General features: G+C 42.5%; 2 protein-coding genes across 2 annotated transcripts; both read right to left on the bottom strand.

The window, feature by feature from the left end:
• Positions 1-10133: 10133 nt before the first annotated feature.
• mtnr1al (melatonin receptor type 1A like) lies at positions 10134-21266 on the bottom strand. The gene is made up of 2 exons (XM_029512350.1): positions 20972-21266; positions 10134-10903 (listed from the first exon to the last, which is right to left on the bottom strand). The coding sequence occupies exons 1-2, from the start codon at positions 21264-21266 to the stop codon at positions 10134-10136; spliced, it is 1065 nt and encodes a 354-aa protein (XP_029368210.1).
• Positions 21267-29104: 7838 nt separating this feature from the next.
• Positions 29105-98251, bottom strand: fat2 (FAT atypical cadherin 2). The gene is made up of 29 exons (XM_029511768.1): positions 98037-98251; positions 84906-88152; positions 83288-83599; positions 77569-77627; positions 77018-77329; positions 75895-76102; positions 68713-68852; positions 68147-68209; positions 67764-67976; positions 67069-67279; positions 61852-65519; positions 60849-61245; positions 59553-59752; positions 58387-58540; positions 57694-57927; positions 54700-55089; positions 49548-49759; positions 47598-47735; positions 47345-47488; positions 46652-46849; positions 45287-45887; positions 44758-44958; positions 43631-43788; positions 38808-39261; positions 37138-37291; positions 35662-35761; positions 35416-35567; positions 35028-35296; positions 29105-31145 (listed from the first exon to the last, which is right to left on the bottom strand). The coding sequence occupies exons 2-29, from the start codon at positions 88138-88140 to the stop codon at positions 30646-30648; spliced, it is 13077 nt and encodes a 4358-aa protein (XP_029367628.1). The 5' UTR covers positions 88141-88152; positions 98037-98251; the 3' UTR covers positions 29105-30645.
• Between the last annotated feature and the right edge of the window lie 22442 nt (positions 98252-120693).

Here is a 120693-nt window from a genome sequence, read left to right as displayed (position 1 = left end):
TGATCATCTTTCAGAAAAGCATTGTTAACAAAAACATGCTCATGATTGTTGTTAAATCTTTGCAGTATTGAGGTGTATAATGCAGAAAAAAAAGGGGTAGTAATTATAGAAATGACCCGTTTAACACAAGAACGATCGAACACGTGACTCATTGACATTTGACAAACCAACAGCAGCTAGAGTCGGTTCAGTTTTTGCATTTTGATAATATTTAGTGTGTTAATGTTAGTGTGTGTTTTTATTTCCTACGACAGATTGGAGGAGACTTTCGGCTTTGCCAGACCATGATGGGCCATAATCCTCTGTGATTTCACCGCAGTGGGAGGTCACTGTGTATCCCTCCAGGTTCCAGTGAAGGATTGAGTAACTATGGGATTTATTTATTTTCAGATTCAAATGAAGTAGATTTCGTGTCAGCAGCGTTTCAGAAATATGTTTCAGAGGCTACAAAACTGCAGACGACCAAAATAGGCATTTTAAACAAAAGCATGGATGCATCTTCATCATAAAAATCCAAGCCAGCTCCAGGACCCTAAATATCAGGCCCCGTCTGTAAAACGCAGATGGGCATCGGCCGCAGGAGCAGTCTGGGTAATCTCACTCACGGAGGGAGGCGGAGAAAAAGGGTCAGCTGGGGGTTAATTTTCCTCCATAAAGCTGCAGATGGAATTTCATTAACCCTTGTAGGAGCAGCAGAGTCTTTAAAGTAGGCCGACGTATTCAAACAACAGCGCCTTGCATTTTACATTAGCTGGGCGCGTAGCGTGCCTTGGGGAATAAAGTAACCCCATTTTTGCCGCATGAGTTTGTCAGATTTACATCATTCAGTGTTAATTCTCACCATCTTCTGGCTGTCGTCGTGCAGATAAATCATTCCCCAGCTCGCCTCCTTCTTTCTTCTGAGATGAGCAGAGAACTCTCTCATTTCGCCCGTTCAGCATTTCCTAATTAGCTTTATACTGAGGCCATTTCTGAGGACAAACAGACGGATGTTTGTATAATTGTGTTCAAGAAACTAAGAATTGGTTACAGTTATACTTTTAAAGGAGCTACTTGAGACTAGAGACTGAGACCATAAGCGCATCGGCAAAATGTTTACTGAGCTAATAAATCAGGGAGGAGGAGGCACCTTTTCCCATAGACTTCAATACATGTTTTTACAAGTGGAGTTGCCCACTGATGGTCTGAGTGGTTGTAGGTCTCTGTCTGCAGACCTGTCCAGGGTGACCCCGCCCCTCAGCCAATGTGAGCTGGGATTGGAAAGAGATCAGAGGAGACGATGAAGGAGTGAATGAAAGATGGTTGGTTGGTGTCACTTTCTGCAGCAGGCGGTTAAATCTGGCAGCTGATTTCTCTGCTGAGTTCACTTCACGTCTAAAACAACCTCGTTTCTTTCCTCTCTCACACGAGCGTGAAGTGCTTGACCCGCTTCATCCCTCAGCAAGGGGAAAAACACGAAGCTCTGTGTGAGGGTTAGCGTTAGTTATTCCCAAAGTTCATGACTTTATTAAAGCTTTATTTTTCGCTCACAGTAATCAATAAATAAACAAAAGGATCTAAACATGAATGGAGAGATTGTACATTAATTTTACATAAAGCCAGAAGTCTACTGTAAATAAACTACGAGCACAACATGAAAGGTGTTTAACATGACAGGGCAGGCCTGAGCGCCCCGTGACTCCTGGACCGAAATTACAGAAACGGTAGTAGATCCTGTCCATCCACAGCCCTGTTTTTTTCACCTGAGGCGCCGCAGCACAAGCTTTGCTTGTGAAAAGCCTGCTGTTTCCTTGAGACTGCTAAAAGCTGTCATGGGCTCAAGTATGGAGAGCGTGCAGGTCTCTCAGCGCTGCCAGGAATATGCAGCTGCATCACCTTTTCACTGAGAGCAGGCAGATAAGGAGAAGCTTCCCTGCGGACTCTCTTAAATGACTCTTCGCTCTTAACTCTCGTCTTTCAGAAGATGTTTTTCCTCTCAAAACAGAGCTGAGCAGGGAGTAACGTGCATTTTCTCTCTGCCATGAGCAGCACCGACAGTCAGTCTTTAGTTGATTTCACTGCTGCTGCACGACCATTAAAGCAAAAAGTATGCTTCTCATATATTGAACAATGTTTGGAATTAATTGGTGGTAAATCTTTTACTTGTAGATGATGACAAATGGAAATAATTTCTCTCTGCAGGTCCTGATCGGTGATAAAAGCCTGTATGAACCCCGATAAGGATCCTGATGGACCCCAACAGACCATCAGCAAAAAATAGATTTTTTTACTGGATGGTAAAAGATGGTAAATAGATGATGTACCAGAAGTTTTACAAAATCTCAAACTACCTAAATTTACCCAAACTTTATTCTCTATCAGGTATGTCAGGATCAGGACTTCATCGGACCGTCCTCGAGTCCTTCTGGGTCAGTATTTTTCCTGAAATCTGAATCTGAGCTCCGAATCATTATTTGTGTCACTTCCCAGATTTTTGCAGTGACTCTCGGGATTGTGAGCTGTGACTGAGACTGTTCTCACACCTGATCCACTTTGATCAAGAGCCGGGAACTTCTCTGCGTTCATTAGGAGGACCTAAGACATGATCTTCTCTGTGAAGAAAGATTTGACACATTTTTGCCTCTAAAATACCGACTGTGTTCCATTTTCCATGTATTCATTTTTCTGAAGCTCCATGATCCGTGATTTTGGAGAAAATTACGCTGCTCTCAATTCCTTCGCGCCGATGACTCATCCCTCCAAATAAAAGATGAAGTCCATTACTACACAGCGGCTCCCTCTTCACATCCCTGTGGTGCTGAGAGATGCAAAAGAAGGTGGTGCTTTTCATTCGCTCCTGATTCATACTCTCATTAATAGTAATAATAAGGAAAAACCACATTGTGCGTAATTCTGCATTTCTTAATTCTCGCTGTGAAAAATCGAGGCAATCATGAAAGTCCTCAGTGTAGTGTTGTTCGCAGCACTGATGGATTTGTGTTTTGGAAAATAGGCAAATATTGGGTGAAATGAATGAATAAGCTTCCTCCAAACTAAAGCCCCAATCTCTCAGCTTGTTGGATAGAAAAGGTTGAACCGTGTTGTAATCACTGCCGCTGGAATCGTTTCTGCAGAGGAGACGGAGAGCCGGTGATAATTCACCCATCCGGAGTTCAAATGAGAAAAATCCAATACCAACATTTTGAGATGAAGCTGACTCTCCTTCCTGTTTTTGTTCCACGAGAGAGATTGAAGTGAATTTCAGAGATTTTACAAAAAGGATGCAGGGAAAGACAGCAGGTACCTGCAGATCATAAAACGAGGCTCTAAATCAGAACTCAGAGCTTCAAACAGGACACACATACTGTCAGAGTTCGTGACTTAGACTTTTATATGATTATCATTATGGCCTGCATTGATGAGGATCCTGATCAGGTCCTGCTGCCTGAGGTTTTCATGATGTTTGCCAGGAGCTTACATTTCCTTTCTTCAGGGAGAAATGGCAACGTAATCTGAATTCCTCTCCCTATTTTATTTGTTTCACATTTTTGCATTGTAACAATATTTACAGCAGCTAAATGAAAACTGGATATGGCGACCCAGAGGCCGGACCAGGAAGTCTCCAGGAACAGAGGAGGTTTTTGATTTTTCAGATTTTACACCCAGCCTGGGTCCAGAGGAAGGAGCCGGTCCGTCTCTTCTATCCAGATCTACTGGGACACAACAAAGTCACACCACCCAGGTAGACAGACACCAACTGACTCTGTTATCTTCTACACAACACTAAAATTAGTTTCCTTATCAGTGTTATTTTATTGGATCCATATACACCTTCTGAGCTCATGCACTGAAGTCACTGATGTGCTGGCTCATTAAAATCTTATCCTTAGCCTGAAACTTATCCTGAAAGAAAGTGTTTTCATTCAAAATGAACACAAATTTCCTGCCGCAGCCTAAAAGGTATAATTTCTTTAAAAGCATCCCAGCGCCGGACCTTTCTAACATTAATCCACATCATAGTGCAGATTCGTTCTCACCCTTCTTTCTTCTCCTCCTCTCGCCTCGTCACTCTCCTCCGACCTTTGTGCTTTTTGTTCTAATCTCTGCTGTGTTTTATCTCACACCGCTGGATGAGCTGCAGCAGACGTTGCTGAAAAGCCTGTGAGGACCTGAACCGTCCTGCTGTGTGATTCTGTGGAACCATGAATGTAGGTGTGTGATGCATTTACTGGAGCTGCGTCCTCAGACTTTCCAACACTTTCCCAAACATGCAGTTAAATCACTATGTTGCAATTGGAAACACATTTTTCTGAATTCTGTGAGTTCGTGCATCAGATCTAGTCCATAATTTAAAATCAGATCAGCTCACAGGGACAGCCTTTGGATTCCTTGTCCGAGTAAACGTCAGTCCGGGTTTACTTCGTGGTCTCGATTAGCTTTTAATATTTCATTAAGCTCCAGATAATTTGAGGCCAGTACGGCAAAGAGGTGTTTACTGGAAATGCATGAGAAGTTCCTGATCTGTACAGTTCCCGAGGGCAGAGAGCAGAATGTACAAGCATGGAAAAATATGAATTTGAAACAGCAGCTGAAATATTTAGAGGAAACATATTCCTTGAACAAACTGGCCTGAAAAATGCCTGAAGGCTATCTCCTTCTATCTTATTTTGTGTGTGTGTGTGTGTGACTGGAAACGGGTCGGACGGAGAGCTGGTCTCCTGCTTCGTGGTCAGTATCTTAGCCTGATGCGGCCCGTGCAGGTTCTGGTAAGCCTACTGTAAAATGTCAGGACGTCGGACAGGTCAGGTCAAAGCAGCGTTGAGAGTCTGACTGAGTTAAACAACTCTGCGTGCAATAGACTGCGATTAGTCCCCCCCCCCCCCCCCCCCCAAACACGATATGAGCTGCAGGATGAAGGTCCTCGTTGTCAATAATGGATCTGAATTGATAGCACGTTTCTCTGCTCGCTGACTTTAATTCAAAACACATCATCTCCTGCTCCATGGTCGATTTTGCTCTAAACGGAACTGTCTTTGAAAAATACAACATTTGTTGTACTGAAGACTTGACGCTCGACCGACTGAGACCATAAACTCCAAAGGCAAATGTCGACTGAGGCCTTCTCCCATAGATTTCAATGCAATCCAGTTCAGACACAGATGGAAAGCTGGTTGGTTTGTTTTCGTCTGCAGTCCGTCTTCTACTTCAAACGTTGGCGTTTATGACGCCACTGCGCCTGTTGGGAGGGAACCAATCGTCAGCCAGGGGGCAGCAACGCAGGGCAATCCAACAGAGGACGCTGGAGACGACAGAGGAAGAGGCCGGCGATGATGTCGTTAACCAACGTACCTCCTGTCTCCTGAATGTCAAAAAAAAAAAAAAAATCTTCTTGTGGTGCATTGACTGAAAACCTTCCTCTGCAGAGTCCACCTGCTGTTACCGCCACGTCAGCCATCTCTGCAGGACAAAAGCTAGTCCCTCTGTTTTCCTTTCTGTCCTCGTGAGCCACACAGTAAAATAAGACATGACTCGTAGCACTCAGGAATGGGAAGTGGTATTTATTCCACCCTGAGAGGGGGATTACTCTGTTGCCATCAGCGATGAAGCGACCCAGAAGTGTTATTACTGAAATAAACAGCATCTCTTCCCTCTGTGATGTTGAAAGAAGAACACACAAATTATATCAAATTATCAAGAGTTCTCTCAGAATCAGAAGCTTTGTCCTCTCAAAGCTCCCAGCAGCTTTTTATCCTGATATGAACCGACGAGCCGAGCCGATAAAGATACTTAAGGATTATAAAAGATGTGACTGACTCAAAAATCCAGAGAGGGGATGTTGAACAGCAGCGACAGCGCCTCCGTCCTGACATGATGCCCGTCAGACCTTCCTCAAGCAGCGACAGATGTCGACAGAGGAGGACGTGGAGATGGAAGTTGTGTCCGTTTGTTAACAGGGAGGAACCAGACAACTGTTGTTACCCTGAGATGTTTCAATGCAGACAATTTGTTTCCGCTCCGTGTGGAGTTTCTGTCAGTGGGCGGAAGGTGAAGTGATTTATGTTTGTGGGGTGAAATGAGACAGACGGAGCGGCAGGACGTGAGGCTCAAATGAAGGAAGCTGAGAGGAGGACATGAAAAATAATTTATCCTATTTTCGGTTTGTGAAATGATAAGATTGTTCCCGTTGTAATAAAAAAGAAGGCGATTTCCAGCCAGTCTTCTGCGACTCGTCTTTTTGAGACGTATCTCAACCAATGAAATCATCTATTACTTTGGTGTGGGGCAGTGCAGTTAATTACAATATAATTCTGAATGTAATATGGCCAAGTGAAATATCTACAGTAATCGTTCATGTATTTTTTGCTCATCAAAAATCGTTTCATCCAGCAGAGGTCCATCGCTGCCTGAAGAAAAACTACAGTCTTAAAACTTAGTCATCATAACACAACACTGTGTTTAAAAAATCCATCATAATAACCTGAAAAGAGCCCTCATTTATAAGGCTGACTATGATCTGATGAGAGACCATTTCCTCTAGACACTCGATTTATTCAGCAGCCTGTTCGACATTAAGCCCCCAAAATTGTCTCCCGGCTGAATGTGAATGTGGTAAAACGACAACAACCGTGTGTGAGCTGTTGAATGTGGCACACGGTCCAACAAAATGTGTGTTACTGTGTTGCTGTTGTTAAATATTGATAATGAGCGTTTTCCTCCCGTCCTGCCTCACCAGGGAAGTGAGACTGTGTGCGAAGTGAGGTGACAAACGGAGGCTCACAGTGAACGTTCCTTTATTAAGACATGTTTACCAGAGCTCAGTCGGCGATCTTTTGTCTCATCAATAATACAGACATTCAGAGGAAACATTCTCCACGGCGATGTGCAAAACAGCATATGAAAGGAAAGCAGGTACATTCTCGTTTACTGTTGGCTTCCAAAGAGACTGGATGGCTTCCTTTTTTTACGTTCCAAAGACACAAACAACAACAAGCTCAGTAAGTTGAATTGATTTTTAGCAATAAAAAGATTAGAAAAAAAAAAAAGTGGATTTACATTACTGCAGGCAAAAAGATAGCTCTGTATTTGTCGAGCCTCGGTGGGCCAATTATGTTTGCTGCTGTCCTCAACAGGTGTCCGTTCACTAACTGCACCTCGTCTGAATGTAAATCCTCTTCTCTCTATTCTGGGACTTCATAAACTGGGCTGGAAATTGGCTTTTTTTTTTTTTTAAGATCTGCCCAATATGACCATTTTCCTCTGGCAACACACCGTTGTCACACAACATGGATGGTTTGGGCTTCTGTGTGAAACTGGAATCTGCTTCACTGTTAAATACAGTAAATTCAATTATCTATCCATGAAGAAACGCTAAATTTAAAATATCAGAAAATAATTACTTCTCTTTACCTTCCACATCTATTCCAGCAGACTGGAGCTCGGAGGTTAATTGTTGACTTTCACCAGATGAGCCTTTTTTATGCCTTCAGGCTCAATATATGACTGAGAATATTAGTCGTTTGCATGATAAGCCTTCTGCATGCACAGATGCAGATCATAGAATATGGATGAGTGCTCTGGAAGTTTCCAGTGAATGGACCTGGTGCTAAGAATTTTGATGGTCATTTATAATATTATTTATTCTACATTTAATGAATGAGAAAATATCATAAATAATTTATAATGTGTTTAAATAAATAAAATAAATAAGGGACAAAAAGTGTGAAAGCTTTGAGCATTTACTTGCTTTTTTTTGTTAGCCTAGCTTAGCATAAAGAGTAGAAGCAGATGGAATCTGTCTGGCTCTGCTCAATATTCAGAAATTATTTAATAGCAGCAATATCATGTAAACAAACGCATACACAAACTGTGGTGTTAAAACAAGCGGTGGAAATCCGGCAGCCTCTGTTTTTTTTTTTTTTGTGTGTGTTTTTTTTTCCCAGAAGTCTCTGCAGCATGTTCCCAGACCCACAAATTACTATTTTTATATTTCTGTCAGTGTGTCAGAGAGATTCCTCTGTTTGAATCTGCATCTTATGCTAAGCTAACACGCTGCTAGCTGAGAGCGCCACTAATCCAGCGATCATTTAGAAAGCAAATAAATTCAGTTCAGTTGAATTTTCATGTCACTTTACTCAGATAAAGGAACAATTTGGGAAAAATATATGTAATCACTTGCCAAGAGAAAATCCACGTCGCTCTCTGTTCATATACGAAGGCTGGACAGCAGCTAGTTAGCTTAGCATAGCATAAAAAATGCTCCTCTCCTCTTTTGACCAAATTATCCAGTAGAAGCAAAACGTCTGGAGGAATTCAAATAGTTCTTGGCTGTTTTACAACCGAAACATTTTGCCAATTTAAAGGTCCGCCTTGGACCCGTTTTAAAGGTCTTGGTCTGACCTTTACCTTTAGGAGGAAATAAACTCAGAACGGTCTGATCACACAAAAACACACAGCAGGCTCTTTAAAACTGGACAGGCAGATTATCAAAGCAACAATCCGCTTATTCACACGCACTAATGCAACAATCGTCTTCCAGTGTGGCACACAGTGATGTGGTCAGAAAACTTTTGTTACAACCACAACTTGATTTCTCATTTTTATGTCTTTTTTGAAAGATTTTTTTCTTGTATTTTATTTTATTTTTATTTTTATTTTTTTTTGTTGGATGTGGGACAGTTCTAATGTTAGACAAGAAAGTGCACACAGTATTGCTTCTGAATGGCAGAGACACCGTGTTTTTGTCTTCCTCTCTTTTTTTTTTCTCTCGTTTTGTTCATTTGTCTCTCGTGAGTGTGAAACACAAGGGGGGCAGATTCGATCACACCTTTAGTGGCAGTAGAAACCGACGATGTGAAGAGGTGAGGCAGTCAGTTAGCAGCAACACCGCCATCGGTACGGCACTCAGAGGGAAAACCTCAGAAACGTCTTAGTCCCAAAAGGTTAGCAGTAAAAGTCAAGTCCAGGTCCGAAACCTCTTTGTGCGTCTTGTGTTCTTTGTCAATATAACACACACTCCCTCTCTGAAATGAAAAAACCTGCTCATAATAAAAACACGCCAACACTCTTGTGTTTTCTAATCACCATGTTCACCTGAATAATAAGATGATTTGCTGTTGGCAGGTGATACCTGCGGACCGATTCACAAATATCCCCATCGTGGAGTTTGGCAAGTAAATAATAAAGATAGCAGGATGATTTGAAGGATCATCGCAGCAGCAGACGTGTTGTAGAGAAATTATATAAAACTTCAGCTCAAATTTGGACACAATTCAACAAATGCAGCATGTTCCCAAACTTTACTGCTGGTTTTTGTTTTTTACCAAGAAGAGTATCCAGTATTCATATCCAGGAGTCAGAGTTTAAAGTCTTTAAGTAAAAAAAGGTTAAAGTCAAGTCAAAGTCTGATGTTGAAGGTCAAACACCATCAACATTTGCTTTTTTCTTTGTTCCAATCCAGAATCCATTCACATTAGAAATCTGAAAATAATTACTGTAAACAAACAGGACGGTTGACCTTCGTCAGAGCTCAGGTTAAATATTCACACGTTACTCAAAAGTCGATCACATGACGTGATATTCCCAAAGAGCACCAATTTGTTATTCTAGACAACAAATAAGTTCTTTTTAAAAACCCCCTCTCAGTTTTCATTTCTGTGAACAATCAGGAGACACAAACAGAGTTTCAGTCTTTCACATCACAGCACCGGAGAGTTTGTCTTCAATCTAGTTCACAGTTTGTGCGTCGGGGTGTGTGTGTGTGTGTGTGTGGGGGGGGTAAATCAAATGACAGTTTATTGTCTTCATTACCAAAGAAAGTCGTAATAAAACGCATTACTAAGTTAAGAGATGCTTCCAAACTCGACCTCAGCTTCTCCTCCTGTGTTTTTTTTTTTAAGCCTCCCGGTTTCCCCGAAGCCGCCGCTGATAATTCTCACATCATTTATTTTACTTTTCTCCATCTCCTCTTCTACCTCCAGCTATTACAGCTCTTCTCAGAGAGTCTTCTTCTTCTTACCCTTATTGGTTTTATTTTCATTACTAGTTCCTCCCTCTGCCAAGGTCAAGTTTCTTGTCATTGCTCGTTTTTTTTTTTTTTGTTGTTGTTGTTGTTTTTTTTTGTCATAAAAGTTAAAAGCAGCCCTCCATTCGTAGTCTCAGCAGTGAAACTTGAAGATGATCAGGACGATCCTCTTGTACTCCTTCCGGAAGTTGTGGTTCAGGACGCCGTAGACGACGGCGTTGAGGCAGCTGTTGAAATACGCCATGAAGTAGCTGGCCGTGAACAGCCACTCCGGTATGGCCCGGCTCAGCCTGGAGTCCAGCGCCACCGCCAGGCCGATGAAGTTCAGCGGCGCCCAGCAGACGGCGAAGAGCACAAACACCACGAACATGGTGAGGAAGTTGCGGAGGTCGTGCGGCTTGATTTTGGGCCGCGAGTCCGGCTTGACCCTCCGCCTCACCTGGATGACGAGGATCCAGATCCGCAGGTAGCAGTAGGTGACGATGCCGATGGGCAGGATGAAGTGCACCACCACCACCGTGATGGTGTACAGCGAACTGACCGACTGGGCGAAGGTGCAGGAGTACACCCGGGGGTCGTACTGCAGAGACTCCACGAACCAGTTGGGCACGATGGCGAGGATGGTGAGCGCCCAGACGAGCACAACGTAGCACATGGTGTTGCTGTTGGAGAAGAGCTTGTCGTACTTGAGGCTGTGGCAAATGTAGCAGTAGCGGTTGATGGCGATACCTGTGATGTTGAAGATGGAGCCGATGACGCTGAGGCCCATCAGGAAGCCGCTGATCTGACAGTGGATGTAACCGGCGATCCAGCCGTCGTGGAAGATGGCGGTCAGGACCAGCGGGTAGGGGTAGATGGCGACCACCAGGTCGGCAAGGGCCAGGCTCACCACGAAGGCGTTTCCTGCAGATGGCGAGGAGGAAGGTATGACATCACAGCACTGACAAAAAAACAACACCATCAAGACATCCGTTTGGTTTCTCCTCACAATCTGCTGCTAATCTAGCATCTATCTGCCAAAGTATCTAATCTGAACATTCAAGTGTATTTAGTTTTCTGAGTTGTTCAAAGCTTCCTGCAGACTTCCTTCTGAACCGATCGAAATGTGCACATAAAGATGAGTGTTGGGAGGCCTGGAGAGATGAAGGTCTGCTGATCAGGAGCTGAAGTCAACCAATTACCTTTTCTCACCAAGCAGAGAAGCTGCGGCCGGCAGATTCAAATGTGTGTGTGTGTGTGACAGTCAGTGGAAAAGTCCAACGGACATCTGGTGGGTTTCCTGAAAACATTTCAGTTATCTGATATGAAAATAACACATTTTTGTGATGGAAGGAACAAAAGAACCGATGACGTCTCCTTTTGAGCTTAGCTTTAAAATTTCCAAGATGGTTTTCTGCAAAACACTGAAAAGCATCTCGGTTCGGCCTTGTTCTTCAATTTAGTTCAGTGTCAGAGCAACACGCAGTAAACTAATCAGCTCCAATTTGCTCCTCGATAGATGTGGAATATGTTTCGTTTGGTCCAGCTCGACAAAAAAAATGTTAAAGAGCAGAACCATGTTGAGCACTGAAGGGCCCTCTGGGTGCTCCGGCGCCGTCCCACAGTCCAAGGACACGCACGATAGGTTAATTAATGACACCAAAGTGCCTGCTGGCGTGAATATATGAGCGGATGCATCACCCCACACAGATAAAGGATATAAATAATGGATGCATCTTTGACCAACAGATCCACACTGGGTAATTAAAACAATGTGTTTGAATCTCATAAATACACTTTCACTCAGCTGGGTATCATTTAGAGTTTTAAAAGTCTACAAGTTGGAAAAGAAGTGAAACTAGTTCCCCTTACAACACTATTTCTTGTTTTTTGTGCATTCTTTCCGCACCTTTGGAGAACGTTGTGTTTTGTTATCATACACTTAAAACTACATGAAGATATGAAGATGTCGCTGGATGTAAATTCTGATATTTTTAATTAGGGGAAAAAAACAAGCTCCTTACAAAAAAAAAAAAAAAAGAAGAAGAAGAAGCACAAAGAAAACAGAACAAAGCAGCAGACCATAAAGTCAGATAATTAAAATCTGGACCATTAAGCTCTGAAAGCTGAGCGGCACTCGTATCATTACAGGCTGATGAATACAACGTGTCCGAATCACCTGCTGACTTCTTTTCTTTTAGGGGTTTGCTGAACTGAAAACATCTTTGTAATGGCATTTTCCTGATCACCTGTCAGGAACTTTGTGCATTTCATTTGTGTTTTCTCCCTTTGTCGTCGCCATCGCACAAAGCTCCCCTCATGAAACTCTCCTGAATCTCTGCAGCATTTGTATTGCAGGCGGATTTCTATCTCTTCAGTCTGCAGCCTAATGAAATCGCGTCAGCATCCAATTCAGCCACATCCTCTTGAGAGAAAAAAAAAACAACTCTAGGATGAGAAGCTCCTTTCAGAAAAAGAAAAAGAAAAATATTGTGCGGCTTTATTGTTAACTTTGTGAGGCCGCAGAGATTTTTAATGTTAATGGCTTTGATTTGCATTCATAAGTTAAAATAAGTTCATTCATTTCTGCTACCGCACTGATGCAACATAGATTATTGTTACATTCACATATTAATTCGATGATAGATATTCTGTAAAACAGAAATCTGTGGAGACGCTTCAAATTCCATTTTATGTCACCTGTTTCAGGAAAAGGAGCTCAGAGCTAAAGTAAACGGTCGGTCTGCGCTGAAGTGAGAAAAACAGATAAAACAAATATTGATCTCAGTGCTTCAGTATTCCAGAGAAAACACGTTTCAGCCGCTGACTTTCTGATAAAGGTTGTTGCTATTTCTTTGCAGATTGAACATTTTCATCTTTCGTACAATGTGTGACCTTTAAATGTCTGAAGTACTTGAAGCATCAATTGGAAAAAAAATCTGTCCCATGTTCAGTAAAATGACTTCATAAATCTCCGCTAATGTCCCATCTCTAATAAATTAGTATTTCAGTTCGGTTGTTTAATGTACCAAATCATAAAACCAGTGCTCTGCTCTGTTATCAGAGATAAATGCAAATGCTTTTCTGCCGACTATTGATCCGTCATGTTTGCCACCAGCAGAAGTCCTCCCTTTATCATTTCCTGTCACCACAGATAGAAACACTAAAAATACATCATCTGACTGTCACCTTCCTTATGCATCCACATGTTCGCCTCAGGCAGCTGTAATGGATACGTGTTGGTGGGAACGTTCATCAAAGCGCCTTCTCCAGCCGTTAATAACACCTTGTTCCACCTTGTTCTCTACATCTCACCCCCCCAGCTCTGTCTTCATTACGAACAGACTTCACCGCTAATATTCTGCCCGATAACTCTCCGGCACGACACAAGAGGCTAGTTAGGGAAGAGCTGCGGCTCGGAGCGTGGAGACGGGGGACTTGTTAACCACCAGTCGATATGTATTAGTCGTCGGTTCTGTCTTTATTAGTGCGTTTGCCCTTTGCAGCTATTCCCAACTACACCCCTCTTCGTGTTTCAGCTGGAACCGCCCGTGTTAATGAGTGGAGCAGAGAAACGGGTTCAAAGTTCAACTCTCTGGCTGAGAACGACACTAAGGCCGTCCGAGTGTGTCTCATTACATCCATTCATCCGTCCATTATGGAGATGGAAGTATCAGCTCTTCTTATTTCATGTCAGTCTACAGTGAGGAGTGACAGACCGACTGACTGACTGACTGACTGACTGACAGACCGACTGACAGACTGACTGACAGACAGACTGACCGACTGACGGACCGACTGACTGACTGACTGACTGACTGACAGACTGACCGACTGACGGACCGACTGACTGACTGACTGACTGACAGACTGACAGACTGACAGACAGACCGACTGACTGACAGACCGACTGACTGACTGACTGACTGACTGACTGACAGACCGACTGACTGACAGACTGACTGACTGACTGACCGACTGACTGACTGACTGACTGACAGACCGACTGACTGACCGACTGACAGACCGACTGACTGACCGACTGACTGACTGACTGACCGACTGACTGACCGACTGACAGACCGACTGACTGACCGATGGACTGACTGACCGATGGACTGACTGACAGACTGACTGACTGACCGACCCACGGACTGACCGACTGACTGACAGACTGACTGACTGACCGACTGACTGACAGACCGACTGACTGACAGACCGACTGACTGACTGACCGACTGACTGACCGACTGACAGACCGACTGACTGACCGATGGACTGACTGACCGACTGACTGACTGACAGACTGACTGACTGACCGACTGACGGACTGACAGACTGACTGACCGACTGACCGACTGACCGACTGACTGACCGACTGACTGACAGACTGACTGACTGACTGACTGACTGACTGACTGACTGACTGACAGACTGACTGACTGACTGACCGACCGACTGACTGACTGACGGACTGACAGACGGACTGACCGACTGACTGACTGACTGACTGACAGACCGACAGACCGACAGACTGACTGACCGACTGACTGACGGACCGACTGACTGACGGACCGACTGACTGACTGACTGACTGACTGACTGACTGACTGACAGACTGACTGACGGACCGACTGACAGACTGACTGACGGACCGACTGACTGACTGACTGACTGATGGACAGACGGACTGACGGACTGACTGACGAACTGACCGACTGACAGACTGACAGACTGACAGACCGACTGACTGACTGACTGACTGACTGACTGACCGACTGACAGACCGAATGACGGACTGACGGACTGACTGACAGACCGACTGACTGACTGACTGACTGACTGACTGACCGACTGACAGACCGAATGACGGACTGACGGACTGACTGACAGACCGACTGACTAACAGACCGACTGACTGACTGACCGGTCAGTCTGTAGTCCTGCCAACAGTAGGAGATTGTTGATGTGGTTGCGTTCATTTCTTAATCTTCCTAATTAACTGAGGAACCGAAGCGTCATGCTGGAGGAGGATTTTCCACAACCTGGCAACGTAAGCTTATTATGGTCTTTAAACTGATAACAAGCAGTCTGTTGAATTAATTGAATTAATTCAATAATTGCGGGAGCTTTCATCAGAAAGTGGCAGCAGCAGCTTTAATCCAAATAACGACATGAAATGACTTTAATGAATTGGCACAGGAGGCGCCTCGGTGAGAAACTGAGCCCATCCAGCTCTGCTAATCGGCCCGTTGATGAAGACAAACGACGTGCGAATTACAAAAGATTTATATCTGTTTGACCTTTAACTCTTGAACCTGCCGAGAAGTTCCAGCTCTTTCAAAGTCAAAGTTTTCTTTCTGCACATCTGCATGTAAACCTACTTAGACCACGAGCGCCGCTGAAGAAGCAGCACGGTGAACTTTTCAAACTTCCTGTCGTCAGCTGATCTCCAGTTGTTTCGTAACCTCGGAGGCTGTTCTGATCCCGACGCTCTCACTATTGCTGCTTCCACTCTGCAAACACCAGCATCACCTGACGGAACTGATTTCAGCATTCAGGTCGGGGACAAGAGTACACACTTTTTTCTTTTTTTTTACAGAGTCCACCTTCAGCTGACATTTCCTGATCAAGATAAGAGATGTTGGCTGAAAAACTGATTTTGGCGCTGATCTAGACGACCTCGGGCTTTTTCTTTAAATACATAAAACCAGTCTGTGCGTCAGGGTGAGACAGAAATGGGAGTTCCAGTTAGACGCGTTTCTTCAACTTGATGGAGAGCTGTGATGGTTTATGACAATCACACAGTCGGCCTTGACTGCAAATCCCCAAATCTTAAACTAGAGGCTAAAAAAGCAGAAAGTCTGAACGTGTTTCAGCACATCTGATGTGAATCTGTAGACCTCATCCTAACCCTAACCCTAACCCTAACCCGGGCTCAACGGTGCTGCAGGAAGCAGATAGCTTCCTCATCTCAGAGTGGACTTCCACATACTTTTTATATCAGTATTCAAGTCACGTATACATTCTCGGCCAAACTTCACATAACTTGGTCTGAATACCAATTAAATCCAAATGTCACCTCAGCCGGAGTCCACTCTCATACATCCAGGTTTAATGGACATGGTGTTTAATGTGTTGCTGCCGTTTCTTCCACTAATAAGCAGAACACCAGACTCAGACACATATTTCTTTTCTTGAATGAGGAAAATGTAAACGTCCACGCTCCTCGACAACACTCGGAGTTTTGTGTGGCAGGGTTCGGTCGGACTGTTGTGTTGCTGTAATGGCTGTGAGGTTTCAGTGCGATAAACAGTCTGTTGCACATTTCGCTGTCGTGATGAAACACCAACGCAGCAGATCTTTTATTTTCTCGGGATTTGAGTTTAAAGATGAGTCGTGTTGGTCGAGTCTTGAAACGCCTGCAGCACCGTGTTTGCCCCCCCCCCCCCCCCCCGTCGACACTGGAAACACAGACAGAACTGCACCGAGTGATGAAGTAGAAGAGCGTCGAAGGAAAATTAGACACAATAAATCACGTTTCTGGGGCAGCTCAGCGTCCTGCATCTCCGGGCAGGTGTGCAGCAGCAGGACGAGTTCAGGCGGGTTTCCGGGATCAGGTCCGGCTCGTCAGACTGTGAGCTTCTGCTGCCTCAACAGGCCTCGGGCCACCTGCTGCAGGTGTGGTGACGTCTCACCTCTGCTCTCTGCGGATCAGTGAGCTTCAGCACACAAGTTCTCAAAGCTACCCAAACACCAATCCAAAGAATTTCCTTTATTAACTCTACTGTGGTTTGAGCGATAAAATAAGAGCTGACCTACTTTTTGTTTGGACCTCCTGAGATCAGTATCAGAAGACAGACCTGAACCGGGCGGTTTCTGTCAGCACAGCCTGAAACAACCACAGTGATTAAACAGTCAGCATCTGCTGAAAGACTAATCTTCATTTACCGGCTGAACTATCTGATGTGAAATGACGTGAATGAAAGGAGCTGGGCAGCAGCTTCGGTCCTCCACCTGAGCCAACACTTTGGTTGTGTTAGAAGAAAATGAAACGCAAAACACAACGCAAATCTGAGCCTGTGTTCGGCGCTGGAGGACGAAGGATTTCAGTCAGACCTGATCAATCAATCTCTCTTTTTCAGTAAACAGACGAGACAAAAATCAAACCACGAGGATGCAAATCTAAACTCTCAGCTTTGCTGTTAACATGATGAAGTGATGTCTGCAGTCGGCTGCAGCAGGTGACCCCCCCCCCCGAGCTTCCAGGAGTCCTGGACTGCTCGAAGCGAAACGAGTCCAGCTGTGGCTCAGCATGTGTCAAAACTTTTCGCACATTTAGTGAAGCACTTTGCGTTGTATGTTGTGTAATAGCTAGACTTTAAACTTCCAACACTTTAAGATACTGTCTCCTCCAATTGGAAACAGGATTCAGTCAGTGAGATAAAAACGAGGGAAACTACCTCGGCTGTCTTTTCAGACATGAAGTCAGTTCATGAAGACAAAGAATTAAAATTCTGCTCTTGGTCTGTCTTCATGAACGTTGTCAAACCGTTTTACAAAGTTTGTAACCCAAACAGACTCTTCATAAATAAAAGGGCAGAATTGAACTTTTCACAGTTTTCCGGTGATTTGCGGTCGAATGTGAAAGCAGCCTTTGGACAAAGATGAAACATTCACAAACTTTTGTGGCATCAAATTCTGTTAGACTGGAAGACGTATTTTACATTTAATGTGTAACTACGTCTACTCTCCTGAGAATATGAGTCAAAAACAGGTCGACTTCCTGAATGAGCCTCTTTTTATTGCCATGGCTGCTCAGATTTTGTGTTTAATCTGGATGAGAGAATCACAGTCTGAAACTAAAACCGAAGTATTGGGTGTTTTGATTGAACTAATTTCTGCTGCTTACTGACCGTCGGATCAACAGAAATGGGCTGCAGACTGAACTGTGAGACTGCTGGTTGTGAACGTAACTTAAAACGATGATTAATGAAAACATTGATTACTGATTCTGTAACATGCAATCGATCCCCAAACGGAGTCACAGCCAGCCTGTCTGTTTCCTCACGAAGGTCACAAACTTGGTGAAAGCCAAAACTAGTCTGATGTGCTGAGAGCAATCAGATTTCCTCAGAGTGAGTTCATCACGATGTGGAGATGAAATAAATGTTTAAAACAAAAAAAACAACCAACAGCTTCTCCCCTCAGTGGGCCGTAAACCTCCAACGTTTATCTGCACACATAAACATCCTGTTGTTTTAAGTCGTTTTTATTGTCCTTTGTGGTGAAATAATTGAAGCCATTCTTCAGCCAAGAGGCTTGTAGGTGTTTTTGAACACGAGGACGCTCGAATGTGGTGCAGAATAAATTTGCAGGCGTATTGACAGGTGAGACGCATTTCTCTTTCTGCAGCTTTTCATTTTTGTAAATGAACAGTCTGTCAGTCTGGTGACATTGACACGATAAACTGTGATGGGACTTTAGTGATGGCCCGGTGGTGTGTTTGTGACAGAGCAGATGGACGGAGCGGGGAGGACGGGAAAACGGAGAGAAGCGGAAAATAATTCAGGTGGAAAAGGGAGCGCAGAAATGGAGAGAGGAACATCGAGATAAGACACCTGACGGCTGCTGAGGAGAAGGTAAAAGAAGAGTGATTACAGGGAGAGGTGAGTGATGGAAGAGCGAAGACAATGAGGGGAGGAAGGGTGGGGGGGGCCCAAAGGGAGGTGTCAAACGTCAAGCAGAAAGGCCGGGTGGGAGAGAGAAGAAGAATTGGACAGGCCGGAGATGAATTGAGACGAAAGTTGGACGATGGGGAACGCGTAAGGAAAGGCCGGGGTGGATAAAAGAGGACAGGAAGGGACGTCAGAGTGAATGAGGAGCTGGTGGGAAGAATAAATGGGAAAACAAAAAAAAAAAAACTGTTTTCAACTTCCAATCATGATGTCCCCACTCAGGGATTCCAGGGACGAGAAACAGGAAATAAATGATTGCCGGTGTGTATCGATTTCACCGAGATGCTAATTTGTCAGCGTGACGAGCGAGACTCGGAGAAAATGATTCATGCTCGTTTTATTTATACATCTTAGAAACCTGCCGTCACCTTCTGCTTCTCTTTAAGTTCACATCTGCACATTTTCTTCCATGTTGTGTTGCAGAAGTTGAGAATTAGATTTCAACCGCAGCTGTATGTGAAAATCCACTTCGGAAAATTATGGATGGATAATGGATCCATTAATTCTTGGCAGACTTCACTTTGCTGACTTCCTCCTGATTCTTCTGACTGAAGATAACTTTTGTACATTTCCTGTCCAATCCAAAACACAAAGTCGTTTGGTTTAATTCAATAACATATTTGGCTACAGTGATTAATCGTTGCCCTCGTGGTTTCCTTTAAGACGCGGCCTCTGGCTGTTCACTGAAGAGATGACCACAAAGGGCCAAACTTACCTTCGTCTTTATTCTGTCTTAGTTCTTCTGTTTCAGAAACAAAAAAAGATGAGCGACTTTAAATGACTGAAAAGTTTTCCGAGCCAACAACAACAGAACTGGACAACTTCTGTCACTTCTCGTGCGCACAAACGATGCAGCGTCACCGTCTCTTTTCTGTGTTCACCTTGACGACCATGGACGCATTTCAGTCCAAAGATCCAAAGCTGCGACGCTTCTTCTGAAACACGTTCAGTTTGTCAGGTTCCTGCTGATTCTCGGTCAGATTGAATTTACGCTTCAGCGTCGTCGTGGAGATCAGCTCTGTTGGCTCGACAGCGTCACACCTCTCTCATCAGTCCACACCACCGGCTCATAAAATCAGACATAAGAGTCGCTGCCAGAAAAACTACGAGTGCTGTTATATATTTAGAAGTTCAGGTTGGAGCCTGCCAAGACGCTGACAGATTTGTAGCACTCAATAAAATGTGAAACTGGATTAAGTGCTTCTGGTTAAACGCAGCAGATCGGAGCTTTTCGAAGACGACGTGGCGGTCGGGTCTTCCCCGTCGATGGGTTTGACCTGTTGACCTTTTGACCTTTCACTCACCAGTTTCTCCCACACTTTTCTGACGTGGATGGAGTGCTGCAGGACACGGTGAATTTATTTTTTTGCTGAATTGATTGGAGCTTCACAGGAAGTCGGGCCTCCCTTCTACATTAATACGAAAATCGTAAAAAGGCAAAAACAACTTATCAATATTCATATGTTGACTTCACATGAGGGCAGAGAAAGCTCACTAAGTGCTTTTCATGTGATATTTGCTTCTAGTGGTGCCTCCGTGGGAGCGTGCAGCCGACCAAAGGATAACAATTAGGACTCAGGATTGATTTTCTCCCCGTCTGTATGTTTGAGGGTTCCTAAGTGCCTGAGTTATTTATGCACAGCGGTGCTCTTAGCTTGTGGTCCACATCAATCTGAGGCCTCTATCAGATCTACGCATCAATTACAGTGAGTCACCAACTATGACTCCTCCACTTTAAGTTTCCAAAAGTCCTTGACAAAGAGCCAACGTGGCAGATCTCCCAGTCTGCATCTGCAGGAGCGGCTCCTGCAGCTGCAGCAAACTCCTCGGCCGTCAGCGGCGACCAATTTTCTGTCAGAGCTGCATTTTTATAGATCTGCTGCAAAACAGCAAACATCCTGAGCGAGCTCGACACATCAAGGAGAAATCAGTGAAATTCACTCAGCAGAGGGCACGTCGGACAGCAAAGCCCTGTTAAAGGTCTCATCATCACAAACACAGCAGATTCTCATAGTGACAATTCAATCTTTCATATTTACATTTTCTTTCATGCGCCACTTTAAAAAATAAAGTTAGTTCAGTCGAAAACTTATCAGCTCAGTTTGTAAGTTTAAATGAAACATTATTATCAGAGAATCAGAACAGTTAAAATATAAAGTCAACACAAACACAGCTGAGAGTTGATGGTGACTCAACATTAACAACTCAAACACAGAGGCCACTTTCTCTCCTGGTGGATGAGCTGCAGCTCTACCTGCTTTCCGGAGCTTCCTGTTCCTGAACACGGACACGATGACCAGCAGGTTCCCGATAACATCCACCACGATGGTCATGATCAGGACGCCGGCCAGCAGGACCGCCGCCCAGGGGAAGGTCTGCTGCTGCTGCCCCGGAGCCCCCTCCTCTCCTGCCGGCGTGGAGTTACGGGGCCCCAGGGTCCCCCCCACCACGGTGGGCTCCCGGTCCTCCGGGGACATCAGCTGCGGGAGGTGCTTCGGGTCGACCAGTCGCATCGGGTCGTGACCGCGGAGGGTCCGTCCGTTCAGCATGACGCGCGGCGCGGCGCGGCGGATTCCGCGCACCGACGATCGGAGCGCATCGCTGCGCGTAACGGCACCGGAGCGACGCGTCCTTCAGACTCCGGCGTCTCCAAACGGGGCATCGCGGGACAATTCTGGGACTCTGGACGGTTTGAACACGGATTAACGCTCCATGTTGTGTCCGTTCCCGTTTAAACTGCAGCTTCTCAGATTCTCGGCTCAGCTGGAAGGATTTCATTCACAAATCCGCGCTGTTATTCACGATTCCGGCTTCATTCAGTCAGTCAGACCAACTCTGAGTCCTGCAGGAGCTTTACGCGCCTTATAGTCCAACATGCCCCCCCCCCTTCTGTTCCTCTGTTGGTCCAGAGGTGATCACCCCCCCCCCTTCTGTTCCTCTGTTGGTCCAGAGGTGATCAGCCCCCCCCCTTCTGTTCCTCTGTTGGTCCAGAGGTGATCAGCCCCCCCCTTCTGTTCCTCTGTTGGTCCAGAGGTGATCAGCCCCCCCCCTCTCTCTCTCTTTCTGTCTTTCTGCCCCCCCCCCCCCCCCCCCCCCCCCCCTTCCCCCCCCAGCATCTTCTCTCCTGATGATGGCTGCTTTATGTTTCATTTTTCATCTGAACAACAAATGTGACTCCTGAAATTCTCCAAACTGACCTCTGAGCTCTTTGCTCATTAAAGGGTGAGTTGTTTCCTTCATTTAATATCAGCTATTTATTTTTATTTCCACTTCTGGACTTTTTTGACGTCACAACTGGAAACTTATCGACCTCAGCAACTCCCACAAGCTCTCGGCCAATCAGAGGAGAGTCTCTGAAGCTCCTCCTCTGATTGGCTGAGATTCATATAAAAGACAAATTAAGTTTCTAATGTGAATCAACACAACTGAGACAGACATTTGATCATTAAAATGAAAAAGTAAAACAAAGCTGGGCCAATAAAAACGAAACCTTTCAGTGTTATTGGCTTTAAAATCTGCTTCGAGGACAAAAACTTTATGTTTTGTTTTTTTTAGAACAGAAACTTGATACTGATTTATTTTTAAAGGATTCTGTCACCTGCTTTTAGGAGTGGACCTAAAAAAAAAAAAAAAAAAAAAAGCTTCAGAGCTGCTTCGAGTCCCTGATGGAGGGCAGAAGGATTCAGATAATCGGCGCCGGTCCAACATGGAAGAAGAAGAAGAAGAGGGTGGGGGCCGCCGAATCAAAAGACAAGATGTTTGAATCATTCGTTTTCATCCTAACAGGCCAAACTCTCCTCTGCCTCATCTGTCATTCACTTTGAGACTCAGTTTGTGTGTCCGTAGGCATCGGCACACAAACACACACAGAAATGCACTCGCACTAGAGATGTAGACACACCTGTGCTTCTTTGGGAGGTTAGACCACAAACCTTGATGCCATTTGTGTAGTTGCGTATGTGATGTGGATTCACAAAGCGCAGCGGCGTGCACGCGCTCTCAGCCACAAAGACAGAGCATCTCGTGTGTGAACACAAAAAGACAGACGACGCACACCGGTTGTCATGTTGTTACCGTGTCCCATCCGTGCTGTGAGCAGTCAGATATTTCAGGGCACGTTCAGGCTCGGCGTGTTCTCGGGGGGTTTAATTTGGACCCTGAGGCGTTCCCTCCCCGACTTCAGCCTGCAGACGAGAGGCCGGCGTGATGAGCACGAGTCAGAGCTAAAAAAAAAAAAAGTCCAAAAACACAAAGAAACACAAACTTTGAAGCCGACTGCAGCTGATCCCAAATGTTTCCAGACTGTCGTCACATTTCTGTGAAAATCAAGCAAAGTGGCGAAATTTCAATGCAGGTCAAAGGTCAACAAGCATTTTGGGAAAACGTTAACGTTGTTGCTTGGCAACACAAAACTGATGAAGTTTCTCATTGAAACTAAAACATTTTATCAATTAGCCAGACAACAAAACAATCACCTGGATTTATGGATGAGCTGATTCGAACTTAGAGGTCAAAGGTCACACGTTTTTGGTTTGAATTCAAACAAATTATGACAAACTTTAACACAGATATCAATGATGACTTTAGAAAAGAAAAAACTCTCAAACGTCAACAGCTGATGACGTCAGAAATCATAAAATAAATACTGAAACGCTTCATTTTCTACCCAAATAAATATGACACTAACGCATTGTTGTGCAAAACCTCGATGAATAAACAATTGTCGAGCGTTGTGGGTTTCAACAATCCATTTTTAATGTGCTGTGACACTTTGAGTCACCTCGCTCATTGATTCCATGTGTTTCATTCGTTCCTGCTGCAGTAAATCACCTGTTTTCGCTTTGATTCGTCTTCTGTGTGCAGAACAATGAGGCGCATTATTTAGGACGCATTTCCCAGAAATCCCTGCAGCTGGGCGTAAGTGGTGTGGCGCTCTGAAATAGGTTTTCTCTGACCTCCGACCCCTCTTTCTGTCCCTCAGCTCCTTCCTGCCCACAGTCACAACAGGACGGAGTGTGAAGTGCTGCTCTGCTGTTTCCACAAAACAGATTTATTAAAGTACCACATGTAACAGGCAGACACGTGGACACACACTAACACACATAGCTCTACACAAGCAGGTTCAGAGACACGCACACATTCCTATAGAGTCCCACGTGTGCATAAACAAACATAAGTGCTGCTGCAGAGCTGTATGGAGCACATTAGTGCTCTCTTGGGTCACGTTGAGGCTGTTTAAATTTGTAGATTTCCAGGAATTCGAGCTATTTTCCTTTGAAACCAAAGAAGTGTGTATAAAATCAATGTGTGTGTGTGTGTGTGTGTGTGTGATGGGGGTTGTTCATGCTAAAGCATCCATGCAGACACACACACTGCTGAAGAGTCATAGATATTAATGAGCGTGTCAAATCGAACTGAGCTGTCAGAGTCACTTTGCATTCTTATGTTGTTTAAACCGGCCGGTTTATTAAAGTTATTGGTTTGCTTTGAAAGGACTTTAAATCGAGAATGGAATGAAATTACTTTTGGTTCCATTTCTTAGTCTGTCCGACAAAATATCGACACGTCATCACCTTTTGAGCGGTCGTGATGGAATTGTTGGCGCCCGCGTCCAAAACGAAACACATCCAGATGAATTTGGTGACTCCAAACTGTCTTTGTGTCTTTTTGCTGGCTGACTTCTCCACGACGTCGTCCGTCTTCACCAAACGTGTTAACTTCACGTTGGTGTTCTGGTCGAGCCCGGTTCTGCCTCTTAAAGGAAGTTTTTCCTGCTCGTGGGGGATCTGTTGGTCTCTTGTGATGATTTTATGAAGAGTTTGGTCTCGATCTGCTCTGTATGCAAAGTGCCTCGACGTAACTTTATAAATAAATCTGATTTGATTTGATTCTGCAACAGAAGTACGATTTCCATTTGTTTGGTTTGATTTGATGTGAGATATCAAACCTGGAATCTGCAGCCGCACAAGTTTGGCGTTATTCAACAAAAATAAAGTTCAGGAGCAACACACACAGAGACAGACAGAGACCAACAACCACTCAGACCTCCGGACAATGAACCCAAACATGATGTCTTTGGAGGCCTCAGCTTTTTTCTTTGGCTTAAATCTGAACACTGATAACTGACTCCGTCTGTTTGACTGTAAATTAGCTTTTATAAAATAAACTGACTCACACAGACACACACACACACACACACACTCGGACACACTGATCACTCTTAGCGGATAATGAGGACGACACCTCAGGGGCTGAAATAATTGAAGCTGTTTGATATCTCATGAAATATTATTCACACACACAGACTTGTGAAAAACACACACTCTCTCTCTGCCATGTTAACCTTCCTTCATTAGGATTGTAATCACACACAAGCAGCAGCAGCGCTGAACGCACACTCACACTCAAACATCAGATCCACAATGGATGTCTAACGCAGACCGACACTCTGTGTGTGAGTATGTAAGAGCTGTAAGTTGCGTCGTGATGCTCGATGATCACGGCTGCAGATTTGTGAGAAAGTGGCTCCTTCATCTCACATCTGACAAACTGAAGCAGCTCTTCGTTTCCAACAGATTTTACTCACAGAGTAAAATAACTATAACATTTTTGGTTTCCTCATTGTTTTTTCCCTCAAAGAGCCGACATCATGACATCCTGCAGAAAGACGGGTTGTGTTTCTGATTCCATCCTTTTGGTCCACCTGTGACTTCCCCTTTCATCGCCATGGTTACTGAAACAGTCATCGCTCTGCTTGTTTGTTGTTTTCGTTGGTTTTTGCTCTAAAAGGATTAACGGTAAATTCAACCTTGGCCCATCTTTGTTGTCATGGTTACAATATTAAGAACACAAGTTAACTTTGTGCGCCGCACAAACGAGAACAGAGAATCTAAACGGCAGCTCTCCTGTGTGTTGTTGACTCCATCCTCTGTAAACTCAGTAACTTCCCTTTGCTGCTTTCACTACGACGATGATTCATCCTGCTGTACAGACGACCAATTAGTTCTCTGCTGAGAGATTCAGTCTGGACGACGGTGACCGATCAACGTCCCCAACGAAGGAACACGTGAAGAGATCCAAAGCATGAAGATGAGTCCTGCTGCAGAAAGTTTACGGAGACTGATTTCACTTATCTAAAATACGTAACCAACTCTAAAGTCAGACTGAACAGGATTTAGGTTTCTGTGCTGAGACCGTTTTAGTGCCACGTGTTCTGCTTTGTGCGTTTGACTTGTGTACTTCTAAGTAGAGACACAATGAAAAAACCTTGGGAGGACCAGAGGTCACATCTCACTTTCACCCCGACAGATGAATCGAGCCGAGCAGCAACAAAAGAAGTGAGTCACACTGGAATCATGTCAGCATGTAGACGAAGCTCTGGACTCCAAACCGCCATCACATCTGCAGCGTTGGCGTCATTGGAAGCTGCTTCAATGAACAAACATGATGTTTTTAATTAATATGAATGTGGTGATTCATTTTTGACCCCAAGTAAATTTGTATGAAGATAATTTATATAAAAAAATAAAAATAAAAACAAGCAGCATTCCTCCGGAACCTGTTGGTTTGTGAACTTCTGTTTTCAAAACCTCCAGTTTATTAATATGGACTTCTGGCCACCTTTTAAAAATAATTTGAAAACTTGAGAAAGTTGAACTCTAATTTCTTCATTGCTCTGTTTATTCATCAGTTAAATTCCACACTCGTCACAGACGTCATACTAAATAAACAGGCTGTGATTTTTTCTGGTTCCAGTCTGGGGCAGCTGCTCCGTCACCGTCCTTGTCTGTAATTTAATTAAGGCAACGAACAGTTATTCCATATAATCCAGCAGTGAAAAGGAATATTTCATATTTTTTAATATTCCTAAACAACAGAAGCAAACAGCAGCGTGTAGTTAAAAATAAGAGAAGGAAGATGTTTTCAAATTATTGGGGCCAACAGATTTTAATTTTAGTTTTTGCTGCAGCTGCAGCAGCGTCTCATCAGCGCCTCCATCCTTTTCCTCTGAACGCCTGCAGAAAGGATCATCTTCGTGGGTGGAGGTCAGGTGTTTTCCTCCTCTGCCTCCAGCCGTCCAAATGTTCCTTTCAGCCTCTCCTGTTTCCAGCAGTCGCTTCCTTTATCAACGCAGAATGTTGTTATTATTGTTTGCAGTTTGTTGTGTTGCGTTTCTCCTTTTTATTTAAAACTGAATGAAGCTGACTGTTTCCATTGTTGTGTTGTCTTGCTGTCTCGTTTGTGTGTCTGTCTGGAGGTGGGCGGAGCTACAGTCACCGCTCACCTGCACACCTGCCACTCATCTCCAATCAAACCACCGTCTGTCCTCTCTGGATAAAAGCCTGCTTCAGCTCACCACGCTGTGGCTGCGGCTGCCTTCCTGCTTCCACGCAGTTTGGTGATTTTAATTCTGAAGCTGAAAAATGAAGCTTCAGTGTGACGTATGAAATGTTGTTCTGGAAGGAGGAAATCAGCAGAAGGCCGTTCATTTGTAAAACCAGATCCTGATCTTTGGGGCCGAACAGGGACACTTCTGTTTTTAAACTGAATTTCAGTGTTGAAACCAAAACAGGAAACGACAGTGAAGGAAGAACAGATTATTTTCGCTTTATGTGCTTTTCAGTGTCAATCTTCAGGCTTCTTTCTTCCTGTCGGTCGTTTTAGTGACAGTTTTTTATTTCCTGTCATGGTTTGTCAGCGTCACTCGTTTTCAGTTCACCTTTCTGTCGCTGCTTTGCGAAGAGGGAGTCAAACAGGGTTATTGTTTGTGTTTCAGCAGTCTGATAAAACGTGAAGTCACCGTTCTCGTTGTTTGGTTGTCATGGAGATGGACGCGTTGAATCTGATGGTTAACGTTAAGGTTGGACTCCTTCTGTGATTCGTTGGTTTTGTTTTCAGCTGCTGACTTTGATGAAGGTTTTTCAGACGCTTTGTCATTTAGCAGTTCTTTGCTCGTCTAATGGGAACAATTTCTTTTTAGTGCCCTTTTTCTTCACTTTGTGTGCTTTTTGATGCCAATCAATCAGATTTCTCTCTTCATGTCAGCCTTTTGAGTGGCTTTTTAAAAAAAAAAAAAAATCTCACTTCTTAAAAAAATATTTCAACTTGTACAGAAAAAGGCTCAAAATCTGAAGTGTGTGTGTGAGACAGCTTGGTGTTTTGACAAATGTGATACATATTTATTTCCTTTCTATGTCCATTCCAAGATGTCAGAATTTAACTCTGGAGTTTAATCTGTTTTCTGTGGATGAAAGAAAATCTCTGAATATCTGCTGATTTATTCGCACACTGAGTTTCTCTGCAGCTTTGTGCTGTGTATAATTGACAAATTGCGAACTAGCTGACGACCATCACAGCCGTGCCGTGACTTGTCACCAAAGATGCTGCCTGTGATTGTTTGTCACGGCTGTCGCCCTGCCGCTCTGAAAATGTAAGATTGATTGTGTGTTGGCGTCGCCGCCGACTCCGGCATGAAAATCAAAAATGATCAGGCAGGTGGTGTGAACACATGAAGAGGTGTCTGTCCTCCTCTGTGAACTCATCACCTGACGCACAAACATCCTGCTGTCTGACACCACGGTGTGTGTCTGTGTGTGGGTCCTCACAGCTGAGGTCTAAAGTTGGGAGGCAGCATCAGGACGGATCATATTTATCAGACAGGAGGGGGACACAAGATGCACAAAACAAATATTAGACTTTGATAATTACTTTTCTTCTGTTAATGAAAATAAGACCAATATTTATTCATCAAGCTTTGTGTCAGATTGGTTGTTTTCATTGTGTCTTGTGTTGTACAACAAAAATACAATTATGCTTTTTTTTGCTGATTAAGCTGACGGACATGTATTCATTGTTTGGGAAACAGTAAATTAAAAAAGAAAAAGTGTCCACACACACACTTTGTGTGAAGCTGTGGCAGGAATTTGCTGACTGTGTGAGTTCAGAGCTGCTTCTGTTGTAATGAGTCTGAAACAGTGTGTTGTCCAGAGTTGTGTGTCTGTTAAAGGCTCCTTTCATGTCGCTGTCATCACTTCAGTTTGTGAAATCAACACAAACCTTGAATCCTGAAGTTCACTTCTTTCTCCACCTTCTAAACCTGTTAAAGTGCTTCAGACAATGAAGCAAACTTCTGGGTGAAGCTGATGGAAGTCTGATCTGTTCCCTCCGTCGTCGTGCTGAAGTGTGTCGCTCTCTGTGATGAAGTTATGAGGCGTGTTTCGGGTTGTCGAGCAGCTCAGAGTGAAACTCTTATCTGAACCGATCCAGATGACTTTTGATGTCCTGAGATAACACTAATCCGGCTGAAGAGGGCTTAAAGTTCTTTTACTCTTCAGGAGGTGATGAAACAAAAATCTTTGAGCTGAGGCACAACGCGATAAGTCTGACGTTATCTGCTCATAGAAGATAATCTTTATTCATATTCTCTTTACAACAAAACAAAACAGACTGATGGCTTCTTAATAAAATCTCTCACAGAGAAACAACCGAGTAAAACATGGGGAGGCCCACATTCATACAAAAATAAACTTTATGAATGAAAACAAGTGACATCATTCCACACAATTACCGACAACAGCAACACACACACAGACAGACTGTATATACAACAACAACTTTCTTGTGTACAGAAGACTGGGGGGATTCTTAGAACGGACCTTCTACGATAATGTGATTAATGTGTGTGTTCTTATTTCAGCAGCTGTGGGGAGACGAAGAGCTGCAGGCTGACGAGATCCCTAAAAATCCACGAAGAACCAGAATCTGAATCCTGAACAAGTTTACATGAAGGCAGCATCAGGAAAGAAACACAAACTGTCCAAACAAGGTTGTGTTGTTTTTACACACTCCATCACTTGTTGTTATAGCGACAGGTCAGCTAAAGAGCGCTGACTGCTGATTGGCCACGTTCGACCACCTGCTGAAACATGATTGGACTCTGAGGGCTGCAGCTCACTGGTTAGAAAACACTGAGGAGCTGATAGATAAGTAACAACATGTCATGTTTTTTAATGCTTAGATGAACCCCCCCCCTCCAAAAACAAACAAACAGACACACAACCGATTTTTACTTGAGACATTCGTCAAGAACAAATTTTTAACAATTTGTTAGTTCCAACTTCAATAATGAAGTCGGGTCAGACATTAATACACGTTTTGATGCTTCATGATGATTTCATGATTATGAATGCAGAGAAATGATGATGATTGATGTGTAACTGTTTCACAGTTCCTCTAAAATTCTGTTCAGGCTAAACATGGACGACTATGATACATTCACTTTTTAACACGCTGCACCGCGACGAGCCTTTTTTTTCACGCCATTAAACGTGCTGCTCGGACGCCAGCTGAAGGAAACACTGTGAAACGGAACCGTTAACAGTTAAAGTTCAAATACGTTTACGTCACAACCAACATCACTTTTTTTTTTTTTTGAGGATCCAGCCTCCATCATTACAGCAGACAGCAACAGTAAACAACATTAAGCTGATTAATGAGTCCAGAGAAATATTTATCCTGCATGAAATGTGTCTTTTGAAATCGCGGGCTGAAGTTTGGCGCACTTTAAATGTGTGTTTTTGTGACGCTCTGGTGGTTCTTTTCCACTTTTCATAAAAAGCAACCAAAGCTCTTTGTCAGGATTCAATCACCCATTTCACATTTCTGCTGAAGCGCTAGCTGAATGTCACACCGGCCGTCGCCATGGTAACAGTGCTCTCCTCGGGCCTGCTGTCTTACCTTTACTCTCTCACACAGTACACAAACCACCATCGATGTCCGGTAGAGGCGGATTCTCCCTCAGGGGTTGAATGTGAAACAACCCAAAGTGAAGTCAGTAACACTGAAATACGGACGTCGGACTGCACTACTTTACAAAGTCAGACACACGCCGCTTCGGTTGGTGGAGTCCCGTCAGAGCAGCCGGCGGCCTCAGAACATCACCTCCTCACAGCTCCCGTAGTCACTGCCCACCATGCTGGACCCGTCGTAGCCTCGTGGGTTCTGGCCCGCGGGTCGTGTTTGAGGCTGGGCGGGGTTGGGTGCGGGCAGCGGCGGGCTGGGATGCTCTGCGTACGAAGGCATGGCCACGCTCAGGCGCATGCTGAGTCTCTTGTAGCCCCCCGAGACGTTGTCCAGGCTGCGGGCGTGCTGGGTGGGGTAGTAGCTGATGGCCGTGTACTCGTTGGGACACTGGTTACTGGGGAGGGGGAGGCCGTCGGGACCCAGGAAGTCGTCCAGGTTCTGGTTGCTGTAGCACGGCGGAAGGGGCGCCCGGCGGTCGCAGCGGTCCAGCGGGAAGGGAAAGCCCCCGAATCGAGAGTTCCTCCGCGAGTCCACGGTGGACGTGGAGTAGGTGTCCTCCACGATGTCAAACTGGGGGAACTCCTGGACTGTTGGCCGGCCGTAGTAGTCGGGATCTGCAGGATAGACTGAAGGACACAGAGACATCAGTCACATTTCATTCTTATCTTTAGATAACGGACAGAGAAAAAGGTTTAAATTGGATTATTATTGTTATTATTATTGAATGAGTATTTACTGATAATATTGATACTGCTCTAGTTTGGATCATTATTACTTAAAAAGTCTGTGTTGCTTTACAAATAATCATAATCTACATAATCTAACCGTAAACATCAGCAGGTCAAACAGAAAGACAAGTGATGACAAACACTTGTGTCAAAGATTTATGCTAATAAATGAACAAACAAACAAAAAAAGCTCTGACGATTTACATATTAAATCCTTGAGTGTGGATTTGAAATGCTGTGAGTTTATTTTTCAGAACAGGAGGAGACGTGTCTGAAGAAAGAGAAAAGTCCTTAAGTCACCACATTTTACTTGAAGGCAGAAGACTGATAATCCTCTTTGGATGAACTGACATTAAGAGAGTTCACGGGCGACCTTGACGATAACCTCTGTGCTTCTTGTGTTCTCTATGATCTAAATATTCTCACCCTGAAATCCTCATTTAGTAAATTTCACAGTGGTAATCCTGAATAAGAAGTCTGACGCCACCGCTGCAGACGGAGCAGGAAGTGAAGTTGGAGGAGTTTGTCCACGTTCGTCCATTCAGACTTCTCTGGTGAAGATTCATTAACTTTCACATTTCACCAGCTGATGATGTAACATTTGGCTTCATCAATTCTGCTGCATGTTCCAAGAATAAGAGAACCAAAGACACCGAGGTCGGAGGAATGGAAAATATATTTTCTATCATCTGATTTAGACAGAGATTGCATGTCTGCTTCTTCTAAGACAACCTGTGTATTTTTGAAAAACCAATCATGTTGAGAGACTCAGGCCTTAGTTTAGAGAAATTCTACTTTAGTTTGACTTCAATGATTTATATAAACATAATGCTGATGAAGCCGGAATCAAAAGGAGGAAAACATCACAGGAGAGATGGAGGCAAATTCACTAAACAAAATGAGGATTCTTTGGGATTACCACTTAAGATTCTTGATCGTCACTCAATAAGCCTTCAACTAACAAAGCAGACAAATAATCCAATATGTTCAAACAAAACATTAAAAAAGCTTCCTGCTGTCACAGGAGTTACTGAGAAGACTGAGCAGACTCCCAGCTGCTGCACAAATGAGAGAAAGTGACACAAGGAGAGGCTGGAGTCGAACAGGAGAGAGAACGAAGCTGAGACAGATGGTGTAGAGCGGAAAAAATAAAGCTAGAAAATGGAATGAGAGACAAAGGTGAAAAGTAAAAACTGATTTGTGAGAGAAAGAAACAGGGAAAGAATTTAAGAGCAGAAAGAAAGAGGAGTGATGGAGGTCAAAGGCAGACGAGCTTGCAGAAATACAAGCAGAGAAAAAGCTGTTTCACAAGAATTCATTTTCCCAACGAAGAAATGAACGGATGCATCTCTAAATCTCTGCCAAGAGTGTTTGGACTCCATATCCGAGCCTGTTTCATCTCCACTCTTTGCACAGCTCAATAACTTTGCTTCTTATTTTGAAGCAGCAGAAAACAAAAAGTGCTGCAGGCTGCAACATTGATAACAAATGTTGTATTCCTAAAGACAATCACATTCACCGCAGACTCTCTGCTGGCTGTTTTTAGGTTTTAATGGACCTACTGAGAGAGCGCTTCCATAAATTCTCCTTAAACATCAAATATTAATAATAAATTCAGATGCTTAACGAGGCTATTAGACCAAAACTAAAGTCCTGTAGTTTTTCAGATCAGTTCTCTCAGCAGACATACAGGAAAGGAATTTATTGTATTAAAATAAAGGCACGCTCCATGAACAGGACTGAGGCTCTGAGCTGCAGCTTCGGTAATAATGGTACAATTCTCTCACTGCTTCCCAAACTGAGGTAACTTTGAAATAGTTTGCTTTGCACGTACATTGCTGTAATTGTTAAGCTCTTTGCAGTGATAATAAAATGATGCTCTGGGCCTTTTTCAACAACTGATCGGTGAAACGTTGCAGAAAACTGAAAATTAAAACCATACCAGTATCAGGATTCACCAGAGCGTATTTACTGCAGAGCTGCAGGGCTCCGCTGGTATTCATTCAGCTGCTGAGCTGGAAAATCTGACGTGTTAAAGGATCTACATCGACGGGAGATTAAAAAAACTAAACAAAACACTTATGTTGTTATCGTTGTCTTTTCACGGGATTTGGAGACAGTGAAGTGAACTCTTATAAAAGCTGCAATGTCTTTAAAAGGCACAACATTGGAAGAAAGCTCCACTAAGTTTTGAACACGAACATACTGTTGTTTTTTTTCCTGCCTGTCAGGCAGCACAGTCACCTGATGTACGGCAGGTGAGGTCCTGTCGATACACTCAGCGCCGAGGTCAGAGGGCAAACTGAAAGCAAAGTGCAGAGGATTTACCTCCCGTCTCCTTTAACGAGTCAGATAACAAGTGAAGTACTACAGGAATGTCCTTTATTCTCCGTGATAAGGTCAAGCAGATGAATGACCAGGCTGCTGTTGCCTGGGGAACGACGGCATGACGAACGCCAGATCTGCCTCTCCTCATCTGTCTCGTGAACGTAGCAGTGAATGCATCACAGTGACTCACAGCTGTATTGATCTGCTTCATGAAAGAAGAAAAAATGCTGCGCACAGAAGAAGAGTGAGAATGTCACAAAGGCAAGAAGGAGCGAGAGGGAGAGCACGACAGAAGAGCCAAAGAGGACGAAGAAGGAGACAAACGGTGGTGACACTGAAGTCCTGGACCCTCAGACCGAACCCGGAGTCCCACTTAGACAGAAAGGAGCACATTAATGCCTGACGCCGCTGAATAAATCAATCACACATTCCCTTCCTGTGTGGAGCCTCCACAGACATCCTGTTTGGGTTCATTGGTTCGTAGGTCCGAGTGGTTGTTGACCCTGCCCGTCGCTCAGAGAGAGCTGGGATTGGCTCCAGAAACAGATCAGAGGTAGAAGATGAATGAATGCGGTTGGATTCTCAGACTTTTTATGTTAAAGCGCACTTTTCTGTCAGATAGAAGATCAGTACAGATACCGAGAAATTCAGTAGAGGAGGGAGGTAGACGGGAGAAAGGGGAGTTTGAGTAAAAGAAGAGGAGAACACAGACAAAGTCACAGATTAAAAGTGAGATATGAGCGAGGAGAGCAGTAATCACAGAAAGGAAGTAGAAAATAAAGATGCCTAGAGATGAAACTGAAATGTATTTGTTACTGCCTGATGTTATCGCATCTAATCTGCTGCGTTTATGAGTGTTTCATCTTCCAAAGTTTAATCAGCGTTGTGTGTTGACAGGCTGGCCGCTGCTTCCCATGATGCACCACTCCACATGACGGTTAAATACCTGTTTGAGTGACCTTGAATGACAGTGTACAATAACTGTGACACTGATTTCATCAAAAAGCTCGAGGGGACGTCTTCACATTCTTAAAATGTCCAGCCAACAGTCCAAAATAAAAAAACCTTTTGACTTTACAACCCTTTAGGACGTGCCTTTGTTTTAAAATGTGACTAAAATTACTTCAGAAAAAAAATATAGAGGAATAATAATCGATATTATAAATAGGATGAAATCCAAATAAAATGTTGTGCAATCGTGAGAAGCTATTATTTTACAACCACCAAGTTTTTTTCATTGTTCAAACATAAAACTTTTAAAATTTGACACTAAAAACGTTTTCGTTGTACATTACTGAGCTATCAACACAAGTATGAATATAACACTGACGTTGACTCTTTAGTGACAAAGCTCAGTCCTGTCATTTGTAGGTTGTGTCAGATATATCTGAGTTTCTTCGACCAAACTGGCTCAGAGCAGAATCAGTGCAGTCGTCCTAAAATCACACCCACCTTCGTAGTCCATGTCCCAGTGGTTCTTCCTGATGGAGTCGTTGTCAGAGCTGGACGGCGGCCTGGCAGGGAGGTTGGGGGCCACACTGCACACCACTGGCCCCTGCGTCTTGGCAGAGGAAACCCCGCCTCCTGAGGACCCGATCTGGCTGTGTGGGCGAAGCGACCTGAAGGGGGTGTGGTCGAGGTCGTTGATGGGACCGACCAGTGAGCTCATCTCGATGGGGTTGTCAGCTTTAAGGCTCTTGGTCAGATTGGGCTGGAAATAGCTGCGGATGACAGAGCAGATGACGGTGCTAACACTAATGCATTGTGCGTTTTGTTACTCCACACTTAGCTGAGTGGTTGAGGGAATTCTCTTTCTGTGGTATCGGACCTGTATCCTTACCCGTTAGAGTCCTGAACGCACACTGGCTTCTTCTTCTTGTGCTGAACGTAACGTTTCCTGATGCAGACGAAGACGCCGACCAAGAAGAGCAGCCCGAGCACGCTGGCGCTGATCTCCATGATCTCCACGTAGCCAATCATTGGAACCACCTTCTGCAGAGGCGGGACAGCGGATGGATTGAGTGGGACCTGAAGCTCGGGCTCAGTGTGACTGCTGACGTATGAGCGTTTTGTTGATCTAACTGACCTGATGCATGGGGTCGCAGTGGAAGGCGCTGCCGGTGGCGATACAGTCGAATCCTCCGGGGCAGGGATTGGGAGAACAGACTTCGATCTGATTGTTGCACCTACAGGAGTAAAGGAAGTTGGATTTAGGAGGTGCAGCTCTGAAGAATGAACGCAACGTGATTCAATTTTTATCTGCCTGTATCTGCTGCCAGCTCGGTGATCACGAGCTGAGGAATATATCTACTTTCTTATCATTATGGATATCACCTTATCAAATGATTATGAATTTATTGAAATAGTAATAGCTGTTTACTAACTGTCAAATAGTTTTAGTGCTGCTTTCCCCTGAAAAACAATTGAAGGTTAAATTTGTCTGATGATGCAGAGACCTTCACTGCAGCCCTCCCTCCCTCAGGCTGAGGCATGAAACAAGACCCAAAGGACCAGCTGGCAGAGCTCTGAGGCCGCCGCAGCGATTCTAACAAAGACCCATTATTTTATTTTACTTAACACTGACGTTGAGCTCTGCCCTCTCATTTCCCAGGTGTTGAATTCTCCTGCTGTTGTGGAGTAAAACACAGTGATCATTCCTTTTTTCTTAGACACAGAGAGAGTCTTTTGGTGCGAACCCTTTGGATGGAGGACCGCACCAGCAGATGCACTGCATGCATTATACATACACTATCCTATGTGCTGCAGATGCTGATTAAAATGTCACGCGCGCATTAGGATAATTATCAGACCACATCAAACACAAACCTCTATCTCTGCACTTTACAAGTCACACAGCAAACTCCCTCCTCCTGCAATTACGATCCACCAGCAGTCATTTTTCATTCAGCACGTTAATCAAAACCCCACCTGGAACATGGTCCACCGTTAATACGCACAAGGGGCAAAGCAATTCCATAGGCGGCCTTAATGAAAGGAATATGCAAATACAGCTGTAATTTCGTTTGAACGTGACTCTTCTCTTTGCTGGCCGCTGGTGGTGTGAGTAGAATGAAACTAGTTGGTTGTTGTGTTGTGTGTGCGTTTTTGTACATATGAATGCGTGCGTGTATGCATCCAATCACACGCCCGTGCAGATTCAAGGCCACGTCAAGGCTCTTTCCTGCTGCGATCACGTAGATAACCAGGGTTGCGCTGGATTTAGTAGTTAGTTGGTTTTGTTGGAATTAGGATTGCAGTTCAGTCTAAATATCACCGTCAGAATTACAGAAATGTAAATACACTTTACCAGTTTCTTCTAAGTGCATTTGGTATTTAGATTCCAGTGCTCCGCGGTTCTCAATTGTTTTCTCAAGACAATCTTCATTGTGGATGTCAAATTTCACCCCTACATCTTGGTGCTTTCTTCATTGAATTCTCAGGTATAGAAATTTGCTACGAAGTGCCGAGGCGTTCCACTCCAGGCCTCAGAGAGTTAATTCTGCAGGTGACTGAATTATCAGCATCAGCTCAACACGTGTTTAGCAGTTCGGTGTGTGTTTACCGTGCTTCGGTGTCATCCAGAGAGCAGTTGCACATGTAACCTTGAGCCTTCGGTACACACACCCTGCCATGGGCGCACGGCGAGGAGGCGCACGGGTTGTCAGCCAGGTCGCAGCGGGCGCCGTGGAAGAGTCCTGCACACCTGCAGCGCGGCTCTATGGAGTGAATAAAACACACTCAAACGTCTGAGACAGGAGAGAGCGATCAAAGCCACAACACAGGCAGCGAAAAAAGATCAAAGCAAAGGTCAAGCTGATCTAACCAGAGAACACAACTGTGTGTTTGATATTTAAAGAAAAAATCTGCCCTTCTGCGGTTCATGATGATAACTGGTCAAACTGAAACATGACATCAAGACCCGAGGCCACAAAAGACACAGAGATGGTGTCACTGATCTGCGATGAGGAGAGAAATCTTAAGAATTTAAATTATCACTCATCATCAGTGAAGAAGAAAGATTCTGTGCCTGCCTGCAGAATCCATCTACTCATTTATTTTAATTGTGTTTAAGTCTCTTGGCAGATGTTTTTGTCCGCAGAGACACTGGTGGTTCAGTGTTCTTGATAAAGGGCAAAGAGTCCATGTCCATGCCCGTTGGATGATTTATTTCATTTCTTTTTCTGATATTCTGTCTTTGACAAAGGAAGCCAAGAAGTGACAAAACCAGGGCTGGCCTACGAAGGAGAAACGCGGCAGATCTCACTGTTTTCATCCACCTTATCATTTCCTTGGCTCTCTGGGAGTAAAAATGCATGTGAAGTAAATTATATTAAAGCCTCAGTATAATAGAATGACATCAACTTTATATTCTGCAAGAAACAGAACTGTGGCAGAATCCATCATTTTTCTGCATCTGCTTAAATTTCCTCGACCCGGAAGGATCTTTTGGGAAATATCTATTTGTTCTTTGGCAATACAACCCTGAATTTGTGCCTGAAGCGTGACTGAAATGTGATCTGACATAATGATGAATAGGGTCCTGAGAAAAGTAATACTTGGCAGGAACCTGCTGTCCGCGCAGCCACAGTGGACATTTTCTTATTGTACTGCAGGAGAAGCAGGAATTATACAGTTCATTGCCCTAACAGGCAAACTGCCAGAAAGTGCCAACAGGCAGAAGGTTGTTGATAGCAGCTTCGAGTTTTGTTGTTTACTCTGTTCTTCCAGATCTGTATCTCCCCCCAGCTTTATTGTGGTTTCAAATCCACCTCCCTAAAGACTCTTAAATGGTTCATGAACACTCAGGAGAATATTATTATTTTACAGCTCCAGCTCTTTTAGCGTTCTCTTCAGCAAATCAAGTCAGTGATTCATAATGCACAAAAAAAACAAAAAAAAAAACAAAATACGGCCTGCCAGATACCAATCTTTGAACATAATCAACTGGCCAGTTGGAGATGACCTCAGACATTAGTAAGCAAGTATGTAAGTAAGCTCCTTCATGGCTGCATTATCCTTCAGTTTGTGGGTTGGAGCTGAGAAGGTATTTTGAACAATAAGGCCGATGCAACAATTTTATATTTTTTATTGTAAATTAATCCAGTAAATCTCTTGAAAGGACCAAAAGCCTCTAAGGTGTCTGCCCCAATCTGCTTCATCTCAGACTGGAGACACGATGAATAGATTCAGTGGTTTGTTCTTCTTTAGTTTTCTTTGTACTTGTGCACTCACCTCCAGCAGCGTCCTCCTCGCAGACCCCTCCGTTCTGACAGGGGTTACTGTCGCAGCTTCCTGTCCTGCTGCAGCACTGATACACCCCGAACACCCTCCTGCTGCCCGACCCCGTCCACTCCGTCGTATCGCCCACTCTGATTGGCTCCCCGTTGAACTCCAGGCCCTCCAGACAGCCGATGAAGTTACTCGGCTGACCGTGGACCTCTGGAGCAGAGTCCTGAGCGAGCGACGCGAAGAGCAGAGCACCGTGGGAGCGCATCATCCGGCACGGCTCGGTCAGGGTGACGGAGGTTGGATGCTTCTGGTCCAGGGTCAGTCTCAGGGTGGTGGAGTTGACCTCCAGCAGGACGCCGTGCCAGCGGCCGTCTGAGACCGGATCAGATCGGATAACCAATGAGCCGGAGGGGGCTCGACCACAACTGTAGCTGAAGTGCAGCTCTCCCTTGGCCAGCTGAGGAGGGAGAGTCTGGGTCAGTCCCCGAAAGTCAGCGACTTTTCTTTACAGTTTAGCATATTAAACAGAGATGACGAACACCCAAGTCAAAAACGTTTCTCCTCGAAGACCAAAACAATTCAGATGTTAATGTTTTCCATTTTCTACCATCTTCAGCATTAAACAAATCCATCAGTTGACATTTAATAAGCATGACTTATGGTTCTGAATTCTGCTGCGATGCTTGTTCCATCGTTCCATCGTCTGTTCTGGCCTCATAACTCACCCACAGACAGTGGTTGGTGGTCAGACGGCATCGATGGCTAAAATGGAACTAAAGCGGACGGTTTTTGATGTTTGGGCTCGATAAAATTACTTTTGAACAGCTTTTAAATGAAGGCACGAATGAGCACAATAACCTTCGTTATGTTGAAATATTGACTTTTGACTTAACGCTGTGACTTCTAAAACCACCGACTCAACTTCTGGTGTTTTGCTCTTAGTTAAAAAAATAAAAATAAAAATAGAAATCTGGTTTTTAGTGCGATTCAGCTTTTTTTTCTTTTTTTACAAATCAAAGAAATACAATAGATTCAAATAATAAACTCAAAGCAACAAATGCAATCAGCAGGAGTTACTCTGTTGTCTTCCTTTTTTAAAAACGTTCAGCCAGGCTGTGTTTTTGTTGACATGTGTTACAGATAATATCTGTTGTCAGCTCCCCACGTTGCTGATGTTCTCACTGAGCTCCACACATTTATTCGGCATTTCATCGTTGTCAGCGGAAGCCTCTTAATGTTTCTGCCCACTCAGCATTCTCACAAACTAACAAGGCAGCAGCTTTTTCTTGCACCTTTTATCTATTCATGTTTTCTTTGGATAACTGAAGACTCCTTATATCTTGCCTATTAAACTTACACATGAAGTGTGTATTTTGCAAATTGCGGCACGTCACCCAATTGAGCACCAAAGACGTGTTGCATTATTGATGGGGAGCTGCTTGGTTTCTGCCTCTTTAATTGGCTGCAGGGCCATAACTTTTTATGCCCTTTGTTTTATTTTCCTTCTTGGAGGATTTGAATTTTAATCATGTTACACATCATCTGGTTGCTCAGCTTTCAAGCTGCTCCCTGGTTCGGTTTCTGTCTGATTCCCTGTTCTTTGGATGATAAGACGGAAAAAAACTAAACAAAGAGGAATGATTCATTTTGGAGGGACAGACCTGCAAAATTGTTCATATGGATCAATGGTAGCACACAGGGAAGGGGAGGAGATGAGGGCTTATCATGGGAAGAAGCTGGCAGAAGAACAAGTGAAAGCCCAGAGTCGTCTGAGCTGCCGGTTGCTTGTCTAATCTATTTTACATGACTTGGTGTGATTTATGGTGGATATTTGACAAGAGATAGCACAGTTTGGTGAACTGAGGAATCTACAGTATCAGCACAGTTGATGTAGCTCGGGCACAGTGTCAAGTGAAACTCCACAGGGACTGGAGCTCCGCAGCATCAGTGCTTCACGATTCCATAAATCACAGCGTGCCGACACAAACGCTGCGGGCTTCCTGCAGGGAGCTTTAATGCTGCTGGGCAAAGTTCAGTATGCAAAAACAGCTCCGCTTGCATGTGATGTGTGTGCACTTCCACACAAACAGGAACCAGCACAGGGATTAAAGCCGTACTGAGCATGCTCACTGGGTTTGTGCTCGTACATAATAAAGTGGGCACCACCAGCTGTGGATACGTTTACATGTACACCGATATAAAGCTGAAATAAGGTGGAGGATATATGTGCATTCCCTCGTTCAGCAAAAGGCACGAGGAGTCATTCTGTCCAGTAGGGGAGAACTGATGGACAGTAACAGTCCCCCGCTGGTTATAAGACATGAAGACTTCATCACCGAACAAATGAATGAATAATCAACCGCACTTCAGATTTAAACTCTAACGTGGAACTGAGCAGAAAAAGCTCTTAAATTGACAATAGTAGAGCCAGTGGTACGGAGATTGACCCCGGATGGATGGATGGATGGATGGATGGATGGATGGATGGGGGGGTATTGACAGAGTTTTGAGTGATGCTGATGCGGTGGGTGCTCTGGTGTCAGGTCGGAGCTGTCACTCCTCATCCGGGATGACTTTTTTACTTCCACTGAGGAGTCATCTCTACTTCTTCTGCTCGACCTGGCACGGCAACTTTTCATTCAAGCTGCCACCATCTTTGTGTCAGCGGTGACGAGCAAGATGTGGGCAGAAATGCTCACTGAAGAATTACGAGCAGCAAATAAGTTTGAACTTCTACTTGAAGTCTGTTCTTTGTTAAAGATATGACTCTTGATGGAGAATACTAATGCGATCCTGTCGTATTAGAAGATAGCGATGCACGGCAGCTCCTCTCCCAAGAGGGAATGAAGTGTGCAAATAACGCCTTGTGTCTCCAGGAATTTACTCTGAAGAAATCACAAAAACCAGCCGTGAAGACTTCTCAGATGACCGCGTGTAGACACTCTTTTTGAAGGCTTTTCTCTTCACAGAGAATCAGGCGTGGGTACATCCTTGGACATGGGAGCCGAGATCCAAAACCCAGGAGGAAGAACCTCAGGAAAGACTGAATGCTGCTTTTGAAGTTTTCCGAGAGCCCTGATGATTGACTATTCTGCCTGAGTGCACACGGATGTCACGCAAATGAGCGGAGCCCACAAGGGGAAGCATCACTCAGCATTAAAGGCTGTATGAGCCTTTTTTTTTTTTTTTTAAGTTATTGGTTTAGAGAATTATTCATGTCTCTCAAAGAATACAACTATTCGTTATTCTCTTGTCCCTTTAAGACGCCACAGCAGACCTTGTATTGCATGGAGATGAAGCTTTCATTCCCTCGACACCCCCCCTAAAAAAAAACATGTTAATAAAGCCTGGAAGATGGAAGTTCTTCATTAGGGCTCCTGCAGAAGTCTCACTGGGTTTGTGTGTGTGCACTTTGAGGAAAAATCAGCAGCAGTCATCACCATCAATTTAAAAAGACACTGATTTAGCTGATTACACTGTAAAAGCATGGAATGATAAAACAGAGCTGTGTTGTTGGCCACAAGAGTCCACGAGAAACTTGTAAGTGGAAGTTTATTGCCAGCTCTGATCTTCAGTCAGGCATTTAGCAAAGAAACATGTGAAACGATAAAGTGGAGGCATGCAGGATGTGTTGAAACGGGTGATCGTCTGCAGAAGTTGGACAGTTTTCCCGTCAGCACAGAGAATGGAAAAGACCTGGCAGCTATTTTACGGTGGAGTCGGGCACGTGGTCTCAAACGACAGCGTTTTCACATTAAAACTAATTTCACATCAAGTTGATTACATTTTCCAATCTTTCAGGCCATCAGTGGACGGTGTGCGCGGTGCTGACAGATTTGGCCACAACACTAAAGAGCTTCCTGTTAATCTGAGATCCGTTTGCAGTAAACACAGAAAAGAATAAACTGCGATTCGACACAATATGAGTTCATATCAGAGAATTGAAAAAGAACAACACCTAGTCTAATAACTCAGCAGCTGCTGCTAAGCAGCAAATAAAATAATGACATTTGAGATGGTATCAGTGAACAGAGCTGTAGAATATCCAGCAGTAACCAGGCGTTTATATTGAAAAGCTTCACTTGTCGTTACTGTTCCTGGCTGAAAACCTCCAGATTCAATCAGCAGCTCCAGGATTTTATCAGTCCGACACTAAATTAGTGTCAAACAACATTACAGGAGTCGGATTGGAAAATTATGAAGAGATTTAATCTCGCCACAGCAGCAATACTCAAAGCACAAAATAAATCAGCTGTTTTATGTTCCTGTCTTTGTGATTCCTTTTCATTTACTCTGAGCTGTTGTGATTTCTGTCTGACACAGAGTAACAAAAGCTTTTTGTTGTTTTACAATAACAGAACTAAATACTGACAAAGACGTTTTCTCCTCTGGTTGTCCTTGAACCAGTTTTGAATGAATGCTGTAAATAAACGACGAAACAACATGACTGAACGAGCTGAAAATCTGAATAGTCCTAACTCTGATGACGTCTCAGTCCCCTTAGTGCTCAAGTTTTATCTTTGTATTACTAAGACAAATGTCTAATGTCTCCCTGTTTAATGTTTTACATTCACATAGAAACATTTATTAACTGACCACGACGATCAGGAGATATGAAGACATTTATGCTTATTAATCCAGCATTTGTCATATTTTGTATTATTGTGACTGTTATCTTGTAACTTTCATTCATTGTCTCTATTTTTATGTCCTAAACTGGCCATTAAATGTTATTATTTTATTTACCAGAAGTAAATGCGGAGGTCAAAATGAACTGTTTGCTCTCTGGATAAACTCCAGCAGAGTGAAAACAGAGAGAGGGGTACCTGCAGGACGCCCCAGTCGTTGGTGCTGTTGGTGGACACGATGAGGCCCTGCTCCTGGAACGTCTTGAACCTCAGTAACAGTTTGAAATCCTGGTTGTCCTCGTCCATCCCGTGAAGGTACTTCAGGTAGGACTTAGTGTCGAACCGCACCGCAGACTCTGAAATACGAAAACAAGTGTGAGCACAACACAACTACCTCACAACACATGTTACAAAAGTGTTTAACAGTGACGACGCTGTGGCAATAAAGAGGGTGTGACCGGGGGAGCTACAAAACAACTCTGGAGAACAGATTACCATTATTGTGTACTCTACCGTCCTCTTCTATAACCAACACATATTCAAATACAGCATGAAATATAAAATACAACACATGGACAATGATGAGACACAAACTGAAGCTCAAAGGCTTCATTTACAATTTTACATTTTCAGTACCAACACGTTGTGCACATGCTGTATGTGGACACACACAGTCTAATGTTTCTGCCTCAGTGCCTCAGTCACAGAAAATCACTCATTTTAATGATCATTTAGTTGTTTCAGTTCTCTGACAATATTACCGGGTCCAGTCTACAGAGAATTTATTGTGTTGTTTCATTTTGGATTATTAAAAATCTTTGACTTTGACAATTACAAAATCTGTTTGCCAAATTAGTTGATAATGAAAATAATTGTTTGGGCAGCCCCAGAGAAAACATGTTAAATCTGTGAAAGTTTTATTTCTTATAAACATCTTAGAGTTAATGTTGAACATCGTGTTCAGTACTGTAGATCCTGAGTCCACGTGAACAGAAGGAAACGAGGAACTGGGACAGAGACACCATAAAGAAGGTCGTACAGCTGAGATTAGTGAGGTGCTTCAGCAGTAACTATCTTAAATCCTGCTTCGTTTATGTTTCCTTCTTCATCTCTTTCCTTTTATTCCTGCTCCCCTTCTTACTGTTCTGTTCATTATTATTGATAATAAACATGCTTTTTTCTCTAATATACAATATACCTTGTCAACTCTTGTGCTTTTATGCAGATATATTATGGTAGAACAAATTAAAGCAGTATTCCTCTGGTAGGTAGTTTTTTTTTTTTTTTTTTAAATAAATATAACATAGTGTGGGACAGACACGTACTGTTACAGGGACAGACGCTCTCCCAGGTGTGTTGGGGGGTGATGTAACCCGCTCTGGCGGTGGTGAAATGATCCAGTCTCTCTCCTGTCAGCCGGACGGCGTTCCTGCAGCCTCGTGGCGGACAGCTGGTACCCAGACAGCCGTTGTGGCTCACTCTGAGGATGCTCAGGTCCAGAGAGTCCTCGATTTCGGATATGATACCTGCATCAAAGCAAACATTTTCAGAGCGCACATTCAGAGACACTATTCGTCTCTCTGGGATTTCCTTTGTATCCAAATTGCATTACTTATTTTACATCGCTGCTGGTCATCGCCTTTCACAGCGAATCTACACGTTTTATATTTTTCCTGTCATAATAGTAACTACACTTTGAGTGAAGTTAAAGTGTGATAAGCTAATCTTGTGACACAGTTAAGAGGACGTGGATTTAATTTTTGAAATGTTTCTGACATGAACAATTTCTGTCTTTCTGCTGTGAAAATACATTCATCTCAGTTTTGTTGGATCCACACAGGAACAGTGATTCACCTGCGAGTTTGCTGGTTGGCAGAGCTTGGACGGCTCCGCTCTGAGGCCTCTGGATCAGCAGCACCTCCAGGACCTGGGTGTGGTGTTGCTGCTGCAGGCTGGCCAGGTGAAGCTCTTGTCTGGGCAAACCGAGGGCCTCACTCAGGCTGCGCTGGAGGCCTCTCCAGTGATCGCCCAGGAACTCCTCAGGTGACATTCCCACGAGCTGCAGCGTCAGGCCAGAGTCCAGCGCCCTCTGATTGGCTGCCCACACGTGAACTTTGACCCCGGCCCAGACACTGAACTTGCCATCGGTCACGCTGATGTTGAGGGAATACGAGCCCTCCTCCAGGTTTTCATCGGCCCAGATCTTCCCATCAGAGAGGTCGACCGAGAACCTTCCTCCATCTGGGTTTTCTGACACCAGCTTGTAGGTCAGAACGTCCTGCAGGTCCTGATCTGAAGCGTGGAGCCTACCGATGACCCGGTTGGCAAACAGCCCCCCGGAGGTGGTGATGAAGACCTCCAACGGCACCACAGAGGGAGGATACTTGCTCTGCTCGGTCACATCAATGTTGACCACACAGATAGAGGACAGAGGAGGGTGGCCGCTGTCTGTCACCTGAGGGGAACGCAGATCGTCGTTGGTACAGATCACATGGATCTAACTGATCTAACAGACCAACCGGACCGGAATCTGTTCAGAGTGACCTGACGACACCATCAGGACATTAAAATTTAAGTTATTTCCCTCCGCAGCTGCATTCTGAGCAGACGAGGAATAAAACAGGTTTTCTCAGCATTAACGTGGTGAAAATGCACCTATTTCTAACAGAATATCACAATTCAGCAGTTTTGAACCCCCAAAATATTTTCGCCAGCCAAAATAAATCCATGCAGTTCAATGTATTGATGTGCATATTCAGCTGTACTGAAAAATGCCCTCAGGGATCACTGAGGGATTCTTATAATTTTATCAGGTTTTATATTGATTGACAGTCAGAGAACTTTCGAACTGGTGCAACTTTAAAAAACAACTTTTTATGAGCCCTTACAGACGACAGATCTACTGAAGCTGAGCAGCTAATCAAATCTACAGAAAAAAATATTAGTGGTGGTCAAATTGGTGCCAAATCAGCCAATGGTTTCTCTGTGAAGGTCAGGTTTGGATCCTCATTCGTGAAAACTACTGAGCCACTTGCTGTGATTCTGGTGGGGTGACTTCAGTGCAGTGTCAGTTTTATCACCGGGGGTCTTTGTCAGCGGATTTATTGCTGAACCCCGGTCGCAAAAAACATTTTCTCCTTAGGTGACTATTTTGAAAAAAATGTTTACTTTAAAGAGGGGTGAGGTAGAAGGGAACAGGTGAGACATGAGCCTGCTCACCTGTATCTTGAGCTGATGGTGGGATTTCACTTTCTTCCTGAGAGGTGCAGAAATGGACAGCAGGCCGCCCTGGTCGACATGGAAACGGCGATCCTCGTTGCCGCTGACGATGTGGAAAGAGAAAGGCGGGCCGTTTCTCGGTGTATCCTTGTCCGTCACTACCAGCTGGAGGACGCTGCTGCCGACCGACTCTCCCTCCTGTGGGACACGAGGGCCATTAATATGTAGATTTTAAGTATAAATAAACATCAGGTGCTGTAAATTTTTCTGATGTACGTTTGAGACGGATGGAAAAGAAACAAATTCAGAATTTGCTGCTCTGTGGAAACACACACATCCTGTTGGGCAGACAGACACACACTCTCATGTCCTGTTGAGAGTCATTTAGTTCTGCATGTTTTTTCCTGAGCCAGGAATTCACTTGCTTGTTGCAGCTACTCAGCCATGAAGAAGCAGTTTCCCGTTTGCTTTTTATTTGACAGCAGATTAATGAAATGCCATCGGTGGGATTTTACAGTGAAAATCAAAATGTGTGATTATTTTGTGGCCACAATGTCACAAAGAAGACAGATAAAGGTCTGATTTCTCCATACTGAGCTCAAAATCAGACAACTCTAACTTCATTGAATTGTTAAGTATCTGAAGAACAAAATCCCCCAAAAGCTGAGCCGAACGATCTGCACATTCACCAACCTGCAGCAGCAAACTGTTGTTGACCTGGGAGAAGACCGGCGGGTTGTCGTTGACGTCAGTGATGGAGATGGAGATGAGGATGGCAGACGATAGGGGAGGATCTCCCTCATCTGCTGCCTGCACCGTCAGGGAGTAGTGTGAGATCTGGAGGAGACAGAGAGGTGGAATTCACCTGTCTTATTCCTACTTTGGACGTTTGAATGTTTATTTTCTTTTCATTTTTCTTTTCCGTTTTACTTTATTCGACACTGACCTCCTCTCTGTCCAGTCCGGTCCGGACTGTGATTTCTCCGCTGCGGGGGTGAATGCTGAACTGCTGCAGAGCGTCTCCGCTCACGATGGAGTAACGCAGCAGATTGTTGATCGGACCGTCCTCATCGGTGGCTGTTACCTGAAGGAGGAGTCAGGGAATAACATTTCACTCCTGACAGTTACACAAAAACATTCGTTGGATGTAGCTGTAGGACACATCGTTTACAGAGGAGGAAGGAAGCTCTGCCTGACAGGAGCTCTGAAATGAGGCCGGGGGAAGAACTAAAACCAGATCCCAGAAGTCCAGATATTAAATAATTCAGTCGACTTTGTTCATTTATCCTCAAACATATAAACCGACCAACACACATCTACTCTTCTTCAGTGTCTGATTAAGACCTGGAATATCTTTTTGTTTTCTATTTTCTCTTTTAACTCCAGCTGTTACTGTATTTAGTTTGAACTTTTAACAACATAAAAAAATACTGATCTCCAATAACGTTAGCTTGTCTTCTTTTTATGAATTATTTATTGTTTTAGGTTGTTTTTGTCTTTTTAACACACAGATAAACATTTCATCAAACATTTTACTGTTAGTTCAACCTGTGTAGCAGCAATGTGGTGCCTGTTAAATGTTAAAAACTGAGAAATGAAAACGAAGGATGAGGAGAAGAAAAATGTCAAACCTGAAGCCATGTGATTACAGACTCATCTTCCAGCCATGGTCTAACCATCGGGAAGCCACTGAGCTGTGTTATTGCTGTGTTATCTCTGCCGCTGGCCCGACAGATGACAGCTGACATGTTGTCGGATAACTGTGTGTGTCTGTGTGTGATCTGCTCTTTTAGACATGTGTGTCCTCATCTCATTCTGGCTTATTTTTACTGTTTATAGAAAAATATTAACACGTGATGGTTTTTATTTTGGTTACACTGAATAGGACAAAGTGAGAACTCAATAAAGTGCTCTACTCTACTACAAAGTCAGGGCATTTTTGTGATGTAAGGTGTGTGTGTGTCTGACTTGAATGCCCAACAGAGAAAATTATGCTGAGAAACAAGAGATAACAAAAAAATATCCTCCGTTCAAACTGAAACCTGGAAATATATTGAATGTAAAGTGAAATTCAATGCAGTGATTTAATTAAAGATTACTTGTGTTTCTGTCTGTGATGTATGAATGTGCCCTGTGTGCTCTGTGTGCTTGAAAAATTCATGATAACGTACATTCATTCATGTAATATAACGTTCCCTTCCCGTCTGCTGTCAGTCAACCGCTGAAGTAAACTTCTCCCAGCCATCTACTTATTTCCTGCAGTTCAGTCAAACCCCAGTTTCCTCAGCGTGTTGGAGGTCAAGTCGGACTGAGCCTTAGCAGTACAAACTCGTCCAGTTAGTTTAACAATGAATGTTTATGAATGAGGACTCAAAAAAACAGCTGGAGCTTATTCCTCACCAAAGGGAGGTCGAACACATTACACCTGTTCTTAAATCACTACGCTGGCTTCCTGTGATCCAAAGGATTGATTTTAAAATCCTGCTGCTGGTCTTTTAAGCACTTGATGGTCTTGGGCCTCCCAGACCCCTACGAGGCATCCAGCCTCTTAAGGTCCTGTTCATAGAACCAAGCCGGCAGAGTGAGGCGGCTTTTAGTGTTTATGGTTTTTATTATTTTTACTGTCATGTTTTTCATGCTTTCAGTGTTTTTGTGTTAGCTCTGTAAAACACTCTGAATTGCTGAATGTTTGAATGATGTTATGCAAATAAGGTTGCCTTGCCTTATTTTAAGTATATTAACATATGAGTTGGTATGACGGAGGACGACTGACATGAGTTTTTGAATTTGCACTTTTCAGAATAAGTCATCCTGGACTGTTAATTCATACGTGCCAACAGATGAAGTAGTTTTGAATGCGCACTGACATTCTGCATATGAGTGTCTCCATCTGTACCTGCATCACCAGGCTTCCCGGGGACAGATCCTCCGATATATCAGCGATGTAACCTGCCCGTCCGAACACCGGCGCGTTGTCATTCACGTCCGTCACGTTGATGATAACCGTGGTGATGTCGCTGAGGGACGACTTGCCGCGGCTTCCCTCCACAGACAGGTAATACTCCCGGGAAACTTCAAAGTCCAGCGCTGCCATGAGCGTCAGAAGACCTGCAGTCCACAGAACAAACACTGAATTATTCCTCCTGAAATGTGGAAGGAGAAATTCAAAATCTACTCTGTCAGGCCTGTTATTTTACATTTTCAGTGAGAGGCTAAAATCAAGTGAGCTGGTGTTCAGATTGGATGTGTCAGGATTTGTTGTACTGTAAGTGATAAAAATCCAAAATTTTTAAGACTCGCCTCTGACACTAAAGAAAAAACATTCACAACAGTAAAGCCTTGATTTTTCTACAAGATTTCAAGTTTTTCTTCTCAGAACTGTGGGAAGATGCTTATCAAGTTAAACTGTCAGAGATATACAAAACATCTTTGGTTTCAGTTTAGAGTCTCAGGGCTCAGACAACATGAGACGATGTGTTGGTCCAGAAAAAGCTGAATGGTTAAATTAAAAAAGGGAAAACAACAAACAGCTTTCCTGTGATTGAATATTTACCATCTGTGTGTTTTAAGTTTGACCTGTAGGTGGCGGTGACACTGAAACGCTCCAACATCATCACCTGCTCAACATCTATTATGAATGTGCTTCAAATTAAGCTTAACATGGTCATTTAACAAAATGGCTACAACTGAGAAAATTTGCAACACCCCCAAACTGTCATATTTGATAATTGACATTTCACTTCAGTAAATGACTTAATAATGTTGATAGCTATCGGACTCATTCCTCTTAATGTGAATGGATGAATGTGGCCTCCAGTGTAAAAGGGTTCAGGTCGGATCTCAGATCGTCCCTGCTTCCATATTTAGTTCTATTTCCTGACCACTGCAGCTCGAACTGTCATCACCCCCGCGGTGTGCCCATCACATTGGAATGCAGGTGGTACATTATGCAGTGATGGATGTAACATGCTGCTTAAAATGGATGTTGTTATAGTACAGGCGTGCTGCTCTGAATGATAACATCCAGCGTGTGTGGGATCATGTGACATATGTGGTGAACTTTCACTTTAGTCAGCTCAGTGAAGCTGTGAGTTTAACCTTTCAGGAACTATAAATCTCGCCACAGCTGGCTGCCATCTCTGTGCGTTGCCTGTCATCCACATGTGAGCTTGAAGCTCAGGTTATGGCAGCAGATGAGACGAGAGAGGCGCCAGACTCTTAAAGAGATGTCATGTGTCTGGTCCACTCTCCCAGTTCAGATGGGTCCCGATTTATCTGACCTGCTGTAAACCTGCCGAGTTTTAACACATGTATAACATTCTTTTCCTCCTCCAGTCGTTTGAACAGACGCTTCAGTGAATGATTCCTGCACTGGAGGATGGATAATTTTCCGTTTACTACATTTAAAAACATTATGACAGAAAAATAAACATTTAAAATAAATTTCGCAGTAAATCATCAAATTATCAATAATAAAAGTACAATTTTCAAGAAAAAGGTTTCATCCTTGGATATTGACTGAATTTACTGAATACTTGTTTTCTTCTTCCACAAGTAACGTTTCAAACCTTTACATGACTAAAGAACAGTTGGGTGCTTTATCTGAGTGTAGAAAGAATTCAGTTTTCATTTGGGGCTCTATTCAGGTAATATTCTATATTTCTCTTATTACTATACTATACTATACTACTATAAAAAAAGACCAAAAGCAACAATGAAGATATCTGACTAATACACTGATTCTGTGTCATTCCTTCAAACTGTCATTGCTGGTTTTGGTCTTCTTTGGAATCAGTTGACAGCAGCTTTGTCCTTAATCTGTGTTCGTTTATCATCTGTTGGATTAAAACATAAAACACTCCAGAGGTTTCAGCCACCTTGGAGGTGTTTTGGCCATCGTTCTCTCCTCGCTCAGCCAGTCTAACACCTTTATGTTCCCATCTCTGTCCTCCGCCTCCTCTTTTCTTCTCCTGGTAATAAAAGTTGACTCACTGTTAAACTCCCACCAAATGACATCTTTCACTCAACTGTGTAAACATTAAACCAATCCAATCCCAATCACCTTTAATACCATTGTTGGAGTCAGCAGATTGACCAAGACTTTTTCATGCACATTTCTGAGGCAATAGTTCTTCTCTGTCAGTGCGTTTGCTCCTCCGTACAGAACATCTGTCGGCGGCGGCGGCTTGTTGCAACCAGCAGTCTATTTTCCTGGGCTGCCAGCCAGTCTCTTCAACCACACACTTCATTAAGACAAAACAAAATGGGATCCAACAAAAACAACCATCTACCATTTGCCTCCAACAAAACACCTCCAGATTTCAACAAGTACATGACGTGCACCTCGTACCCGCATTACAGATGTCACATTAATTGATTTCTCTGAGATCAAAGATCTCAAAAGATGAGGCTCTGATTCAAAGTTATGAGTTAAAGGTAGCAGCACATTGAAACCACAAATTTAAGATTATAGATAAAATCAGAAATTGAAGCACTGTGTGTGTTTTAAACGCTTCATGTGTCTTATTTTTCTGAGCCACAGTGTCATCTCAAGACTGTTCAAACAGTCACAGCATTTCGGCGCAGCCACATATTCCTTCATTTTTATGAGCACACCATCATTACAAAGATCTGCTGCACTAAACATCCACGTCAATGCCAAATGGATTAATCTGCATCTGAAAATTTCCTCCAATTTCAGTAAAGCCTACAGTGATCAGTGATCAGGTGGACCTTAATATTAGGAACAAACGTTAGCCACAGCTCAGCAGAAGTGGGTTGTGTTGTGCCATTGTGTTCCTCTCTGCCAGGTTTCTGTCAATACTGGCTCCTATCTTTGTTTTGTGTCACCTTAAATTATGGGCGGCGTAGCGGTTAGCGCTGTTGCCTCACGACAAAAAGGTCCTGGGTTTGGTTCCCGGCCTGGGGACCTTTCTGTGTGGAGTCTCCATGTTTCCTCCCACCCTCCAAAGACATCATTGTTGGTTCATCTCTGTATGTTTGCGTTTGTACACAATGAGACGTGTGGGAAAGAGTGTTTTTTTTAATTCATTCATTCATCCATCTACCTCTGATCTGTTTCCGGGACACGGGGGGTTCTGGAGCCAATCCCAGCTCACATTGGCCAAGGGGCGTGGCCAACCTAGACAGACCAACAACCACTCAGACCTGGGGACAGTTTAGAGTCACCAATGAACCCAAACAGAATGTCTTTGGAGGCCCCAGGCTGGGAACTGATCTTGTGACCTTCCTGTTGCGGGGCCACAGTGCCCGCTAATGAGGCTTCTCAAACTGAATTTCCAGATGATGCAGAGCATCCATCATTAATTTATCTAGCATCTAATCATTCTGTGGACATCAAAAAAAAAAAAAAAAAAAAAAAAAAAAAATCATAAATTATCAGCTGTGGTTTCAGAAAGCCAGTGAGTCATCGTCTTTTCATCAAGTAGAGGATGAAAAAAAAAAAAAAAAACAATTAATATTTAACTAACAAAAACAAAGAAAACTTTGTTCTGTCCGTGTTTTAATCAACTTTGCGAGAAATCAAATGTCTCTTTGATTTTTTTTATGATAGTGAAAGAACAGAAGTGAGCTCAACTCAAACATGTGTCTAATGTCCCGTTCTTAAAACAGCACGGCTTCTTCCCTTCTGACTATCAGAATCAGCTCAAATTTAACCAGTCTCATTTTCTGTCGAAGCTCTTTCATCATTTAACTTTGGTAAAAAAAAAAGTCACAGCGTGAGGGGACCAGACTGAATTAACTTCCAGCAAATACGTAAATAAAATTAATCTGTGTGGGAATTTTCTTTTTCTTCCTTCTTTCACTTAATGTGACTCAACTGAAGGAGTGATGGGAATTTCACCTCGAATGAGCTTAAGGGTGCAGTTTGATGTTCAGAAAGCTTCATCTAGACTGTTCGTGATCTAATCAAATTATCCATCAGGTTATAACTTCATCTCTGCTTTTACTGTTAAATTATTATCAAAGCTGCGCTTAAAAATGTTGCCACATTCATAATAATCTGATCTACTCTGACATTTCCGTGCTCATATATCAGTGTATTAATCATCTATAGCATATCTGCTGGTTGTTGATAAGTTGAATTGTTTCAATATTATACATTACAATTCTCTTCCAGCAGATTTCCAAAGCAAATCAACAAGGCCACACTTGAACCTCAACACCAAAGCTCTGACAACAAACTCAATCTGCTGGGATTCATTAAGTGAGGTCACTAACTGAATCCTGACTGATGCCAACAGCCGACTGAAGTAGGGAGATGTCTCAATCAGGGAAATTTTCATCCCACTTTTTGATTTTTCGTTCAGTGTGTCTCATAAATAAACAGAAATCTTCAGTCGTCATAAACATCCAGAGCCGCGCTAAATCGAATGTATTCCTGCAGGTGTTTTGTGTTCAGCTGGAGGATTTGACTGTCACGGCCGGCTGTTCAAAGTTTTACACCCTCTGCTCCGCCTGAATAATGACAGCAAACGTAGTGGACAGTGATCAATGGGTGTCGTTCTTCTGACCAGCTGGTCTTAAATGATTTATTGGCAGCAGTGTGAGATGACCCAGAGGGCAGACCGCGGCTCACTTCTACACTCTGCAGGTTTGAAATCCATACGGGGACAGAGCACGAACTTCAGGTTGGATACTTACATTAACAATGCCAACTTCTAGCAAAAATAATGAAACTTTTCCTCTTAAAAAACAAAAAGAGGCTGGGGTTGACTTTCTCAGATGTACAGGTTGACAATCATGTGACTGATAGACCAGATGGACAGGCAGGAAGAAAATTCTTATTTTTTAATTCATTCTAGCTCACAGTGTGCTTGTTTTAATTTGCAAAATATTCCACCCATTATAGACAGTTAACTGTCAAACCTGCAGCCTGGGAGGGAAACACCATTAAACGATCACTGATTTTACTACCTGTATGTCTTTTATGCTGTTCAGTGTTCAGTTCAGCTGGATTTACTGCACAAAACTCTGCTTGATGTCAGGAAAAGACAGGATGTGCATGAAGAGGGATAAAGACAAACCTGTTTCTGAGTTCAGCTGGAAGCGTTCGGCTTCATTACCAGAGATGATGCGATACACAACAGCATCTGGCCCTCCGCCGTCTCTGGTGAGGGCAGACACACTCAGCACCTCGGACCCCACAGCTAAGGATTCTGGGAGCTGGGCGGTGTACTCAGTGTTCAGGAAGATGGGCTGGTAGTCGTCCAGCGAGACTACGTCCACCGTCATGGTGGCAACAGAGTAGAGGTGGCGGGGCAAGCCACGATCTGTGGCTTTCACCTTCAGCTCGAAGGAGGGCGGGGTGTCTGGGGTCAGAGGTCGCTCCAGCCGCAGGATCCCCGAAAACTCATCCAGAGAGAAGTAACCGCTGTCGCCTGCCAGGAGGGAGTACTTCACCTCAGAGTTTATACCTGGAGAGACAATAGATAAAATAAAATTTGAACTAGACATCAATCCACAGCTGCATCAGGAGACTCATTCTATTTGATTATTCAATTTAAAGAAACCAATAAAAGCTTTTTCGCTGTGTTCAGTCTCACTCATCTGATGTGAGTCTGAGGTGGATACACACACAGACGTGTGACATCTGGGGAGAAAAAGAAATTAACCAAGAAACTGCTACTTCTTCACAACCAACTCTGCATTTCCACAAGCTGTGTTTGATTTACAGCCAGCAGTCATGGAGGGAAAAAGCATTTACCTTTCAACACAACAATTAAAAGACGCTGACACTAAACAAACTTTTATGAGCACGGTAAAAACGCACACCTACTGAGAGGAGAAAAGAACTACTTTCACATAAATATCTATATATCATACTTGATGTTGGCAAAACATGAAGGTATGAAGCGTCATGTAGCTTCCTGAAGTCTCATATGTTGATTTATATGAGGCAGAAATCGCAGAGGAATTAAGGACAAGTGATGAAATGTTTTTGGATAGGTTGACTAGATTCATCTTGCTTGCCTGTCTGTCTTTTTTTTTTTTTTTTTTTAATAATTGGAAGAAGATTCACTCTGTGGCTCTGAGGTGACAGTAAAGTGTTACTGTGGAAAACCACGCAGAGCCATTATTATCTTTAAATTTAGTCTAAGGCTTTAGCATGTTACCCAGAGACCATGAAGGCAACACAAGTTGGCTAAGAGATCAGTGGCTAAATTGGCCTCCATATTCATGGATCTGCGCCGTGAGTTGGAAAAAGGTTGAGCACACTCCTGCAGCTCAGAGGAAGCTGCCAGAATTAATTATCAGAGATCATCAGATTAAACATTCAGCTTTTGGAAAAGAGCACAGACTAATGGGAGTGCTGTGACTAAAAGTGGTCTCCTTATCTCAGACAAAGCTTTCACAAACAGATAGTTTAACTGTGAACAGCTTCGGGGTAGATTAGTTTATTAATTGGTCTGAAGGTGACACCACACCAACAGTACACAAACTCCAAAACAACAACAGTTCTTGTGAAGGTTTGGGGCTTAACAACATGATTCTTGTTACTGATAGTTGCTCTCTTTCTTCATGTTTCACTCTGAATGTATGAGGAAAGAATTATGTTGCGTCTAATTACGAGTTTATCCACATATTTTATATACAAATGTTCAGATTTAAACATGCTTCTTATGTGTTTGAGCCACATCTCAGCTCCTATTTACCAAAGCTCTCCTATCTCAATGTGGAAACATGTTTCTTGGTACAAAATAACAGCAGCAACACCCCCACCCCTGAAAAAAACCAACAACTGTTCATCATTGTTGTCTGTGAGAAAGTTGACATTGAGAAAGACGACATGCTGCTGCACATCTGAAGGAGTGGCTGACCTGTTCTGTCTGCTCTTGTGTGTGTGTGTGCGTGCGTGCGTGCGTGCGTAACAGTCTTTGTGTTTTCAATCGACCCCACTCCATGTGAATTACAACTTTTCAAGTGCGAACGTGTGCGTTTGTGAGAACAATGTGTAAATCTGAGTGTGAAACCTGATGGCACATGAAAAACCAATCACATCTACACACTGGCTGAGAAACTATAATCAGATCTCTTTTACATTTCTTTTATCTGATTTAACCATTTCCAGCACCTAAGAAAAAAAAAACAGCCATCAAAGGCAACAAATTAATAAAACATAAAATGCTGCTGCAGAAATTTACCCCACGCTGTGTCAGCTCATTTCAGTCAGTTTGGTATTTGTTCAGTGGTAAATCACTGAGGAAATAAAATCTGTGATCAAAACGTCAAAACGCTCAGAGAGACAATTCAAACCAACACATAATGATGATGTGAGCCTTTCTCCTGAGCAGGGCTGGAGTTCAGCGATTATTATGTTGCTCTGCTGTAAATGAATCTGGTTTTTGATTTGCTGCCCTCTGTGAGGCACAGTTTGCGTCTTTACAAGTCCTCTATAAATAAGATTTATCATAATAATTATTATCATTATAGTCTGCTTTGATTGATTTGGTTTATTTGACAACCTAAACATAAAAGCACACAAAAAACACAAATACGGGAGTCTTGATATGTCAATGATCTCACACGTGTGAAATGACTGAACAAAGATAAAGGAGAGAAACACTTTGATTAATCAGCACTTTTCTCAGGATAATTTAACATCCGTCTAAGATCTGACAGAAACTGAAGCAGAAGAGTGATTCGAATACTGAACACTATGAACAGAAATTATATGACTTTAAACCGCCGTGGGCTAACGAGGAGGAAAGACTGATTCTTCCAGGGTTAAGAGTTAAAATCCCTGAGCAACAGCTAATCCCAACACAGCCGGAGTGAGATAGAGGGAAGGTTTCAGCTGGGTGTTTCAGAGAGCGAACTGTCGGGAACAGCTGAGTCCTCTATTATGTTTAGGATCAGTGGTACAACATTTACCCACACACAAAGACAAGCCTGTGCATTAGGCTTTAATAGTGTAAAAGGAATCACTGATAGCAGGACTAAAGGAATGTCACAACACGTTCGGACCTGACATAAAGCATATAATGGCCTTATTGTGGATTTTCACAGCGGCAGCCTACCGGTGTCTGGGTCTTTGGCGAATATGACAGCGATGGGCGTCCGGACGGTGGTGTTGTCGAACACGGTGACCTCGTAGTGGCTGGATGAGAAGCGAGGCGGGTTGTCGTTCATGTCCTGGATCATCAGCAGGATGTCCGCCTGACAGGAGCGCCCCCCGCCGTCCGTCGCCTTTGCCACCAGGTTGTATTCAACATCCTTCTCACGGTCTAACACGGCCAGAGTGAACAGCTCACCTGGGGAAAGGTGGGGACAATTATTGAGTCACAAGGTCAAAACCAGCTTTCCACCGATCCAAGATTTTTCCATAGCAGACGTGTCTTCTACTTAAAAGTGAGCTGATTTTCTTTTCGAAAATGATTTATTTTGCTATGTGTAAAAACCTTTTACGATATTTATACCAGACCGTCAGCTCCTGTCCCTATAATCTCTACAATCTCTGACCCTCCAGGCAATCTGCTGGTATTGAAGACAAAGATGTTATGACACAGGTAAAGTGTTAAGGGGTTTCAGTGAGGGGCCTCTGAAAACAGAGGAAACAGCTAATGGCAGTGAAAATGTTTTGGGCACTTTGTCAGCGCAGAGTCTGTGTGAGTGGCTGCTGCAGAGATCTGTTGGTAGGGTTAGGGTTAGCACTCAGCGAGGCTCACTCAGAGGGCGAGCTCCTGTTGTGACCCAAACAGTCACCGTCATACCTGTCCTGTGGTTGATGTGGAACTTGTCTGCGTCGGGACCATGGAGGGTGTATGAGATCTGGCCATTAGCTCCCACGTCGGGATCTGAAGCGGAAACCTTGAGCAAAAACATGCTGGAGGGAGAGTTTTCCATCACTGCCTCTGTGTAGACCAGCTGGAACAGAAAGATAATACCAGTCATTAGAAAATACTTTTCTTAGTGCGGCAACTGGCAGAAGAATGAAACGATTTAGCTGCAAGCAGTAAAAAAGCAACAGGGATTGTGCTCTCCACAGTAATAAATGAATACAAGGAGAGTTTTAAAACATTTTGACAGCGCTCAACATTATTGTTGAGTTATATTTGAAGCAAAATTTGTTTCAAAATGATATTGTTGTTTAAGGCACACCATCAGAAACGCTGTTCCCCACAATATATCAGCATTATGCATCAGATCTTTAACTCTGGAGTTTTTAAACAAAGGAACCAAATTAATGCAAATGTGTTTAGCCAGCTTTTTTTTTCCTTCAATATTTTAAACCCAGTCTTGGAATTAATGCTTTGAATCAAGAATATCCAGATTGCTTCATTTTCCATCTGTCTTGGTTCCTCCATTAACAGCTCGTCACTCCAAACATGTAGTTTTTGGGAGAAAACAAACTGTGTATAAAAATAAAAATGATTTGTTACTGACCTGTTTTCATTGTGTGTTGGTGCTTCAGATTAAAGTATAAATGGAGAGGAGACTCAGGTACAACAGCCATGATTACGTGGATATAGGGTTAGGGTTAGGGTTTATTCTCAATTGGTAACCAATAATCAATTTAGAGAGAAGGCAGGCCCGATTAAAAAAGATGTTCATAAAAAAAACAAACAAACAAAAAAAACAAAACAACAACACGTGTGTGTAGTTCATGAGTTTATTGTTCTTTGACTAAAATCTTTTAGAAATATAGAAATGAGATTAAACTTATTCTTATTCGTGACAGTTTATGTACCCTCAAGTGTGGTGTGTTATTGTTTTTACTTTACAAGTACAATTAAAATGTCTAAAAAATATGAAAAGACTCTTCGAATTAATTTCCCTCTAGAGTTGTTCGTGCCAACAGGATGATTGTATTTCAGCCAGGGAGGAGTTTGAACAGCAATAATGAAGATACTGTATAGATCTGAAATACCTTCCTCACCTGTTCACACTGTGGACTGTTGTCATTGATGTCCAGCACGTGGACGTCCACGGTAACTGGAGCCTCAAACTTCCCGTCGGTGGCGGTGACTTTTAGTGTGTATCTGTCTTTGGTCTCTCGGTCCAAGCGCTCCTTCACGATCAGACCCCATTCACCCTCGTCCTGCTGGATGATGGCAAACTGGCCCAGCGGGTCCCCGTCTGCAGGAAGAAGGAAGAGTGGAGAGAGTTTCTTCAGTAGCAGAGCATCATTTCCCAGATCGTTTCAAGCTTACGCCTGTACTTCACAATGATTGTTTTCTTTTCATCCTCACCAACTTTTAACTTTGAAATGAAAACAAACTGTGTGGCTTTTGAAAACACAGGAGTTTGTGTGTTACAGCTGACTGCATCACCGCCAGTCACCTTGTTTGACAGGTGAAATGTCAGTCCTGTTCATTGAACAAATCTACGATGAATGGATGACTTCTTTGCCACTGTCAACAGTTACCTTACAGGTCATGTGACTAATGTGTTTAAATGTCACATGGGTTTTCTTTGGCAGAAACAAAATGTTTATTTTAGGTGCTCCTGTCCCCAAACAGCCTGCAGCAATATCAGAAAAAGGTTTGTAACTAATTTCATTCCATCAAATCTATGTAAAAAAAAACAAAAAAACTAAATGTGAGAAACAAACAAATGTTTTTGATGATTATTCCAAATGTTTTTGTGTTGTTGGGTCAACAGGGAGAAGTTTTAAAATCCTTACTGTGATACTGATGACACTGCTGTGAATTAAGAATAAGAATGAAGCAGCTCTGAAGGAGACAGCCTCTACTGAATAATTCAAGTCATCACATCAATTGTTCTGCTTTAATATCAGTGTTTGTTTTTGTTTTTGTTCCTTTCTGACAAGCAAATGTTAGTTTCAGCCGAATTCTTTTATTTATATGAGCATTATTCCAATGCTAACGCTCCCCTGTTACACAAAAACAATGTTATGACAGCAAACTCTTTAAGTGGGGAACGAGTTTCACTGTCTGGAGGAATATGGAAGATCTGCATTAAGTTAAGTCCTTATTTTGTTGTCAGCTGCAGGTTTCTATTTGCAATGAATCTGAGTTACGTAATATTATGACTCTGTGATTAACAGAGATTTAATTATACTTCATTAGTATCTTGATAAGCAACAAATCTTCAATTGGACAGTAATTCGAGTGACAAATACAATCATACATTTGGTCACACCTGCACGAATGACTGAAAATACACAATAACACACACTCACAGGCACTGATCCATTGACACAAACACACACCTGTGATGTAACACGTCACCAGCCGGTTCTCCAGAGAAATGTCAGCATCTGTGGTTGTCATGGAGATGATGACTTCCCCGGGACTGCTGTTCTCCACCACTGAGCCGCGGTAGATGTCATCGGAGAACTTCGGCGGGTTGTCGTTTTCGTCCGTCACCGTCACCTCCACCAGGACGCTGGACGACATCTTGTTGTCGCCGCCGTGGTCTGTGGCGACCACGTTGAACCTGTAGACTCTGATGGTCTCACAGTCCGTCTCCCGTACGGTCGTGATCCAGCCGCTCTCGCCGTCGATGGAAAACACCTCGGTGATGTCGTTTGTGGCGTTATCGGGCAATGACTCCAAGCTGTAGGTGACAGGACCGTAGGTGTCTGTGTCCGGGTCGTTGGCTGTCACCTGTGGGTGAATGGAAACAATGGTTGGTGTCTTCACATTATACCAAAAAAAAAAAAAAAAGAAAAGAAATCTGACATAAGAGCATCATCTGGCTCCTTTTTTAGCCAACAGATTGAACTGATTTAATGGAATAATTACTCCTGGATTTATTAAATCCAGCTCCACGTGATAGTGACTTTCCAACCTTTTACTTTGTTGACAGAACATAAGCCCTGTAAGTCATCCAAGACATTATGAGCTCAGTTTCTACAGGTGAGAAAATGTGATGGCCCAATTTTTTATTTTTTTTTTTTTTTGTGCTAAGCGAACTGAAGCATGTCAGAGCACTATTTGACATCAAGAGACAGATTAAACTGATTTTGCTCTTCTAATTTGACTCAGAAAAAAAGGGAAAACGTGTATTTGTGAAAATGTATCCCCTCCTAGAAGCAGAATCAATTCCATTGATGATACAGTTTAATGACTCAAGGGCCATTTTAACAATGCTAATAAATCTATAAAAGCCCTTTTCTTAAACCTCTGTGGAACTCACTCTGTTCAACAACCTTTAGAGCAAAATCATTATTGATGTATGAAAGCTTCACATTAACATTATTTTTCTCTCACCTGAATTACAGTAGTTCCAGCAGGCATATTCTCAGCCAGGAAGGTCCTGTAGGGGCTGGCATCAAACACTGGCTGATTATCATTCACATCCTGTACCTGGATGCTGACGGACACCAGTGATGCCACATCGGTCCCGTTGTGGTTCCCCTGGGCGATCACATCTATCTGGTACCACTTTGTCTTTTCATGGTCGATGGTCTTCTGCAAAAGCAAAGTCCCGCTCTCTTTGTCCAAGGTGAAAACTTTGTCTTTGTTGCTCTCCACTGTGTTCCCGTTCACCAGACTGTAAATGAGAGGCATGTCGGAGTCGGCCGTCACAGAACCGATCTCTGTCCCTATGGGGATGTCCTCGGCGGCTGAGAAGGTGTAGAGGGGCTCTGAGAACTTTGGTAGAGGAACCTCAGGAGGAACCACTTTGACCTGAACAGGGATGGTGGAGTTATAGAACGGGAGGCTACCGTCACGGGCCTTGACTTTGAAGTTGAAGATCTTGTTCTCCATGCCAACGAGGCTCTCTTTGACACTCACTACTCCAGTGAAAGGGTTGATCTCGATGATATCCTCCGTCACTTCCTCCGCCTCGTCTACGGTGTAGGTGACATCTGCATTTTTGCCATCATCTGCGTCGTAAGCCATGATCTGAATGACCGGGGAGCCTTTGTTCACATTTGACTGAATTGAAACCTGGTACTCGGAGGCTTTGAACTGAGGCACGTTGTCGTTCTCGTCTGTGAGAATAATCTTGACTGTGCAAAAGGCCACTTTCCCACCGCCATCTTTCGCCATCACTTTAATAGCTATGACTCTTTGGGCCGGGTTTTCTCTGTCCAGTGGCTGCGTTGTAACAATCTGCCCGTCGTTATCGATAGCAAATTTCTCATCAGCGAGTTTGTTGATGATGGTGTAGTCAACGCTGCCGTACGGCCCGTCGTCAGGGTCAATGGCTGCTAATCGGATCACACGTGTTCCCGCTTCTGCATTTTCAGCGAGCTCTGCCTCGTAGATACTCTGTTTGAAGTATGGACTGTGCCTGTTGCTGTTGATCATATCGATATTGACGGGTGCTGTTTTCTGAAACACCCCATCAGACACTGCCACTGTCAGGTTATAATATGGATCCAGATTCCTCTTACAGACGTTGGAAAAGGAGATGATTCCTGAGGATTCGTTGATGTTGAAATAACGGCCTTCGTTTCCCGAGAGGATTTTGTACTTGAGATTACTCAGGTCGCCAGTGTCAGGATCTGTAGCTTGGATTTTGATGACAATGTGGCCACATTTTGCCATTTCATCCAACGTGGCTTCATAGTGGGAGCTGTCAAAGTCCGGTGGATTGTCATTAACATCTGTTATGTTTACAAAGACACTGGCTTCAGAACTTAGAGGAACAGTGCCGTTGTCGCTGACTTTGATTTTCAAATAAAATTGGTTTGTGTTCTCATGATCCAGCACCTGCTTTGTAAAGATTAAGCCACTCTGAGGGTCGATCTCAAAGAAATCTGTCTCATTCTTCTCTGTTTTCACCATCTTAAAGGTCAGATCTTTATTCCTGCCAGAGTCCCTGTCAGAGGCAGAGAGCTGAATCACTGAAGTGCCAACTGGGAGACCTTCAGCAATGTTCACGCTGTACATTAGCTTTGGGAAAACCGGCGCATTATCATTCACATCCTCCACTTCTATTTCTATTGAGGCCTCAGAGAACGCGCCGGTCACAGAGTCGGTAGCGCGAACTGTCAACACATGCATGGTCTCACTCTCGTAGTCAAGAGGGTTGGTGACGGTCAAGATGCCTGTTTTGAAATCAACCTGAAAGTGTTTTGAGGCGTTTTCCTCTTCCAGATTGTAGATGAGCCGATAACCTTCTGGATTTCTGGCCTGAACATGTAAAATGGTGGTGAATGGAGGGACATTTTCAGGAACTTTGAGAGGGTAAAGGAGAGTTTGAAAAACTGGGTTGGTTCTATTCCTCACTTGAATAGTAAGCTTTGCCACTGCGCTGTGACTGGGCTCACCCTCGTCTGTAGCCAAGACTGTCAACGCATACTTATTCAAGGCTTCAAAGTCAAGAGGCCTCTGAAGAGACACATCGCCTACATCAGGATCTATTCTGAAGAGGTTGTAGTCCTCCTCCAGGGAGTACATGACAGATCCATTTTCCCCCAAATCTCTGTCGATCGCAGTTACTTGATACAAAACATCTCCTGGTTCAGAGTCTTCAGATATCATCATCGAAAACGGCAAGTTGAGAAACTGCGGCGTATTGTCATTGACATCATCTATAAAAACCTTGACCCGAGTTGTGGCCGTCCTGGCAGGCGTTCTCATGTCCTGCACCTTCACCACTACGTCATACACTTCCTGCCCCTCTCTGTCAAAAGGTACACCTGTTGTTTCAAGCACACCTGATGTCTGGGAAATTGCAAACCTCCCCATTGGATTCACCACAGAATATAGAAGAGGCTCATTTAAATAACAACCCTTAACTTTGAGTGCTGCCAAAATTGTGACCGTCTTCAGGTTTTCTGTGACGCTTGCTGAATATGATTGCTGCTCAAATCCAAGATCACTCTCCGTCAGGTTTGTTAGATTTACCATTACAGCAGCTGAGTCCCTGTAGAGGCCGTCGGAGGCTTTGACAACCAGCTGATAAAACGGCCTGAATTCAGACACGTTGCTCACGGTGATGATGCCAGTTGTGGGATGAACTGAAAAGGCATTGTGAAGATTCCCCTCAGTGATGCTATATGACACTGCCGAGTCGGCATCGAGGGCCACAAGGCGCACTACCTCAGCATCTCTGACTGTTGGGAAAATGATGGATGGCTCGTAAACTGGGGTGGTGAATTGTGGCGGGCAGTCATTCAGATCCAGGATGTGAACAGTGACCCTGGCAGGCTCTGCCGCATGCAGCGATGGCTCCCCAGAGTCCTTTACCTGCACCGTGAAGTGATACTTGGCCCTGGCCTCAAAGTCAACTGCTGAAAGTAAAGAGATGGTGCCCATACTCGAGTCAATCTTGAACACTTTCTGGGCCTCTGGTTCAACTATTTGATACACCAGCAGAGAATTGGCATCTCTGTCTGCATCTGAAGCTTGGATCACCAGTGGGATGTTTCTCTCTCCCATCACCATGCTGCTGATGTGAGCAGATTCACTGATCTGCCCTGAGTACTCCTTCAGCTGAAAAACAGGAGCGTTGTCATTCTCATCAATCACATAGATGTAAACAACAGTCTGGGACATGGCTCCAGCTGTTGTGGAAGCGCTAACTTTCAGCTTGTAGGATGAGCAGCTCTCAAAGTCAAGCTGCTTCTGAGTGGAAATCAGCCCAGTGTAGGGGTTGATGTGAAACGTCCCATTTGGATCGCCACTCTCTATCCCGTAATGAACTGCAGCCGGGCTGGAAGCTGAGATGGTGACCACGGGCGTTCGGAGGGGACTCAACTCACTGATCTCAGTCAGGTATTCGTCTGAAGGGAAGGCCGGGGGGGTTTGGTCAGAAATGCGGACCTGGACGTGGACGGAGCAGAGGTCACTGCGCTGGGGGAAGCCCTGATCAGTGGCTTTCACTGTCAGGTGGAACTGGTCCTGTGGCTGCAGATCCAAAGGTTTAGAGACACTGAGGGTACCCAGCTCTGGATCCACGGAGAAGATGTTGTCGATGTTACCTAAGGAAGAGAAAACGATGTGTTAAACAAAGGACACATTTTAACTTCTTGGATTGGCGGTCAGATAAAATAAGACCTTTCGTAGGGTTGTCTACATACACAGCATATGTATGAGGGTCACGACACACAGTAGACAAATACACGTTTTGTTCATATTAAGATCGTTTTTCTCCTTCTTGTATAAAATAACTTGATGTGAGTGTTTTCTCTCAGGTGAATGGAACCATTTCTCATGTTCTTGGTTTGTAAGACAGAAAATGGGTGTAGTGCTGTTTTTATTTTTGATTTGTTTTTCACAATTGAGAGATTTTTTTTTTCCTCCCAGAGCTGCAAGAAATTTTCATCTCAGCTTCATGATGTGACATTTTTAGCAGCTCAGTCTCATCTCAGATTTTTCGGAGCTGTGGGACAATCAAAAAAACACTTACAATAAAATGTGCAATCTTTTTTATTTATTTATTTATGTTTTGATGATTTTCTTGTCTGTGTCACAACAATACAACAATGCTGTTCACAACAATCCAATTGGAGATAAAGGTGAAATTTGTGCCTGATTTTTCAATTTTGGCATTTTTATCTACGAGCTTTAAATTTGATCGGCCCAGTTCCAGACCTTACCAGCCTCCATTTTACCCCCAAAAAACAGGCCAGTAATTGTATCATTAAGTAAAGAAACACACATGTGTTTAGCACATACGTGGCTTGTGAGATCCAATATTTATATCGTTGATTACGAGGTGAAAAGATCCTCCATAATTTGTGATCAGGTTCACTTCAGACCTGCTGCTGGTCTGCTAAAGGCAGGAAATGATGTTTGTGTTACTGTCATGTGGGAATTGTGCAGTCCAAATCTGTGTACAGTTTGTGTCCTCTCCTCACATCACAGGCTTTTTTTTTTTAAATATGATTTCTAGAGATAAATGTACCATATTTGAAATTTTCTACTGATTTGATCGGCTCTGATCTGTCCATAGCTTCTCAAACAAGAGCCACAGCTCTGAAATCAGTTGAAGTTAAATTCATATTGTCCTTTTCTTTCTCTTTTTAAAATAGACATGTCCTAAAGGGTAACTCAGAAAGTATTACTTATTAAGATTAATGTTCTTAAGCTTAAAACGGTGTTTCTGGAGTCATGTGCCGTGCTCTGTCAGACATTTGATCAGCAATATTCTCTGGATAAATTCTGCCCTGCTGCATGGGAATGTGAGTTGCATGGCTCAGTTCCCTGGCAAGGTCAAAACGCTTCAGCTCTGTGTGAGAGTTAAAGGGAGGCAAAACACACGGCGAACAGAGATATTAAGGCTGAAACTCAAATCCCAAAACAGAAATCATGGAATGGACAGTGATTAAGAAACACTGTGCCCTCTCAGGTATCATCAGTGTGCCCTTGAATCTGCCCCTCCGGTGGAGCGAGGTTGTCATTTGAAAGTTGTGGTTGTCCACGGCAGCTCCTGGGTGTGAATATGTTTGTGAGTGAATGTGACAGACAGCGGAGCTGAAAAGGAGCAGGCGTAAATAGACTATATAGAAATAATCCTTAGGTTCTCACCAGAGTGCAGAGAGTAGGCGATTTCAGCATTGCTACCCATGTCCTTGTCAAGCGCCTTGACCTGGATGACCACAGAGCCTGTGGGGGCCTGGTTGGAGATGCTGGCCTCGTACCGGGGGCTGAGGAAGGCCGGCGAGTGGTCATTACAGTCCTCTACTTGAACCACCACCTTCACAAAGTTCCTCTTCACAGGGATCTCCTGATCACGCACCTGAAGAGCAGCGAGGAGAAGCCTTTGGGTCCAACTATTAGGGCTGCAGTCTTTATCATCGTTAAACTGTAAACATTTTAATAACTTTTTCTTATTCCTTTGAGGATCTTTCTGAATAAGTAAATTTTTCTTTAATGACGCCCCCTTTTTTCTAAAAAGGGCAAGTAAAGTTGAATTTGTTCCCAGAGTGGAAGATCATGTGATATGATGAAGTGATTAAACTGACACTTTCTTTTCTGTAAATGATGCTGTATCAATAGCAAAGCTTGTTTTTGGCATTATTTGTTGTTCTGATGGAGAAGTCGGTTCCATCCAACCATTTCTATCTACACATGTGGGCCTTTGACCCACATTAAACAAGACAACTGTGGGTTTAACTGTGGGTGCCAGCATCATGCTGGCTTTGCGCTATTTGCTGTCACTGTACATTAGAGGCATCTTGGACTCGTTCTACAAGATTGTGCAGAGATAAGTGCATGGTTACCATCACAATCAGAGTGTGAACAGAGATCATCTCGTAGTCGAGCTCCTCCGTCATCACCAGGACTCCACTCTTTGGGTCCAGGTGGAAGAACTTGGTGCTGTCCGGATGGAGGCTGCTGTGGATGGAGTAGACCAGCTTACTGTTGGTGTCAGCGTCCCGAGCACTGATCTGCAGGATGTCCTTCCACGGAGATGTGTCCTCAGGAACCCTCACCTTAGATCACACAGGAACAGACGAGGCAGTGGGTGAAGTTTAAGTGGAGATAACAACAAAAGAATGAACACTTACCTGCAAAGCCCTTCTACCCTATTACCTTGCAGTAATAACTCACTCTGTATTCAAATCTACGAATACAATCTACCAGCTCTCTGCTCAGTTCTCACCTTGTACAGCGGCTTCAGGAAGACTGGACGGTGTTCGTTCATGTCCAGCACCCGGATGTAGGCCTGCAGTTTGGAGGTGGAATACACAGGGCTTGAGAAAATAGATGCTTCGCAAGAACAACATTAAATATGCACAGACGTGTCTCAAAGCTGCTTCTCATGCAGCAGCTGAGCTGCTGCTGCTGCAGGCAGGAGGTAGTGTTGGATATTAAACTGGAAATTTTAAAAGAAATTAAAGGATAGGTGTAAAGATTTGAAAAAAGGTATTGATCTCCTCCTCTAGCTCTTGGCAAGAAAGTGAATGAGCACATTTCACAAACTCCTAAACTATATATATGTACATACAATCATTTTAAGGTGTTATTACGTGCTCACATTGTTTTTCTTTGACCCTGAACACCAGAAGTAAGGCTGTTTTGTTGGTTTGTTGAAGTGATTTAGCTTCATAAAGGGAGTAATTATTTACATTTAGCACATTTACACCATTCTTATTTGCTGTAATCTTTATAAAGTAAACTCCTGGGGCAATTTTCCTACCAAGGAACTCTGTAGATCATGTTTTTCACCTGTGTGGTGGCGCTGTGGTGTCCGTCGGTAACCCGCACTGTCAGGTTGTAATTGGAGCGGTGAGCAGCATCCAGCCGACGGGCGATGGAGATGGTTCCAGTGTTCCTCTGGATGTCGAAGTCCTTCTCCTCATCACCACCTGAGAGACGGACGTATGAGGGGAACAGACAGGTAGACAGGCGTTTTAAAAAGAGGTTTATTCCATTTGGGGTGACAAAAGTTGGGGATAATGATCAGGCCTCGTCCTGCTGTCAGGTGTAATCACAGAGACGATATGTCAGACTCTGCTGGTCTGATTTTGACTGGTTGAAGCTATGATGCATCTTGGCATCTTGTCCTCCAGCGTCTGAAGGATAACAATCATTTCCCCACGGGGGATGCCATGATTAATGACCCACCGTAAACTCTAAAAAGTGAAAACATCTTCAGCGTCGGTCCAGGTGGAGGAAATGTTTCATATTTCTTACTGACTACACGTTCCAAGTAAATGTAAACAAAAAGTAAACATTGTTAATAATACAAATTTTCATGCTCCTTCAAATGGATTTTTGGAGAACTTTTACATCTTTGAGTTGAGTGATATACACATTGTAAAGCTCCGTTAAGGTTTGATAAATAAAACGCCCTTCAAAAAAAACAAAACAAAAACAACAACATATATTTTGTGAAATGGACTGGGGGTACTTGAGTCTTTCAGATAAATTTGTGCTGTTGGAGTGATTGAAGAGAATACCAAAGTAGAGGAGAATAAAAATGGAGAGGGAGTAAAATAGATTTTCCCTGCTCCACATAAATCCATCCATCACAGTAGGACATTTTGATGGTCTCTTTTTTACAGACTGAGCTGAGAAACCAACTGAGACACTCAGACCCTCCATTACAGAAGCTGCACGCTGACTGCTTACTCTTTAACCTGATTTTAAAAGTTTAACCTTGACACTAATATTGACAGTCGACATTGTTTTAGAAGAGAAAATAAAATCCCTTAAAGTCAAATAGCAGAATCTACTTCCAAACTACACTCAGGTCAAATGATTCATTATTTATCTAGTTTTGTTCAAATTGTCAGGTAAGTAAAAGGTAAAATGAGGAATTGAAATGGGGGAAGTACTTTAAGGGCACTCACTATGTGTTGTGTTGATGTCAAATAGATGTGGTCTATCCGTCATTTATTCCGGATTATCTAATTATTTACTAAGTACGGGCATGATTGTTTCTCTCTCATCTGTGACGTCATTAAATTAAAGCACCAAAATGAGTCACACTGTACTGTTAAGTCCATCTGGTCCTCCCTGCTCTCCTTTATCCTCCTACTTTTTCCTTTCCTTCCCTCTTGCTTCTGTTATTCTTCCCTTTCCAGCCATATCTCTTCTCTCACTCTTTCTCTCAGCAGGTTGTGTGTATGTATGTGAGAAAGGTAAACCTCATGCCTGCTCAGCCAGATGGTGTTTATTAAGATATCCACCTTGCAAAAGGCCAAACACACACACACCCCCCTTCATATGTTTCTATTATGCGATGGGTGAGGCTGCTCATTTTCACTTCAGCACCTAGCACTCTAGCAAGGCAAAAGAAACATCTCTAATTTTTTATTTTGTCTTTTGTTCAGCACAGATGCTTTGTTCCCAACTGATTAATAGTCAGGTCATCCAGAGGTCTATTTGTGTTAGTCATGCCTTGAGGCCTGAGCTGAAACACTGCGCACTAACCAGCCACATTGACAAGTCCATTTAACCGATTCAGATTTCCCAAAGCCTTGGATTGACTTCCTATACGAAACACATCAGCACCATTACAGCCTTTCACAACAAAAGCCACTGAAGTGGATTTAGCATCACACATGCAGCTCTGGCTCATACGATACACGGGAAAAGGGATCCTTTACAAAGGAATTCATCCATCCATCCATCTTCTAAACGTTGATCTTGTCTCAGCTGCAGTGACAACAAAGCCAGCTGAGTGGCCTTAAGATGGTCGGGCATTTCACCTTTAGACATGTCAGGCAGGGAGGACTGCGCAGACAGGAAAATAAAGTGCCTGAAGAGGCAGACACACACACTTTGGCTCACATAAGATCAAAGAACAAGGTCTTTGTCACTTTCCTATTAGACAGGTTCAATGCAGTTTTGTAGAAGACTGGGAGAAGAAGTGAACTTCATCCAACTTGTATGAATTCTTTTTCCAACTGATCAATGAGATTCGTTCTCCTTTGGTCCTCGAAGAGTCAAACTAAGACAGTTCAACCAGACTATCACAGAAACTGATCAGCCAAGATGGAAGAAAAACTTCCCCTTCGGGGCAAGACAGAGACGGTGAGCTGGAGTGACCAAGAAACAGATGTCCTCTTTTTACTGCAACCTCCTCCAATAAATTGCAGCCAGCCTTAATAGAAGGAGCCTTAAGTCCTCAACATGTCCTGTGCCTGCCTGAGGGTCTCATCTCCGGGTCCCAAGACTGCTCAGGCTTCCTCACCCTGCACAGATTCAGGTCAGCTTTCCAGCTGAGAGAATCCCCTCTGATTTGATCCAAAGACATATTATTTCAGTCACTCCTCTGAGGTTGTGACAACAAGGGGGGGGGGGGGTCAGAGATGAAGATTTATTCTTTCCTTTCACCTTTGCTTTGTGATGCAGCTGCAAAGACTTTCTTTGACAAACAGTGAAACTGCACAGAAGCAGCAGAAACTTTAATACACCACAACAAAGGACTATAAAATCATTTAATTTACTGTAAAACTTTCATCATAACTGAGTCATCACACAATCATCACATCACACATTCATCATCTGATATGGAAATCTTTTCTGGCTGCAGTTTCTTGAATGGGCAGATCCATTTATTGACATTTCTGTACTCCAACCAATCAATCCTGGCATAAATAAATGAATGCAAAGAAAAAAACCTACATCCTTGATTAATAATTGAATTATATTTAATCAACTTTGGCTTAGGGAATACCACAAATCATCAGATTCAAGGTTTGGGTTATTGAAAATTAAATAAATTATAATCCAAATATTTCTGGCTGGAGACAGATTAAAATAATCCAAATTCAAATTCATGCTGCTCAGTGAGGTAAGAAATCTTTGTGAGCTGCAAGTATTTCAAACAAAAAGTGATTTTTAGCTTGTCTCACACTGTTTCATATTAATCACAGATGGCAAATGGCTGAAGAAACAAACCTATTTTGTATTTCACAAGACAAAAAATAGCTAATAAATAAAATATCTATGTAGATTTATGTACTGCAAATATGTTTTTGTTATTCTTCAGTATCTTTTTGAACATCTTACAACCTGAACAACTCATTTTGCATCCCCACGAGGATAGCTGAGCCCCATAGAGGTAACTCCTGGAGAGCAGAGAAAACACTTTCAACCTAATTATTCATTACTGGATGGTGTTTTGCCATTTTTCTCTGCTGATGAAGATCACGAAGATGAGTAATTGTTCTTCCAACAGGTCATTGGAACTTAACCCAAAACATAACCTTAACTCAAAAGGAAAAGATTTCCTATACTTTTATCTCCCCTGTTTTCAGAGACGGTAATGAGTTCAGACCCAGAGCCTGAACTCATCCTTTCTGAGCGGATGTCTCACCATCCTCTTGCAGGGGAAAACCTCGTCCTCATGCAGAGATGGCCATGTCTTTGGACCTGCAGGTGCTGACCCTCGTCCAGACCACAGCAGGCCCAGCTGGGACCCGCTCCGGCACACAGATCGCAGTCCAGTGAGGCCAGGGGGATTTTGCTGCCTTAGCCTGCTACTTCAGATTGTGGTGCTGATTTTGTGCTTGAGCTGGTTTTTATGTGTATTCTCAGGAGGTGGCCAAGTTATTTTGACAGCATGGGAAGTCTTCATTTGTCTCTCTGGGTAATCTCATGGACAGAGAGCTTCGATAGGCATCTGGTTTATGCTGCTGTAGAGAGGAGAGGTACAGCAGAGGTGATAAAAACCTGATCATATCGGTGTGACACAGGGATCCTGTGACACAACAGCCCACATCTGCCGAGGCTGTGAAGAGGGTCGGTGATGCATGACTGTGGAGCAGACCGAGGTGAAAGAGAATAGAATAAAATAGGATAAAAAGATGACTGTCAGTCTACGGTGTCTGGACAAAGGGGTTGATAAGAGTATTTAACAAACGAGGTTGGAATATCCAGTTTTTTTTATTGAGGTCGTCACAGAGAGGAGAAGAGAAGACGGAGAAGAAGCAATTGGGCTGATCTGGGGGTTGAGCTCTCAGTAATAATTACCAAGTTATGTTCGCCGGCCACACAGGGAGAAAAACGCTGCACAATTATCCCACACCACAACAAACACTTCAGCTCTGATTGATTGAACACACAGCTGTCAGAACGACTGCCACCGCAGAATAAACAACACAACCTCAAGGTGGAAACAGAACAGCTTAGAGGAACTTGTGAGTATAAATCATACCATCTTTTTTACTGAGCTGCATTTATCCTGCGGCTGCTGCTGCTAATTATTCTGAAGATGGTTCATACAAAACATCAGATAATGTCTTGAAATGTAATTCTGAACCACATTATCAAAGAATTTCTATATCAAATTGCAATAAAACCATTTGTCAACCTGACTGGCTGGTTTTGTTTTTGTTACGTGACCAGTTTTACAGGTAAATGGAATTTTTTCTTTTTTCATTTAAAACTCCACAGACAGAAAAAGTGAATGAGTCAAAACTGCTCTGCGTTGTGTGATTGAGTAAAAACCTCAGCGATCTGATTTTGCTGTTTAATTAGTTTTAAAAGATCTTTAACATACCCCATTATGCACAGTAGGCAGAGAAATAACTGTTACAGATAATGAGTTACTGGAAACTTCCTGACTCCTACACTGGGTCAAAAAATGATCATATTCACATAAAAAGTCGATTTTCTTTCAGATCATCGTCTTCACAGTTTGACAGTGATTGAGGGCAGTGAGGTTTCTTTTTGTGTTGATAAAACCCAACATGAAAGAGGCGTGATGTGACAAGCATTCAAAAAGCTGTGCTCTGAAAATGTTTTCACGTTCCAGTCATTTTGAAAACTTAACTTATGAATTGTATGTTTGCCCTGACACAGCAACAGGCAGTAGGTCTCCTCTGGTCGATAAAGGACTCCGTCGCTTCGTGACATAATGAATGTCATCAGAGATCCGGTGGCAGCAGCTATGAGACAACTCAATGTCCCCTCGGGGATGCAGAGAGAGTCTGTTGTGTTCTGGCATACATTGGGCTTGGCGCCGCAAAGTGAACAGGAGGAACCTCGGACTTTCTCTGCACATGCTGCCCCGCCTGGCAGGAAACAGCCTGGCAAGTGCCAACGTGTTTTCCTGCAAGGCTCGAAGGGAACGGGACAAATGGCACCTCTGGAGGCACAGTGGCCATTTCCACTTCAGCCGACAAAAAACAAACAAAAACAAAAAGTTTACACCAGAGAGCCCTCTGACAGCGAGTCCTCACACTGAAGAGGCTGACAGGCTGAAGAAGAGTCTAGAAGAAGAGTGAAATGGCCAGTCGTCCTCCCTGCAGTGATCTGGCAGATGATGAGAGGAGGAGTGCTGCTGATCTATCCTCACAGAGAGAAAACATCCTGCTGATATCCCTGACACCAAAACCTTTTTATCCTCTCCTCCTCCCTGCTTTCTTCTCTATTCACCTACCACCCCGGGAACGCTTTGTGATACCGTATTGGTTGTTCATATCTGTCCATCTGTGATTTATTTAAGAGAAAGTTCTGCTAAAAATAAAATCTAAGAATTAGCTGCTTATTATATCATCGATGGAAATAAGAATTTACTGTAATAAACATGTACGCACAACTTACATACATTACACAAATCACACATATGAAAGGAGTGATGTGCATCTGTGTGCATGTATGTGCATGAACGGGAGAATATAAACATATAAAGGTGAACGGGGTCAGTGTCAACAGCCCTGCCCAAACTCTGTTAAGCTTTAAATTGCCCCTTTATGTCAAAAAGTCTCTTTTCTACGGATTAAATGATCAACTCAGTGAGAAAACAAGCAGCTTTACCATTATTTTCAAAGCTCCAATTTCATCCTCAGAGCTTTCTACACCAAATTCTCTCTCATTGTCTCACGATCACCCAGTTCATCTTTTTCCAAAGTCACTGACAGAATATGAAAGCTCCCCAAAGGGCAAATAGCAAATACTTTTGATAAAGGAACAACCAGGTCGCCAAGTTGTTTTGTCTTCTCCCTCCTTTTAGACCCAAGCTTTCTAATGTTGTTTCTAATAATAAGATAAAAGATAAATTGCCTGTGAGCTGACTCTGTTGCCACCTAAGAGCTCTGACCTGATTCTCTCAGGCGGCAGAAGGAAGCAGCAGCAGGTTTAGCCAACAAACACAAAGTGCAGTGGTCTAAACATAACCACGGACACAGCACCAGGCACGAGTTTCGGCAATCGGGGAAAACGGCTCTAGGAAACAGACTAAGTTGAGTATAAAAGGGTGATTGAAGGAAAGAAAAAGCCCAGTTGGCCAAAAAAATGAATAAATTTCAGCAGTTTATCACAGAATGACTCCTGGAAGCACTGAGATTCGCAGACTGATGCAATGTAAGAGTAAAAACAACAGCAGGCATTTTTTTCCTGTTAACTCACACTCATATTGCTCTCTGATATCACACACTGCCAGGACTCTGCTGACCTTTTGAAAATAACTTGTCTCCAGTTCATACGGACACTCATAAGGATGAATGGGAGTAGGAATCCTTTTGTATTCTCTGGTGTGAGTTGGCACTTTGGCGTAAGTGGCAATATGGTAAATGTCAGATATCATTTAAGAATATGTTGATCTGTTTGTCTCGGCTGAGGGACTTTTAAAGTCAGTCAGAGGAAGAGATGGAGAAACTCTCTGACCTACGAGGAGTTATTATTCGACTGACTTCAGATATCAGACGGTTTTCTGTCCTATTTTTCAGATTGAGCGTAATGTGGAGATAAATATTAATGTTCTTTTTGTCCATTGTTTCTCCTCTTTCAGAGGTCATTACCCTCATTTGTGTGATGCTTGTTTTTCACCAAGCTTTGAAGTTTGTTCTGTTTTTCTTCCCACATCTGCGTTGCAAACATCTACTGATCAATACTCAGGTCAATAGTGTGTGTGTGTGTGTGTGTGTGTGTGTGGGGACATGCATCTTCGCTCACCTATGATATCAAACCACCTCAGCCGGTGCGTCTCCGTCATGATGATGCCCACCATGTGAGTGACAGGCTCTGTTTCCATGACAGCAAAGGTGAAGTGGGGCTCGTCAAACGTGATTGGCTCAGCATAGGGGGCCGGGTGGCCCATCCACTCGATGTCAAGGCGAGCCGTGGATGATCGTGATGGGCTGCCCTGGTCTGTGGCTTTAATCTGGAAATTAAAATGGTAATTAAATTAACATTTAACTCTAAGATAATGTGCAGTGACGGTGGAGGCTTCAGTAAGTATCTGAGTGTTGAAAAATGACTGAGTAAATTGCTTAATCAACGAGAAGAGTGGAAACAGTGGACATCATTACATTTTCATGGGTGACTCTTAATACGTACACACACACACACACGCACACACACTGTGTTAGACTGTTCACTAACACATTCAATTAAGAATAATGTGCCGCTGGAAACAGTGCCCAACAAATTAACTATTTCTTGCTGACTTGCATGTTCAGGGGCTAAAGTGAGAAGTTACTGACAGAGGGACCAACAAACTGTCGGTTTTGTTCTTTACACAGGATTTGCTCACATAGAAGACATTGAATAACACCGTCTTTCACCGTCATCTATGACAATGCTCAACGTCAAATCTTTGCGGCAGCGGCTGCTCTGGAAGTCAGAAGAAAGGGGGGGTGGTGGGTGTGGGGGGGGCTGTGTTTGATGTTTTAGAAATCCTACAGAGACTTTCTGTAGCTGATTTACCTGTTTGCTTCAGCAATGCAGAGCTAAGACAAGGACTGAGAACAGTGCCTGGTCCCAGAGCAGACGTCAGAGAAGTGCCTTTCAGTGTATTAAGCACGGGTAATTAAGTCTCTTTAGCTGAGCTGGTGGGCTTGTGAAAGCTTTGAATGCCCCATACCTCATACAGAGACAAGTAAATGAAGCACAACTCTTTAGACAAAGTGTTTACTTCATGCATGTTCACATACTCAGTCATAGTCTCTTGATGAAAGAGAAAATTCTTTAAAAAATTGATGCTCCAAGGCCACAAACTCAGCGTGGTGGTTTATTAGATCTGGGATCAGTTTAGCATGACTACAGTGTCAACCTAACAACGGTGCTGGACACCTACTGTGAGAATAGTGTAGTTCCCAGGCCAGAAGTCACCATGTGATGTCACCACGCCCGTCGTTGGGTCGATGTCAAAGCGCTCATCCGTGTTGTCCTGGAGCTTGTAGCTGACCACAGCATTTGAGCCCTCATCGTCGTCACGGGCAACCATCCTGCAGACCTCCTGTTTTCCCGCCTGGAGGCGTTGTTCAGGCAGCCTGACGTGGAAAAGTTTGTCTGTAAATTTCGGCCGGTTGTCATTGGCGTCCAGGACTTCAATCACAACGGTGGCGGTGGAGCGCAGAGAAGGAGATCCATTATCTGAAACTATCACCTGAGAATTCAAAGGGAAGAATCATCAAAATAAACTCACCATAAAATTACATGAAATCTGCTAAAAATATGTATATCAACAAAAGGTAATGTGGTGGTGGCGTCTAAAAAAAACTGAATTTGATTTATGTGTTGCAGGTTGAGTGATGCTGTGAGCATCACGCTGAACAGCACGATTTGTTTTTTTCCCAGTTTCAGCTTCAATCCAAAGGGAAGTGGAAATGTGATTAAGAGTCTCACCTCCACACTGTGCTCTGATTTATCCTCCCGATCCAAGGCTGAGAGAGTGCTGATAACACCTGTACACACACACACACACACACACACACGTCAATGTTGATATCGAGTCCTGGGAAGTGAAAGTGCTAATTACACCTAAATGACTAAACAGAAACACAAGTGTTACTCCTTCTGTTATAGTAGGTGTGTGTGTGTGTGTGTGTGTGTCAAGGACACCAAGTGTTGACTTCACCTAAGTAAATACATTTTGTTCCAGGGATGTTGTTTCTGCTGTTGTTACTGTTGTCATCACTAGTGTACTTGTGTGAGTGTGTGTGCATCAGTGAGTCTGTTCAGTTTAGTTTTCTGCTCAAAATCAAACTTGGCAAATGATCCAAATTTTAAATGTCATCATATTAGTAGTTCACAATTTAATAAAATATATAAATTCAATGTGTGTGTTTTTTTTTTTTAGCTGCCACGTCACTGTACTCTCTTTCATTGTGCGGTGACCTTTTTCTATTTTCCTCTCCAACAGCACTTTCTCCATTGCTCTGATGAGAGTATCTTTTGACCTCCTCTCACACAATCGAATAAATTAAGTCAAGTGTTTTAGAGCTGCCATTAGCTTCAGCAGGGTGAGCAGAGAGGCTGGCAGAGGAAGGCTGCCAATATTACTGGGGGGATAACAGTGGGGGTCAGTGTGTGGAGGTGTGTTTGGATAACAGGGGGAGTGGAGGAGGGATTGCATATCTTTTCCAACCCAGTGCTGATGATAAGTTGAAAATGATTATGGACCATGTCCTGCTCATGGTTTTATTATTTCTGTTTCTCAGACATTGCAGGATTTGGGCTTAAATGGTTAAAACTGGGCCACTACAGTGACATTTGTTCAGCTCTATCTGATAGGAACGCAGCTTATAAGAAAATAAACTGCTGAACCACAAGTTATTAAAGACAGCACCACATCATTGAATTTAAGTATCTGCTTCAAGGTTCTGGAGAAAAAATGGTTGATGTGTTTTACTCGGCTGTTCACACAGAAAGTGACAAAGCAGCTGTGAAATAAATGAAAACCTGAATGCTTATCTTCTTTCCCCTTAATCTGCACACCTGGGGAATTGGTGTGTGAAGTGGGTGTGACCGCCTCATTGTTGGTTTTACAATGTAAGAAAAAGAAGAATATGGGCTAGAGCAGCCCTAAAAGTTGGGATGGGGGTATTTGATATTAAGCTTCTGTGCTTTTGTAGGGTGGTCAATTCCTGATGTTGGAAATGGGAGAGTCTGTGACACAGATGCTAATGTTAATAACAGGTTTCTGCATTCACAGCTTTTAATTTCCTGTTGGCTTATTTTTTATTCACCTTTTATATCTCATGCCAATAAGTACGTTGTAATTTCGTAATTCCTTCCTATCTCCTTAAGTCATCATCAAACGTAGCTCCACTTTAAACTTTTGCACAAGACAGTTGAGTTTAATTCAAAGGGTCTTCAATCAGGGTGGAGATTTGATGAAAGTGGTGCAAATCTCGAACCTAAATTTCCCCTCAGGAATTGCACAGAACATCCATATAAAAACCACGTCACCTGCAGAGTTACAGCCGGATACAGGCTTACTGTGAAATGGCAGCAAAGCCGTGACAGCATTATTGCAACAAGAGCTGCTGAAGGTATGTGGGCATGAATGCATACTTACAGTTTCATGCTGCACGCTGTAAATTTTATGTAAGTGATTCAAAGTTAGATATCTGTATCAGAAAGCAAAAACAAACATTATGCAATACTTTACATGGGAAAAGAAGTCACAAAGCATCTTGTTTTTTTTTTTTTTGAGGAATTTGGGGTGGGGGGTTGTTACTGTGGCAGGAGGCCGGCAGGAGACAGTTTGGGATTTGTTCTTTGCAGACAGAGCTGAGGGTCGTAAGTGGAGTGAAAGACCCTGCTGAGGGTCATTGGGCCCTTTTTACAACAGGGCAAACAAGCCCTCCTGGGGGCGGGGGCATCATTAGGACAGGTGGGACACATTAGAAAGTGTGTTTTAGTCATTAGTGCAGACGTGGGAATCAGGGGTGAAGCCTGGTCTCTCTCCTGTCGCCTGTTTTCACTCAGCCATGCTGGACGCCTGTCAAAACCACGTGAAGACAAACACTGCTGTCTGGAAGTGCCGAGGCCAGCTTTGTTTGCCTCCTCATCTTTCTCTCTGAATTCACTGCCAGTCCACAAGTCCATTCTCATCTTTCCTTTCTTTTCTCTTTTTAATGCTGCCTTTATTTCACTCAATGAACCCTGTCACAATCATTACTTTGAGAGATGTTTTCACAAGCAAACGCACTGCTGAAGGAAGAGGAAGAAACCTAAGACTCCCTGGAAAAGGAAAGTAGTTCAACATATCTAGACTGCAAGAAAGGAGTTCAAATTCAGTTGAGTTAGTTTAAACCAGGGACTTCTTTCCTTGAGAGGAGAATACAAAATAATTTGTCATAAATGCATGCAAATAGCCCAGTAGCATGCATTTTCAAACAAACCCAGCCAAACTGCCAACACGGGGCCTTCAAACATCCATCTGATCTGAGATGTAAAACACTTGGCCTTGTTTGACTTGCTCCCACTGATATCTGATCACTGCTGCCACTGAGCAGACACACTGGCTCAGAATGCACTCAGGTACAAAACGGACTAATTAAAAGCTTTTCTAAAGTTCTGGATGCTGATGAAAAGATACAAACAGGGTGGAACAAACCGTGTGATTAGTTTCACATACAAGAAGAGACACCGGTGGATGTATAAATGTTTAAAAGGATGGTGTTGGCTAGATTCAGAGTTTTTATCAGAAAACCCATTATAACACCTCGAATATTTATTGTTAGTGTGCATCAGTGTGGCTCTTGTGTGTGTGTGTGTGTGTGTGTTTGGGCTCATTGATTTTGGTCTTATGGAAATCTTCTAATTGACATTGATAAAAACATAGACCATGGAGCAGACTTGACCTTTGGCCGGCTCTTGGTTTGTTGAGCGTTGGTTCACAATATATCATAGTGAGGATCTTAAGAGTCTTAGAAATGATTTGGGGAATTTGATGTTGAAAACAGTAATGAATTGGGAACATTCCTGACTTGCCTGGCCTTGCCAACAATCAACACATAATGAAACCTACTCTGAACTTACATAACCAGAGGCACACCAATTTTCTCTCATTTAGGTAATTTGGCACACCCTTTTTCGTTGCATAAACCTATAGTTGGAGCCAGAAAGCAACTTTTTAGCCTCAAATTTAGATCAGAAAATTAAATTAAATTAGAAAATAATAAATAACAACAAATAAACTGAATGGACGTTTTTCCCCTAACATTCAGCACACACCCCTCCCTCCTGAGACTTTGTCCAATTAGTTCTTCTTGGCTAGATGAGACTGAGAATGCCGTAGATACATGAACTGTTCAGGGGAATAAACTCTTCGACAGAAACTTCCATACAGCCGTGACTCATATTCATCCTGTCGAGGCATGAAAGGTTTCTCTACCAATCACCCAATGTGAAACTAGAACATGATATCTGGGCAGTAGAACATCAGAACATTTGTTTAAAGCAGTACAATCTAACATTAGTCTGACCATGAAAGCGGAGAGCTGATTATTTTCTCTTATAGTTACTCAATAAATCCTCCTCATGCTTTCGCTGCCTTCTAGGCTATTTACCTTGATTTAAACTACATGGTCGAAGGTTTGTGGGCTTGATGTAATGTTATTCAATTTTAACTGCTGAACATATCATCTGAGAACCATGGGCATTAATCTACGGGCCTCCACTCTTTTTGCCTCCATTCAGCTGGAGGCAGATCTTTGATTTTTGCCACTAAGTTGGAAAGCTAAAGTGTTTTTTGTCCTGCAATAAGATTCACTCAAAATGAGCATTCTGCAGAAAACCGTTAAAAAAAAAAAGGTTCCCACCAGCAGTATACAAGTCTGTGGACAGAGAAGTCCAAATACTTTTGGCCACATAAAATCTTTTCTTGCATTTTAAATACAAGTTTGTGTAATTTAAATTAAATTGGCCCATAATAACCTTCATTTAATCAGTCTACAGGTAATAAATTGTCTTTATTGCTTTGACACTTTTATGGTATTTTATTGTAGAAAACCAGTTTTTAATTCCTCATGCTTATGTGTGGTCAGGTGTCAATTTTCTTGTTCCCCCGGTTCTCTGACGTTTTAAATCTTAATTTCTGTGAATATCTCTCGTGTCAGTAAATATGAAAATGGAAAGTCTGCAGTTATCAGGAAGAATTTAAGACATCTAAATTCAAAAGACGTCAGATGTCTATTGCAGGGACTCGTCGTTGGGAATTCCTCAGGTTGTGAAAAGTAAACATAGAATCGATATCCCTTTTCATCTTGTGCCTGTGTGTATGAGTAAATGAATATCAAATACACCTGCTTCTGTTCGAGAAAGCTTGTTTTAATGTGACACTCCAGCTGCTTCAACACCTCCTATCCTGCCTGCCTTTGTGTGACGTCTCAGTATGATTACCACTCCCCTCCCTGTGTAATCCTTCAGTATACTGGCCTTAGGGTGTGGACAAACACTAGACCAACCTGGAGATTATTACAAGAGGACGAGACTTGTAGGAGCTTGTACAGCTGATTCGTTGAACATCAAAGTGCTTATGAGGTGACTCAGTTGCAACTGTCAAAGATGAACATGCAAATACCTGAGCGGGGGGGGGGGGGGGGGCATCTATCTTTATTCCTTTTCCAGTAGTTCTAAGTAACCCCACATCCATCAGGGCCACATGACCTCTCGTTATGGAGTCTGGCCGGATCTGCACCGCCTGCTCTGTTCAGACTTACAACCGTGTATTCGGAGATATATCAACAACTTCTGAACCCCCCAGCCCTTGTGAGGAATAACGCACTGTCAGGTTTTACAGCTGCAGTAATAACACTGAATCAAAATGTAAATCTGCCAGGCGGACGTGGCAACACACAGGGACATGTCAAAGCCATTCAGGGAAGACAAGGCAAAGAGCTGCTCCAGATGTCTTATATTCACGAAGGGAGTTTGAATTGAAATGTAAATCAGTCAGAAGGGAGCACGTTGCCTGTATTTCTGGCCAAACTGCCTGTTAAATGAGAAGATGGCACCATGCAGACTGATTGAGTTACACCGTGTTCCCCAGATTCATTTTATATGGATATCTGGATGTTAGCTCAGTAAAATCTCCAATTAAATAATTCACTGCAAGATTTCATTTCAAAACGTGATCTAATAATAGATTATTAACTTATCTCTCCAAATATGCAGACGTTATCTTCATTAATCCTGTACAACAATGGTTTATTCAATTGGTGAACACAAAGGAGGTGGTGGAGGTGAAAGGTAACAGGAAGCTAAGGCGCCATAATGAGGGGTCATCCCACCAGTATGAGCAGAATCATAAACTGTCATAATCCTCAGAGCCACTGAGGGTCTGCTATTCATGGCTGAGAAAACAGTTTTCAGTTGTTTTATAATTAAGGTTTTGTGCTTTGATGGCAACATGACAAATTCTGCAGAATCCTTAAAATCCTACTGATCTAACGTTTAGGTCTTAGCTCTAAAAAGTCTGACATGTTGATGGTAGGGAGATCTATGCTTTGGCCCAGAAAATAAGCCAGGTGTCACAGAGTGCAAGTCTAGTTTGACATATTTAATGAACCAGTTTTGTAGTAAAGAACAATCAGGCTGATTCACTCTTAATTACCTGTTTTGGGATCAACTTCGAAATATGTCCGGTGAGAGTCCAGCATCTGGAAGGAAAGCTTCCCCTCAGATAACGTGTCCACATCTTTGGCCGACACCTGGATGACAGATTTCACCACGTCCAGGTTCTCCCGGACGGATGCAAAGTAAACAGGTTGGGAAAGTTCTGGAGCATTATCATTAACATCCAGGACCTCCAGAAAGACGTGAGTCCAGGAGATCAGAGGCTCAGTCCCCAGGTCAGTGGCATAGACAGAAAGCCAGTAGTGAGGCTTCGTCTCACGGTCCATCGTCTCAGTCGTACGAATCACACCTGAGACGCATGAAAAAGTGGAGAAACAGGATCAATCTCGGTTCAGTCAATATTGGTTTTAACTTGTAAACAGCACACAACTAGTAGCTGCTAGCAGCCCCGGGCTCAGGAATTAATTAAATATCATCTTCTTTATATTTAATTCTAACTACCCTGGAGGAAATATCTAGCAATGAAATCCATCAAGCTTTAGGTTGCTGTTTGCTTTAAAAACATTTGGATTGGTGTCTAAAGGTGGGTCTGGGGTCGCTCTCTGCTCAAAAACGTGGGAGATATGTCTGTTGTCAAAACTTTAGTTCTTATGGTATACACAAAGCTGAATACCACGACGTAACTGTGGTAGAAACAAAGAAAATCGACTTTTCTGGACTCCCTCAGAATCAGTTTGACTGTGGTTACCCTGAAGCAGAGTTCAGGATCTTAGAACTTGGAAAAGGGATATATATGTCAGTGAGGTTCTACGATGCGAGAGAACTCTGCCTGGGCTGATTAAATCTTCACCCTTAAGTGCAGCAGCAGGATAATGGAATGTGAAACGATATGCTGAGAGGTCACAGGCTATCCTCTGCAAAGAAAATGCTGATGGAAAAATAGACAGAGCAACCCCAGAGAAAATACTATGCTGGAGAACCATGCATGTGTCTCAGGAAAACTATGTGAGGAAACGTGCTGCAGTTAATATTCTGTGTGACAATATGCTGCTGTCATGCCATCATGCTGATGTATCTGACTCTAAGCTTTGCTTTATGTCGAAATGCAGATCCGTTAAAATCTGAGCTCTTGTTCAAAAAGGAGAAAATACATAAATATGTGGAGAAACTGAAAAATCGGCCACCATGGAAGCATCCATGGAAAGAAGTTCATTCAAAAGCAGGTTTTTTTTTTGTATGAAATTGTTTAGGAGGTGACTCAGGTTACAGGTTTCTACCTACATCCGATCTTGTGGAAACATTTTTTCCAAAGTCAAGCTTGACATTAATGCTCAATGTGAGTTGGCAACATGGATGAGCGGTTTTTACATCCTCTGTATATTTAAATTTGTATCATATGAAAAGCCAGAGAAAGGTTATGAATGGGCCTCATGGGAAGATTGCATTGCCAATAAAATACATGATTTCCAATGCGTGACTGTCTAGTTTTCCAGAAAGGTGCTTTCACAACATGCAAGCTCACAGGTCACCCTGAAAAAATCTCTATTAATAAGGAAGAGAGTATCAGTTTAACCATGACCGTTTAGATTTAACTTGGCCAAACAAATAAAATAAAACTGGATAGTTTCCTTTAATTAGAAAAAATGGCTTATTACCCGTTTCTTCATCGATGGTGAAAACTCCAAGACCAGAGCCACCGTGGATGTGGTATCTGACGACTCCATCTCGGCCCAGATCCTTGTCTGAGGCGGTAAGCGTTACCACTGACGTCCCGACCGCTGCATCCTCCATCACACCGGCTTCATATACAAACTCTGAGAACACCGGCTTGTGGAGATTCTCATTGATGTCCAGCACCTGAATCTCCACAAAACAGGAGGAGGAGAGGGAGCGAGGAAGGCCGTGGTCCACAGCCCGGACCGTGAGGTTGTAAGACGGTCGCCTCTCAAAGTCCAAGTTCCTCTCAAGGGTCAGGGCACCCGTGGAGGAGTCGAGGTGAAAGATTCCACTCTCTGTGTTCTTGAGGTTGTAGGAGACGAGGCCCCCGCTACCCAGATCTGAGTCGACGCTCTCCACCCAGACTAGAAGGGTGCCCACTGGGACGTCCTCTGGAACCTTTATTTTGTAAATCTTAGGCACAAATTTGGGTGGATTGTCATTAATGTCTTGCAAAACAACCACAAGATCAATGGTGGAGGAGAGCTGGGGGCTGACTTTGGCCTGGTCTTTGGCTTCGATGTGGAGGTCGTGCCTGGGCGAGGTTTCTCGATCCAACGGTCGCACCACAGTGACTTCGCCAGTCAATTCATCAATTCCAAACGTGTCCGTAGATGTCAGCAGGGAATATCTGACAGTTCCACTTGACTCTGTGTCAAGATCAATAGCATGAGCTGTAAAAACAACAGAGTCAACCTCTGTGTTTTCAGGCACACGACTCACATATCTGAGCTGATCAAACATGGGAGCGTTGTCATTGACGTCCATGACATTTACTGCAATGAACTTCCATGCAGACGTTTGTGGTGTTCCCAAATCATAAACAGTGATGTTCAAAATGTAGAACTCCTTATGCTCTCTATCAAGTGGACAAACTAACTGAAGGTCGCCAGAAAACATGTCAATGGAGAAACAGCCATCTTCATTCCCACTTGATATAGCATACACCAACTTGCTATTAAACCCAGTGTCATTGTCTGTTGCCCTGAACTGGATGATGGTGGAATTCAACGGATGGTCCTCAATCAGGTCAACTGAACTGGGCACGCTCAGATCGAACTTGGGAGAATATCGGTTGGTGATGTGAATGTCAGAGAATGTGTCCTCCTCTTGATTGGTTAAAATGGGTTTGATTGACTCTATCAGTTTGTCTGTTAGCTGTTTGAAAACGCCAGTCTCCTGGCAGTGGATCGTTGGGTCTTCACCTCGGTTAGTGACAGTTATCCTGACAACTGAGACGTCCGACTGATGCTTCCCGTCTGTGGCTACAACTGTCAGAGTGAACGAACCCTCTCGCAAGGGAATTGGTTGCTTGAGGGTGACGGTTCCAGTAACTGAGTCGATGCCAAACACTTGGAGTTCATTTCCTGATGTGATGACATACCTCAGCTGCTGCAGCTCATCTAAATCGATTGCCGATAGTTCGCAGATTGCGTGGCCTATTGGTAGATCTTGCGGCACGGTGGCATTGCAGCCCACCCTCTCGAAAAGAGGGATGTTATCGTTGATGTTGTTCAGAGTTATTGTCAAGGGGACTTCGCTGACTTGACTGAAGGGGCTGCCGCTGTCCGAGGCCCAAACTCTCAGGTGGTAACGGCGTTTCATCAGCTCGTAGTCCAAATGTTCAGAGGTTGAGATGACACCTGTAAAGGGGTCTACTGTGAATGGTAAGGGGGCTTGGTTGGCAATCGCGTAAGTCACAAAGCCATTTTTGCCTTTATCTTTGTCTGTGGCTGCAATTTTCAAAACACTGCTCCCAACAGGGGCGTTTTCATCCACTGTGGCCTGATAGGAGGTCTGCCTGAACTCCGGGCTGTTGTCGTTCTCGTCTGTGATCTCGACCACTATGTGAGTCTCTGCTTCACCGTGATTGGCCATGACATCAAACTCATATCGATCCTTTCTCTCATAATCAAATCTGTCTGTTGTTACGATAATCCCTGTTTTGGGATTTATCATGAAACTAGAGCTCTCCGGATTATTTTTGATACTGAAGGTGACATTATAAGGTACCGAGGCAACGGAAACCTTTAGCACATGAGTCTTAGGTGGGGAAAACTCACTGAGTGTGACAATGTAGGTGTCTTCGAAAAATGCCAACCGGCTGTAATGATAGGCCGGAATGTGGATCTGTGCAATTGAAGAGAGTAAACTCTGGGAACTTCTGTCTTTAGCTTGAAGAGACAGATTCAGCCCAAAAGGAGTTTGAGGCCAGATAATCCTCTTTGTAGAGATCACCTGGAAATCACTGCCCTGCACACCTAAGGGGATAATCTCAAAACACTTGTGGGGATCCCCTTCAACAATATTAAGGGATTCCACAGGCTTAACCCCCGCATCCACATGGACATTGATAGTTATTTTCCCATCTTTAGAGACTGTTGGTTTGGGGGAAGCTGTGATAACGGGAGACGCCAAAGTCATTTTCTGTACGTTAACGGTGACTCTGGCAACATTACCGAATTTCTGCACACCCGAAATCTTCTTTGTCCTGTCCTCAGCTAACACAGTGAGGTCGTAACGCTCCGACCGAGTGTGATTGAGCCTCTTGATGAGGCTGACTGTGCCTGTGAAAGGGTCAACAACAAAAGGGTGAGCTCTGCTCGTGAAAGAGTAATAAAACTCAGCATTGCTCCCCACGTCAGCGTCTGTGGCGCTAACTCTGACCACACTTGTCTTAAGTGGGGTGTCTTCCCTGATGCCCACATTATACGAGGCAGGATAAAAAAGAGGCTTTAGGTCGTTGGTGTCAAGCACCTGGACAAGCACCTTTGTCTTCGCCTGGAAGTCAAAAGTGCTTTCGGTTGCCTCCACAGTGAGAATGTAAGTGTCTCTGACCTCCCTGTTGAGGAGAGCTGAGTTACTGCTGCGTGTTTTGAGCCTGAGGAAGCAGAAATCCCCAACTTTGACCGCCTCTGCTTGGAAGAGGCCGTCTTCGTCACCTGAGACAACTTTATATGCAATTTCCCAGAACAGATCTGCCACTTCGATGCCCATCTTCACCGGCGTCTCCACGTAGGTCCGCGGGGCCGAGTTCTCATAAATGGTGGCGTTGTAGTGATGGTGCGTGAACCTCAGCGGCGGGGTGTCCTTTCCTTTTCCCATACTTCCTTGACATCTCAACAGCTGCAGGAGCAATGCTGCCAAAGGGAGAATCGTTCTTGAAGCTGCCATCTTTGATACCTCCTGTGAAAAGAGACATAAAGATGTCAGGCATCAGTGTCAATCAGGAATGGGTGGATTGTTTATTGAAAAAAGATTTCTGAGTCAACAATTTCGTCTGTATTATCTAGTATATCTGCAGAAAAACATTTAAGACACAACTGGACTTGTAACTTCACTATTTTATAAATGCAACAACGATTTCCCTCAAGCACCAGCTCTAAAAAGAATACAAAACAGACACAGTATACACAGAACACAACAGCAAAGTCTGCGACAAGGCATCTCACTCTTGTCCGAACATGCCCTGAACAGAGAGAGGAGGGGAAAAAAAAAAAAACCCCAGCAAAGTTAAGCAACACATTGTTTCAGCACCAGAAAGTTGCCTCTGAGCCTTTTTCAGACAGGTGGCAGCCTAAACCCTTCCCCATAATTATTCCTTTGGTGGCCAAATACCATCAACAAGTGCTCATCTATATGTTGACTTCTAAGCCTTTGTCATTGCGCAGCTATGAGGAGGGATTTGTAGTTTGATGGCTCGGTATCAAGTTAATGACAGTGAGAGGTTCAGTCCTGATCCCAGTGTAAACGGCTGCATGTGTGCTGTATGTTAGCCTTCTATGCATAAAACGCCCCTGAGGGCAGGAGCCATTAAATCTCTGCTTTCAAAAATAACTGAGGATAAGTATCTAATGAAGCTGGAAAAGTGTCTCTCACATGAGCGCTCAGGCCTAAACTGCAGGATTAACTTAAAAAAAAAAAAAAAGTGCTGTTAAAAAAAATATTTCCTGAAAGATTTATTCAAATATCCAACTGTTTGGAATTTTTCTTAAAAATATTCCAATTATGCATAAAATAGGATGAATTAATGGAATCGGGATGATCTGATACTGACACTGACGACTGGCCCACCACAAATGCTTTACCTATTCAGCGATATTTCAATGGATTTTTCTGGCTTTGTCTTACTTTTGCTTTCTGATTGAAAGTGGTGACTGCTCTGCGTACTAAAAAGTGTGCATTTAACCTCCTGACATGTGAACTTGAAAAAAGAGATCTCTGAAAAATTAAAAAACACACCATTTTGGCATTTGTGACTAAATATAATCAATATAAGCAATTCACTGGTCAAACTAATAATGACAGATGAAATGCACACAGATTGCATGAAAGCAGTTTCTTCAAGGTCCACCAAGTTCAGTCTGAGACTTTTAGGAGTATGAATGTATGTGAGGAAAGCCGGCACAGACGATACAACTATAATCATTTATCAAGCTACCATAGCTTTGGTGCTTTTCTGGTGCAAAATGTTAGTGTTATTAATGCAACTTGAACCAGGAGCAGAATATGAAAGGACAATGAAATATGGATAACCCAATTAAAAACAATTATTTCAGAGCTGCAACGATTAGTTAAATAATCAATTTCAAACTTTTGTTTTATTTAAGCTGCAATTTTATTAATAATTTCTGCTATTTTGAAATCTAAAAATACTAAATATCTTTATCTGAGTTTTGTGCTGCTCAGCCCAGCTGATGCAGGGCCACACCACGCCAGCTCGAACTGTGCAACACTGACAGCAGACAGCAGAGAGAACTGGGGGGCCTCTCTGACAGCTCAGCTAAAAGCAATCAGTGGGGTAGAAACGCAGTTTCCTGAGCTCAGAGATGAAAATATCTCACAATTTAGCCCTCTTTTTTGTTCCTCCGCAGAAATAAGGCTGTTCCAATAATATTATGAAAGAAAATGCAAACCATTTGACCCTACTTTTCATCCATGATGTCTACTTAATACACGCACTACAAAGCTACTGCCTCTCTATTTATTTGGGTTTATGGAGCAGTGAGATCTTCCCAGGCACACGCTGCACTGAGTATTCAGGTCTGAGTCTCCAGGTCGACTGGCGCTGGAGGCTTCAGTGGAGGGTGACAGGTATGTGGGGTTTTATCGTCACTCCCTTGATGACTGATAATCTGATTACAGCAGGCGGGCTCGCTGTTTGGGTTCTGGAAGAGATTTAAGGCATGTTGTGATCTTCTGCAGTGTCATTTTTCTATCTTCACATCGACACGACTGGATTAAAATAGGTTTTAGCTGGGTTTCTTCTTCGGGGGGGAGGTGAGGTCCTATTTTAGGCCCAGGACACTTCACATGCTGTGCTCCAGGGTTTTTGTCTGGAATAATAATCATAATGTATATATGCATATGCAATCCATGAAATTTCACACTGATCTTAATCTCAAGGATGCGGATCAACACAATCGGCATAAGGAGGTATAAAGTAATCCTGGGCGTGATAGTAACAGCTTTAAAGAGGGATTCTGTCTTCAATTAACTATGTAACATGCTCATCCTTCTGGATGGAACAAATCTTTCAGTGAATCCCTGTTTTCTCTTAAATGGTCTGCTGACACCCCCACCCTCAAAAAAAAAAAAAAAACTGATTCATTTAGGCACAAATGCAAACAAAACACTGTCTGTATTGCTGCCTCCTATTTAATAAGGTCATAAATTCTATTTCTTTAAATTTGTTTCATGTTTCTTACTGTATAAAGCAACGTTTCAACAAGGCTCTCTCACAAGAATGCTCCATTGGGAATTTTTATTGGTGCTTTGGGGGTTTATAGTTTTTCTATGAAAGAATCAGATGCTGTACAAGTGAGTTATTAATCTGCTTCATGTTGACTCCCTCAGCCCATCCAAACCTCAAGGAGCTCCAACTGTCAGTCAGCTCACGCCTACATCTTTGCAGCAAATGAACAAGAATTTCACACAGAACTGGAGGAGGATAAAACTAAAACACAAGCTATTAACCTCCCAACCAACATCAAAAATTATATTTTATCAGATCATAAATGATCTGTTCTCGGGCCAAAGAAGTGCACAGTCAGGCACACACTTAATTTGTATTGTCTGATATTATGAGTTGATTCTGACCCTTTTGTGCTGTTGGAAGAAATCACAGGTGGCCCAAAACTTTCTGTAATTTGTTAAGGATACAGAGAACTGAGGACTATTTAATAACAACATAACTCAGAGAGAATATTTATTCTTGCAGTGTTCCCAGGCTGAACTAAAGGTAAATCAGGGGCGAAAGCCTTCCAGAGAGCCCGCACAGGAGGCAGATTTAAGTGGGAGATGAGGATAGATTACACTCAGATTGAAAACACAGAAATATAATGAATTCCATTTCAATGTAATGAACGCTGCGCCAGACATGTAATGAATCCCACAAATCAGCATTAGCTGCCTCAACATCACAATCGTTAATCCTCATATGCTGCACACACAGATAGGTGTTGTGGAAGTGCACCTTTGGGTGGCTTTGCTGAACTTAGGCTGCTTCCAAAACGACAGTGCGACTGCTAAAACAAACCGCAGAGTTCTACTCAGGAGCCATCACCAAGATTTACCACCACCGCGTGCTGCTGTTTGGTGAAACTTGCTCAGAGTCTTTGTGGAGTCAATAAACTTGGATAAACCTGAAATTGAGACTGAAAGAAAACGTCTGTGTTTTTATCCAAACATCCAGAGCTGCAGGGCAGAAACATCAGGCCATTCCTTCAGCCACTGAGGTCAGCTCACATGCACACACACACTCAGTGTGTGTTCCAGGTAGGAACCTGCCGCCACATGTTAAACTCCAGCTTCCTGGATCACATTTCACCACCGCCCCTATGACTCCCAGTGCAGGCAGAGTATCTACAGCCCAGTCTGTCAGTCTCATCACTCTCTGCTGGGAGCTCAACAGTGTTGAAGTCTCCTGTTGATCCACACGGTTTTTAACACAACTCAGGGGGAGTTTCCCCGTTTGCCAGCTCTCTGCTACAAGCTGAGCTGCAGTCGCAGCTCCTCAACACCTCTCTGTGGGCCATGGCTCATTATCAGTCCCTCATCCCAGAACCAAGTGTATTTAATTCATGTTTAATCCACTTTTTTGTGTTGTGCTGTTAATTATATGAATTATGTCAGGGAGGCTCAAACTGACGTGTCTGAGCTGAGAATGCCGGCTCAGTATCAGAATCAAATGTGTAAAAACTGATCATATGGCAGACTAAGAAATACAAATATTGCATTTTGCCTTTTAATTCTAAACAGATCCAAATCAATTTCTGTTCAAATGGTACCAGGCAACATCACAAATACTGTGATACTTATGTATCTATATTTATAGAGACAGATGTTTCAGAAGGGACTCACATTCCTCTGTGGTAAATACTTGAGGTTTGCACATGAGAAGTCTAAATTTATAGTGTCTCAGTGAGAAGGAGTCTCCACACTTCACAGTGATTTTTTTTTTTTTTCATAAACTGACATATCAGTCAGTGGAAGAACAACTTCCAGTATATAACTTTTTACCTCATCCACAATGAGATCTTGATTAAACAATGACGTCGACAATCTTAAGTTGGAGCTCTTATATCAACTCTTCGCCTGATCATTTTTCACGACCATAAACTGACTCACAGCAGACATCCGTTTCCTGTGTGATGACTACTGAAACACAGACAAGTTGAATCATGGGTCTGTGTAGCTGCCAATCTGGCTTTGTAAAGCCAGGGGTGTTTTATAACAGGAGGGCAGGGAGCAGCACACAGTAGGTCCTGCCAGGCCTGATGGCGTACAGGTAATTATCCCCGTATGTTTGTACAAAGGTGCTTCACCAGTAAATTGTGGAGCAGGACTAATGGTAGAACAAGGTGCTGTAAAGGAATTAAAGGATTTGGAAGCTCCCCCTTTGTCGACGAAAACCATGCGACATTGTCCCTCCTGCTTCTTCCCAGAATTCCAGAATTCATTCATCCCATCGAGCTGCTTCCTGTTTTTTGTTCAGCGATTAGCGCCCCATTCTCCAAACAATGGCTCCTGCGATTCGGCTGAAATATAATATCTAAGTAATCACATCTGGAATATCAGCGATCACATTAGAGTGCTGGACTGAATGTGGAGGCTGAACATGGACAACTGGAGTGCATTTCTGTCAAGTCAAGTCAAGTCAAGTTAGCTTCATTATCCCCGAGGGCCAATCATGGTACAGCCTGCAGACATAACACAAATACCAAAAAAAAAAAAGAAAAAAAAGGACACATCCACAATAATAATTAAAGCACACTGTTTCACTCATGGCAGCAGTAACAAAATAATGCTTTAATCTGTTTCTTTGTGTGAGATTTGGCTGTAGCTTGATTCGATCTAACACAGTAATGAGTCTGTGTTGCTGCATTAAGCCATAATGGATTGTAAAGCTTCACCTGCTGTCGGTCTATTAAGTGCTCATTCATGTATCATAGTGACGCCTCGCTCCTCCTTTAAAATTTACTGCATGAAATTAACCAAAAATATCACATTTGACAATGAAGTGCGACAAGTCGCAGCAGCTGGTCCCGTTCAGATTAAAGGTAATTTCCTTCGGCACTTGGTGAGACATGCAGGTCTTTCACACTTCTAGTCTGGTTAAAGTTTTCAGGTGTCCTGGGGAAGTGTTAACCAATGACTGTAAGAGAGTCACCGCAGGGGGTAAAAAACTGTGAAGGAACAGGTCTAAATGTGAGCTTTATATGTTTAACAATTGAAGTCATCAAAGCCATCAATATACTCAAGAAGCAATAATTTAAACACGCTAGAGAGCCTGCTGACTTTAAATTAAAATCTGTTTCATAGGATACACAGTTTGTATGAAACTGCTGCAAGGGCTCATTCTAATCCTCACTAATCCTTTTATTCGCCGCAAGGCTTCTATAAATTGTCAGCGGTTATTTGAATCTCCTGCTGTCTCCAGAACATTGTGCCATATCATCTGCACATGCTGAGGTCTTTGTATCCTGGTGTCATTTTCGTCCCCTCACACACATTCCATGTAGGATATCAGCGCACTGAGACAGTTTAAATTTACTGTTTATGTCCTTAGTGTTTTCCACTGCTGATTCACTGAGCAGTATGGATTTGTACTGAACCCACCAATCAGGGGCGGTACACTTGGAGCCTCTACCGATTTTCAGGTACAACAACAAAATTATGCAGTGGCCATTATTTTCAACCACAATTTACTCATGAACTCATTTTGATGCAGAGAAAAGTAGAACTGCACTCATTGGTTATCTGAAACGTGTCCCATGTAGCGCAAATTGTTCACTCAGTGCTGCAGCATTTTACAAACTTCTGGCCAGTTCTGGTTAGACTGAAGAAAACAACTAAGGCCACAGTTTAATTTGCACCCTTGCAGCAATTTGAAAAACAAGACATTTTTGCACCGCTGTAAACTTCATCGTGGTACTTTTCAAGGTTTCTTCCTCTTACACCAAAACACGCACCCTCCTGGTTTTACAAAACAAACAACCAAAACATCTAAATATACCAGTAAATTTCAGGGTTAGATGTTTTTAAATGAATTGAATTAACTTTAATCTTTATTGTTCCTGATGTGTCAGGCAAAGGTCCTCATCAAAACCAGTTAGTATAACAGCAAGTTGCAGTTATGCTAAATATAACACTGCTGAGGAAACTGAAAAATAGTTTTTGCCTTTTGGTTTTGATAAGAAAATCTCAAAAAACTTACTTATGGCCTTATCGTCCAACAGCAGCCCTGCTGTGTCTGTCCACTCAGGTGTAAGAGGGGTTAGCTATCTTCTAGCATAAATGGTCAGCACAGCTCATTTTCATTGGAGCATAATAACCTCAGTTTTATACACCTGATGAAATGTTACCTTTTGATGTTAGTATGGGCTTCCTGCCACAGTAAAGCACTGCAGGGAGCTCCGTGCACAAGAAAAGAGGGAACTGTAAGTCATCATCTGTTCACTCAAAAAAACTGATGTCTACTGAGCCATCTAAGACCACCACCGTAGAAATTACAACCGTGGGCTAGTTTTGTAAAGTTTGTAAAGTTACCTTTTACAGCCTGTGACGCACTTAAAAAGAATATTCATATTAGAATATAGACTCTCTCTCCATGATGGTTGTTCCTGCGCCCAAGTACCAATTACAATCAGACACCTTCTGACTCTCTGTTCCACTCTCCTTTATATTACTTTCTCCTGCATGACTGTTATTAACCTCTGATGAGTTTGACCTCTCCAGCCCCAGTCGGCAGTGAAACATTCGTGTCCTGGTGTTAGAACACATTATTCACATGACACCATCTCTACATTTCATAATTCGTTAGTGTCACCATCATGAAGTTGTGAAACTGAGAATGAAAGACCATAATTATCTGCATGAAACCATCACTGTAAACTAGAGTATACACCTCTGCAGCAGTGTAATTTCAGATCAGACGTCCAGGGCAGGGTTATGATGCTAACCTCCAGTTTGGACGGGCTCGATGGCTGGGAAGGACGCGGTCTCTGAGCTAACCTCTCTCACAGCCACATCATGAAGACAGGACAGGGAGAACTTTAAGTGGAGTGTTGTGGTTTCATAAAGAAGAGTTAAAAGCCTGACAAAACTCTGACAGACTGAGAACACAGACTGGATGTGCCTCTCTTAAGTATATATACATCCAGATTTCAGTGCACAGCAGCAGCTGAGATATGCCAGCATCATTGCTAATGTGTGTGGTGTGACAGTAAAACTGCTCTATTCAGTCATGTGGGGATAAAACTAAATAAAAGCACGAGGCCAATACCTGCCAGGGAATGATAGCTGTGCAAGGACCCCAGTATGATATATAACATTTATTTTCCAACATTTACATATACTGCAGTGTTGAAAATTATGTATAAAATAATCACGGGTAGAATCTGTTGCCCAACGCAGGCAATGAAATACCCAATACATAATAGGTACTCCATCATAATGTTTAAATAATGTACAAATGCTAATCCACTTTAACACAGTCACACATATTCATTGGCCCCATTCAACAGTTAAAATTGGTCTCCTCACAGAAGATAAATTAAGGGACAAACACATTAGCATAAAAAGTATGGAGAATGCCTTTTTATTGAATAACAGTATCACTTGGGCCATGCACATTGAGTTATTAACAATATACAATATCTAATAACACAACAAATTTGTACACTCATTACTCCAACCACCACATCAAACCATCAAACACACACACACGTCTACAACTATTACACTGTGCTTTTAACTACAGGCTGGATAATTGTGTACTCTACAGTATTATAAACTTTTACTGGTAGTGTGTCTGTGAAGGTTGTGGTGGTGCAGTGCTGTAGGTTATTGCTGTATGAAGTCACTGCACTGCTCTGGGGGGTGGGGGTGATATTAAAACTACATTTAACTACAGCAGCATTTGTTCCCTTCATGTTGTTTCTGTAAAGTAAATTCAACTGCCTAAAACAAGCACATCACACAGACACACTTTGCCCCACCATACTGTACAACACTGCAGCCAGAGGCTCTGCATGGTTAGGTCAGGTCATGTGAGGGGTGGAAGGTGGAGTGCAAGAGATCAGGGGGTGTCCTTTAAAGTTAAACAGACCCTCCGCACACACTCACCAACTAACACACGCCCAAAGGGCCACTTGGTCTTTGCAGCAAATGCCATAATTACAGGGAGGGTCAGAAATGCCACGACAGCTTCCCTGTCAGTTAGCTGTCCCGTCATTCATTCAGGTGGCCTGACCTTACTGTATGGCATCAGTAGTAGGTTTTCTGTGTCTTGCTTGAATTAGGTATCATTCCACCACATTTTTCATGCCATTTCGAACATTCAGTCTTCTCTTGAGTAATTTCATCACTTACTGAGGTGATTTTTTGCACTCCACTCTCTGTAATTCAGGCAGTGAGACAGTGAGTTGAAACAGGTCTAATTGCACATAGGTAATATCCATGTCTGTTTTATGGTGTACACTTCCATCCATCCTTGCAGCTCAGTCTACACTTTATCTTAATGGCTCCAAACAGATGTGTTATCTGCTCTGCCATCAATGCAATTCATATTTTGCCAAATTACCCATCAGGTAATTTCAGAAGCTCCCAGTCCAGGTTGAATGATCTACACAAGTTTAAGTGCAATATTTCAAAAAGCCATTTCTCCTCTATAAAATTATTAAAACTTTTCAGCACTATGGCATTTCTCCAGGGTCGTAAAACCCAGTTGCCCTTATAGCTTTAAATTTAAGAGCACCAACTGAAATTCTAAACACAATACAGCCTCTGGCAACTTTTAGGTCGAATGAGGGTCATTAAAAGCCACAAGTTATCTTCTTTCAGCAGCTGCATATGTGTTGCTTTCCATTATAGAGGCCTATCCATAACATCATCCATTTCATAGCCAGCACCACCTTACTGAAAAGTAACAATTGCAGCCGAAGAGAAAAACCAGCTCTTGAGCCCAGTCTTTGAACGAGTGAAACACTGGCCTTTTCCCTTAATCAACATTTATGTACATGCATCATCATCATTGCTGCAGATACATGATTGAGCAATTTAATTCCACCCGACAGAATCAGTTCACAGACGAAGAAATAAAGGGAAGGGAGGGACTCTCTGGCTGAAGCTTTGAAACTTCAAGAACTGGGCTGCATGTGTTGACATGTGCCTGCCCTGCAACTCTTCACTTCTCCCTCCGAGCAAAAACTGTCACAGCTAAATGCTTACAAATCCTTTATAAAACTCATGCAAACACTCATCTGCTACTACTGCCTACTGCCTACTGCCTACTTCTCAGAGTCCAGCTAATTCCTTAATTGACTGAGTCTTCAACAAGAAAAACATTTTTTCCTGCAGTGTTCAAAACACATGATGTATAAATGCATGATAGCGCAATGAAGGAAAAAAAAAAATTAATCAAGCATCTGCCTGACGGATGTGATGCAAAAGTTTGTGTGCACTCTGTTTATACATACTTAGTCATATTGTAATACTAAACAGTGGTGTCATCCTCCATCATAAACAGCAGAGTGAAGTGGAGTGAAGCAGCATGCGCAAAAACTTACCTGAGGTCCAGTTTAGCGACTCTTCCAGGAATATCTGTCTGTTTCTCCCCTCACGCTTCAGGAACTTTGAGAGGCCTTTGACAGGACGGTGATGGCCAGCGTACTCCCATAGCGGTCTGGTGTAAAGCCGGTGAAAAAAGAAGACACAACATGTGAAGAACCACAGTTTTAAGATTGAGTTTCGACTGCCGCTAACTTCAACTTCAGCGGCTTCAGAAGCTTTGAACCAAAGTGCTGCTGAGACACTTCAACACTCCCTCAAGAGTCACATCTCCACCCACTTCTCACACTGTCCCTCCTCTCTGTCTGTACAACACAGTCACACATACAAACGAACACAAACACACACACACACACACACACACACACCATCTATGTGCCCAGATTGTGGGCTGGGCTCCCCCCTCTCTTGCCTGAGGGATCAAGCCTTTGGGCCTTAGCCAGGACTGTGGGGTGTGTGTGTGTGTGTGTGTGTGTGGGGGGGGGGGGGGGGGGGGGGGCAGTGTCCAAGTCTCTCTCCAATGTGTTGCATTTAAGCTGATCTAATTTGATTCATGACAGTTTTATACAATATGCAGCTCCATGATAAATAATTAAAGAAAACAAAATGTGTATGGAAATAAATCAAACCTACCACACAGACACACACCAGTTAAATAAAGTTAATTTGATTGAAACAATTACAGTAAAGGTTTTCTGAATGAATCCAAACACTGATGCCACACATTGAAAATGTCTCTTTCAGGGTTTCTGTTTGTGTAGTAGTGACACTGTCCTGCTCACACAGCTGGTCTGAGATCTGCCAACAGGTTTTCAGGGATGTTCGGGTCACTGGGAATGTGGGCCGAACCTGGAGGACGTTCCAGCAGCTTATGTTGTCTTTCTTCAAGAGGTTTATGGGAATATTGAGGTCTGTTTTTGATAGTTGTCCAATTGTAGAAACCTGCCACTTTGACCTCTGACCTTTGAGCTGTATCCCACAGTGTTTCCTGTGTTATTTACTGCCACACAAACAGAGAAGAATAATCCCTCCTCCATGCCTCACACCTGTAGTGTCAGTAAATACTCAGTATCTTCCCTGAGCCCTTTTTTAGAAGTTCAGAAAATAAAGAGACCATCAGTCAAGGCTGAAGTCCAGGACGGGGTCACCTTGGACAGATCTGCAGTCCATCACAGAGACAGACAGACACCAACAAATACTCAGACCTACGGACAATTATATAGTGTAATATATAGTGTTTTGCATGTCATTGTGCAGCGTCACGTAATGGAGGTCTTAAATTCATTCAGAAGTCTGCTCTACATTTAATCCAACAATCAAATGTTCAATTATTATGAAACGCTCTTTGCTCCGTAGCAGCAAACCCCACATCCAGATCCACCGGGAACATGTACACATCTGTGAGCCTCTAAAAGGGAGAACAGCTGCAGCCATTAAAAAAGACGAAGGAAATAAAAAGGCCAGTTCAATCAATTATAGTCAAATTCTCTCCCACCCATCTGGAAATACTGTTAATTTATTTTTTGATGTAGAACTTGTTTATTTGTCCCTCAAGCTGCTAACTGTAAGAAGCTGATACTAAACAAACAGCAAACACAAGTAACTTAAAAACACTTCAAATTCAAGTGTTTTTTCCAACTGTACCAGTCAAAAGTGAAAATGTGTCTACTTTTTGTAAACGCAGAAAAATTTCCTTGGCTGATGCTTTTAGGAGTCTGCCTCTGAGACTTCTACCAGTTCATACCTTGAGCATTTTCTGCTGCTGAAACGTTAAAGCTACCTGTCAAATTAATGGTCTCTAATGATGATTGACACTAAGGAGTTAGTTCAGCGGGTGAAACATCAGGAACCAAAAATCAATAATTGACACAATCACATGATTTCAGTTCATTACAACAACAGCTGATCAGTGAATAAAACCATTCCAGCAGTTTGATGCTGGTTGATTCCAGGAGTAAAAGTTGTAAAACTAACATGTTGCAGCGTGGATGCCACTTTACAGTATGTCAGCTTTTAATGAATCAATGAATGACCTGCGGGTTGAGGGAAGATAATAACCCTTGGCTTGATGTAACTATTTGACTCAGCACTAACTAACCATCTCTGCCTAATGGAGACAGGTAATTAGCTGTGATGGTTTGTTTCTGAGGCAGATAATCAACAGGCTTTATGTTGCTGTTGTGTAAACACTGCAGACAAACTCACTGCATACAGCTCCTTAAACTGCTGGCCCTGGGCCATGAATGTGGTTAACAAAGAGGGAGAATAATGTGGGTGAGGAGGCATCTGATCTATAGTGAATGTATAAAGAGGCATTAAGTCATTTCTGTCCAATCTACTTATTAAGAACAAAGAGCTGCAGGTAGCCCTTAAGTGGGGGAAATCTAAGGGTCACAACTGATCACTCTTCAAGTTGAGACATCAGATTAAAGCAGATTCAGCACAGAGACGTAATAAATTAATAGCCAACTCATCAAGACAACGAATACTGGAAGAATAATAAAGCTTTGTTAAATATTTATTTTTTCTGAGAACAATATCCAACAACAGTGTCTGGTTTGTTGTCAGAGTGGAAGCCTGAACTAACTCCAAATAGACCTGCCACAGATTCTGTGCAGAGGGAAAATATCGTCCCAGGATTTTTCTCCACAGGACTCCTTGTTTGATGACAACGAATGAAAGAATGATTTTGGGAAAAGAAACAAACTGGGATTTTGAAGTGTGTGTGTGGCAGCTGGTAAGCAACTTGTTTTTTTATATACCAGTGCCTGTGTTAACACATTAGTATGGACACACGGCCTGCATGACTCTTGTGTGGCAGCTGCATAGTGCGATATGCAACATCTTGCTTACACACAGAAAAGACATCATGAAGACAACACTAACATGAGCACAGTGCGTGACGTGAACAGTGTTCAGTGTGCTAACACTAAATTAATCTCATGCTTCATTTAAATAAAAAACAAAACTGGGTGCATTCTGAATTCAATTCCTGACATGGACTTCTGTTAAAAGACGTAGGTGACTAACAAGAGTGGAGTGGAACAAAAAACTTAAAACACTGCATGATTGAATGCAAATATAATGTGTCATAACAATAACAGCTTTCTATTGACAAAGCTCTAACCAACTTTGTTTGGGGTAAGAAAAAAAGCTCTTGCACCTGTAGAGTGATTTGCATTACAATCCCCCCCACCCCTCACTCTTTACTCAAAAACACACACTGATTAACTTCTGTCTTGACAAAAAATAATTAAGCAGTTGTTATCCCTCCAGTTGTATTTAATCCTTTTGCTACAAGAAGAGCGCGGGAAACATTCAAAATGAAACATGGACGCCCCTCACAGCCCAGTAGGTAAAGAACAGGAGTCAGCAATATGGTTCCCCCCTTTCTTCCTACTGAATCGAGAAATATTTAATTACTTTCATGGTTAAATATCTATTCGTAAAAATGGGATGTCATAAACATGCTTTCTGCTGAAAGAGGTGACGCTTCTGCTAGGGGTCAAAGGGATTATGGGAAATGTGGGAAAGAGCTAAGTGAAGATGTCAAAACCAGTGAAGTTGTGGGATTTTTTATGTCTGAATCAGATTTTATGCATTTAAATATTGAAATTTTAGCTGCATAAAACGCTATAATGGCTCTTTAAAACCAGAACAGAAGGTGAGCAGATGCTTCCCTGAGGCTCTGTGTCCAGTATGTCCAGGCCAATGCAGACAGATCTGATGACACAGAGAGAGAGACCAATGGTGGGTAGGGGAGGGAAAGAGAAAGACAAAGATTAATGGAAAAAAGGGAAGCGTAAAACGATAAAGAGCAATACAGGGGCTAAAGGGACGATGTCAAGGGAAGGTGATGATAGAAAGGAGATAATCAAGAGGAGGATGACAGGAGAGAATAAGTGAAACCAATGCTCGTGAAGAAAGAGTGACTATGAGAAATGGATGGAGGGTTTCACAAAGGGGGGAAAAAAAACAGAGGAGACAGCAGTGAGCGAACAGAGAGAACACAAAGAAAGAAGAGCTGGAGAGGACAAATGGAAGGAAAACAACTGTGGGTGCAGTGAAATGGATCCAAAAATGAGATGCAAAGGGATGGAGAGAGGTGGACGAGATAAAATGGGGTAGGAGAAAGGGAGGCAGATGAACACAGAGAGCAGAGAAAGGAGGGAGGAGGTCTGGTCCAGAAATAAACACCAACAGAAGGTGGGCATGAAGCCACCGGCAGCAGGTGAACCTGAGCGAGAAGCAGGAGAGCCTGGAGGAAATGAAAGCTAAAATCCACCTTATGTAACTCGTTGCTGCCGTGTCACGCTGCTCCACATAATACCGCTCAACATTTACATTTACACCAGGGGTCATTCAGCTGGCACTTGTCTCCTGACTGACCAACAGTGAAACTAAAGGTCTCAACAATTTCAGATGTCCGTGAGTAAATGTCAGATTTTGATGAGAATCAAATTTTGACTTTTAATATTCAACTGATGTACAATGATAAATTCACCACTCAGGAGGAAAGAGAACCATCGCAATGTCCACAGGCCAAAAAATGATCGACTGCCTGTATTTGTCAAGCACGTCGGAGGAAATTTGTCAGATATTTCAGTGTAGGTTAGGGTCAGCTCCATCACTTACTACTGAAACGTGCCTGTCAGGAGTATAAGAAGGTATTTTAAATGCAAGTAAACCCATTAATAAAAGCTGATTGACCCCTTCTCCACTGCTTGAGCTTTCCTTCCTGTTCAGATTGAAGACACAATAAGTAGTCTTCATGCACACACATGATGGGGGGGGGGGCAAGAGAGAGAAAGGGAGAGTGAGCAAACTACAAGCTGCTGCGCAAACTGAAATGATGGCTCTGTCACATCTCACCTGTAAAACAGTTAGTCTCTGTGACACGCTTTGATCAGTGACTACATTTGGACAAAGTTATTCTGGAGCCTCAGCTCACTCTCAGAAGAAGGCCTCGCTGGGGTGTTTCTGGTTTAACAGGACAGCTGTGGACAGATCTGTGAAAGCTCAAAAACCACCAGGTGCATTAGGTCACGTGTTTGCATCAATGTCAATCAGACTCAGCATGTCTGCTGCGGAGTCGGATGACCTGAGGCTGAATGCCAATTACAGAAAAAAAAGCTTGATTTTGCAGATTCTTAGCTGGTGGAAACTTAATATGGGCATAACGCAAACATTGTGACATTTAATAGGTTGTATTCTAACCCGCATATAATCATAGAATCATCAACATTGTCATACACACGCTCGCGCACACATACACTACAGTTTGTTAAAGTGTTGCGGGCTTGATCTGGGCATTGATTTTGCGGCACAATTCTGGAGAAAAAAATGTGTACAAATTCGAGTTGGTACAAACATTATAATTTCGTCAACAGAGTGTTATGTATTTGAATGTGGTCCTTTCAGTGATTTTCTGACTGGAGGATCTGTAAAGTCTCATCTGGAGTATCCTTGTTTACAGTTACTGATCAAAGCCAATCATGTCTCCATTGTTTAGTAGTTTGGTGACCTTTGTGCATCTATTCAGGTCATTTACTTTCTCTTTAAATGCAGGTGTTTTTTTCAAAGTGATTGATACTTTTATTTTGAAATGCAAAGTGGGAATGAAAGCTCATGAGATGCGGAGGAAAATATAATTAATCGTCAAGGTAATATGTTCAGACTTTCCTAATGAATTATACATAACTACATCTGGAGGGGTGCACAACAATGGAGAAGAAAAGAATAATGTGGGCTTAACTGAACATGCTGTTATGGTTTTCCACAGACCCGTGAGCCGATTAGCAAATGAGGAAACATGGTTAGAGTGGCTCGGTTCATCATTTAAAACGTGTCACACGAGGCCAAATGTTATTTTAGCCACTCAACTTTGAGTTGACTGGTTAACAAAGATAACCTAAGAGACACCGAAAACTTTGGAATGACTAGCGTGATGGACCACTTGCAACTGGAGCCGCTGTGCTCACCCAAAACAGTAGAGCAACCCATCACCTGAGCTGCTCTCAGTGTGAAGGCAGGGTCAGCTCTCAGTTCATTGGTTCAGCTATGTCCTATTCATGTTCCACCCTGTTGCCTCCAGATGCACGGAGAGTGAAAGGAAAACTGTCGGCACGTGTCAACCAGTTTTCAGGTGCAGTAACAGGTTGAGGCTGCAGGGCCTTGAATGGTCCTCTGCTGACCTTTTCAAAATGTGTCAAAGTGTCTGTCAACAAGTTCACTTCTTAGCTAGTTCACTCCTGACAAGGCGACAGGGAATCCAGGGGTCAGGTGAAGGACAGAGGTTGGGTAGGTAAATGATGACGATGGCTGTTGGATGAAAAACGCTCACCGCAGCTCTTGATTTGTTGCACCACAGAGACTGAAGGATTGGTTAAATAATGTATGCCATTACACCGAGTGAATGACATCATCTTGTCAGCTTCCCACTTTTCCTTCAGTAGTTTATGTTGATAAAAGAAGTGGAAAGTTATCCCTGCAGATTCCTCTACAGTTTATTTGAGTTCCTGTGACAGTTCAACTGTGAACTCCCACGAGATGAAAACTGATAGAGATCAGAGGGACTTTAGCCTGAATTCCTCTTAACAACAGCATATCATGATGTTCGTGGTACATGAGCTCAGTCCTCTTGTGATCCTGCTTTAAGATTTTGCCACTGTGGAAATAAACTAAGATAAAATGTAATGATAACTGAAATTTGAGGTGGTACATTTTAAATATAGACATGACACTGCATTTTAAAGCAATAAAAAGCTGGCACTGTCTATAAAATGGACAGTTAATGCAGTGACTAAAATCTTCCTGCAGTGTCTCTATAAGCACCCCCCTCTGAAGGCTGGCTATAAAGTAATAACCCCTATTGGGGCAGCTTTGATTTACAGTTTTTGCCCCCACCTCACTTAACGCCTGGCCTGGCTGGGTGATAAGGATCTTACAGGCAGCAGCAGGTTGACGTCCTCGTTCTATCAAAATGAAGAGGAAGTTCTCTAAAGAGCAGCATCTCCATCCATTCACGGAAAATATTTTAAGATGGACTCAAACTGCAGTTTAGATCCAGACAAAGAGGAGGCCTGCGATCATGTCTGTGGTTGCATTAGAGCTTGTTGCTGAGGGTTGTTGCGAAAATCCTTATCTATTATTACCTTTCATTTTGATCTAAATTTTAATTAGATTAAGGCAGAATCTATTTAATAACATTTCATTTTCATAAATAACTGGATTATTCATTTATGTATGTAAACTGTTCATCACATTTTGAAATTCTTTTTCCTGCAGTAACAGGAGAGGAAGCTGGTCCTAAACTGTCAAATTAAAGAGGAAAAGAAAGACATCAAATTGGACTCGAACCTTCCTCCACCAATTTAAAGCAGAGAGCAGACTGTTTGAGGCAACGACATAAAGCATTATGGCCAGGGTTCTAAATTAAAAACTGCCAACCTGCCAAATGTGGGGTAAATTTCATTTTGGCGGGTGTTGATAAAAACTTACTAGCCAGTTTGACCGGTGATGCATGAGGCAACCGTGTCTGTCAGATGTGCTCTACACTACGTTTTGTTCTCAGTCATTTGTACCCCTGGCAGTGATTCCTACATTTCCAATAAACACTGTGCCGTAATGCTGCGTAATGACATTTAATACGCCCATTGGCTGCGTGAATGTCAGTATTTCACGCTACAGTCTAGAGTGCAACCAGTGGAAAAAACCAACAGAGAGATAGTGTGAGGGAGGTAGATAAACACAGCGGAGCTAACGTTTCATGTCTAAAGTAAAACTAAACTAAATGTGGCGGTGGTTTAACGTCAAATGGCTAGTGGAAATTCTGATTGGCTGGTAACTTTCAAATTTAGAACCCTGATTATGGCAGACACTTATTTTTAATTCAGCATGACTGTGATGAACAGTGTTGCCATAATGGAAACAGGAATGATCACATTTCAGTCTGAGTTTTGTAATAATAGGGAAACATTTCTTACAGGGAAGTGATCAGAAGTCACTCTATGAATGCGGATTTCCTGATCTCTCACACATTTGTTTCCCTGGGACAATAATCCTACATCCTGTGGGTCTTGTCCACCAGAGTTGTGAATGCAGCTGTCATGGACACAGACTCGAGGGAGTGACAGCTATTGTCCGCAGATCTGCAGTATTAACATTCATGACACTTCTTTTATACACCTGTCAAAAGTTGAAGTGAAGGTGGTGTCCCAAAATTGTTGGACTAAAGCTCCAAAAAACATGAATATTCAGTTTTTGCCCATTTTTCTATCAGTTCAAGCATTTGTTCCATTCAGAACAAATGCTTTTGTGCTTGAACTGATTCCTAAAATTGTGAGGAGCTAAGTGGCTAATTGTTTTAGCTCCAGGGGTCATGGCTATAGTTTATGTTTCTCCTCTTGTTAATTCCTAGCTCTTCCTAGCTGAGGGCCTAACTTCATTAAAACAGATTGTATCTGAAGATGGGAGGCTTAACAGAATGTCACGATAAAGCACAAACTCTATCAGCTCAGTGGAGGGAGGACAGAAAGACGTTCTAAGTAACATTCCAAGTTGGTTCATGTAACAGAAACACTGTCACTGTTGTGAGGAGGAGTTACACAAAGAAATTATTCATCCACCTGAGTAAATACATTTATCTGCACACATCCAGCGCTGGATACACACCTCATACAGAAAACTCCTAATATTTGCTTCTATGTTTGTCTCCATGTTTGTTTTATCCAGTGTTGATTTGTGCTGCATCTGCATGTGTTTGTTGCGTGATTGTAGCAGCATTTCTCTGAGGCTGTTGAAACATGTCAGTATGAACTACAGCTGTAATCATCGGCCGTCTGGATAGATGGTGTCTGTATAACAGCGCTGCCAACCACAACCTCCATCATCAATATTTACATGTCATCATCGGTGGGATTTGGGTTTGTCAGAGCGTGCAGGGAAAAATGACACCAGAATTTTTCATAGTAATTTACAGCAAGTAAGTTGACTGAACATCATGCTAAACATCAATGCAGCTACATATTTTCACCCAGAGTCCTCTTCCCTTTTCCATGTGTGACAGACATGGAGGAGGGAAAGTAAATCTTACCTTCATGTTTACGTTAAGCACATACAGCGACATACATGCACCACTCATTTTAACACCCAACAAGAAATGACTGATAAATAAAACATTCTAGTTGTAAAACATCGCTTGACTTAACATGAAATGACCCAAAATTAGGAAGCAGTTAGAGCACTCACACAGTTTCAATATTGGAAATTTACAAAGCAACATTCTCTTTGTTTCTGAGTCTGACACTGCTCCTGATGTTTCAGCAGTTGAGGTCAGTGCAAAATTTTATTTTACATTATTTAAATATAATTGAATAAATTGGTTGAATTGTTCTCTGGGAGGCAAATGGCATTTTATACATTTATCCCCAAACTGACATCTGTTTTTTATTATTATTATTATTATTATTTTTATCTAACTATCTGCCAGCCTGCTCCCTTAAATGTTTTTTAGTTGCGACATAGCAGCACCTTGCCTTCTGTTGCCTCTACAGGTCTCTGTCAGTTAACTGTAAACAGTGGCCCCGGTCCAACATTTGAACAAAAGTTGCAGTTGCTTTCCTCTGGCAGTCTTTCTGATTAATTTGTACAGGGCAAGAAATTTGAAAGTAATTGTAGGAAGTAAGCAAACTGCAAAGAATAGTCATTGTAATGTGTATATTTGCAGTGTAATTAAATAACAAAATAAAAAATAATTTTCTTCTTGGCAGAGATAATGAAATATTATCCTATGGTAGACACTGGTATGTGTGTTGCTGTGTGTGTCAGTGTCATACCTGTTTCTTCCTCAAGTCTCAAAGCCGTCAGCAGACTCAAATCTTTTGTCCCCGCTGGTTCATCACTTCCCTTCCTGCTGTCTGTTCCATTTTCAGACAAAGGCGCTCTTTCAGGTGTTATCATGATCTTGCCACGGCCTTGCGCTCCTACACGAGACAAGAAATACTGTTTTTCCTACTCTCACTTTTCACCAGCTTACACAAAATGCTCTGTGGTCGATACATTAATTTACAGAGTTTGCAAGTTCTGTTCTGTTGATTGTTCTCGAGGTAATAAAACATTCAGACAAAAAATTCATCATCCATGTAGTTGCCATCTGTCAGACCGTTTCACCGAAATTTAGATCATAATTTACTGAACAAAAGCTGCCCATGGGAGCTTAATGATGGGCATAATGCAGTTTATTGTTAAATTGACGGACTGTAATCTTGCAGGCTATATGTTCTCGTGTGGTTTTGCCTGTTTGAGCATACAGAGCAGCTGCAGAACAGCTTGAAAGTGTGAATTCAAGGCCAAACAGTCTGTGATAGGCACAAGATAGCAGAGCTTTGCACGTTTCTCTCCACGATAAATACAACGAGCTTTGTCACAGTGTATTATGCCCTGATAAAATAAACTGCACTCAGTTTCTATCTTTCCTTCCACAGTGAAGGTGCTCTTTTCCCTTCATCTGTTCCTTCTGCAGCTCCATGTAAACCAGCCAAAACACAAACGTTTGAACAATACAACATCTCAACGCTGACTAGTGTCCAGTTTTTAAGATATCTCCTGTACAGTTACACTTCCCCTCTGTGCAGCACGACAACTTTGTATTTCACAGAGCATTAAGCTTTATCACCCTCAAGACAAATGACATCCCTGCTGGATGGATGTCTTTGCTTTACCACAGAAAAATAATCATGATGAACTCAGATTTGTTCAACTCATCTCACCTATTAACTATAGCTTGGTTCTAATAGTAAATGTTGTCTTGTAGGAAACATTCACTCAGACATTTCTGTCTTTTCCATCAAATTAAATTTTCTGTTTCATTTTCCTCTTTTTTTTTTCTTACCAGCCCCCATCAGTGAAAACACACACACACACACACAGAGTGGAGTGGTGTGCTCTATGCAGGCTGAGGGTCACAATGGCAGCAGCAAAACACCAAAATATTTATAATCAAATCAATGTGAGCCTACTAAAACCAGCAGGACAAGCACAAGAGGGAAAAAAAAAAATCTGAGTAAAAATAAAATATGGAGAAGGGATGAGAAGGCAGATATGAGATGAATGAAGGGAGGCAGAAGACAGATGGATGAATGTTGGACAAATGGAGAGAAAGACAGTGTGTTGTGCATATTAGTGGAGCAAAGCTGTTTCTACACCAGCTGATCTGCTGGGAATTTGCTCCTGTTTCCTGGGACCTGCTGCGATCGCACACACAAACACATCAGTACATCACACTCATACACACACAGAGGAGTTCTGGGCGGTCTTGTGCCTCCTACTTCAGGACCATCTGCCTCCTTGATATATGAGCAAACCAACCCCCCCCACACAACACACACACACACTCAGTTATGTTGACCTTAAGTCTTAAAGAGAATCCTGTTTCTACTTTTAAACCTTAATTGCAGATCAGAAAGTTGTCCTACAGCACAGCCTTAGTCTTTGACATGTGTTTAATGATTTCATGGTCACATGAAAAAGGATTTTAATGGCAGAGAAGCATGGACTCTAACATTACAGCCTTGTCTCACAAAAATTGTGTGCCGACTCCAGACAGACACAGGACCTCCACCGATTTTGATGCAACACACAAATATTTTGGTAAAACCCTACCAAACAGGAAGTGAGTGAAGCCAGATTGGGCCCAGATAGATCCAACAATTATGATATAAAAGAACTGGTATTATGGGACCCAAAATATTCCACAATAAAACACAATTGCACAACCACCAACCTGGACTGTTGACACAAGGCAGTTTGGTTGCATGGACTCATACTTTTGATGCCACCATCTGCTGCCCCAGCAGAAATCCAGATTCATCAGTCCAGCGTTGGTGAGCCTGCCCAAGGTTGGACGTGTTGTTCATACTGAAGCTGCAACACAGTGGTAAAAAAAGAGTTAGCTGAGTGGCTGCAGCCTCCTCATCAATAAGCTGTCTGCCACTGGTTGCTTTTGTTTTTAGCTTAGTTCTGAGGAAAACAGCCAACAAAAGTCACTGAGATGACGTTAGCCCACATCTGGTTGGTTGGAGACGTTCACTCACCACAAACTTCACTGGTTAAACTGTACACGTCTTTAAGGAGCGAAGAAAGGCTGAGCCCTGTTTTAGTTAGATCCTAATAAAGTACTCACTAAATATAAGGCCGATCTCAATTCAGTGGTACTTCCAACGTTCCTTCATTCATCTTCGACCCCTTATCCATCTCCAGGTGGTGGGTGCATCCCTCCACCACTGGGCTGAAGAGCTGCCCGCATCACTTCAGGGCGAGAACATGTTTGTTTGTTTAGATTTTGGCAACACTTCAAATATTTGCTTTAGATTTCTTTTTCACACAAATGGAAAACTCCCACTTCCCTCCTACCTTCATCTGCTAACCCTTTATCATCATTATCATCAACATTTTATTACAATCACTGCTTTCTCTCTGATAACTGACCAGGCACCAGTTGGGATAATCATCAGATTTAGCAGTGACATGATGCCAGTGAAACATGACCATCCTAAAAACAGACGTACACACAACACACAAAAGTCACAACAACGATGTCTATTCTCTCTCTCTCACACACACACACACAAACACACTCTCTCACATCTGTGCTGATAAAAACAATTTGGAACTCGGTCTTGTCAATCAGGATATTGGCTCATACTTTTTTCAAACGGAAACTTAAACACCTGCAGAACGTCAGAGACAAAAGCTCATTCCTCCATGTGAAGGAGCTTTTAATGAGACTGTTGAATTCTGCACTTTAAAGTGCAGCTGCTCAAAAAAACAAAACAAAAAAGGCACCAATAAATGTTTGTTATGGTGTTATTTTGGCACTATTGAGGCACATGACCTGAGACCATCACATTCATAAGTGAGCAGCCGACGAAATAGGAGAAATGTTGCTGCATATAGAATAAAATTTGAGCAGAGTTTGATACGATGCTGTGCAGCAGTGGCGTGTTGGGTTATTTTAGAGATGACTTTAAGGAGAAGTCTATTAAGCAGAAATTATCCTGCTTAATATAACATGGGACTCTTACTTGGTTTTGGTCAATGATTCCTATGAGTGGGAGGTAATGGGAGAGGTTATCCCATCCTAACTCAGTAACAATAACAGAACTCACTGGGCCTCAGGTGGAAATCTCCAGAGTAATGTTTCTGAATCTTAAAGAACATCTCGTTGCATTTTTTCTCCCTGTGAGATTTGACTTTTGTGTAAACACCAGCAGATGGAAAAAGCTAACACCAACAAACGGGAATCAGCATGTTGGCATTAAAAATTAAAGCCTAACGGGAGACATCAAAAAGTGCAGTTTTAATGTCACTGGCAATCTTTTTTTTCTCTAGATGTTTTCATATACAGATGAATTCAATATTTACAGTTATGTACAAATGATACCTCATCCTTAATATTAAATAGTAAATATTCAATAATATTGCCAACTACAATTATTCAAGCCCTTTAAAATACATTATCCAAAAAATGTTCCTTGTCTACAATGAGCCAAATCCTCATTCAACGTTTTTTAATGTGCATTTTAGCCCAACATGTGATATTTTTTTTTCCCCAATGGCAGCATTTTGTCTTACATTTGAAATACAAAACAAGCACACACAAACAATACAAACATTCTAAATCATAATGCTATATTTGAGCTGGACTATTGAGGAACTGTAAATATCAGCTATTTCCTGAACCTAATAATGATAATGTCCTTGGCATGCATAGACTGAAAGAAATCAGTGTTTTTCAGGTGTATTAAGATGAAACTGAGTTGAGCCCGAGTCAGGTCTCACACTGTAATTCTTTTGCCCTTCTGCAGTCACTACAGCGAACCCTAACCCTAACCCTTGGAGTGAAAAGACTGCTATCTAAGAGAGCCATCAGGAACATTCTGGAGGCTGCAGAAAAGGCCTCGAGGTGGCTGTGGCTCCGTGGAAAAATGTGCCACTTGGACACAAGCAGGAGGATGGATCGGAAAACCTGGAGTGCCCGGCTGAGGGTTGATAAAGATTAAAGACCCAAAACACCCCATGACCCTGGATTCTTCACTGATGGCGTGTCCAAGTATCACCAGAAGGTCTCTACAGACTCTGCAGCACATTAAGAAGGTAATGACGGATAAAAGATTAGAAAAATAACATGAAAGCTGGTTGTCTGAACTTGTAACGCTTCCAACCTTCACCAATCTCATTTTAGGGTGGAATTTTGGAGTAGAAAGGTATAATTTAGGACCAATCTCTAATTACAGCTCTTTCCAAAAATGAATAAATCAGCTTGTCACATCGAAATGAGCATCATTGTTATTTGTTGATGCTCTGAGGAGAAAAGCTTAGATGTCGACAAGTTGGTTCTGATCCCGAGAGCTGAGAGACAATATCGACAGTAAGTATTTTGGCAACGCAGCTTCTCCAGCCATGACGGTTTTGTTCAAACCTGTTAAGTTATGGGTGCTCTCTTGTTTGACATCAGGAAAGAAAGTGATTTAGCACGTGCTTGCCTTGATCTTCTCAGTCCCCTTCCTTGCATTGGTATCTGTCTGTATTCATACCAATCCCCTTTTTTTTTTTTTTTTTATTTTCTTTGGATGTCTCTAATCTGGCTGCTGATATTCCTTCCTTTACTTCAACATTAAAAGGTAGGATGGAAAAAAAAGAAGAAAGAAATCCTCCTCCAAAGCAGTATTCAACCACGCATGTAATTTTGGTTTCATAAGCCCAGTTTTTTGTGTATTTATCTCTGAGATTTCTGACTTAAAACGCAAACAGAAGATTCAATTCAGATTTTATTGCCAATCACCTTAAAAACATATAATTAAAATCTCAGCAGCTACATGACCCCCATAGAGATAGTATTTCTATTACTCTGGATAATCCAAATCACCATTGCAGTTTTTGGTGGAACAAGGAGACCTTGAAAGGCTCTATTTAATAAAAACAAAAAACAAAAAAGCACTGTGAATGACATTGGCATGACTGCAGAATTTTTTGTGGTCATCAATCCTCAGTCTGTTGGATGACATCACATCTGTGCAACAGCCAGCAACATAGTAACTGATGACATGATAATTAATGTTTAAAATGGGATCAAAGTATTGCAGCTGCAAGTACACTTTCCTTCATATATTCCAAGAGCCAGTCAGCCACCTGTAACAGAAATATCTATGTGAAGACAAACAGCTAAAATGAGACACAAAGTAATGCAAAAAGCAGCCACAATGTGACACAAAGCAACAACAAAGAAACAATAATTCATCATAGAATGACCACAGGGAGATGTAAAACAACCACAAGGAAGCATAATCAAATCCCAGAATAACAGATCTGTTGTGGAGGACTAGATGTTAATATCCCTTATTGCATACCTGGGACACCGATGAGACTCCGTGGGATGGTCTCCACCATGTGTACCGAGGGGTGTGTTGGTGTGACGGGTCTGAGCTGCCTCCGTCCCTTGGTGAAGCTGTTAAGACTCTGGGATGTTCAAGTGAGTGATGTCATCCTCTGGGTTATCAAGTGGGCGCATCCCATTCTTGATGTTTCACTGATAGGACCAGGACACCTCCAGAGGGTTCAGCAGTGAACCCCAACTTGCCAGTTTCATCCGAGAGCCCATGTGGAGTCCCTTCTCTTTAGCCACAGCCCTAATCCCCAGCTTTGGAGAGATCTCTGCCTGCCTGCCGGTGGGCTCATTCCCATCTCCCTGTTGTTGAGCAACAACATAAGTAAAACTGGCACAAACTGACCACAAAGGAGCTAGTTCCCCGTCTGTGTTAAGGGGCCCATTCTATGAAAGTATGCCTGCCTGTGAAATGGGAAATACCTCAGGATCCTCACATTTCTGATAATCTTCAGAGATATTTGTACACCTTTACTTGGTAAATTCTGTTCACTGGACAGGAATTTTAAAAGGGATACATCTGTCTAAAAAGTTTCTCAGCTGATCAAAATCATACACCGGGCGGGGAAAGGAACCAGAAAATTTTAAAGAGCATAACACAGAATTTTACATTCTATATATAAGTAAACGAGTCCTTAACCATGTACTTGTAGAAATCATTTATACTTGTCTGTGCAGGACTAGCTGCTTCTGCCTGAATCCCTCAGTTGTATCTTTAATCCTGCTGTATTATTTAAAAAGGGAGGAGTTTGAGTACCTATTATAGTTAATCCAGTTCTCTAGATCTTATGAAACTAGACATATTCACACTGAGAGCTGCACAGTTTCACCAATTTCTCTCAGTCTCCCTGTCGACTGTGGCAATGCATCATTTCAATTTGTTTTAATCAAGATCGAAGTAAACTTAAATTAATAAGAAGATGGCTGTAAGGGGCTCTAATTGGTGTGGTCTTTGGTTTTTTATTTGGACTGCAGGCTCACACAGTGTGATCACAGAGGTCCTAATAAAAAGTAACAAGTGGCATACTTAATGCCAAAGTCTCTCAGCAAGCTAAATTAAGGAACTTTTTACAGAGGACTGCCAGTTTGAGCCTGCTGACAAGCTCTGACAAGTTAGAACTTGCACGTTTTAGCATGTTAATGCCAAACAAGAAAAAGTCTTTGTCAACTGAAACCCAGATCTCAAATGTCATGATATGACGAAGAGGGATGGGTACAAAAACACTGGAGTTGAACAGGCCCGGGGATAAATGATGCAAGTCGACAGGGCCAATGCAGTCAAAGCTAGTTCTGCTTTCAGTAGCGGAGGTGTTTTTTTTTTTTTTTTTTTAAATTCAATTTCTTATTCATTATTGCTTCATAAAAAAGGCACACAACTCAAGCCTAGTTATTAGTGCATGGGCTACTTTATATCTCAATAGTAAGCACTAAATAGTAATACTTAAGATATCAGTGAATTTGAAAGAATACTTCAGTTCAATCTAGAAAAAAAAATTATTACTGATTTGATTTCCAAGTCGACTGGATGCTGTCTTTGCCAATACTTAACATACTCATTTAAAAATGGGCTTGAATTATGAATTTACCTTTAGCAAACTGTTGGATTAACATTTTTACGATACTATCTGACATTGTTCTTGAGCTACTCACTATATTTTAATTGCAACCTGGCAATTTAAACACACCACCTGCTGCAGTTTGACGTTTGAACAGTGCCTGCTTGCCTCGTCACTGGATACCACTGATTCATCAGACAACATTTTTATCATTTATCCAACTCATTCTAGCTATTGGCATGAAGAGCATTGAAGAGCATTCATGTAAACGTCTATTGAAAGGAAATGACAACACTACAAAACAGAATAATCCTACAAAGCTCTAACTCCCATATATATATAAAGTGGTTTAAGGATGTAATCTGTTTTTTGTTACCTAAACTGTGATCTCCCTCAGGTCACCCTGTCACCACTGGAGTACTTCAGTCTGGCAGTCCACTGACAAATTGGTTTGCGATTGGCCAGCTTTGTTTGTCTTTTATCAGTTACTATGATTGGTGACTTCTGTTTATCCAGACTGACCTGCTGTTAACAGCTATCACTCATCAATCACACACTCAGTGCTGAAAGCTATCTGTCAATCAGGCCGTATGGAAAGATGAGAAGGGGAGAGCGACAAATTGCGGATGCTGAATCAAGAGAAAGGAAAGACACGTGAAACTAGGAGAAAATCAATGAGATGAAGAAAAACAAAAAAGAGCAAGGATGATGAAGATAGAAGTGGAAGGGGAGGATTAAATAGGGAAAGAAAGGAGGGAGGGACAAAGCTAAGATAATCAGAGAGTGAAAAGCTAAATAAAAGGATGAGAGGAAGATTGATTATGAGGGGAACTCAAACGGAAAGATGGTTGTCTAACTTCCTTAAAAACATCGAACAAAAACTAAAACACCTAAAAAAATTATTTAAAAAATCTGTAAAATGTCAAAAGATGAACAATATCCAATCAAAATAAAAGTTAGTTTATTAGTTTGTGTGTGTGTTAAAAGTAAATCAAGTAGAGATCACATCACTCCTTTCCACACAAGTACAACATTCCTGCCACGATAAATCTGTCTAGCACAGATATACCAAAATGTTGTAATTAAATTTTACATTATTGGGGGCTATTACATAAATTATTAGATTTTCCTTTTTTAAGACTCATTTTGACATCAAGGGATAGTAATCAATGACCGAGAACCTGGAAACAGAATCACACATTAAAGCATGCACACAACCTCCTCCTCCATCGCCTGTCTTCCCGGTAGAGTAGTTGGTAATAAAAAAGTTAATGCGGTGAATTATGTCGACAGTTAAATGCAGATCACGACCCAACCGTCACTCCTAATTCTTGCCTGTCAAAGCAACTTTAAGCAGAGTGAGGACCAAATCATTTAACTTGAGCTTGTTGTTGACCTGGTGCTGCAAAGATGGTTCACATTAATCACAGAATTAATACGATAATATCTGTATGAAAAGAAATTATTCACTCCTTTATGTTAGCTTTTTTGGAGTGTTCTGCAAATGTGAAGCGTGAACTGACCTCGTACACATTTTCACTAAAGTAAATGTCGAGTGAAGCTGCAACCATTGTTGGTCACTGTGCTGCAAAAAAAAAAAAACAAAAAAAAAAAACAAAAAAAAACATTGCAGCGATATTTGTTACATGAGAGAGAAGAGAGAAGTTGCTCTGTATTAGACTGCTCTTAATATCACATGAAACAAGTTAAAAAGAAAATGGGCAGTAGTGTCTGTAGAATTGGCATTGGCAAATTTCGATATTTACCTGTAGCTTGCATCCATGTTTGATGACATGATGATTTTATCAACCCAAATTAAATGACAAAATACATCAATGGCCCAATTCCCCTTGAACAATGCCAAAAGGCTTTTCCTCTCGGTCCCCAGGATAAAAGCATTTGCCTCTGCCTTCGTAATGTGTTACTACTCACTCACAAAGAATAAATCACTTTTATGATGTGACAATGGTTTCTTTAAGGTTGGATTAGGTTTGAGTGAAGCTTGAGTTAAAATTATTTGTTTGTTGTCACGGCTACAATGATAATCGAGCTGATAAATACTTGTGACCGCTGTCAAACTAAAAATCCTCTGAAGGGTAAATTTATTGTAACTTTATGGCTTCAATAGTATACAAAGCATTTAACACTGATTTAAAATAAAAAAAAAAAACAACAACAACTGCTAACTTTGGTCTTTTCTAAGCAACACGAAATGGTGCAATCAGCATTCAGTCCCACAAAAAGATTACTGCAGTAGATGCAGAAATTTATCAGCTCCAGCTCAGATCAGCAGCGAGGTAAACACAACACTAATTTTCACTAATTTCCTTCTTGTGCTGCTCTGGCGTTTTTCAAAGTAGAAACACTGAAAGCAAACATGCCAACCGCCCAGCTCTAGGCTCTTAAACCAGAAACACTGTGGTTACACTATACTCAGAAATAAGGGACAGCCCTACCCTAAAGAAGTTTCATAAACATGTAATCATACTGGGGCTCTGACATGTAAACCTGGGATGAAATACAGATCCATTTTACCAGCATGCTTGGTAAAAGGCCTATTATAATGAGATTACTCTTCGCAGCTTTGTGTCTATATGCTCTTGAATAGTTTAAATTGCCTTTCTTCTAAAGGATTTAATTTAGTTTTCTTTAAAAACCCTTATGGAATCATAATTTTGGTGTGAAATTGAAATTGAAATTGAAAGGGGGGGGGTTGTCCTGGATAAACTGAGGCAGAGCCAGAGTGGGTTCTAGAACATTTTGGATTTGAAATTTTGAATCCAATTTGAAATCCTGCTGTGATCCAGAACACAGCAATTGAACAAGTGTGCAGGAAAGGAAAATTAAGTGCTGCAGCTGCGACCAATACCATTGTTGTATGCTACCAGTATGCAGGTATTATACACAGTCCATTAAAAGTCTTTGTTAGGAAAATTGAGTATATCATTCTACACTGTAGATGAAGAATAACCAACAAGAGTGAAGAGTGAACGTTCAATGTTCCTTCCGTTGGATGACAAGACAAACCACAAAAGAGGTTATTACAGTTCAAATCGGGCTGAAAAGATTCCTCGAATAATTTGAGTATCTCAATTACAAAAAATGACAGGCATTTCCTTAGCCTCGAGGAATCGTTTAATTTTTTACAGAGCATGGTATTTCGCCTGGACTACTTTCAATGTGGCACAACACGCTGACGTCACGCACACAAAGCAAGAAGAAGGAGGGGACAGAAGTGTTTGGTTTTAGCACCGGGAAGATGGAGGAAAGAGGAGAAAGGAAACCAAATGTTCATTATTAAGTGAAATGTCTTATTTTCTCATGCATATTTATAATTGCTCTTTATCCAATTAATCAGTGGAATTTTCAGTAGAATAATCAATTGCTAAAATATTCAACACCTGCAGCCCTAAATTCAAATATCAAGTTTCCCCCCCTGAAAAAAAAAACTAATATTTGAATTTCTAATAAGAACTGACATTCCTAATACACACAGCAGAAACCAAGAAACCAAGCAAAGCAGAAATCAATAAGCTGACTGGTCGGGTTGCTCAGCTCATAGCTGATAAAGTATATGAAATAAACTCTGAATAAGAAGTGCAACTGGAGAGCAGACACGCATACACATGCAAAGAAATAGTGTAGATGTGGTAGATTAAAGTGACCCATTTGAGTGCAGGACAAGAACTTCATGTTCCTGCCAGATGAGGAAAGATGCTGGTGTTCCACTGTCATATAACAGATGGGATGGTTGATAACATGTTTACTTGTGGAAATTACACAGCAGTCTGTGGATTTAAAACAGCAACAACATTGTCCTAGAATAGGAACTGGGCCGTTAACCTGAAGAAATGGTAGGAAGAAAATTTGCTGTCAAAATCTGCAGGCCAGCTGCAAACAACTATTGATGGAGTGCAGAGTAAGAAAACAAAGTAAAGGAGGAGCGATGGAAAGGCAGTGTACAATCTGTATTGATTACACCAAAATGTCTATTATATTTGATGATATTTTCATTGGTGAAAATATTTCAAGGACTGAGAGATATGTAATGGATTGTGGAATACTGAAAAGATCACGAAGCATTAAATCTCAAAATGGATTAACATCAAGCGAGCTGAAACATAACTAAAATAACATAGATGACTTGCATATAGTGAGAGCAAAGAAAGCAAACAAAGATTTCCTTTCAGGCAGGCACCAATGAGCACAAAGCACTCCGGACAATATGGAGCAGCCTTTTATACTAAAGTGCAACCATGAATCATTTCTTCTCTTTTCATTGAATGTTCTGTGTGCATTTATCGTTATTCTTTAGTTCATGTGCATTTTCAGTGGGTTTCTTTACAGGATTTTTCCTAAAAAGAATATATTTATAAAAATTAGGCTACACAATCACAAAGACAGCAATATATAACCACTCACTGGCCAGTTATCAGATTAATAGTGAGCTTGTGTTTTCTTTACTATTATATTAATTAAGTCTATAAGAAGGGAGAAATGATTGTAAAATGTCAAATTTCTATGAATTGGTTAATTGTTTTGGCAATAGGTCAATTAACAGTCCTAGTAAATTAATCTCAACTCTGAGATCCGAAGATACTGAGTGTGTATACATATAATTTTATGAATACAGCGATTTTCAAAATGCTGTTCAGACAAAATAAAATGCACAATTAGTAGATGTTTTGTATCCTGTAAATGCCATTCATTCCATTATTGATTAAATCTTTGGATTCATCGATAATGAAAATAATCCTGCATTGCAGCCCTGGATCCATCATTCCTCCCCTAAGTGCTGTCACTAACGTGTCTTTCGGTCCCAGGTGGGAGGGTTCGGCCATCGACCCCAAGAACTCACTCTGTCAATCACAGTTTCCAGGTGTGAAAGTGGATGTATAAACTGTGAGCTATTTAAACTGCTGCCCTTGTCACTTTCTCTCTGTCTCTCACTCACACACATAATGGATTGATAGTCTGCTTATGTGGAGCCTGCCGGCTGCCACACGATGTGGCCGTGCAGGGTAATGAAAATTCAATGACGTGCTTGAATAGTCTTTCAATGTCATGTAAAGTGATGGGGGCCACTGACACAAGAGAAATTTTCACATCCTCTGTAGGACTGAGGCTTAAGGTTAAAGAGAGGGTCTTTAGATCGTGTGTGTGAGAGAGATGTAGGCTTACAAAAAAGGATTGATCATTAATATTTGTTATGATTATCAAATTATCAGTGTTCCACATAATATCAGATAACAAAATTAACACACAAGTGTACCAATACGTTTGTGTTATTGCACTGTGCTTGCAAAATATTAAACTTGAAAATTGATAATATATCACCATCTAGTGGTTAAAAGGGAAAAAAAAAACACTAACCATCTGAACTTGACAGTTGTAGCACATACAATGAACGTATTACAAATATAAAAGGAAATTTACCAAACTTCAATGTGTACTACTAACTAACAGCTTAATGTAAAATGGTGTAAAAAAAAAAAAAAGCTGAATCTGCCTCGATAATTGTACTGGAATTGAATCAATACAGACACAAGTGCAAAATTTCTATGTAACATAACTATAATACAAGATACTATAATCTTCAAAGTTTATCTGACACAAAATTGAACGCAGGGCTGGTGGAGCAAACACATTTTTACTTGT

Source organism: Echeneis naucrates, chromosome 10, assembly GCF_900963305.1.
Source record: "Echeneis naucrates chromosome 10, fEcheNa1.1, whole genome shotgun sequence".
Taxonomy (NCBI): domain Eukaryota; kingdom Metazoa; phylum Chordata; class Actinopteri; order Carangiformes; family Echeneidae; genus Echeneis; species Echeneis naucrates.
This window is presented reverse-complemented; position numbering and strand designations above follow the sequence as displayed.

Bases quoted from the DNA above. Each gene is read 5' to 3' on its own strand.
- mtnr1al (XM_029512350.1), bottom strand. From the start codon at position 21,266: ATGCTGAACGGACGGACCCTCCGCGGTCACGACCCGATGCGACTGGTC. The intron at 10,904-20,971 runs GTAGAGCTGCAG...CGCCATCTGCAG, and splicing joins CAGGAAGCTCCGGAAAGCAG to GAAACGCCTTCGTGGTGAGC.
- fat2 (XM_029511768.1), bottom strand. From the start codon at position 88,140: ATGGCAGCTTCAAGAACGATTCTCCCTTTGGCAGCATTGCTCCTGCAG. The intron at 67,977-68,146 runs GTGAGAACTGAG...GTGTGATCTAAG, and splicing joins TCCTGAAGCCGCTGTACAAG to GTGAGGGTTCCTGAGGACAC. The intron at 58,541-59,552 runs GTGAGGAAGGTA...TTTCTGTTCCAG, and splicing joins ACAGTCCACAGTGTGAACAG to CTGGTCTACACAGAGGCAGT.